This window comes from Capra hircus, chromosome 18 (assembly GCF_001704415.2).
Source record: "Capra hircus breed San Clemente chromosome 18, ASM170441v1, whole genome shotgun sequence".
NCBI lineage: Eukaryota > Metazoa > Chordata > Mammalia > Artiodactyla > Bovidae > Capra > Capra hircus.
Window position 1 is genome coordinate 23,171,001 of NC_030825.1, and position 144,179 is coordinate 23,315,179.

Genomic DNA, 144,179 nt, shown 5'->3' on the forward strand with positions numbered 1-144,179 from the left:
CAGACAGGCCCTTTCTATTACCTTGGTTTTTCAGATTAGGACACGCAGGTGATAAGTATTATTTCTGAGGACACTTTGAACATTAAACCTTCACGTGTCAACGTTTCTTAGATACTTTCTCTTCAGTACAATCCTGCTGAATGGGTCTCCCGATGAAGAGGTACTTGAAATGCAGAGAAGCCGGTTTTACCTCAGGCCAAGGGAGAGGACGCGAGATGACTTTTTTAAAATATGATTTTTGATCCCCGTGGGTCTCCGGCCTGGACTACATCTCCCACCAGGCCGTGCTCCGAACTACGGGTGCCGGCTTGAGGTCCAGCGCCGTTGGCGGCGGCGCAGTCGCCGAGAGGGCGGCCGACCGGCGGGCGCTTCGCGGTTTGAATGGCTGCGGGCCCGGGCCCTCGGCTCACCTGAGGACCTGCCGCACAGGTGTACGCTATGCCGTCGGGAGGCGACCAGTCGCCGCCGCCCCCGCCTCCCCCTCCGGCGGCGGCGGCCTCAGATGAGGAGGAGGAGGACGATGGCGAGGCGGAGGACGCCGCTCAGCCGGCCCGGTCGCTGGCCCCTCAGACCCAGCAGCGGTTTGACGAGCTGTGCAGCCGCCTGAACATGGACGAGGCGGCGCGGGCCGAGGCCTGGGAGAGCTACCGGAGCATGAGCGAGAGCTACACGCTGGAGGTGCGCCGGGGAAAGGAGACCAGCGGTGTTCGGGGCCTAGTGGTCCCGCCCCGTCGCGGGGGATGGGGGCCCTTCTCTCTCCGGCTCGGGAGCCCCGCGGGGGAGCTCCCCAGGTCAGCCCCCCAGGTCAGCCCCCCAGGTCAGCCCCGGCTCTCCCGGTCCCCAGCCTGGAGCGGGAAGGGAGTCCTTTCTGCCCACTTTCGTCCTGGAAACCTGGCTTTTGAAAAGCCCTTAGCGGTCCTAAAAGTGAACTCTGTCTCGGTGCTCTTCCCTCTCCGGTTCCGAAGGGGGAACAGCCTTTGCCCTGAATTAGCACCTCGAGGCTGAGGTCGTGCTGGGGTCTGATTACAAAAATACAGCCATCTGGTTGGCAGACTGAACAGGTGCAGTTGTCAGGACCGTACTCAAAAGGGATAGGGGTGTGGGGCTTGCCTGAGCTAGCACTGAAATTAACCCGATTTTAGCGTCTGCGTTTCCAGGCTTCTCCTCAAGTTCTTTGCAAGCTGTACCTAATTGCCTTTGTCCAGGCATTGCCATTTGAGCAAATGCATTACGTTTCGGGCTGTGTTTGTGTATTTGTAAACAAAGACGAATCTTCCCGTGAGCGGATGAACGGGCTTTCTGCCTACCTGGATATAGACTCATATCTGTCTCTAGGAAATCAGGACTGCGGCGATCTTGAGGACCTATTGGTCACCCCAGACACTGCACAAGATTCTTAAGAGTCGCTGTCATCTAGGCATGTTTTGTCCCTTTCTTCGGACGGGGCTTGCAATTAAGAAAAATGGCCATTCTAGCCAGTGAGGTTCAACTCTGTAGGCACCTCCCCTTTACGGGCCAATGGGAAGTGACACGGAAGTGTGTATCGTTTATCCGCGGTCTGACTGCCCCATGGGAGTGATATTTAAACTGCGAGCCGTATGATTTTCTTAAGTTGTTTAATAGTTTGTGGAAAGAGTAGGGCAAATAGGCTCAGAATGGGAAGGCAAACAGAGGTGTTTTAACTGTGATACGGTGTTTTTGCCTGTGTGGCACTCACTAAGTTTATTCCTATTATTACTTATTCTTGCATTAATATAATTTTAATTTAGTTACATCTAGAGTGGGGGAGGGTAGCTAGAAATGTACTGGCTTTAGAACCTGACAGGCCTTGGTGACTTCGGGCAATTTACTTAACCACTCCAAACTCAGTTTTGTGATATGTCAACTTGAGGTATGTGTACCTACTTTACACAGCTGTTCTGAAGGTTAAGTAAGGTAATGTGGAATTTCTGGAGCGTAAAACATTCATGGATAGTGCTTTAGAATTTACAAAGCTCTTTCACGTGCTTAGGTGATATGACTGAATAGGTCAAGTCAGGTCAGTTCAGTTCAGTCGCTCAGTTGTGTCCGACTCTTTGTGACCCCATGAATCGCAGCACACCAGGCCTCCCTGTCCATCACCAACTCTGGAGTTCACTCATGTTATTGTTTATTTCCTAGTGGTTCCTGTGACAAAAGAGAAGGACTATTTTTGGTGATGGGCATAAGTGCCTCCAAATAAGCTCTTATTTTACCCTCAGGGTAACCTTGTAAATTAAATAGAAAAAGCATAATTATACACTTTTTATGTTTAACTCACAGTGGTTAAGTCATATGAGCCCGGGGTTATATAAACAAGTGACAAATAATAGATGGTTCAGTTCATTTCAGTCGCTCAGTCGTGTCCGACTCTTTGCGACCCCATGAATCGCAGCACGCCAGGCTTCCCTGTCCGTCACCAACTCCTGGAGTTCACTCAGACTCACGTCCATCAAGTCAGTGATGCCATCCAGCCATCTCATCCTCTGTTGTCCCCTTCCCCTCCGGCCCCCAATCCCTCCCAGCATCAGAGTCTTTTTCCAATGAGTCAACTCTTTGCATGAGGTGGCCAAAGTACTGGAGTTTCAGCTTTAGCATCATTCCTTCCAAAGAACACCCAGGACTGATCTCCTTTAGAATGGACTGGTTGGATCTCCTTGCAGTCCAAGGGACTCTCAAGAGTCTTCTCCAACACCACAGTTCAAAAGCATCAATTCTTTGGCGCTCAGCCTTCTTCACAGTCCAACTCTCACATCCATACATGACCACTGGAAAAACCATAGCCTTGACTAGACGGACCTTTGTTGGCAAAGTAATGTCTCTGCTTTTCATTATGCTATAGGTTGGTCATAACTTTCCTTCCAAGGAGTAAGCGTCTTTTAACTTCATGGCTGCAATCACCATCTGCAGTGATTTTGGAGCCCCCAAAATAAAGTCTGCCACTGTTTCCACTGTTCCCATCTATCTCCCATGAAGTGATTGGGACCAGATGCCATGATCTTCGTTTTCTGAATGTTGAGCTTTAAGTCAACTTTTTCACTCTCCTCTTTCACTTTCATCAGAGGCTTTTTAGTTCCTCTTCACTTTCTGCCATAAGGGTGGTGTCATCTGCATATGTGAGGTTATTGATATTTCTCCCAGCAATCTTGATTCCAGCTTGTGTTTCTTCCAGGCCAGCGTTTCTCATGATGTACTCTGCATATAAGTTAAATAAGCAGGGTGACAATATACAGCCTTGACGTACTCCTTTTCCTATTTGGAACCAGTCTGGTGTTCCATGTCCAGTTCTAACAGTTGCTTCCTGACCTGCATATAGGTTTCTCAAGAGGCAGGTCAAGTGGTCTGGTATTCCCATCTCTTTCAGAATTTTGTGATCCACACAGTCAAAGGCTTTGGCATAGTCAATAAAACAGAAATAGATGTTTTTCTGGAACTATCTTGCTTTTTCCGTGATCCAGCAGATGTTGGCAATTAGATCTCTGGTTGCTCTGCCTTTTCTAAAACTAGCCTGAATATCTGGCAGTTCATGGTTCACATATTGCTGAAGCCTGGCTTGGAGAATTTTGAGCATTGCTTTACTAGTGTGTGAGATGAGTGCAATTGTGTGGTAGTTTGAGCATTCTTTTGCATTGCCTTTCTTTGGGATTGGAATAAAAACTGACCTTTTCCAGTCCTGTGGCCACTGCGGAGTTTTCCAAATTTGCTGGCATGTTGAATGCAGCACTTTCACAGCATCATCTTTTAGGATCTGAAATAGCTCAACTGGAATTCCATCACCTCCACTAGCTTTATTCGTAGTGATGCTTTCTAAGGCCCACTTGACTTCACATTCCAGCATGTCTGGCTCCAGGTGAGTGATAACACCATTGTGAATATCTGGGTCGTGAAGATCTTTTTTGTACAGTTCTTCCGTTTATTCTTGCCACCTCTTCTTAATATCTTCTGCTTCTGTTAGGTCCATACCATTTCTGTCCTTTATGGAGCCCATCTTTGCATGGTTAGTTATTTTTTAAAATGTGTATGATTGCTCAATTTTTTAAAAAAGACTTTGATCTCAGATTCTTAGTTTACCCAATAAGTTAATCAGTATTTATTTCTTTTCCAAATACTTGTTGATCACCTGTTCTTTGCCAGACACTCTTATCCAGGTGCTGGGCATAGAACAGTGCACAAAATATCAAAATCCCTGCCCTTGTGGAACTAGTAGTTAGACATGCTGTCAGATCATGTGGGGTATCAGTCTCATGGAAGTGTACAGTGGAAAATAAAATTCATTTGATATTTAATATATAATACTGGCTATAGACTTTTATCTTTTGATTTATTATATTTCTGTCCTTGTTGGGACTTTTAAGGTGTATGTTCTGAGAGAGAGAACCACGTGGAATCCCTGTTGCCTTTCATGATCTTGAAAGTTGCATCACTCTCATCTGTGCTGTTGGTAGAGCCAGATCAAAGTGAAAGAACAAACTCATACTTCTCCTTGGAAGAATGTGTCATAAAAGCATTTGGGACAGGAACATCATTGAAAATGCAGTTTCCCACAATCATTTTTCAACTGAAATATGTATAGTTCATTAGCTCAAACTCAATTTTCTTTCTTTTTTTTTAACAGGGAAATGATCTTCATTGGTTAGCATGTGCCTTATATGTGGCCTGCAGAAAATCTGTGCCAACTGTAAGCAAAGGGACAGTTGAAGGAAACTATGTATCTTTAACTCGAATCCTGAGATGTTCAGAGCAGAGGTAACTATGTTAGAGTTGTTAAAGTGCGGCTAATAAAAAAACATAGTGACAGTAGAAATTATCTTTTTCACTTTCTGAGCTTTTGTGCCTGTGGAATGCTAAATTTAGAAGTTAGGTCATGGTTTTCCTTTGCCACATCTAAGTTAGTACCCGTTATATTTTATTTCTTTGGAGAAAAATATTTAAATTTTAATGTATTTAACACTTAAATGAGGAGTTTACTATTAAAGGTTATGATTTATTGTAATTATTGGGAGAATTCTAAGTAAAGATACTCTAAACTGAAAAGGTAAATATTTTATGGTATTAAACCTGCAACTACATGCACAGGACTGGTATCTTCTATAAGTAATGTGTAAATACTCAGTTTCCTGTTTGGGGGATAAGTAATACTATTACAAAATCCGTTAAAGAGAAGGCCAAAGAATATTTTAAGGAGGAGGAAGACATTGCTTTTTCTATCTGTTGTGTAATTGAATTGACTATGTTTCATTATTTGAGTACTTTGGGTTAATTTTCTCATGGCATATTAAAGACTGGTGGGAAAAGGATGTTTGGCATTTTGGAGGAAATACCACTGTCAAAACTTAATGGACCTAGTGGTTTAAAAAAAATCACTTACTTTAAAATAATTAACAAGAACTGTAATCTTTTAGCTGTAGTCTATTTATTAATTCTGAATTTCACCCAGAGTTATATTTAGGCCTAAGAACAAGAGGCAATTGATAAAGAATTGAATACCTCGGCTATAAACCTTAAAAAAGGTGTGAAGTATAATCATTGCAAAGAAACAAAGTGGAGACAGAGTAATCTAGTTAAACGACAGACAAGGAACTTTAGAAGCAAAGGTCAAATTATGGAATAATGAATATATACTTTACTAGACAATGGCACCCCACTCCAGTACTCTTGCCCGGAAAATCCCATGGACGGAGGAGCCTGGTAGGCTGCAGTCCATGAGGTCGCTAAGAGTAGGACACGACTGAGCGACTTCAATTTTACTTTTCACTTTCATGCATTGGAGAAGGAAATGGCAACCCACTCCAGTGTTCTTGCCTGGAGAATCCCAGGGATGGGGGAGCCTGGTGGGCTGCCGTCTATGGGATTGCAGAGTTGGACACGACTGAAGTGACTTAGCAGCAGCAGACTCAGTTCAGTTCAGTCACTGAGTCATGTCTGACTCTTTGTGACCCATGAATTGCAGCATGCCAGGCCTCCCTGTCCATCACCAACTCCCGTAGTTCACTCAAACTCACATCCATCGAGTCAGTGATGCCATCCAGCCATCTCATCCTCTGTCATCCCCTTCTCCTCCTGTCCCCAATCCCTCCCAGCATCAGAGTCTTTTCCAGTGAGTCAACTCTTCACATGAGGTGGCCAAGGTACTGGAGTTAAAGCTTTAGCATCATTCCTTCCAAAGAACACCCAGGGCTGATCTCCTTCAGAATGGACTGGTTGGATCTCCTTGCAGTCCAAGGGACTCTCAAGAGTCTTGTCCAACACCACAGTTCAAAAGCATCAATTCTTCGGCGCTCAGCTTTCTTCACAGTCCAATTCTCACATCCATACATGACCAGTGGAAAAACCATAGCCTTGACTAGACGGACCTTAGTTGGCAAAGTAATGTTTCTGCTTTTCAATATGCTATCTGGATTGGTCATAACTTTCCTTCCAAGGAGTAAGCGTCTTTAAATTTCATGGCTGCAGTCACCATCTGCAGTGATTTTAGAGCCCCCAAAAATAAAGTCTGACACTGTTTCCACTGTTTCCCCTAACCTTTAACACAAGTCATTTCTCAGTTTTATTTCCATTTCAAAAACTCAGTTTTTAACTTCTTAACCTATGGGTACAGGTTATTTACTTTTCTGCCATAATGGACTAAGTGAATTAAAAGCAAAGAGCAGTTTGGGAGAAGATATTTACAATGTAATGTAACAACGGTCAATATCCAGAATTAAATAAAGAACCACTAACAAAAAAGCCTCTTGATGAAAGTGAAAGTGGAGAGTGAAAAAGTTAACTTAAAGCTCAACAATCAGAAAACAAAGATCATGGCATCTGGTCCCAGCACTTCATGGCAAATAGATGGGGAAACAGTGCAAACAGTGGCAGACTGTTTTTTTGGGCTCCAAAATCACGGTAGATGGTGATTGCAGCCATGAAATTAAAAGACGCTTACTCCTTGGAAGGAAAGTTATGACCAACCTAGATAGCATATTGAAAAGCAAAGACGTTACTTTGCCAACAAAGGTCCGTCTGGTCAAGGCTATGGTTTTTCCACTGGTCATGTATGGATGTGAGAATTGGACTGTGAAGAAAGCTGAGCGCCGAAGAATTGATGCTTTTGAACTGTGGTGTTGGAGAAGACTCTTGAGAGTCCCTTGGACTGCAAGGAGATCCAACCAGTCCATTCTGAAGGAGACCAGCCCTGGGATTTCTTTGGAAGGACTGATGCTAAAGCTGAAACTCCAGTACCTTGGCCACCTTATGCGAAGAGTTTACTCACTGGAAAAGATTCTGATGCTGGGAGGGATTGGGGACAGGAGGAGAAGGGGACGACAGAGGATGAGATGGCTGGATGGCATCACCGACTCAATGGATGTGAGTTTGAGTGAACTCTGGGAGTTGGTGATGGATAGGGAGGCCTAGCGTGCTGCGATTCCTGGGGTCGCAAAGAGTCAGACACGACTGAGCGACTGAACTGAGCTGAACACTAGTTAATAATTGACAAATAGCTACTAAAAAATGGGAAAAGTATATGATTTCACAAAAGTCTAAACTCAAGTAGCTAATAGATGTAACAAATATATTCAATCTCACTAGTAATCAAAGAAGCTCAAAGTAAAAATTAGATATTATTTCATTCTCATCAGATTGGGGAAATTTAAAGTCTCATAATACCATTATTTGGGCTTCCCACGTGGCACTAGGGGTAAAGTACCTGCCTGCCAATGCAGGAGAGGTAAGAGACGTGGGTTTGATCCCTGGGTCAGGAAGATCCCCTGGGGAAGGGCATGGCAACCCACTCCAGTATTCTTGCCTGGAGAATCTCATGGACAGAGGAGCCTGATGGGCTATAGTCCACAGGGTCACACAGAGTCAAACACAGTCGACTGGAGCAACTTAGCATGCACGCACAATACCATTATGCAGGGAAATAGTAACTCTTTATTGCTAATGTACATTAGAGAGAGTATAAATTGGCACAGTCACTCTAGTGGGAAATTTGGCAGCAGCCAGTAACGTTGAAGATGCATATTCTCTGACTCAGCAATTCTATTTCTTGGGGATAATTCTTAAAGAAATTCCAGTATACATGTATACAAATGTGTTCCTTATAGCATTTTTTGTTACAGAGAAAAATTAGAAGGCTCAGTTTCCATTGGTTGGGGAATAAATTCAAAACCTAGTAGTTCATATGGAGGAATATTTTTAGCAGTTAAATTGAATAAATTCAATCTATCCATATCAACATTAATCTCATAAACAATATTGAATGGGGAATTCTCTGATTTAGTGATTAAGACTTCATACTCTCACTGCAGGGGGTGTGAGTTTGATAGGGAACTAGGATCCCACATGTTGCAGGACAAGGCCAAAAAACAAATAAAAAGCCATTATTGAATGGAAAAGTAAGTTATAGAATGCTACTTACAGTATACTATTTATATAAAATTTTAAAATCAGACATACAAAAGATACTGTTACTGGGTACATATATAACCACATAGTAAGTGTAAAAACTTGGATGAGAAGGACTCAGACTGTAGAATGATGGTTATCTTTGGGGAAGAAGAGTGAGAAATAGGATTGGGGAAGAGTACAAATGAGAACTTTGGCTGTTTCTATAGAATCTGAAGCAAACATGTCAAAATTTATCTGCTACATTAATCTCTGTTGAATCAGTTGGTACGTGAATGTTGGTTTTGTTCTCTGGTTACTTACTTATTTTATAGTGGATGTGTATTTCATAATTTAAAAAAAAAACTTTAATCTCAGAAAAAGAGATTAGGAAAGTTTTGGATTAGGAAAGATTTGGAAGATGAGAGAAATAAACCGACCTGTGAGACTAAGCTAGTCAGAGTCATGAGTTGTGATTTTATATCACTGTCTAAAAGTAATAGTGAGTTAATGTTGCTTTACTTTTATTTACCTATATTTGTATTAATTATAAAAATCTCACTTTTAATTTTTACTATCAGCTTAATTGAATTTTTTAACAAGATGAAGAAATGGGAAGACATGGCCAATCTCCCTCCACATTTCAGAGAACGTACTGAGAGATTAGAAAGAAACTTCACTGTTTCTGCTGTAATTTTTAAGAAATATGAACCCATCTTTCAGGACATTTTTAAATATCCTCAAGAGGAGCAGCCGCGTCAACAAAGAGGACGAAAACAGCGGTATGTTTTTATATTTGCTAAGCAGGAATACACACTCTTCTGTCTGTGCTACAGTTTTGATCCCTTGGTCTGCATCCCTCAGTTTCTTTTGCTAGTCCTAAGAAATCAATGTGATTTCATAAGTAATCTTTTTTCTCATCATCGTTTCTTGCTTTTCATTTTATGTTAGCTCTGAAGAGTTTAGCTTCTTTCATGTTGCAAAATGTGTGGAGTCTTTGTTCATATAACCTTTCCTTTACGCAACCGACAATGCAACAGCGCGACTGCCGGTGCTCTCACCAGTTAGCCAGCTTGGGTATAGAATTTGATTACGTGATTTTCTCATATTGACTTTTTCTATTATTTTCTACATATTATAATACATATAAACTCTTTATTTGACTTTTATGTCAAACTGAGTAAATTCCCCTGAGAAGGCTTCTCCTTGTATTTGGATGTTTACAACCAGTGAAAAGTAGAGAAATTTGGTTGGGGGAGAATAGCTGAATTGAAACTGTCATGAAATTGTGCTTTTGACTGTGTCTGCAAAGTCTGAAAACGTACTCTGGCTCAATATGTTCCATCTTTCCTGGCAGATAAGAGCAGTTATGGGATACAAATTCTCTACTTTTCTCAGGAAAGTTGTTTCATAAAGTAGAAGTGGAAACAGAACTAGAAAGATGTTGACAAGAAAAGTAGGGGAAAGGGAGTTATTATAATTGAATGAATAAAGTTTGCTTCTCTTTCAATATATAAAAATGTTCCCAAATTGTGATGGATGTTTATAGTAAGTGAGCATCTTTAAAAAATAGAACAATGTACATTTTTATATAGTTGACCCCACTGCTGTGGAAGCAGCCAGTCTGGTTTGCTTGCAGTTTTGGGGAATTACCTGTTTATAATGAAATATTTTAAAGTTTGGATAGAAGCTTCTTTCTGAGTCTGAATGAGCTGATATGATCATTTATAGAAAAACACAAAGTATCTTCTTAGAGTGTTGCAGAAAATGGTTTCAGATTGTATTTGCTTTGATATATACTATTACACATATATATTATCAGTTCAGTTCAGTCGCTCAGTCGTGTCCAACTCTTTGTGACCCCAGCATGCCAGGCTTCCCTGTCCATCACCAACTCCCAGAGTTCACCCAAACTCAATGTCCATTGAGTCGGTGATGCCATCCAACCATCTCATCCCCTGTCATCCCCTTCTCCTCCCGCCTTCAACCTTTCCCAGCGTCAGGGTCTTTTCAAATGAAGCAGCTCTTCACATCAGGTGGCCAAAATATTGGAGTTTCAGCTTCAACATCAGTCCTTCCAATGAACACCCAGGACTGATTTCCTTTAAGATGGACTGGTTGGATCCCCTTGCAGTTCAAGGGACTCTCAAGAGTCTCCTCTAACACTACAGTTCAAAAGCATCAGTTCTTCGGTACTCAGCTTTATAGTCCAACTCTCACATCCACACATGACTACTGGAAAAACCATAGCCTTGACTAGACGGACCTTTGTTGACAACGTAATTCTATAATATATATTATAGAATTTTCTTAATTATGTATGTATATATATTATATTGCTATATATACTATATTGGAGAAGGAAATGGCAATCCACTCCAGTATTCTTGCTAGAAAATTCCATGGACAGAGGAGCGTGGCGGTACAGTCCTTGGGGTTGCAAAGAGTGGGCCACAACTGAGTGACTGAGCACATACATATTATATTAGGTGTATATATTACTTAATTCTAATTAAGAAAACTCTAACCATAATCATAGTAATAATAATTAGTACCATTTACTGAGCATTTATTATGGTGCAGGGACTCTGCTAAGACTTCAATTAAGCATGTATTACTTGAGTTAATCACTGCTTCAGCTCCATGAGGTTGATACTGTTGTTACAGGTAGGGGAACCAAGCCTTTCAAAGGCTAAGTGATCTGGCCAGTGTCACACAGTAAGTGTGGAGCTCTTACTGAAACTTAAAGAGTCTGCCTGATAGCCCATGTTCTTCTTATAAACTGTTCTTTGAAAATTTGTCATTGAATATTTATTGAGAGTTTACCATATGAACTACTTTGTTAGGTATTATGTAGGACACAATTATTAAAACCAAAAACAAAGAGGCCAAAACCCAAACCCCCAGTTACTGTCTTTTGAGAACTTACAGTAAGTATTATAAGGGAGAGGCAGGTATAAATGCAAAAGATAATAGAAATGTAGGACTTCTGAGGCAAAAATAATCCACTCTGTATAAGCCAGTTAGGTAATGTTCCATGGAAGAAGTAGAAACATGTCCGAAAGGATGGGTAGGATTTTGGTAACCATCATTTGGTACCCATTTTGGTGAATTTGGAGAGGTGTTCTTCTATGCAGAGGATGAAGGATGAAAATACCACAGCAGCAAAGAGGAAGTTTCGCTAAGTTGGTTGGTTGTTCCAGGGTTTTCAAGTTACAGAGCCAGTTTTGGGAGTGGCTTAATTTTTTTTCTCCCTTCCAGTGTTATTGAGATATAATTGACATACAGCACTATAAAATTTAAGGAGTGCAATATAATGATGTGACTTATGAAATGATGACCACAATACATTTAGTGAACATTCTGCATCTCACATAGCAATACAAAATTAAATAGAAAAAAACATTCCTTCTGATCAGAACCCTATAAGATTTATTCTCTTAACAACTTGCATATATGAACCTACAGCAGTGTTAATCATACTTATGTTGTACAGTACATCCCTAGGACTTATAGCTGAAAGTTAGAATGGCTTGAGGGTTAAGCCTAAAAGTTTGACTTTTATCTTGGTAGGCGTCAAAGCTACATAGTTTGTCATGTCTGTGGTCGGAAGGCTGCTTTTTAAAGAGGGGCCATGACGTATAACCCTTGCCATCAGCTGGTGAATGAAGCCCTACAGTATGCTACCCAAGGAGAAGTATCTTTTAGCGGATGAGGAAACTAAGACACATGGAGAGCAAGGGTACTGAGTTAATGACAGCGTGGGAACTAAACTCCAGTCTTCAGCTTCTTCTCCTCCAAACACCTTGTAAGAATAAGGATATTGGGATATGGAGCCAACACATGTCTGATCTAAACACTGGCAGAGGTTTTGGTAGAAAAGCCAGTTTAAAACAGGTCTAAAACTCCCTTTAGCAGATGACTTAGCAAATACAACAGGTACTCTTTATTTTTTTCTCCCTCTCCTTCCCTACAACAGTACCTGTAACAGGTACTCTTAATGATAGAAATATAAGGAATTATAGGAAGCCCAGAATTCCCACTGAAAAGTCCTCTTATGGGCCTTCCCTGGTGGTCCAGGGGTTAAGACTGTGCTTCCACTGCAGGGGGCACAGGTTTGATCCCTGATTGGGGTAAGATCCTGCGTGTCATGCAGCATGCTCCCCCAGAAAAGTCTTTTTGTGACTTAATATAATCTGGAATGTCTTTAGAGAGTGAGGGTTTACAGTTCATCAGCTGTGATAGAGGAAAAAAAATTGGTGGACTGTCTGACTGCATGAGTGTGTGCCAAGCTGCTGCAGTTGTGTCTGACACTATGTAGCCCTCCAGGCTCCTCTGCCCATGGGATTCTCCAGGCAAGAATACCGGGGTGGGCTGCCATTCCCTTCTCTAGGGGATCTTCCTTACCCAGGGATCAAACTCATATCTCTAATATCTCCTGCATTTGCTATCAGATTCTTTACCACTAGCACCACCTGGGAAGCCAATCTGACCGTATACATGGGTCTTAAAGCAACATTAGCCTTGCTGATGTCATCTAAAGAGCTACTGTGATTTTGTTCATTTCATTCTTATTTTATTTGTACCCGTATTCTAACAAGGTGCTTTGAGGAGAAGAAGCTGAAGACAGGGTTTAGTTCCCACACTATTGTTAACTCTGTACACTTGCTCTCCATGTGTCTCAGTCTCCTCATTGGCTACAAGATCCTTCTCCTTGGTTATCATATTATAGGGCTTTATTCACCAGTTGATGGCAAGGATTAAACATTGCCCTGCTTTAACGAACTCGTTAAAAAACAGAACTCGTTTTATTTTCTGCCTTAGCTATCTTGACCTGGAACAGCTTCTACAGTTCTTCAGAATTTTTCTTCTGAGCGAGCTTTCCCTCGCTCCCAGCTATCTCCCTACCTGTGTTCGATTGGAGCAGAACTTCTTGCACGTTTTCCATGAGAAATGAATCTGCTGTCACTCCCTCCAGCTGTGGGTTTTGTTTCTCACCTAGTTTACAGTCATGTGTCATGTCTTTTTCTGATTCTTCTGTTATCTCATGACTTTTTTCTCCCCCTCAAGGCGACAGCCCTGTACCGTGTCTGAAGTTTTCCATTTTTGTTGGGTGCTTTTTATATATGCAAAAGGTAAGGAAAGAGTAATATTTATTTCAATATTAGCTTACTTAAAAGTTCAGGTACTACTACTGTCAACCTAAAATGTGTATCAGGAAAAGATGCTCACTGAAAAATTTCTCGAGGATTTGAATCCCACCTTCTTTTTTTTAAGTATTGCCATTTGATAAAGCTTTTGAATTTCTTTTCTTTCTTTCTTTTTTTTCCTCTGATATTTTCTCCCTTCCTCCCTCTGTTTTTTTAAAAAATTATTGATTTATTTATTTTTGGCTGTGCGGGATCTCTGTGGCTGTGCACGAGCTTTCTCCAGCTGTGGCGAGCAGGGACTGCTCTCTCTTTGTGGTGCGCAGGCTTCTCACGGCAGCAGTTTCTCTTGCGGAGCACAGGCTCTAGGGCGCTCCGGCTTCAGTAGTTGCGGTACACCGGCCTAGTTGCTCTGCAGCATTGGATTTCTTTGCAGTGTACCAAATATGGTGCATTAAATGGAATATCCTTTAGTTTTGTTCTTACACAACACCTTCTCCAAAGCATATTATCTCTGAATTATGGGCTGAAAACACGTTAATATGTCTGTGCTTTTGGCTTGGACTTGTGTTTTGCACAAGACATGCCTTACAAATGGAGTGGGACTAATCATTCTCAAAGTAATTTAGATTACTTTTTATGCCTTGTTCAGATAAACATGCTTGATCAAATGCCTTTAGATACAACTTATTTTCACTACCCTCTATTCTCACTTAACCTGCCCAAGGTCTGCGTTCAGTGAAACACATTTTTATGACTATCATTGTCCTCTCTGTGTTTCTATGTAAAAATGCTTCTTAGTAATTTAAGGAAGAAAAGAAAGTACGGTTCCTTAGCTTTTTCTGTAGACTGTGTAGAATGCCTTTGCCATTAAGATAGCCTAATAAAATGCAAAGTTAAAATCAAAGAATTATAGAGCTGAAAGTTTTCTTCAGTAGGAGAGATTCTCACAATTAGGTCAACTTGCCCAATGTGTTAATGTTAAAGAGTAGGTCACTGAGGCCCAGAGACCAGCTGCTGGAAGAAAAGCTAGGATGTGAATCCACATCTTGTAGCTCTTGGTTTCATGCTGGGGGTGTGGGCCCTCCAGCAGGGATGTATCACTCTGTTGGGGTCACTGTGATTGGTCTGATTGTTATAGGTTACAGCTTATCCCCCCTTCCCCGAGCTGCATGCTTGATTGAAAAGAAAAATCTTTCTTTGTCAGAAGTAAGCTCTTGGTGATTTTCACTTTCCATCACACTGCATGTTTCTTTAGTGCGGATGAAGGTGGTGTGATCAGTGGCATGAAATGCAGAACATCTTAAGAGCACATAAACTGTTTCATGATGGTTTGAACATTCGCTGCCCCTTGGCTTACTGTGGCTGGTGTTATATATGATATTAATCTGGGCAGTAGGTTATGGGCAGGTATATCTGACTTAGAGGATTTTTATCTGTTTTATGGAGGTAAGTATTTAGTACTGGTATATAAATTACTGGAAAAGAAGTGGATTGCCCTCAAGTAGGTTTTGGTCTCAGTTGAGCAACTGGGGTGGCATATTTTTGTCTCTATAGTTATCTGAATTTTTAATTTTATCTTACTGTTATTAATTGTCTGTAATTATTTGGTCTGAAGAGCCTTTGTCTACTCACAGTCCAGTGCTGTGATCATTTATGCTTCACTTCAATCTTTTCCAGAAGAGTAGAGCAGTTGGTTTTCTTCAGTTCTTGATTTCATTATTTGGGGGGGGGAGGTGTATTCTTTTATGGGCATCTTTTTCATGACTTTGTGTGCAACAGTGGGCATCCCAGATGATCTCATTCCTGATAAATAAGCCAACATTTGCCTGTTATCTTTGTTGACTTCCAAAGGCAAGTACATACCAGTGACAAGTTTGGGCTTGTTGTCATGAAGGGCTTTGTGGCCTGAAGACCATTAGGCACCACTTCCTGTTTTACATGATATCCCAAGTCTTTAGTCAGATTATCTTTGTTGACTGAAAGATAAAATATTTCACAAAGTGGGATTTATTTCTAAAGTCAGGATTCGAAAGGTAGACTCTGTCATGTTAGGAGAGTACTGGAATTTAGATTCTGATCTTTAGGGGCATTTAAGTTTCTTGTAAGAAGTTACTGCTGCAGGTTTTTTCCTTCTGTGGCAAGTACACACCAGCGACAAGTTTAGGCTTGTCAGTGTGATGGGCTTTTTAATTTGAAACTGGTAGGTACCACTTCCTGTTTTACATTTGAGGAATTGAGTATATTTTAATATTAAGCATCTTTATAGTCAAACCAAGCAAGTTAGTTTGGTTATATCAATGCAGAATTTAACCTATTAATTATCATTTGTGTTTTTGGCAACAGAAAAATATTTTTTTCTCTTTAATTCATTTAAATTGATTTGTTGAAATGTTTCACCTATTAAAAAAATGAATTTCTTATCCTGATATGCTGAGGTAAGTGGTAACTTTCTTTAGAGGAAAGAAGGAAAAAAGCCTGAAACAAAGTAGTATGAGTGTGTGTTTGTATTTAGTGTGAAAACGTCGAAGTTTAGAAATAATTCTTCAGATGTATGTTAGCTATTTAGATTGAATTAATCTGTTACTATGAGAATGTAAAGTCAACGTGAAGCATATATAAGCAGTGTTTAATGAAAGGAGGGATATGCTTAAAGATACAAAATATCTAGAACTATGTTTTAATTTCTAAGAATGACTCTTTTAACTGCCTGTAAAAACCTGTTTTCAATGTTAGAGATAAACTAGAACTACAAAAGTTATATGTTTCTGTGGGTTTAGGTTTTGATTTAGTTTTTTCTCTGTTACCAAGCATCAACAGTTATTCCGAGGATATTTGCTCTAGAACTGAAATATCTTTTATTGTGATCCTGTTGCGTTAGTTTGTATGAGCTTGTATTACTACATCAAAAAGCATTGAACTATTACTGTTAGGAGTCTGATTTATGTATGATTTATACATATATGCTAAAAAATAATTATATTAATAATTTTTGAGCTTTTCCCAAATAAATATTTATACCAATTTTCTTGACAGAAAAGTATTTTCATATACAACAGTTTCTTACAGCTTGAGATAATTTATGAAGTTGTATTCAGGGTTTTCAAAAGAAAAACCAGTGAAAGTAAGTTTGGACAGGCATTTAATAAATGCTTATTTAACAACTGTTAAGTGAATGGTATTTTTAGTGAAGTTTTGGGTTTTCTTAAACTCTTAGAAATTTATTAAACAATTAGTAATATTTCAAAATGTAAATTTGCCAAAACACTTTCTGTAGCTCTTGAGTCAGCCTTGCATATTGTTGTATAGTGTCATTTTAATTAAAGGAAGAGATTATTTTTATAATATTGTAAAGTTGATGCAAATTTGACTCTCTAATTCTTTATAATCCAATAGGTAATTTTCCCATGATTAGTGATGATTTGGTTAATTCTTATCATCTTCTGCTGTGTGCTTTGGACTTAGTTTATGGAAATGCCCTTCAATGTTCCAATCGTAAAGAACTTGTGAACCCTAATTTTAAAGGTAAGTTTGTAAATCAGGGACTCAGATGACTCACATGTCTACACTATGTTTACTCTTGGGGGTTGTATACATAGTACAGGTTTCCTAGCATCAGAGAACATAAACGCTTTCCCACGCTTCATCACCATAGTTATCCCAGAGTACTTAGAACTAGGAGTTGAGCTCTCTGTAAAAATATTTCTAGAAAGAGGAATCGCAAATATCACAACGTTTTAAAAGTGTTAGATGACAACTTTAGAAGTTTCTGAAATATATACTCAATGAGAAGAAGGAATTTAGAAATCTGGAGTAGCAATGATGACATTCGAGCCGACAGTGATTTTGTGCGATGGCAAGTTTCATGCCTGACACACAGGAGGAGGTCAAAGAAGATTTGTTGAAAGATTTATTCATTCAAGTATTTTCTACAGAAGAGGAATACCTATGGTTCTAAAATAATTAAAATGCATTTTCAACTCTGAAAGGTGTGTGGAAAGGATTGTTATTTTGGTAATGCATTTAGCAGGCTTTAAGGTGTAGAATTTCTATGAATGATATACAGTAAAAGGCCGAATTATGATTTATAAAGCAAATATTTAAAAGGTACTTATTGAACTAGTATGTAATGCTCTTGCTGCTGGAATAATACCTTGGTAGGATTCTGAGTTGGAGAAGGAAATGGCAACCCACTCCAGTGTTCTTGCCTGGAGAATCCCAGGGACGGAGGAGCCTGGTGGGCTGCTGTCTATGCGGTCGCACAGAGTCGGACACGACTGAAGCGACTTAGCAGCAGCAGCAGCAGCAGCAGCAGGATTCTGAGTGATTGTCAGTTTTGAAGTGGTTATGATTAGAATTTCAACTTGTCTGACTCACAAGGTAGATTTTTAAAGTTAGTGGAGTTAATTACTTCAGTTGCTTGTGGTTTGGTAAGTCTAGTGTTCTCTGTATTCTGTTCTTTCATTTATTTTCTAACTCCCTTTTGTGTTTCTATATCGCTGGTTCCCTTCATTTTTCCCCTCTTCTTTTATTTATTATTTGTGGGGGTTTTTTTGCCTTGCATTGAGTCTAGGGCAAGAAGGGCTGTAAAGTAATATAATAAAAACATCTAATGTAATTAACTCAAAGTATATAAAGAGTATGTGCTTTGAACAATAACTTTTCTATTTGACTTTTTTATTTGAATGTAACACTTTTTTTTGCAAAATTTAATTTTTCTGTTTTGTAGATATTATAGTAGTATAAAAAATGTATTTTTAGTTTTTCTTTTTTAACTCTCTCCAGATAACTGAATAACTGAAATCTTTTGAGTCATAATAAAAGCTTTACTTCTATTTGCTATTTTTGAAGTGTATTTAAACAGTTAAATTAGCACCTTACACTATTTCCTATACACGCATGTGCTAACAACTCATGTGCTGATTAGACTCTGTGTTATTTATATCTTAATTTATTACAGTTAGGCTTGTTGAATGCTACCTGATATCTCTGTTCTGTGCTTTTACCCATCATAGGTCTATCTGAAGATTTTCACGCTAAGGATTCTAAACCTTCCTCCGACCCACCTTGTGTTATTGAGAAACTGTGTTCCTTACATGACGGCTTAGTTTTGGAAGCAAAAGGAATAAAGGAACATTTCTGGAAACCTTATATTAGGAAGCTTTATGAAAAAAAGGTTTGTAAGTAGAAAGAAATGATTTGAAAATATTTTCTGGGTGAAGACTTGATTTAATATGACTTAAGGATCTTTTTTTCATCATAGCTCCTTAAGGGAAAAGAAGAAAATCTTACTGGTTTTTTAGAACCTGGGAATTTTGGAGAGAGTTTGTGAGTACTTCTGTTATAAAAAGTGTTTTCATACTTTATGTGCTCAGGAAACATCAGTTTAATATTTTTATTGTTTGTATCCTGGAAATTTAGAATATGTTTTGTGGCAGAATATAGGGATGCAGTAAAAAATCCTATCAACTCTTACTTGAAGCACGTGTTTTGAAGTAGTTGAAAATTGTGCGGCTGTTCTTTAAAGCTCTGATAGTTAAATTTTGGGATCATGATTTTTGAAAGAAATCCTTTTGGAACTACCCAGGTGGCGAATGGTGCTGTGGAAGCACTGAGGTCTTCACAGGTGCCTGGGGCAGCCGGGAGAGAGAAGTCGGCTGGCAGCTTGGTACAGGGCACCCACCCTGGAATACTGTCAGCAAAGTACACTTCCTGTACAAGGCATGAGTGTAGTGGAGCACTCCTGCATTTCTATACGCCTCAGTTTTTATCTTGGTGATCCCACTAAATTTAACTTTCGCAGACTATTAGAATTTTTAGTAAATGAAAACAGTGGAACAGGCAGCTGCACACAGCTTCAAATGGCAGCTCTGCGAGCGTGCATTTTGCCTGTTTTCCCCTCTAGTAAAGCCATCAGTAAAGCCTATGAGGAGTATGTTTTATCTGCTGGGAATCTGGATGAGCGGATTTTCCTGGGCGAGGAGGCTGAAGAGGAGATTGGGACCCTCTCAAGGTGCCTGAACACTGGCTCAGCAACAGAGACTGCTGAGAGGGCGCAGATGAAGAGCATCCTGCAGCGGCACTTTGACAGGGTGAGCCGGGCCGGGCCGGAGGGGCAGCGCGAGCAGGCGGCCGAGGGCCTGCTTTATTCTGGCAGTCGAGTGTGCATGCGCGCTTTGCTGGCTTCCAGTACGAAAAAGAAAATTCACGTCCTACCTATTGCAGTTGAGAAGGTTATCTCTGTCTTTATTATTTTAACTTTTGTTGACATTGATTTTCACAAGTTTTGGTTAGACCTGCAAAAAAGAATTTAATATAAATGTCAACAAATGCCTCATGCTGGTTGTTGGTGTTGAAAAGATGGGCCAGGGATATACAGCTGTTACATACTGAACATAGTAGGCATTTCGAAAATGTTGATTGACCCGAATTAGTACCTTCATCTAAGACACTAGGGAAACTGAGAATCTGTAGTCTTTCAGAAAACTCTCTTAAACTGAGTTTCAGGATCATGTGTTATTTCAGGCAGGATGACGGAGACTGAGAGTTTCCCTTCTGTTGTGTGGTGTTCATAGAAAATAAGCAACTTCTGACAGGTACTTCCAGAGGCAGTGTGGCTAATTCCAAGGGGTAACTCACCTGTAAGACCAGACTCAAGGCTGGTTTGCTTTTTTCATTCAGCAAATATTCTCAAGATATTTTATATACTGGGTTGTATCCTAGACACTGGGACTACACCAGTGAACAAAACAGCTATGAATATCCTGTTTAATATTCTGATGTGGGGAGATGGATAAGAGATAACCAAACAAGTAAATATATAGTATATCAGATGATGATAAATGAAGAAAACTAAAATAGAGTAGTAGAACAAAGTATTGAGGAGAAGAGAGAATGGGTGGGCCTTGGGCTCCTGGGTGTAGATAGAGTGGTTGGAAAAGGCGTCTCTAAGGAGGTAGTATTAACGCGGACCTGAAGAAGGTGAGGAAGCAAGTTATGGAAACAGCTGGGGAATGTATTTGAAACCAAGACAACAGCAAGCACAAAGCCGTGAGGTACAGACATGGTTGGCTTTTTAGAGGAACGGTGAGTGAGAACACCAGTGTGGTAGAAACTGAATGAGTGAGAACTGAAGCGGGGTGGACCAAGGGGACAGGCCAACCGTAGAGGACTGTGAAAGCCATGGGAAGGTGTTCACTTTTGCTCTGCTTGAGAGGAAAGCCGAGGGGAAGGTGTTGTAGAGAGCAGTGACTGATGGAATCTGGTTTACATTTTTAAAAGGGCTTGTGAAGAGGTGGGATGGGGCAGGGGTGGGAGTAAGGAATTAAGAGGCTATTGCAGTGATTCTGGTGATAATTCATGGTGTCTTGAATCAGAGAAATGGTTGTATTTGGGCTCTGTTATGGAGACAGCATCCACAGAATGGCTTGGATCTAGGGTGTGCAAGAAAGAAAACAGTGAGGACTCCAGTTGGGTGCATGGTATAAAAGCTAATGTCCTTGCAGATGTCTGGAAGGTCATCAGTGATCTAGCCCTACTCCCTCTCTGAATTCATCTCTCACCACCTTCTTCCTCACCGTTTCCACTCATGTCACATTAACCTCCTTTTTCCCTCTTCAGATATGCCAAGCCTACTTCCAACTCAGAGCAAGCTGTTTCCTTGGCCTATGGTGTGTTTCTTCAAGATACTCATGTGGTTCACTTGTTCACTTCCTCCAGATCTCTAATAACCCGACTACTATACAAAATAACAACCACCAGCATCCTCCCATACCTCAAGACTTCCTTTCCCACTTACTCTGTGATTAGTGTTAGTATTAATCACTGTCTGATGGTTGGTAGGTAGGTAGGAAGAATTGTTTATCTGAAGATGATAAAGACAGAAGGAGGAAGAGGGGAAGGAAGGATAGATGGATTGTTTATTATCTCCTTGCATTACAGTCTAAGCTTCATGAGGTCTGTGACGAGTGTTGTGTTCAGTGCTTGTAGGCATTACATAGTTATTTACTACTGACAGTTACTGAGGGGAGAAAGACCGAGTCTAGGAGGGTAAAAATCAAGAGTCACAGTTATGAGCATGTTCAATGTGAGATGTCTCTTAGACATTCTAGTAGAGGAGCTGAGTAGGCAGTTAAGAGATATACAAGACTAGGGCTTCCCTGGTGGTCCAGTGGTTAAGAATCCACCTGCCAATGTAGGGGACACAGATTCAGTCCCTGGCCTGGGAAGATTCCACATGCTGTGAACTAAGCAACTAAGCCCATGAGCTGCCACTACTGAGCCAGCATGCCTAGAGCCTGTGCTCGCAACAAGAGAAGCCACCAGAATGAGAAGCCTGAGCATCACAGCAAAGAGCAGCCCCCACTTGCTGCAACTAGAGAAAGCCTGCACACAGCAACAGTGACCTAGTGCGGCCAAAAAAAAAAAAAAAGATGAATAAATCCTTATTAAAGAGAGAGATGTAAGACTAGCGTTGATAGCAAATGTAAAGGCCATACATACAAGTACCCGTGTATGTGCACTCAGTCGTGTCTGACTCTGCACCCCCACGGACTGGAGCTTGCCAGGCTCCTCTGTCCAGGCAAGAAGACTGGAGTGAGTTGCCATGCCCTCCTCCAGGGGATCTTCCCAATCCAAGGATCAAACCAGCATCTCTTATGTCTCCTGTATTGGGTTCTTTACCTCTAGCGCCACCTGTGAAGCCCATATGAAAGGACTTCACACACACCTATACCTAGAGTCATTAGGATACAGATGGCTTTTAAAGTTATGGAATTAGGAGAGGTTACCTAGTAGTATGAGTTGCTGGGCAATAAAAGAGGTCTAAGGAGTTAAAGACTCTTCTTGATCAGAATGCACAGGAAGTTTTAAGCTAAGAATTTAAACGGGGCTGCCAAGAAGCCCCGTGCCGACCTTGAGGACTGTGGGCAGGAAGTTGTTTGTGGTCGTCTTACCTCGTTTCCTTTGTGGAAGCACTGCTGCCTGTAGGCACGGTGGTGAGATGCTGCTGGCTGCTGTCACTTCTCCTTCCAGAAAGGCTCCGGGTCATACACAGGGAAGATGGTGACTGCAAGGAGAGCTGCTCAGGGACTCCCCTGGTAGCCCAGGGGTTAAGACTCTGTGCTCCCAATGCAGGGGGCCCAGGTCTGACCCCAGTGCTGCAACTAAAGAACCTGCATATGGCAACAAAGATCCCAAGTGCGGCAACTAAGAACTAATGAAGCCAGAAAAAACAGCTGTTAAGTACTGAGAGAAATCTTCTGAATGTAGTTAATCAACCTAGATCATCTTATTGACCTAAAAAAGTTATAGAATTAATTTCTTTGAAGCAGAGTGGAAGTCTTTCCTCTACTTTTAAGTCACAGAGAAAGCATGTAGATTTATTTCTGTATAGTGGATTTCTGTGTTTTTCTGTATGTTGTGGAACTCGAACAGTTCTGTTGCCAGGTAAAATTTTTGGTGGGTGTTTTTACAGCTATCTCTGGAATAAGTACATTTACTACATAGGGGAACATAGTCTGTCTTGAGTATTAAAAAATTCTTAAGCTATCTTAACCTTTCAGAGTTTGTTGGAAATATAGAAAAAGATATTTTATTAGACTGTGTATTCATACTTAAATTCTTTGGCATCAAGTTGTATCTTTTTCATTTTTGTGTTTAAGAATTTCACTTGAACTTATTTCTCTGACGGTCTGTCTGCTTTAGGGGGGACGCCTATGATAGATTCTAGAAACTAAAGGAGGGGCAAGAAGACTGCAGAAGGCTCTTCTGCATCAGGCTGTGCTCTGCATCTAGGGAGGCTTGCTTTATCCTCTCTGTGAAGCAAGATTTGATTATTCAGAGGGGCTTTTGTGAAGTCATGGATTTCATTTGGGCCAGATTTAATTCTCAGCTTTCCTTTGTAAGTCTTTGAATAATTACAAAAATAACAGTAGATAGGAGTTATGAAATTATGTTTGTCAGAGATAGCCTTAATATTTTCATGCTTCTTTTTGCTTTCAAGTTAAGTTTTGAAGGAGGAATAATAGGGAACTATGCCTTATTTTAAACATTAACTTTTTTTTTTAATCTGTGCCACATGGTGAGGCTTGTGGGATCTTAGTTCCCAACCTGGCATTGAACCTCTGCCCTTGGCAGTGAAAGTTCAGAGCCCTAACCACAGGACTGCTGGGGAATTCCCATAAATATTTTTTAAGAGATAAACTGCTTGGTTGGCTAAAGTATTGATTGTCCTATAACACAATTTCACATGGATAGTGATGTCTCTTAGTGGTGTTATATTTAAATTCCAAGAAAGTGGTGACATTTGAATCACTAATATTTACCAGTAATGTAAAGATAAAGTCTGATTGGCTTGAATTCCCATTTATGAAGTGACTGGCAGTCTCTTTGACCTGAAATACTGTCCCTTTCCCCCCTTTAGTCTAAAGCACTTAGAGTCTCCACACCACTTACCGGTGTGAGGTACATTAAGGACAGCAGCCCTTGTGTGACTCCAGTTTCTACAGCTACACACAGCTTGAGTCGCCTCCACACCATGCTCACCGGCCTCAGGAATGCACCAAGTGAGAAGCTGGAACAGACCCTCAGGTTAGTCTGAGCTCTTCGTGCCTTCTAAGACTTGGTTGTTGACTGTCTTCCAATGTTTTATTTTAATGTTTTGCCATTTGTGCCTTAATTCACCCACTGATAATTCTATATCAATGTTATGCTCAGTTCTGTTGTTAGTCCTTAGAGGACAGAAGAGGTATGAATAGAAAATGATCCTTTTTTCTCAGTATCTTAGTCCATTTGGGCTGCTATACAGAATATGGTAGACTGAGTATTGGTGGCTTAGAAACAACAGAAGTTAATTTCTAACAGTTCTAAAGGCTGGAAGTCCAGGCTCAAGATGCAAACAGTCAGCGTCTGGTGAGGACTGCTTCGTGGTTCATAGACAGCTGTGCTTTTGCTGTGTCCTCATGTAGCAGAAGGAAGAAGGGAGCTCGCTTGGGTTTTCTTTATAGAGGCTCTAATCCCATTCATGAGGACCGACCCCCTCATGACCTAATCACCTCCCAAATTCCCCACCTCTGTACATTACCCTTGGGGATTAGATTTCAATACATGACATTGAGGTGGGAGTGGGAGTGGAGCAGCTGCAAACGTTCAGTCCATAGCTCTCAGATTTTCTTAAGCAGAGTTCAGGAGACAGTAACTAATAACACTAGATACTGTGGAATAAGACCCTACCCTATCTACCATCAGTTATTCTACCTTAAGATTTCAAGGAAAGAGGGATCAGTGAAGATGGGCATCTGTCAAAGAACTTCAGAATAAGGACTGAATCTGAGCAAATTTCTGAAGGGTGGGTCACATTTGAAAAGATAGCCAGTTAGATTCACAGCCAATGTAAAACCACCATAACTTTTCTAAGTTCCATATAACACCCTTAGCCTGGAAAGGCAGTCAGCTGCCTTTAATTCCTTTGATCTGTCTGATACTAGTAAGAGTATCAGGGAACTTTAGTGGAAAACACAATAGACTGAATTTCATTACCTGTGCATAATTTTTAGCAAATTTATTTGACAAAATTACCTTCAAGACTGCTTCTATTCCTGAACATTTATGATTTAATGACATAGACCCTATGGGAGACCATTTAATTTCTGGCAGTATAGTATAAGAAAGCCCTGTATAAGCATACAGTAATTTCCCACTCATAGCCACACATATTAAATATCAAGGCTGACTAGTTTTCCTGTACATTTTTATGAAGTCTACTTTATTCATAAACTGAATTGTGATTGACACCCAGTAGGCTTTTTCTGTATGACCTCTTCCTAAGTCATATTGCTCAGATGAATCTTGTTTACCTAGAATTCAGAAGCATTTTATAAATACATTTTGGAAGGCTGTCAACCTCTGTGTCTTCCAGATCTCCTTGCAGTCTCTAACTAGGTGTAACAGCTTCTTTAATCTTAATTACCATTGCTGCTGCTGCTGCTGCTAAGTCGCCTCAGTCGTCTCCGACTCTATGCAACCCCATAGACGGCAGCCCACCAGGCTCCCTCGTCCCCGGGATTCTCCAGGCAAGAACACTGGAGTGGGTTGCCATTTCCTTCTCCAATGCATGAAAGTGAAAAGTCAAAGTGAAGTCGCTCAGGCGGACATGACTGAGCGACCCCATGGACTGCAGCCCACCAGGATCCTCCGTCCATGGGATTTTCCAGACCTGAGTACTGGAATACCATTAGTGGGGTTAAATATTGCCAGTAGATACTAGGTAGAACCAAAGATTCCTGTTGTTGTAACCTCTGTGTGTATTCATAAATAAAATTCTGCTTACATATGATATTCAGTAGCCATTAGTATCAGGACTATAATTGATTTTTACTTCCTTTGTAATTTTCTAAACGTGCTGCATTTCTACAATGAATATATATGTTTATGATCAAGATAAAAACATAGTTATTACAAAAGCCCACATGGTGATCATTTATATTATGCTTCTGAATCGAACATATAGTGCCTTTCAAGTAAAACTAGAAAAATCAATGAAATAAACTTCATTTTGGAGGAAAAAATGTAGAATGCCAGTAATGATTTATATGACTTTGTTGTAGTATAGATTATATAACCCTTCATTCTGTTTTCTTCCAGGAGTCCTTAATAAGAGTTGTGCTGCTATCTGGGGAAAGAGTTGAGGGCAATTTTGTTTGTCAACAGTGATTGCAGATGTGTAGAGTAGGTGGGGGCCAGTCATGTACATCAAATGGGCACTGGTCAGAGTTGCTCCATGGAATAAATATTTTTCATTCAAATGGTAATACTAACAGCTTTGATAAGGAAGTATGGGATTGCCTGGATTAATTGGGATGTGTATAGTTTCTGCTCAAAGTATTTGATATTTACAGGTTAAAATTACTCTGAAATTCCAGAGTTGTAAACAGTTTATCACTTTGTGACTTGGCAAGACCCTTAAATAATTTCTTCTTCTTTGTTTAGGTCATGTTCCAGAGATCCAACCCAGGCTATTGCCAACAGATTGAAAGAAATGTATGAGATATATTCTCAGCATTTCCACTCAGAGGAGGATGGCAGTAATTGTGCTAAAGGTAAGGCTTAATATTACCCATGTTGTTCTCATTTTTGAAATTTAACTATTAATATGTGGATTTCTTTCTTGGAAACCGAGTCAGAAATTGACTCTAGTCTGAGGGCCGCAATACGGATATCCAACTTTTCTGTCAACCTATTTCTGGGCTACTCTCAGTTCAGTTTAGTTCAGTTCAGTCGCTCAGTCGTGTCCGACTCTTTGCGACCCCATGAATCACAGCACGCCAAGCCTCCCTGTCCATCACCATCTCCCGGAGTTCACTCAGACTCACGTCCATCGAGTCAGTGATGCCATCCAGCCATCTCATCCTCTGTCGTCCCCTTCTCCTCCTGCCCCCAATCCCTCCCAGCATCAGAGTCTTTTCCAATGAGTCAACTCTTCGAATGAAGTGGCCAAAGTACTGGAGCTTCAGCTTTAGCATCTCTCAATAAGAGAGAAATTTTAGATTGATAATCTTTATTATGTTGGACTTCTGGCACTTAAAAAAATCTTTAATTTTCATTTGTAGACTGGATATTACATATAGAACTATAGTGATTCATCATAGCTGTTACCTGCCCAGGCTTGTTTTTGGAGTTGTTTGATGTCATGAAGTATAAGTACCAAATAGTGCAGTAGCAAGCCAGTTACATACCTGTTGGCGTAGAGCTACTCTATTCGGAATTTAAGAAAAGAAAAAAGTGTGATCTTGATGGAGTGCTATTACAGTTTTTATGTACAAATTTTATTTCCAATTTTAGAAAAATTTCAGTGTTGCCATGAAGAAAATGTTAAGGAATCTTAGGGACGGTTGAAATAGTAGCTCTGGGAAATACATACATACATATGAAGTGTTGGGGTTGGTTTTTAAATTGTATTCTGTGGGTAGGGGATGGGATAGACCCTCATTTTCCACAATACTTATGTTCTTTGCATGTGACTTTTTTTTTAATTCAGATATTGCCAGCAAACATTTTCGTTTTGCAGAGATGCTTTACTATAAAGTATTAGAATCTGTTATTGAGCAGGAACAAAAAAGACTGGGAGACATGGATTTATCTGTGAGTAAATAACCAATGTACTGAGCAGCACAATAAAATGTAGTTTCCTTTCAGCCCAACCCACCAAGAAAACAGCCATTATTGAAAAAATAATATATAACTTTGAGGGAATAAGATTGTCATCTAAGGAAACTTGTGTTCTGAGCCTCTCATCTCCGGTTGCCCACTTAAGTGTTTCTCATCGCAGCAGGCTGTGTGTTATCACTTAGAGACTCTGTGGGTAATAAGACGCCTTAGTCAAGGTTAACACATTCAGACTTAGCCTTAACTGAGGTTTTTAAATAACATGGAGTTTTAATTCAAGCCTTGTATAGAATAAATTGAGTATTGACTATATAGGAATTTAATGTAAATATTCAACCACTGATCTTTGACTAAGGTAATTTTTCTAGATTGTGGAAGTAATGCTTGCTTTTAATGACCTCAATAAAGATAATTTAAAAATAAATTAACTTTAAATAACATTTTAATGAAAACTGTAAAATTGACAAATAATGGTTCTGACTCTCTATAGCTATCTACAGTGCTTTTATTCTGTATAAAAATATGGCTGTGTATACAATGGAATGTTAATGATAAAACAGAATGAAATTCTGCCATTTGCAGGTGTGGATGGACCTAGAGAATACTAAGTGAAATAATGTCACTTACATATGTAATCTTAAAAATATGCAAAAGAGAAACAGACTCACTGATACAGAAAACAAACTTATGGTTACCAAAGAGGAGAGGGAAGTAGGAAAGGATAAATTAGGACTATGGGATTAACTGTACTAACTGCTATATCCCTGGAGAAGGAAATAGATAAGCAACAAGGATATTCTGTATAGCACAGTAAATTGTAGCCATTGTCTTATATTAACTTATTTCTAGAGTATAATCTGCAAAAATACTGAATTATTACACTGTACACCTGAAACTAACATAACATTGTAAATCAACTGAACTTCAATAAAAATAGTATATGGTTGGTGAAATTTAAAAGGCTGTTTTAGAACAGTTTTTCTTTTTTTAATTTTGAGACATACAGAAGAGTATAAAAATGTTCCTAGATGTTGAAGCTTTGTTTTTTTTATAGGGCATTCTGGAACAAGATGCATTCCACAGATCACTCTTGGCGTGCTGCCTTGAGGTCGTCACTTTTTCTTATAAGCCTCCTGGGAATTTTCCATTTATTACTGAAATATTTGATGTGCCACTTTATCATTTTTACAAGGTATTTTTGAAAATCTGATACTGATGAGGAAATTGTAGAAGAGAGTAACATCTTGTTGTTAGTCATCTAATCCATTTTAATATGGAAGTACATTTCTTCTGTTTTAAATTACACATTTAATAATTTCCACTCTAAATGGGGAGCAGAGAAGAAAAAGGAGAATCTTAAGAACTATATAAATTCTTTTAATATGTATAGACCTATTTTGTATAAAAGTTTCATATGATTCCTCCATTTATCTGATAGTCTTTTAGAATACTTTCTTTTTATAAGGTAAGAAAGTTTATAAAAAGTAGCAAATTATCACTAGCTAATCATGATAGCAACCTTCTTTTTAATTTTATGAAAATTAAATGAAAGTGTCTTTCAGAAAAGAACTTTTCACATGTTATATAGGGGCACACAGTTATAGCACTGATTTGGTTTCCCACTTGATATTGATTTAGTATATAAACTTATCTTAATTCTCATACACTGCTGCTGCTAATTTGCTTCAGTCATGTGCGACTCTGTGCAACGCCATAGACGGCAGCCCACTAGGCTCCTCTGTCCCTGGGATTCTCCAGACAAGAACACTGGAGTGGGTTGCCATTTCCTTCTCCAATGCATGAAAGTGAAAAGTGAAAATGAAGTCGCTCAGTTGTGCCCGACTCTTAGCGACCCCATGGACTGGAGCCTACCAGGCTCCTCTGTCCATGGAATTTTCCAGGCAAGAGTACTGGAGTGGGGTGCCATTGCCTTCTCATACACTAGTCAAAACTAATTTTTATAGTGGCATAGACTTTTCAGTTTTTAAATATCACATTTTGAGTCATGTATCTTAATCTCAGTAGATAGAGCATGTTTTTTAATTTAAAGATTTTTGAAATGTATTACTGTACAAAAGATTTTAGATGGCTCATACCTGCAATTTAAATAAGGTAATGAAATGAAAAGGAGCTGTTTCAAAATAGTATTCTTTAACCTTAATTTTTCATTAATTGACTTCTGTTTCTATAAATATGTAAAAAATATTGAAATATATTTGCTCATTTTGCTTTTCCACTTGAATAATTTTCTGGTTAAAAGTTATTACTAAACAAACCAAGACATTTTGAAACATTTCAGGTGATAGAAGTATTCATTAGAGCAGAAGATGGCCTTTGTAGAGAGGTGGTAAAACACCTTAATCAGATTGAAGAACAAATCTTGGATCATTTAGCTTGGAAACCAGAGTCTCCGCTCTGGGACAGGATTAGAGACAATGAAAACAGAGTTCCCACGTGCGAAGAGGTTTGTGAAAAGATCTTAACATCTTTCTGTGACAAAAAGCCTACCAACATCTGTCCTATTCATAATTCTCTTTCACTGACCACAGTTAAACTTAGCAACTTGCTCATAAGTGTGGGAGGGTAACAGCTGGGTATAATTCGGTACAGTCACCTCTGTATCTACGAGGAAACAAGAGTCAAATGATTAGTGACTGCCCCAAGGTTTTAGTGACAGAGTAAGAATTCAGTGTTCTCTCTTGATTTCCCAATCAAGTTTCTATACTTTAAAATGGTTGATTGTCTAATTCTCTAATGAGTAATGAAGGTTAATTTGTATTTAGTATCCAGTTATTAGGTTTGAATTTTTTAAACCTGCCAGAATTTTTTTTAAAGATTTACTTATTATTTTTTTCGGCTGTGCTGGGTCTTCATTGCTGCACTTGGGCTTTCTCTGGTTGCTGCAAGTAGGGGCTGCTCTCTAGTTGCAGTGTGCAGGCTTCTCGTTGGGTGACTTCTCCTGTTGCAGAGCATGGGCTCCAGGGTGCACAGGCTTCAGTAATTTCTCGGGGGCAAGTGGGATCTTCCTGGACCAGGGATCGAACTCATGTCCCCTGTATTGGCAGGCAGATTCCTATCCACTGTACCACCAAGTCCCAGAATTTTTTTTAAACTCAGTATGAAAGTGAAAAAGATAGGTGATTTTATTTAGGTGGAAAAACTGATGAGCCAAGATAATTTCCTTTTGCCTTAGATTATTATTTTTTGGTGTTTTTTTTTAAAAAAAAACTTTTTTGAATAATGGTATTTCTTAATAGGTCATGCCACCTCAGAACCTGGAAAGAGCAGATGAAATTTGTATTGCTGGCTCCCCTCTGACTCCCAGAAGGGTGAGTGAAGTTCGTGCTGATACTGGAGGACTCGGAAGAAGTAAGTTTAAAATACTAGGGGAAGTATTTTGGGGATTTAAATTCCAACCAAAACTACAAGTGAAGTTATTAGGATATATATAGAAGAAAATAATCCATGCATTATAGTGTCACGTGGATCAGTTAAAGAGCACAGGAAAATGTATGATAAGTATCTTTTAAAATAGATAGAATGCTATATATTAATGTGATTCCTATTTTTTAAGTATATTTTTTCCTATAAACACACAAAAGGGCTGAAATGGAAAAACCAAACCATAAATGATTAGTGTCGGGTAATAGAATTCCAGGTGATCTCTATAAAATTTTTAAGATGAATATCTATCACTTTTAAATTCAGAAGAAGCAGAAAAAGGTTTCTTAAAGATGGAGTCTATGATGTAATTAGATATAGACGAGCCAGTGAGTTGAGAGGACTGAATGGCCTGAGTGTGTTCAGGTTTTTCAATTTTTGACCATGCCTTGCTGCTTGTGGGATTGTAGTTCCCTGACCAAGGACTGAACCAAGGATTGGTGAAATCTCCAAGTCCCAACCACAGATCACAGGGAATTCCCGGGCATGTTTAGCTTTGACTCTTGTCAGTTGAGCAATGCCACCTACCCTGGTTAACATAACAGCATTGCTGGCCCTGAGGTGCAGCAAAGGGAAGTTTTGCTATTCACCTGGTTACAGTTTAGACAGCTCTTTATAACGGTTGCCAAGTGCAACACATACTTCAGATAAAACTACTTTTTTAAAAGCAATTCTGTAAATCCAGAGAGTTCTAAATCCTTAGATGCCATAAGCACTGGCTATAGAAGATCAGTTTTAAAATCAGAAATCTCTCTATGTCAGTGCATTGTCAATGGATATGAATGATCTGTATGAAAATTTCCTCATTTTTGAAAGAGGAGGCATTATGGCTTAACTTTTTCTGCTTGTTATCCACTTTAAACTTCATTTTTTGTACTTTTCCATATTCATGAGGTCTTTTAATATTTTACAAGATAATGATCATAATTTGAAACACTAAAAAAACTGTATTGAACTATAGTTGATTTATAATATTGTGTTAATTTCTGCTATCTAGCAAAGTGACTCAGTTATATATATTTTTTTCATATTCTTTTCTATTATCGTTTAGCACAGGATATTGAATATAGTTCCCTGTGCTATACAATAGAACTTTTTTTGTTTATCCAGAGATAATGATCATAATTAATGTATTCTTCTTAAATCTGCAGCTTTGTTCCAAATGTAAATCTAGTAAATTTGTTTGCTTTTGTATCATCAAGAAATTGAAATGTTAAGCCACAGTCTGTCAGAAATACTATCAATCCTTTTATGACCTCCCTACATATATTTTAATACTTAAAACCCACTCATGTGCAGTTTTTACAGCTAGACATGGAAAAGAGAAAGGGATGATTCTCAAAAATTCAGATTGCTGTGGATTCAAACTTAACAACAGATGAAGCTACAGTGGTTAACAGAGTTTCTGTTTGGGATGTTGAAAAAGTTTTGGGGAAAGATGGTGGTGGTAGTGGTGGTCTGCACAATAAGTGAAAGTCACTTAGTCATGTCCAACTCTTTGCAACCCCATAGACTATACAGTCCATGTGATTCTCCAGGTCAGAATACTAGAGTGGGCAGCTGTTCCCTTCTCCAGGGGATCTTCCCAACCCAGGGATCAAACCAAGGTCTCTTGCATTGCAGACAGATTTTCTACCAGCTGAGCCACTAGGGAAGTCCAAGAATCCTGGAGTTGGTAGCCTATCCCTTCTCCAGTGAATCTTTCCAACCCAGGAATTGAACAGGGGTCTCCTGCATTGCAGTCAGGTTCTTTACAAGCTGAGCTATCAGCAAAACCCTCTGTGAATGTGATACCACTAGATTGTATACTTAATGCCAAATTATATGTATTTTATCACAACTAAAAAAAAAACAGTGATGTAATATACCCCAAACCATTGAATTGTACAGTCTAAGTGGGTGAAATATATGTGAATCATATCTCAGTAAGGTTGTTTAAAGAATAGTAAACTCAGCTTAATTGAATCTAAAACATGTACGTCCATTTTTACTGAATAACATTATTATATTTTAGTAACTTTCTATGTGTAAAAAATGACAATGATGAAAATGCATAAAATGGAGAGTAAATGCCCCAAATATTACCACAGTAATTTCAAGTCTATCAAGTCTTCATATCAAGTAGTAGCTTTACAGTGAAATCGTGTTATCTGAGTGTTAGGTAGAAACTGAATACGGTAGAAAAATAGTTATTCAAAATGCCCCTAAATCAAGACCTCATGGTAGTGGAGGGAAAAGTCTAGTTTGATTTAACAGAAGATATAGTGAAAAAAGCAACAGTGTGAGACAAATAGAGAAAAATCCTTCCTTTAAATTTTGCTCTTAATAGTACTCAGTTGAATTTTCATCCATTGAATTTAGCTATGATGTGATTCCTGTAATTTTTGTTTTTCAGTTATAATGTATTTCAAACAGTTATGAGCATAATATCTTAGATGGAAGTCAGATCTGTCTCCTTGAGTTAAATGGTTCGATCTTTTCTTTTTTCTGACCCTAGGCATATCATCTCCAACCACACTGTATGATAGGTACAGCTCCCCAACAGCCAGTTCTACCAGAAGGCGACTGTTTGTGGAGAATGACAGCCCCACGGATGGAGGGACCCCTGGACGCATTCCCCCGCAGCCTCTAGTCAATGCTGTCCCCATGCAGAATGTATCTGGGGAGGCTGTATCTGTCACACCAGTTCCTGGACAGACCTTGGTCACCATGGCAACAGCCACCGTCACAGCCAACAATGGACAAACAGTGACCATTCCTGTACAAGGTAAGGAAGGCAGAATTGGATATTGAGTTCTTTCTCTGGCATTCATTACTTGAGATTTGGCTGGAATGATGATACGAGACAAGCGCGGGCTGGGAAAGGGGTTGGGAGGGGAAAAATGGGAAACCTCTGCCCCGAGAATCTGGTATTATCAACATTATCTTTGTGCGCTTTTTTTGAAACAAACTTTAGGTATTGCCAATGAGAATGGAGGAATAACGTTCTTCCCAGTCCAAGTCAATGTTGGGGGGCAAGCACAAGCTGTGACCGGCTCCATCCAGCCCCTCAGTGCTCAGGCCCTGGCTGGAAGCTTAAGCTCGCAACAGGTGACAGGAACAACCTTGCAAGTCCCTGGTCAGGTGGCCATTCAACAGATTTCCCCTGGCGGACCACAGCCGAAACAAGGCCTGCCTTTAACCAGCAGCAGTGTCAGACCCAGGAAGACCAGCTCTTTATCGCTTTTCTTTAGGAAGGTAATTTTTCACATGCCTTCACCAGGTCTACAACTCGGGAAATACAAGGGTTAGATAAAGTTTGAGATATAATATTTTTGTTTATCTACTAGGTTTATCACTTAGCAGGTGTCCGCCTTCGGGATCTTTGTGCTAAATTGGATATTTCAGATGAACTGAGGAAAAAAATCTGGACCTGCTTTGAATTCTCCATAATTCAGTGTCCTGAACTTATGATGGACAGACATCTGGACCAGTTGTTAATGTGTGCCATTTATGTGATGGCAAAGGTGAGTACCATCAGGAATATAAAAGGAAAAAGATGCTACTTCCTTACTTTTAGAACACTTTTAACAGCTTTACTAAGGTAAAATTCACATACTAAATAATTCACCCATTTAAAATATACAGCGCAGTGGATTTTAGCATATTCATAGATATGTGTGACAAGTACCACAGTCAATTTTAGAATATGATATTCCATTGTATGAATATATGATATTTTGTTTATCCATTCATCAGTTGATGGACATTTAGATTATTTTTACTTTAGGGCTATTATAAATAATGCTGCTAATGAACATGTGTATACAAGTTTCTGCAGGGACATTTTTTCATTTCTCTTCTGTATATACCTTGGAGCATATTGCTGGGTCATGTGGTAAACTCCATTTTTAACTGCTTGAGGAACTGCCAGACTATTTTCTGAAGTCACTGCACCATTTTACAGTTCCACAGATAGTATATGAAGGTCCTTATTTCTCCACATTCTCATTAACACTCATTATCTGACTTTGTTTTTTAAAAATAATTTATTAAGGTGAAACTCACATAACATTATGCATCTTAAAACAAATGGTCCAAGTTTTAAATTTGGTAACTTTTTTCTTCAAGGTTTGGCTAGTCTAAATTGCTTGACATTCTTGATGAATTTTAGAATCAACTTGTCTATTCTTCTTCTTATAAAGAAGTCAGGTGGGGTTCAGATAGAGATTATGTTGAATCTATAGATCAGTAAAGGAGTATTGTTATCTTAACCATATTTTACCTTCTGATTAGTGGACATTTCAGGCCTATGCTTTTCTTTGTGGGTAGTCTATTGCTGAATGATTCTTTTTTCCCTGGTTATGAGTCTATTCAGATTGTCTATTCCTTCTAGAATCGGTTTTGGTAGTGTGTATCTTTTCTAAGGAATTTGTTTTCTCCAGGCTTTCTAATTTGTTGGCACCATTGTTTATAATATTCCTTTTAATCCTTTTTATTCTTTGTCAGTAGTAATTTGACACTCTTTAAAAATTTTGGTCAGTCTAGCTGAAAACTTTGTTGGTTTTGTCAAAGAACCACTTTCTGGCTTATTATTATATACTCTAATATTTATTATTCCCTTCTTTCTGCCTGCCTTTGTTCTTTTTTTTCCCTCAAGCTTTCTTGAGGCTTATTTCTGTTCTTTTTGTTTTCCTGGCTCTGCCACACGGCCTGTGGGGTCTTAGTTCTCTGATCAGGGACTGAACCGAGGCATTTGGCAGTGAAAGTGCCAAGTACCAACCACTGAACTACCAGGGACTCCCTAGGCTGCGTTTGCCTTTTTTTTTAGTGTCTTAATGGATGGATAGGTAATTTAATCTTTCTTTTTTCTTACTATGGGCATTAAGAGCTATAGATTTCCCTCTAAGCACTGCTTTAGCTGTATCTCATAAATTAGGGTATGTTGTGTCTTTATTTCACTCATCTCAAAGCATTCTCTAATGTCTTTTGACTTACTGGTTATCTAGGTGTGTTGTTTAATTTCCATGTATTTTTGAGTTTCTCAAATTTCTGTCAATTTCTAGTTTCAATCCACTGTGGTTCCAAAATACACTTTGTATTAGTTACTTTAATCCTTTTAAATTTATCGAAGTTTTGTAGCCTAGCTTGTGGTCTATCCTGGACAATGCTCAGTGTGCACTTGGGAAGAATATATATTCTGTTGTTGGGTGTTACATCTATAGATGTAAGGTTTTTTAGTGTTTTTTTTTCTTAATAAAGGCTGTTTCTTTGTTGATCTTCTGTCTAGTTGATCAATCCATTATTGCCAGTGGGATATTGAACCTCTGAATATTATTGAATTGTCTATTTCTCTATTGTCAGTTTTTACTTCATGTATTTTAGTGCTCTGTTATTAGGTATCTGTATGTTTTTAATTGTTAGATCTAATGGATTGACCCCCTCATAATCATGAAATGTCCCTCTTTATCTCGAGTAACTTTTTTGTTTTAAAGTCCATTTTATAGTGTGATCTTTGTATAGCCACTCATCTTTCTTGAGTTGCTGCTGGATGATATGTCTTTCCATCCGTTTCTTTTAAATCTGTTTGCTTTAACCTAAAGTGCTTTTTGTATATGGAGTATATAGTTGGATCTCTTTTTTTAATCTAATGTGACAATTTCTCCCTTTGACGGTGTTAATACATTCACATTTAACATTGTTGTAACTGGATTTATGTCTGACATTTTCCTTTTTGTCTTTTTTTGTCTCATGTCTTTTAGATCCTCTCCTTGACTGCTTCCATTTTCATGGGCATGCAGTAAATACTTTCTAACATGGCATTTTAATTTCAGTATTGAGTTTTAAACTTTTTTTACTAGTGGTTTCTTTAGGGTTTTCTATACTTTTATTTTTGCTCTGCCTTTTTTTTGGTCCCATCTTTATTGAGATATAACATCACATTTCTTCAAGTATATATTTTTGTTTTATACAATTAAAAAAATCAGTTAAGAAGAAATACACATTCTGTATTCTTTCCAGTTACATAATTATTTTTACATTGCTCTTTGTTTTTTCATGTGTAGTTGAATTACTGTGTGAGGTCACTTACTTTTAGCTTGAAGAACTTGCGTTAGTATTTTCATGTAAGATGGTTCTGCTGGCAGCAAGTTTTCTGTCTTTATGTTTAGCTGAGACTGTATTCATTTCACTTTCATTTACAAAAGATAATTTTGTTACATACTGGATTCTTAGATTTTACTTTGTACACTGTTTCATAGCTTCCATAGTTTCTAATGAGAAGTTATCTGTTACTTTATTAGAGTTTCCTAGTAAGCAAAAGGTTGCTTTTCTCTTGATGCTTTCATGAGTCTCCCTTTCTTTGGCTTTCAACTTTTTTACTAAGTGTCTGGGTTTCTTTGCATTTGTCCTACTTGGAATTTGTTAAAATTTGTGGATATATTTCAGACTTAAATTGAAGAAGGTAGGAAAAACCACTAGAACATTCAGGGTATGACCTAAATCAAATCCTTTACCAGAGATATGGTGGAAGTGAGAAATAGATTCAAGGAATTAGATATGATAGACAGTGCCTGATGAAATATGGATGGAGGTTTGTGACACTGTACAGGGAACAGGGATGAAGACCATCCTCAAGAAAAAGAAATGCAAAAAAGCAAAATAGCTGTCTGAGGAGGCCTTACAAATAGCTGTGAAAAGAAGAGAAGCAAAAAGCAAAGGCGAAAAGGAAAGATATACCCATTTGAATGCAGAGTTCCAAAGAATAGCAAGGAAAGATAAGAAAGCCTTATCAATGATCAGAGCAAAGAAATAGAGGAAAACAATAGAATGGGAAAGACTAGAGATCTCTTCAAGAAAATTAGAGATACCAAGGGAACATTTCATGCAAAGATGGGCTCAATAAAGGACAGAAATGGTATGGACCTAACAGAAGCAGAAGATATTAAGAAGAGGTGGCACGAATACACAGAAGAACTGTACAAGAAAGATCTTGGTATGATCACTCACCTAGAGCCAGAAATTCTGGAATGCGAAGTCAAGTGGGCCTTAGGAAGCATCACTATGAACAAAGCTAGTGGAAGTGATGGAATTCCAGTTGAGCTATTTCAAATCCTAAAAGATGATGTTCTGAAAGTGCTGCACTCAATATGCCAGCAAATTTGGGAAACTCAGCAGTGGCCACAGGACTGGAAAAGGTCAGTTTTCATTCCAATCCCAAAGAAAGGCAAGGCCAATGAATGCTCAAACTACCGCACAATTGCACTCATCTCACACGCTAGCAAAGTAATGGTCAAAAGTCTCCAAGCCAGATTTCAACAGTATGTGAACCATGAACTTCCAGATGTTCAAGCTGGTTTTAGTAAAGGCTGAGGAACCAGAGATCAAATTGCCAACATCTGTTGGATCATCAAAAAAGCAAGAGTTCCAGAAAAACATCTATTTCTGCTTTATTGACTATGCCAAAGCCTTTGACTGTGTGGATCACCACAAACTGTGGAAAATTCTGAAAGAGATGGGAATACCAGACCACCTGACCTGCCTCCTGAGAAATCTGTATGCAGGTCAGGAAGAAACAGAACTGGACATGGAACAGCAGACTGGTTCCAAATAGGGAAAGGAGTACGTCAAGGCTGTATATGGTCACCCTGCTTATTTAACTTATATGCAGAGGACATCATGAGAAACACTGGGCTGGATGACGCACAAGCTGAATCAAGATTGCTGGGAGAAATATCAATAACCTGATATGCAGATGACACCACCCTTCTGGCAGAAAGTAAAGAACTAAAGAGCCTCTTGATGAAAGTGAAAGAGGAGAGTGAAAAAGTTGGCTTAAAGCTCAACATTCAGAAAACTAAGATCATGGCAACCGGTCCCAGCACTTCATGGCAAATGGATGGGGAAACAGTGGAAACAGTGGCAGACTTTGTTTTTTGGGGCTCCAAAGTCACTGCAGATAGTGACTGCAGCCATGAAATTAAAAGGTGCTTACTCCTTGGAAGTAAAGTTATGACTAACCTAGACAGCGTATTAAAAAGCCGAGACATTACTTTGCCAACAAAGGTCTGTCTGGTCAAGGCTATGGTTTTTCCAGTAGTCATGTATGGAGAGTTGGACTATAAAGAAAGCTGAGCGCCAAAGAATTGATGCGTTTGAACTGTGGTGTTGGAGGAGACTCTTGAGAGTCCCTTGGACTACAAGATCCAACCAGTCCATCCTAAAGGAGATCAGTCCTGAATATTCAATGGAAGGACTGATGCTGAAGCTGATACTTCCAAAACTTTGGCCACCTGATGTGAAGAACTGACTCATTTGAAAAGACCCTGATGCTGGAAAAGATTGAAGGTGGGAGAAGGGGACAACAGAAGATGAGATGGTGGGATGGCATCACTGACTCAATGGACATGAGTTTGAGTAAACTCCAGAAGTTGGTGATGGACAGGGAGGCCTGGTGAGCTGCAGTCCATGGGGTCACAAAGAGTCAGACACGACTGAGCAACTGAACTGAGACTAATGTTTTTTAAATAAATTTGGAAGGTTTCAGCCTTTGAACATTTCTTCCTGCTTCACTCCTGGTACTCCCATTATGTGACCTTGATGTGCTTAATGGTATGCCCCATTTCTCTGAAGCACTTTTAATTTTTCTTCATTCTATCCTCTGTTCTGTGAACGATTCCATCTCAGGTTTATTAAACTTTTCCTTTGCCAGTTCAAATCTAGTTTTTCATTCGTCTAATGAATTTTCTGTCACTATGGTTTATTCTAGGTCTTGATTCAGATACCACATATTCCCTCTGTTGTTACTGAATTAGTAGATTTACTTGAATATATAGTTCTTCATTTGTTGTATGCTTTTTAGAGACATTTCCAGAGACTTTAAATGGTTGTTTTTTAATGCGATTTTCACCAGTGTCACTGGGGAGCAGGTTCAGGAATCATCTCGTACTATATTATGCTAGAAGTCAAATTCACTCTCAGTGTACCCTTATTCTTTGCCAGGTCACAAAAGAAGACAAGTCTTTCCAGAATATTATGCGTTGCTATAGGACTCAGCCACAGGCCCGGAGCCAGGTAACTACATTTTCCCTCAGGGCTGAAAATAAAGATGAAAGTCTTTTTGATGCATATAAAAAAATTAACGACAAGAGGCTACAAGTGATTCTGTAGCCTCTTCTCCAGGATAAAAAATAGGACTCTATTTTAATCTTATTTAATTATTGACAGCCACACATCTTGATTAGTTTAAGTTCTCTTTTCCCCCAAAGTTAATGATATAATATTTGATTCCTTTTTAATTCAGATAATTACAAGATAGATGTAAATTAGGAAGCTGCTGTTTGGATTCTGTGTCACCTTGAATTCAGTCTGGTTTAGGACACACAGTGCTACACATTTAACCAAAATAGCATTAAGTGAAATTTTAAAACCCATTTTCCCTTTAATGGTATATAGTTGTCTCGAAGAAATAGGTCGGTAAGATCTTTGTATCTGACTTAGAATGACTTGATTTTATAATTAGGTATTATTGCTGCTCTGTAGTATTGTAGGCAGCACTTGGAAGTTGAAGCCTGACAGGCCCTGATACATAACCTTGGCTGCATTTACAAACCTGCCCTGAGTAGGACAGCTATTACTGTAGGGAACTGTGAGAATTAAATGACATGAAAGCTGTACAGTCTAGGATGTGCTCAGTAGATATTGTTCTGTTGCCTTATCATGCTCTGTTTAAAGGTGTATAGAAGTGTTTTGATAAAAGGGAAAAGGAGAAGAAGAAATTCTGGCAGCAGTGACAGCAGAAGCCATCAGAATTCTCCGACAGAACTAAACAAGGACAGAAGTAAGTGGGATCTTTATGAATGTATACAACTAAATTAGGAGCTCCTTTTTTTTTTAGGTCTAGGACTAAAGAATTTACTAAAATTACTGTTGTAGAAACTGTGAAAACAGTTTATTGGGAAAAGATTTGTTGGAACAATAATTCTAAATTTAGTAGCAAAGTTGTCCTTTATTCCATGGTTTTGAGACACATTGTGCATAAACATTTTTGTTTAGGGGTACTAGAAAAGGTTAGGGAAGACAGGCATTTGTTGACCTGAGTTCCAGAAAAATGTGGCATGTCAACAGAAACCATGCTATGGAAATACCATCCTTAATTGCTGGTTTATACCACTTAATGCAGGGCTCGGTCCTAGAAAACTGGTGTCAATTAATGAATACTTACTACAATTAATGAATACTTGGGTGTCAATTAATCAAGCCCTTGCTACATTAATAGCATGATAGTAGTTAGTGGGGCTTCCCAGGTAGCTCAGTGGTAAAGAATCCACCTGCCAATGCAGGAAAGCAGGAGATGTCGGTTCGACCTTTGGGGTGAGAAGACCCCCTGGAGCATGGCAACCTGCTCAAGTATTCTTGCTGGGATAAACTCATGAACAGAGGAGCCTGGTGGGCTACATCCAATGGATTCGCAAAGAGTCGGACACAACTGAACATGCACACACACAGAGTTAGTACTAAATACCTTGTCTGTGCTTTGCTCCTCGGTGTAGAGGGCCCATTTGCTGCCGTTTAACAAGGAGAACGGGTAGCTGTTCACCCTCCTCTTCCTGAAGTTTCTTTTTAAAAGCAAACTGCACCAGCAGTCTCCCTGTTTAACACCTTCTGTTCTACCTGGTACAGCCAGCAGAGACTCCAGTCCTGTCATGAGGTCCAGCAGCACCTTGCCAATCCCACAGCCGAGCAGCGCCCCTCCTACCCCGACTCGCCTCACGGGGGCCAACAGTGACGTAGAGGAGGAAGAGAGGGGAGACCTCATCCAGTTCTACAACAACATCTATATCAAACAGATTAAAACGTTTGCCATGAAGTACTCACAGGCAAATGCAGTAAGTTTGAGGAGGATTATTTCATACTTTTTTTTAACTTGTGAGGAATAAGAAATCATGTTTTTGAGCTAATTCTGTGTAAACTAGTTTGACAAATAATTATTTTGTTAAGTAAAATAAAACTGAGAAAGTCTTTAACAGAAATAATTTGCTTAATGAACATACCTTCTACTGTTGTGAAGTGTTAAACATGAATAAGATTGGACTCCCTGCAAAGTATAGTCATATGAGACGGACTGCATAAGTTGAAATTACCCCAAACTTGCCAGCTCTGGTGACCTTGCAAATTATTTAACTTTCTCTGTGCCTACTGTTTCCTTTATATAAAATGGGAATAGAAATAGTCCTTTGCTTATAGTGTTGTTGTGAGGATTAAATAACCTAATATATTAAAAATGGTTAAAACAGTGGCACAAAGCAAGCACTTAACCGATTCCTAATGTATGGTTTTCTTTAGGTTTAATTTTTGCCCCGAATACGTCACTATCTACCATTCATAAAGCACTTAGTTTGTTATACCTCTTCACTGATTCAGCAAGAATGACCATTTTCCCAAAAAAGTAACTGGTTAGGAATTTTGTTTACCTTAGAATTTTTTTTTTTTTAACAGATAGATGCTCCTCCACTCTCTCCCTATCCATTTGTAAGAACAGGCTCTCCTCGCCGAATACAGTTGTCTCAGAACCATCCTGTCTACATTTCCCCGCATAAAAATGAAGGGATGCTTTCTCCTCGAGAAAAGATTTTCTACTACTTCAGCAACAGTCCTTCAAAGGTGAGCCTAATGTAGAGCTTGGGCTTTACCAGCCCCACACTCGGGATTCTAAGGGTTGTTGGGAAACCTTCAGCACGCACACGAGTGATGGGATCCACGAAGGAAGAGCAACCAGTGGTCCCAGAGCAGCAGGAAACAAGGGTTTGGGGGAGAACTTTCAAGTTGGAAACAGGGAAAGGAGTTTGGATTTTTCATTCCTTTTTTCCTATTTACGCATCTGAACATTCTGCTATAAATCTGGAATTATATTTTTTTGTCCCATTTGTAAAACTTTAAAATTCCAAATTTCTGTTAGGGAAAGAAAATCCAGATACCTTGACGGATTACTCAGTGCCTGTCTCTGGGACAGGAACTGTCTCTGTCCTTTGAATTCTTAGTCTAAGGGGAGAAATGGGCATTTTATAACAATACGCACATTAGCACCGATTTAAGTGGTAGCATCTGCCTCAGTCTGCAGTGGGTAGGGAAACTTGAGTCAAGCCTTAACAGATGAAAAATTAGGAGGTTGCTGAGGTGTGGAAGGAAGGGCATCCAGGATAAAGTGGACAAGGAAGGGAAATAAGTCCTTGAAGCAGTAAGGCTAGAGCTCTGGGAATCATATGTTACTTACTCTTAAGGAGGCAGCTAGATCTTAAAGGTCCTTAAGTGATACTTATAAAGATTGTTCAGAAAACACACATAGATAACAAATGGCACAGGAAAAACACATGCAGATTCCTAAAAAACACAATGTCAATACCATGGAGAGATGGATGACAGATGGCGGGGAGAGCATTGCTCTGTTTCCCTATTAGTAGATTTTCATCCCATACCAAATTAGGTTCCAAACGGATTAAAAAGTTACACAGAAAAAATAAATTGGAATAGGACTGTTCAATTCAAAAGAAGGCCAAAAAAGGAAGAAGACAGCAAAGAGCAAGTAAATATAAATGGTCTAAATACCCCAGTTAAAACTCAGGAATTGTTAACACTGGATTAAACTATGATGCAGATTACCACAGAATACTATGTAGCAGTTAGATATGCGATCCGTATATACTGATATGAGAAGGTGTAAGACATAATGTGGACTGAACAGTACATACCATTTTAATTTTTTTGAAACCCCACTTAATGAACGTTATTTTATTTCTAATGCGTGCCTTCCTAGACAAAAGAGCAGAAAGCTACACAGCCTGATCTGTTCAGTGAATGAATGGTAACCGTTAAGTGTCCTTAGGAATTGGGTGAGGACAAGGTGGTATATTCTGTATGAATCGGGGGGGGGAATAAGTATTCATTTTTAAACTGTCATGGACCTATTATATAAATTATGGTGTATAAAATACTGTATTGTATATAAATTATATGTATTAATGTGTTATTAATCTATATTGTTATGTATATAGTAAGGCACACAATACTTGCACAATACAAAATATGTTGTATATACATGTATACAAATACCACTTATACAATTAGTGTATAGTTAACAATGTAAGAACATTCCAGTAAGTGGGAGACTAGAGATAGAAAGCGCAGAGCAGACTTTTCGGGAGGCAAGAGAGTAGACGAGAAAGAGGAAAACTTGCTTAAAATGGTTAAAATTTGGGAAAGATGCATATACTGATTATAGAAAACCGTGGTGGTTTTAAGCCTCAGAAAAGCCTTTATTATTTAAGAATAAGAAATAAATATCTAGGATTTGCTTTAAAACATCTGAGAGATGAGAAGTGAATGAAGGTATGGATCAAATAAGACTGGCCAACATTGCTGAAGTAGGGTGATGGTCAGGTGAAGGTTCACTATATATCCTTTTCCATTCCCATGTTTGCAATGTCCTAAAACAAATGCATTTAAAATCTGCTCAGTATGCTTTCTACTAGGAAGCATGGACAATGAAATCAGTGGCATGTGAAAAAAAAAATTTATCCGAAAATAATGTAACAGCCGACCTCTGGGACTCTGGGGAAACTCAGTGCTGAAGGCACCTGTACATAGATCCAGTCTTTCTAGCCCCCTGCCAATATTCTTCTCACTCCAGGTTCCTCACGTGAACCAAAGAATGCAGAAAATAATTTGCCTTTCCTCAGAGGAAGATATATAATGCATTTTAGAATTTAGACTTCTCCTATGAAACTTCATGGCTGCTAAAAAAAATGAGTAACACTAAACTGGGGGAAAAGGGGACATAATACTATATAAAGTCATGTTACTTTTTAAAAAAGGAAAATGGAAATGTATGAAGTTGATGAAATATGGCATAGCAATGTGATGCTATGTAACTTGTTAAAAAATAGAAATACTCTGCCTCTATTCCAGTCAGTCATCATCTCAGCTAGTTGAGAAGTGAAACCAGAAGGGTGTAAAATTTGCTAGTTCTTTCCCTTATAAAGATGTTCAAACTCTTCAAAGTAAACTACTTAACTCATTTGAGGTTCTTTGATGTTACACTGAACTGTGTGTATTAGAATTTTAACGCTTTTTATATCTATTTTTACCTCCGCCACCAGAGACTGAGAGAAATTAACAGTATGATACGGACAGGAGAAACTCCAACCAAAAAGAGAGGGATCCTTTTGGAAGATGGAAGTGAATCACCTGCAAAAAGAATCTGCCCAGAAAATCATTCTGCCTTATTACGTCGTCTCCAAGATGTAGCTAATGACCGAGGTTCCCACTGAGGTTAGTCCGTTGTACTGAAACTGTCTTTTCACAAACTCTGTTTAGCAGCAGCATTTAATGTATGCTAGATTATGGGGCTCTTTTCCTGAATCCTTCCAGTATCCTTAGGATATTTTTACTTACCCCAACTGCCTTTTTTCCTACCTTGCAGTGCTTGCCATCAAGGCTGCCTAGAATCCAACACAGTTGGATTTTTTAACTCTTTGGCAAAGCTATTCCAAGTATTACAAGTACTGCAGAGAATGAAGCGTACTCGTGTGTAGAAGAGGTCTCTGTTAATGTGTTCCAGCAGAGGAACCATATTTCAGTTCATTCCTGTTTTGTGGTCAGCCCTGGCCCTCATGAAAAGCGAAACTTGGCATTTCATCCTGAAACACTTGGTAGGAGTGTGAGATTTCTGCATTCCTAAAAGGTAACAAATTGGGAAAGCGCCCAGATTTGGAGGTCCCGGGTAACCAGTCCAAGTCTCCCGTCTCCTTTGTGTAATTCTTCCCGACCCCAGTAGGTGTCGTGCAGTGTGACAAGTCTTTGATTAGTGTGCAATGTGTGAGTGAACTTGTATAAGAAGTGGCACTTTAGGGCTGTAAAAAGCATGATTTTGTAACCCAGATTTTGCTGTATATTTGCGATGGCACTTTCTACAATGTGAACTTTATTAAGTACAAAACTTCTAGGCTTAATATCTTCTTTGATGCTTTTGTACTTTTTTAAAATTGTTAAAGCCCCAGTAGCTACCTTTTGGGCAAGTGTTTTAAATTCTCCATTTTTGTTGATAGGGATCAGCTGGCTAAGTAAAGATTTTAAATCAAGTTGAATTAAGGGGATTATTATGAAAAATTATGACCTCTTCCTTTAGGAGGTAGTTATCCAAAAAGACGTGTCTTTATTAAGGTGGTATTTTTAAATGTCTTTGGGTGTGTTCCTGGAAGTTTAAAAAAATAGATTGGAGAATTTTAGGTTTTTATTAGTACACAGTACCATTTATACAGATTAGAAAATGTTAATTTAACAGCTACTGAATTATCTATATATACCTTTATTAATCACTATTGTTCCAGCAGTTTTAAAGTTGAATGAATAATCTTATTAGGGAGAAAGTTCAATTGTAAATTGAATCAGTATAAACAAAGTTACTAGGTAACTTCATATTGCTCTGAAAGAAATATGGAACTTACACTGTTCAATTAGAATAGTGTTCTGCAAAAATATTTATAAAACCTCTCAAGATACTGCTACTGTAATTTTATATGAAAATAAGTGTATTTTTCAATAAAGCATTTATAAATTAATCTTTGTTTAGTTATACTGAGAAAAGGGTATTTAGTTTCCTGCATAAATGACAAAGAACAATCATTCATTGATTTATTGTCTCTACAGAATACACTAGTCATTCATCGTTTAAATCTCTGACTTCATTAGAAACCGTTTTAACACTTTTTCTCCCTCCTGCCAGAAAAATACAGTAATTTGCTTAAAAAACAAAACAAAACACCTAAGAACAAGTGTTCTGGTTTCCTCTCACTCACCTAGTATGTTCCTCAGTGACAGCAGTTTGTATATCAGTAACACAGTAAGCTGAAGACTGAGGTTCATTCATTCAACTGCTCCTCCACTCAAAAGTGCTAATAAGCTATGGAAACTGCTCTCTCTATCCTTTCATCTCTGCACCCTAATGTATGTACAACCAAAACCGCCAATTAAGAAATCACTATAGTGTTGAACTTTGCTTAACTTCATCAGTTTAAATGAATGCAACTTACCTTTAGCATTATATTCAAAAAAATACATAAGCTTCAAAGTCCCCAATAATTTGGAGTACTGAACTAGATAACCACCTTAAAGACACTTCTGACAGAAGTAATGCATTACGTAAAGAGAGGTTTCCAGAACTTGCTGTTAGAACCTAAGCATACACGGACAACACTGACGTCAGCCACTGTTCACAACGTTTTACTCTGCAGGCAGTCCTTTGCCATTGGCCAGCTTTAGGAGCCGAAGTCCAGCAGGAAAGTGCGTGGTGCACCAATTCACCAGCTCTTAGGTCGCTACTGTTTTCTCTTCTTTACTGAAAGGTTGTACTGAGCCAGGCTTTACCCATGACAGGCCAGCAACATGAACGCTTTTATTGTGCTGTTCTTCAGGCTTCTTCTAGGCACAATGAAAAACAGACCGATAAGGAGATTTCAGCACTGCACCAATCTGTCTCCCCAAAAGTCACTGTATATACTCAGTGGTCACCAGTGAAGACACTTTAGAAAGGAAGCAGCAAGTTAACCTATTTCTAAAATGGCCATCTACTTACTTTCTGAGTCAGCATCTTCTCTCTGGCTTCATCATGGACAGAAGGATTCCATGGAGAAAAGCTTAAGGAAGAGAGAAACACTAAAGAACGGCTCACTAAACTTAATGACCATTTTTAAGCCCGTTCCCCAAACAGAACTTAACAAGGAACAGTCTAAATCAGTTGTCAGTATGTAAGTTTCAGACATTACCTAAATGATTTTCTCACATAATTACCCCTTAGCACTTTTCCTGGGTTAGCTCATGTAAGCCTTGGAACCACCCCTGATGTCCTATTACAGATGAAGAAAGCAAGGCACGGTCAAACTAAGTAACCGCTCAGGGTCCCCAAAGCCAATTAAGTGCAAATGTCACCCAGTCTAACTGCAGAGCCCAAGCTCTTGAACACTACACTACATTCCTCTCTCCCAGCAACACCCACGCTGCCCAAGAGCTAAGTCACTTCAGCTCTCAACACTCTTGCAGACACTTCCCCAACACACACTAACAGTGCTCGGGGAACCCATGATTCAGACTGTTCGCTCACACTGAACAGTTTCCCTCCTTTCACCAAATCTGTAGGTTGATGGGGTAATGACCATTTAAGAGGGGCTCCAATTGGAAGGAAAAGTCCTGACACTTGAGTGAGCACATTACCAGGATCTTTGAGAAACCAAAGTCACTCAATAGCTTGCTCCTGGCATAGTCATCCATGTAAAGCAGAAATCAGGTTAGAAATGTTGTAGGCTAGCAGATGACTCACTTTCCTTTTAAATCCCCATTTTAAGACCACCTGGAAAACAAGCCCAGTATTGCCAAGTGCGGCTTATCTGGATAATGTACCACTCACCTAATTGCATAGGGGTCTTCTATTTTAGGTTGGTCAAACAAGCGAGCAGTGCACACCTTAACGCTGTCAACCACTTTACTTTTAAAAAGCTGAATATCTTTCTCATACCTGTGTCAAAAGTTTAAATCAAAAGGTTACCAACATGACCTCCTTCACTGACTTTTCAAATGTATCTTAAGTGACAAAGCAGAGTAACATACAGTACTGCAGCCTCTGGGTTTAGGGGGCTTGCTGTATCAATCTTGTAGAAGACTCGCCTTGCGTACATCAGTACTTGCCAAATGTGATTATGGTTCCGCCTAAAGGGAAACACAGCGGGGTGACTAAGGCTTCCCCTTGCTGGCTTACATCACCACATGAAACTCTATTTACTAACCTCCATTTTGCAAACGCTCTCTTCACATCCAGTTCACCTGAGGTGGGATCCACGAGCGGGTGAAAGACAGGAATATCAAACACCAAACGCTACAGTGAGAGAAAGACACTGCCTTTAATGGAAGCAGTGGAGCTTGTGAAACCCACACACAGAAGTTGTAAAAGGAGCTTCAGGACAAGGCAGTCTTGTTGCTTAAAGTCAAAAAGCTGCCTTGAGAGGGACACTTAAGTACTTTCACCATTTTCCTGTAAAAGTAAATTTTGCAATGAAGCAAAGGGAAAGTTGCTCTCTTCCACCACAGCGTAACAAACGCCACTCACGTGGCAGATGCTATACCACAGCATCCAGCCTCACAGGCACACCCTGGACAGAGAAACAAACAAAGCTGAAGGCAGAAGCCAGCATGGCAAAAGATGGAACAAAGCAAAAAAAAAAAAATCCCCTCCAAGGACTACACAGTAGACAGAACATTCTGGGAAACTGAAATCATAAAACTTATTAATTAGGTCCAGAAAAGAACCAAGACATTTTGAAAGCCCTGTTAAGCCCTCCTCACTGACCAAGCAATGAAGCCAGAGTGTATCCCCAACTTACTGGACAGTCACCATCTGGGTAGTTATCAGGGATGTAAACTGTAAACTTAAATACGCCATCTTGATAAAGTCCATGCCGAATGAATATTACTCCAAACCACACTGCAGGACAAAATAGAAACAGTTAAGGGCTAAGTTTGCGTCAGCGGAATCAAACATGCTATAAAAAGAGCAAATGCTTCTTACTTAATGCAGATCGATAAGACGGCTGCACATAGACACCTGGTAACTTCTGCTTCACAACCAAGGTACTAAAACAGAAGCAGCAGAATAGTGAGACTGTAGGGATGCAAAAGACACATAGATACCAAACCACCCACATTCATTTTTTAAAGAAGGAACAGTTCTCAAAGGGAAGCCAATGCCCTGACCACATAGATGGAGGCATCACAGTCTCCCACCTGGCCCTAACTGCTGTCTACCGGCTTCATAACATATGCGTGCAGGGTAGCACAGCCAAAATAGGGCCCCAGATTTAGAAATGAAAGCCAAGCAGGGATTCACAGTCAAGTTTTCCCCCTAGAAATCAGCTTCCCTAAAACACCATCTTGGAAGCCAACCTGCATAGTTAATGCTGGACATCAAGTTTTAGGTCAGTGAGAGTCATTCGTAAGTATTGCTTTTGTGACCACGGACAATAGATCTTACCCACACACATTCAAAAGCTCTTTGAAGGTAGTTTTAGGTAATTAAGACATTAAAATTCCATGGAATTTCCCTCACTTGGGGGTCACTTAAAGTGTGAATGGGCAGCGTCTGACTGTACTCTGCTCCTGAGTTCACCCCCAACTCAGGCCCTTGAACTCTGCAGGCCTTGGCGTGGGAGCCAGCGGGAGCTGAAACAAGGGAAAACAGGCTGCACTGGCTCTTCTGGGACCTGGTCGTTCTGCTCTGTTCCCTGCTGCTGAGCCAGGAGCCTGCACAAGTAATGCTGTGACCAGACCTCGAGAACTGACGGCCTTAAAGCACATAAACCTGCCAATCCTCAGTTTTACTGAGAAGAAACTTATTAGATCTCAGTTGACATTTTATTACCTATTTGCTACCACACTTATTTTTCAATCATTTTAAAGTAGTTATTCCGTTTTTAAATCATTAAAATTCAGCGCATCAACAGCAGTGTGGATGACAGACATATCTCCTACACAGGTTTGCCAGAAAGGCAGATTTTGTGGCCTAATACAGCAGATTTACCACCACAATAGAAGCCTGTCCAACTCACTGCCTTGCCTCAAACACAGGTGTCCATTATAAAGTTACCAGCTCATGCTCAGCCATTCACACTGGGCCTCAGACCCTCTGACCATTACAACATTAGTAAAGAAAGGGGGCACTGGAGGATGCTTTTAAAACAGATTCATGGGCAAAGGCATTCTTAAATGACTGAAATTCAGAATTAATTCTCCAAACTTGCTGCCCATATAACAAATGACCAATTAAATGCCATCTGCACTCATTCACTGCTTGAGCCCCTCTGATGGGCCAAGCACTGTTTCATCACTACCAGACTATGCAGAGGTGCCCATCTCCTCACAATCTATAGATAGGTACAACCTCAGTCCAATCTGTGACTTCTGTGACTAATCAAGTTCTTACATGGAGCCCAGATCTTTTAAAACTTCCCAATTGCCTACTTCTGCCTTTGGGGGTCCTACAGAATAACTCAAATCCTCTTTCTAATTGATGGGCCTCAAATATATGAAGACAGCTTTAATAAGTACTTTCTAAGTTTTCTCCAAGTTAGCGGTTCCTGTTCCTTCAATTGTTGACTCCTAAGGTCAGGCTTCCTGACCTCTGCCTCCTGGGACTAGCCTCTCAGTCTGTTAGGAGGCCTCTTAAGGGTGATCGCCAGAATGGAGCACCAGCCTCCAGCTGCGTCTGACCCAAGAAAGAATAGATCGCCACCCTCCCACCATCCTGCCCCCTACAAAAACCTCTTCAGGGGGTGAATTCCCCACCTCATATAAAGGTAGACCAAAATTAAGTTCCCAGATGCTTAATAATGTCAGTTTCTCCCTCCTCTTGCTTTTCAAAATAGACATGGAAATTAAAGCACATATTTGTCTTTGAATCTTACTTACCCAAGCTCTCAGTAAGAACTGTTACTTTTAGAAGCAGATATTTATATAACACCACTGAGGCCTTGGTGAAGAAAGATTACATGCCAGCAATAGATTCCATCCTATATACTTTAAGGCTCATACTGAAGGGGGATGGGTTTGACTGTCAAGATTAAATGGCTGCTGTTTACTGAGTCCATCAGAATAAATTTCATTCTTCACCTTTAAGGGTCATTCAAAATTTAGCCGGATAGTTTCGGAACTTACAATTCTGCAAGAAGGGAGTATTCCAGGTAGAAAGGTCCGTAGGAAGCATGTGTGCCATTTGTTGACTGTGTTGCTGGGGCTGGAGATGTAGGCTTAGTTATGGGCAAAGCATTTTTGGGAATAGAAGGCAGCTGTTTCTTTGGAGCAGTGCGTGGAGGACTGGTTTTCACATCCCCTGTTAATGTCTTCTCTTCACCATCAGACCGCTATTCAAGACAAAGTGGTGAGAACATTTGTTAGGATGATTCTTAAATCACAAGGCTACGTGTGATGCCCTTTTGTCCTTGACTGAAAAGCTGGAATGACTCTTACAGGGACCTTCTAGCACCGTGATCAAGATGACCTGGAAGTCTGTTGAGTGGGCAAGCTATTATAGACAGCAGAATCAAGCTGATGCAAGACTAAACCATTAGAAAAACCCATTCATCAGCTGTATCCTATAGACAACAAAGCCAACATTTACAGGATTTACATGACACAGAGAAAGAAAGAGTTTCTCTTCAAGGCCCCAGAAAGAGGGCAAGAGGTTACTACACAATTAGACCAGATTAGAAAGGTGCCCTGGCATGCAGATGTAGGAAGCTGGGTGCTAAGCATCTCAAAACAAATAGTGTAATGACTGAAATTAGTCACTCCCTGATGTCAGCACTTTGGTTAGAAACAAAGGATGAGCCTCTTCTCTCACTCGCATGGGTCTGATTTTGATCTGGTCCCTAACTGGTATGTTTTCACATTTAGACTATTATTAGCATAAACTGTCATTCTTAGTCAAAGACAAAGGTCTAAATGATTCAGAGACTGAACTACCACCCCACAGGTATTTCCTTGGCTCCAAGACCATCAAAGGCTGTATCATCACCTGTATTAAAAATGTATACAGTATCAGGTACATAAAAAAAAAAAGATTACCAAGGGTATTCTTAGACATGGACTTATGGGTGACATTTTCTTTTTGTTTGCATATTTTAAGCTTCCCTAAAACATATTTTATTTTACAAGATATTTTAGTTAGATAAATTAAACCAGTGCTCTCAAGTCTGACTTGACCACACTGGACTGGCCTTTCCCAAAACTTTTCTAACCATGAAATCTTGAAGTCTGTAGAAAAACTACCTACAATATGTGTCAAAAATTTCATCATGTGTGAATATAACCTAAGTCAAAATAACAGGATTTTGATTACCAGAATGGTTTCTGAGATGTGATCTTGGTCTCAGAAGCTGACTTTAATCAATGAAATAGTTATTTCTCAAAAGTAAAACCTAAACTAAAAAAACCAAAGTTAATTCTGCTAAGATGATAGGCAACCTTAATATGGATTATTCTGGCCTCTGTTTTGACACAAATGGGTTTCCTCCCTAAGTTTATCAATTATACCTACTTTGCGTACAGAGCTTGTAGACATGCTCCAGAAAGGGTTCATAACGTGTGCTCCAAACAAAGAAATTCAGCGGTCTGTGTCATCAAATTCTTCTAGCCTCAGAATTCACTTCACCTTAAAATGAGATGGGAAAACAGAGAAACATACTTATACCAACAGTTAAGACTTCTGAAATAGTTAAGAGCTAAATCTGAACCTCTAAACAAAAATACAATAGAATGTTATATAATATGCAGTTATAAAAACCTAGGGAAGAAAGTCTTCAGAAACAGTTTCCTTCTACACCCCCTCCCTCTTCTGACTCCAATTTCTTTCCCATCTTTAAATGCCGACAGGAATCTGTGTACTGAGTCTTTGGCCAGGATTCAGAATATTCAGTGACACAGTTCAGCTCTGGTGCCAGCAGTGCAGAAGATATGGACTAAACAGTTGCTACTAGCAGAATATCTAGGCATTTGACTGCTGGGAAAGCCAGGTTCAGAATGCACTGTACCCACAGACACAAAAGGTCTATCCAGTTCTCAGGGTTATGGGAATTGAAGATCCGCGGGAGTTGATTTAAGCGTGTCTTAAACAAGTGTCTTAAATACAGAATGATTCTCTCCAGTAAAACTGGCAACCAAAAACAAAGCATGAGAGACACAGAGAGAAAACTGGATCCTGTTGGGACCATCCACATACACACACAGAAAAACCCGATCTTTTCAACTGCTTCAAGTGTGGAAACAGCAGGATTATGCATTTAAGGAATTGCCAAGCAATATGTACAAAAGCAACAGAAGGGGGCCAAGAGACCTTTCACAAACACACATCTTCCACCAAAGCTTCATGAAGTGGATAAGAAACCCTGCCTTAAAGGTCACAAAGCCAGTGGGTCATTTCCTAACAATACAAGGGAGAAGCAGCAAGTGGAGCTGAAAGGACAGCAGCTTGTCTGCTCTGGTGACATCCCTCCCAGGCTCCATCATGTTTAAAACAGAGCTCTGCTCAGTTCCTACTTGCACCAAGCAAAAGACTGAAGGTGAAAAGGGTCAGAGCTTAAACAGTATTTTACCAAATTTATAAGCAAGTCATTAGAGAAGGATGTGCCAAATGTCCCCCGTTCAGCAAAAATTTGTTTTCTTTCATACACAGGTGGGTCTCTTATCCTGCCAGTGTCCATTACTGCTGTTCTGCCTTCCAAGATACAGTGCCACCCAATAATTAAATCAGAAAGAATGTGGGTTCTGGTTCTTCCACTTACCTAATGACTTAAACCCAGTAAGTAGCAACTTATTGCTGAGAGCTCTCTGCAAACCTGGTGACTATTATACAAGCCAAAATGGCAGGGCACCAAAACTGTAGTGGGGGTAAATGTTCCTGTTTGGTGCAAATGAAAACATGGTTTTCAGGTCCAGAGTTAATGGGCAGCACCCACCCGCCATCTAGGTCAGGCCTAATTTGACAGGGGAACCCTGTTCCCCTGGGACACAGCGCTCACCACCACTCAATTGACTGGAGTAAGTCTAATACCTAGTAATTCTATGACTTTGCCTTTAAGAATCAAATATTAATCAAACTTACCCCCAGGTTCCTCCTGTCTTTAAGAAGGAGGTATTGTCTACTGCTGCCTTTGTTTCCAGCAACGACATAATCACCTAGAGAAACCGCAGCACGCTTTTCAGGAGTAACTACATCATTTAATAGATGTCTACTGGGCAGGTACAGCATTTTTCCAACAGATGTGACATGGATGGAAGAAAACACAGGACAGGTCCTAGTCATTCCGAAACAATTTAAACATTTCTGCTGATCTGGTCGTCCAAACCACAAAGGACTGTCTCTTAATATCATACAGCTGAGAAGTCGGAGCTTAGCCCTATACGAATTATCTGCACGTGTACTGAGCCAAAACTTGAGAAGGGCGGTGCTACCTTCTATGCCTAAACAGGCACATCATCCCGATCAGACTTAAATCACACGTTAAGAGGTGGCAGAGGACGACCCAGGGAAAAGATGAAAACTGCCTCGGCCCCGGATCTCTGGGGACAGCCGGGACGGGCACCCTCGCCCGGGGCGTAAACCCATCTCCGCGCACGTAGGGAATCTGGACAAACCTGTCTCGGGATGATGTAAGGCAGGAGCCAAACCCTGACCTCGCTGTTAGCTCGAGGCCGGCCCCGGGCCCGCGAGACCCTCGGGTGAGGGGACTGCAGTCCGAGGACGCTACCCTCAAGCTGGAAGCAGGGACGGAGCCGGGCAACGAGGGAAGGCCCCGGACGGGGCGAGCCGACACGGCCCGCCTCCCCTCCTCAGGCCGGCCCGGCCCGGCCCGGCTCCCGGTCAGCCCCCAGTGCCAGGCCCCGGGGTGGGCGGCGGCCGGCGCAGCAGGTGCCTGCAAACGCGGACAGGTGCCCGGCCCCGCCCCCGTGTCCCAGCGCGGCCGCCGTCGCTACAGTCTAGAACCCCTGGCAGAGCACAAAAATGCCGGGCCTGAGAACGCTGGCGGCCCGGGTCTGAGGACTCCACGACCCTCGCGCACCTACCACAGCCTGGCAGCGCACCTCACCTCGGTGTTTTCAATGCAGTGCTCCCAGCGGCCGAGCGCCGTCGCAGTCCCACAGCATCTCTGGCCGCAGCGCCAGCCCAGCCCCTGCCTACTCTCCGCCCCGCCCGGCCCTGTTCTCAGCCTCCGGCTCCGCCCCTCAGCCCCAGCCCCAGAGCCCGGATGCTTCCGCCCAGCCTCGCGGCGCAGAGTGGTTCCTATACTTGTCGATCAAAGACGTTCTTCCGGAGGCGTTGGGGCGGTGGCTCTAGGTCCTGCCAATCAAATCTGCTCGGCTCGGGTGGAGCCGCGCTTGACCCTCCCCTTACGTAACAGCGCCCGGAGAGAAATGTCAGTCACGGAAGTATCGGTCCCTTTGGGGGAGGGGGGTTGTTTTTAGGGGGGAGGGGCGGAAACAAGTGCCCGGACATAATTGGTCACAGCGTCTGCCAGTCACCATGGAGACCCGCCCACGGGCCAGTCCGGAAGGTTGTGACTGCGGGTTTCCCAAGCCTGAGTCGGGGCTGGGTAGGGTCACGGAGCCGGGGTCCCGAACAAGGAGCCTGGGGGCGGTTCCGGCCGCCGCCCGACCGCCCCGGTGCCCGCCTTCGCTCGTCCCTCGGGCTCCGGCTGCGCCGCCAGGCCGGAGACCGCCACGTTGGGCCCACTCGAGTCTGGACGGCCCGCAGTGGGAGGGGCTGGGGCGGCTGTCAGGTTGGGAGAACTTAGGAGAACGCTTGGTGTATCCTTGAGAAACGGCCGTTTTCTGTGTCAAAGAATGCAGGAGCGCATAGGTACAGAAAATGGGACTAAACTCCCAAGTCACCCCTTGGCAGTAGCCTAGCTGCCAGAAGGGCTTTTTAAAAGTGTACCTATCGGACCTGACCTATAAAATCCGAATCGAAGGGGCGATGAGTACCAGGAATTTACATTTGTTGTAAGTTCCTCTGGCGATTCAGGTACGCCTTGAAGTTTGGGAACCTCTTGCACGGTAACGAAGCTCCCGGTCCTCTGATTTTTAAATTTTTATTTTTTTACCTAACAAAGGTGACCTGGAACATCTTCACCACATCTAACTCCTTTCATCTATCTCCTTTCACGGGAGTCGTTTCAGACTGAATAAAGTCTAAACGCAGCCTGATTCACAAGGCACACCCCGTGCTGGCCTCATTCCCATATTCCCATCTCACTTCCCACGTTTCTCTCCAGCCTCATTCTGTGGCGGTTGCCCTTGGTTTTCACACCTCCGAGGCTTTTCTTATAATGGTGCCTCTTCTTGGGGTGCTTTTCCAATCCCCACCTAACTCGGGATCTTATACTCAGAAGAGGAGAAATGTTCTCTGATCTGGCTGTTTTGTTCAATTTTTGGTGGCCTTTCACATTCTGGTAAAATGACCTTCTTGTTAAATGGCAGACAGCCAAACGCTCCTAATCCCAAGGGTTGGTTCTGAAATCCAACTTCCTCCTCTAGTGAACATTCCTGAACCACTTCCGTTTGTCCAGTTAAAGTACACTGGGGAATGTTGTAATGCCCTTGCTATTAGTCCCAGTCAATATAAAGAGAAAGATAAGCAGGAAGTCCTTTCTCCTGGCCACTGGTGATCTCCCTTGGCACCTCTCTGACCCAATCCCTCCTCAACTTCTTGGCAGTCTCATCATTCTTTCCTAAACTTTTTTCTGCTCCTACCTTCTACCCTTCTTGACATCTTTTCCCTAAGCTTCACCAAGGACTCACATATATTTCTCCAGCTCAGACCTCTCCACTGAGCTTCAGCATCCATTTGGCACTGGATGCCTCAGACACATATCAGAATCCTTACAGCTGCACATGCCAGAAAATCCAACTCAAATCGACTTGCATAGCAAGGAGATTTGCCTCATATGGGAGGGCAGGGTCCAGTGGTGGCAGTCTGGACTTCAGGCACTGCTTTCCTTCCAGTGCCTGGAATGGTTCCTTAGACACACCCAGGTGTGACAATGGCTAACAAAACAGAGAACATCTGTTTCTTCCAGGGGTCTCTTTCACTGAGCAAAGATACCTTTCCCAGAAGCTCCTCAGAAGCAATGCTCTCCTTTCAGTGACCAGAAACAAGTCACGCGCTGGTCTCTGCCCACCAATCAAGGAAACCAATCAAGGTCAAGTGGAATGAGTCTGCCATGATTGGCTAGGGCCTCAGCAAGATTTACCCTGGATCCCTGGCCTTTAGGCAGAGGAGTGACATGATTGGTTTGTATTTTGAAAAGGCCCATGGAGAAGGAAATGGCAACCCACTCTAGTATTCTTGCCTGGAAAATCCCATGGATAGAGGAGCCTGGCGGGCTATAGCCCAAGGGGTCACAGAATCCAACATGACTGAGTCACTGAACAACAACAGCCTTGCCGGGAGAACAGACGGCGGGGGGGTCGGGGGGGGACGGGGCGCGGCGTGCGTCACAAGAACACATGGGAAAACGTTGCAGTAGTTCAGCAAGACACAGCTGCATGAATTTGACGGTGAAGATGGAATGAATGAGTTCAGATAGTCAAGAGGTAGATGGACAGGACTCGCCCATGGATTAGATACGGGGATGAACACGGGTGTGTCATGGATGAAGCCTAGATTTTGACCTGAGCTACTGGATGAATGGTGAGGACTTTCACTAAGATGAGAAACAGTAAAAGCCATGCTGTTTGCAGGGGTGGAGCAATGGGGAGATGTTTGGAGGTGTTTCTTTACGTTCTCTTGCCTGTATTGTTAACTATTTCCCCCTTCTTCATGGCTAACAGAGCCTTGATTTTTGTTGAGGAGTTTTGCCCTTCAGTGGTTTCCTGTTCTCGGGGCAATATAGTCACTGTGGACCTTGCATGGCAGGGCCTATCTGTCCAGCCTCATAGGCCCCAGACTCCAGCCACTCACATTCTTTTAATTCCTTGGACGTGTGATGCTCTCCCAGTCTGCCCCACCACAAGAGGGAGCTTGGGTGTTCCCTTTGCCTGCACCGTCCTTTTCTCAGAATCGGGACACAGTGGCTAAACAACAACACATGTCTCTGCTCAAACACCACTTCCTGAGGGCAATTTTCTGTCTATGTGGGAGATGACTTGTTAGTATCTATCTATATACTATACAGTAAGCTCCGTGAAGCAGGCACCATGTCTGTTTCATTGTTCCTGGCCTCCCGTGCATCCAGTGCAATGCCTGCGTGTGGTGGGTATGAAACAGATCCTTGACAAATGAAGGGCAGAAGCAACTCAGTTCAGTTCAGTCGCTCAGCTGTGTCCGACTCTTTGCGACCCCATGGACTGCAGCACGCCAGGCTTTCCTGTCCATCACCAAACTCCCAGAGCTTGCACAAACTCATGTCCATCCAGTCAGTGATGCCATCCAACCCTCTCATCCTCTGTCATCCCCTTCTCCTGCCTTCAGTCTTTTCCAGCATCAGGATATTTTCCAGTGAGTCAGTTCTTCACATCAAGTGGCCAAAGTATTGGAGTTTCAGCTTCAGCATCAGTCCTTCCAATGTATATTAAGGACTGATTTCCTTTAGAAGCAACTACAGTATATTTAAAATACCGACCAACCTGCATGCCCCGAGATCTGCACCAAGAAAGGAGCTGATTATGAAAATAAGGATGGTTTATTTAAAGGGAAATGAAAAGGTAGCCTTGAGGTACCATTTCTTCAAGACTAAAATGTAAGTACTAAGAAAAAATTAAAAAGCTACTGACCCTAAACCTTACTTGTAAAACATTTTTAATCACTTCATATTTTATTCATTAGTCTAACCTTTTGGAGCATATCTGATATTTGTGTCAAAAGATGAATTCTTGGGACTTGCCTGGTGGCCCAGTGGTTAAGACTCCATGCTCCCAATGCAGGGGGCATGAGTTTGGTCCCTGGTTGGGGAACTAGGATCCTGCATGCCACATAGCCAATAAATAAATAATAAATTTAAAACACGTTTAAAGAATTTTAAATTATTTAAAAAGAATTCTTGCACCAGGACCTCCGTAGATATGTGATCTCTATGAGTAGTCAAGACTCCTGCTCATGTTCTAACAAGCAAAATATTCACTGAGTCCGTTTTTCTTTTGGTCTCTGGGAAATTAACTGTACAAAGCCAGTTTAGATCACTGATCTACTACTAAAGGAAGGCCTGAACAGAAGGAAAGGGCCAAATGATGGTTAGTTGTAATGTGTGTTTCATAAACATGAACCAGTATTTTAAGCTCACTCCATTTACCTCCTAAATCCTTTTCTGAAAAGCAGATTCCTATATAAGATGGTATGTATATCACCATTTACATGATTATTGTTAAAGATACATGAGCTGATTATATAACTGTGCATTTATTTTAATACATCAGAGAAAAATGCAACAACACATCACTGCCAAGACTTTATGGATAGGAATGTGTAGGCTGAGACCACAGTAATGTCTTTTTTAAAGTGAGTAGCTTGAAGGGAGGATATTAAGTATTATTAGTTAATGATCCTCAGATATGGCAGAAATCATGAATTTTTGACAATGATTTAAATTTGAGAAACTGCTATAGAGGATGGTGTGGCTTTTATCCTTTCTACATCCTCACTGATCATGACAGTTTCGCTTATAACATCACAAATGTGCTTCTAGTTTTGGGTTGCATCCCATTTTCTTCCCTGACCTAGTTACTAAAACTCCTGACTCATGAATAAATTAGTGAGTGGATGGTTGGATTATTGGATAGATAAAATAGATAGATGAATTTTACAGAATACAATATTTCAAATCTAAATCAGAGTAGCTGACAGACTACTATGTCAGTAAATAATAGAGTAAATACTACTCTGAGTGTTTACACCTTAAGGAAAAGCAATCAATATACAACACTGCAGTTCAGAGAGGGCCAGAAGAGAACTGATTTTCTTTTATAAACCAAAAAGTGCTTTGAACGTGGCATGACGCTGCAAATAACCACCCACTCTCTCAGCATGCTCCTGGCTAGTCCACCAGCCGCAAGAACTCCTGTTCTCTGATTGGCATTGTATGCAAAATCACCTCACTCTGCAGTTTCAAAGCATTTGGAGAGATGATAAAGGCTTAAGGTTAGTTTTAGCCAGAGTGGTAGATTTCAGAAAAGGAAAAAACGAAAAGAGAAAGCAATATTCATCCATTAATAAATATTGATAATTCAGGGTCTGCTGTGGGCAAAGTACTGTTCCTGACATAGATGCCTTTCTTTCTTACAACAGGTAAATAGAGATCTGTGAAAACCAAGAAGTCCCAATGATTTTGAGAGTCTGCCACCCAAAATAAATGATGTTGTCACTCTCATTTCTATGTCCCAACTTTCTATTATGAAAATTTTCAGTCATACAGAAAAGTAGAGTAAAAGGACTATCCTTAAACTCACCACCCAGGTTCAACAACATATTAATGGTGTAAGAGTTCTGCTGTATTTCCTTTTACTGTCTAATTTTTTTCTCCCAAATCATTTGAAAATAAGTTGCAGAGGAAGACCAAGATGGCAGATGGGGAACTCACCTCCCCCCACAAATACATCAAATACATCTACATGTGGAGCGATTCTCACTGAAAACTGGAAATTTGCAGAAAGATTTGTTCAATCAAGGCTGTAAAAAATGCCCCTTGGAGAGGACTCAGAAGAGGAGGGGGATTACATGGGCTGAGGTCCTCCCTGGGGAGGAAGCAGTTTGAGCCACATATTGGCCACACCAGCCCTGGGGGAGTGGGTCTGACTCCAGGAAGATGAGTCCATTTGGCTGGCTGGAAGGCTGGTAGGGCTAACAGGTAGGCTGTGGGAAGCCTGGCCTCCACCTGTGAGGACTGCATACAAGCTTGCTTGCTCCCAAAACAGGGCAGAGAGGGCAGACTGACGCTGCCTGGGGTGCTAGCAGGTTTCTTGCACTCACCCTGGCACTCAGCTCAGCCTAAGCTGAGCATCCACACCGGCCCTGCCCGCTCTGCAGCACAGTTCCACAGAAGGGGGAGGGCTGCAGAGGCCAAGGGGAGAGCTCCGTTGTGAGGGACAAAGGTGGCTTGGACCGAGTGGCTTCTTTATAGAACCTCAGAAAACCCTGGACTGCCAAAGCAAATTTGAGAGAAAAGAAGAAAGTTGGAGGTATCATGCTCCCCGACTTCAGACTATACAATGAAGTTACAGTAATCAAAACACCATGGTACCAGCACCAAAAAAAAAAAAAAAAAACCAGATGCAGAGATCAATGGAACAGAATAGAGAGCCATAAAGAAATGCACACACTAATGATCAATTCTTGCCATGAGAACCCGATGAACAGTACAAAATGGTCAGTTAGTCTGTGACAAAGGAGGCATGAATATATACACTGGAGTAAAGACAATCTCTTCAATGTGTGGTTCTGGGAAAACAGGACAGCTGCATGTAAACGTCTGATAATAGAACGCTTTCTCACACCGTATACACAAAAAGACTGGAAGTGGATTAAAGACCTAAAGGTAAAACCTGAAACCATAAGACTCCTGGAAGAGAATATAGGCAGAATATCCTTTGACACAAATCGTAGCAATATTTTTTGGATCTGTCTCTAAGGCAAAAGAAGCAAAAGCAAACAATAAACAAATGGGACCTAAATTTGTTGAATTTGAGAACTGTTGCTCATTAAAGGAAACGATCAACAAAAGGCAACCTACTCAATGGGAAAAAATGTTTGTAGATGAGATGGATAAAACTGCTCGTAAAACTCTATATCAAAACAAACAACCTGATTTTTAGAAATGGACAGAATACCTGAATAGACATTTTCCCAAAGAAGATATACAGATGGCCAACAGGCAAATGAAAATATGCTTGCTGTAGCTAATCATGAGAGAAATGCAAATCAAAACCACCATGAGGTATCACCTCACACCCGTCAGAATGGCAGTCTTCAAAAAGTCTACAAATGACAGATGTTGGCAAAGATGTGGACCAAATGGAGCCATAGTCCACCATGGAAAGTAGTGGCAAGTCCTCAAGAAAATAAAAATATAGCTACCATGTGATCCACAGATTCCACTCCTGGGTATTATATCTGAAGAAAATGAAAACACCTATTTAAAAAGATACATGCATGTCAGTGTTCGTAGCAGCATCATTTAGAACAGCCAAGATGTGGAAGCAACCATGTGCCCATCAATAGATGAATGGATAAAGAAGATGTGGGGGGTGTGTGTATATACAATGGAATCTATCTATCTATCTATCCACCCATGCAGTGGAATATTGCTCATCCTTTAAAAAAGAATGAAATTCGGCCATTTACAACAATGCGGATGGACCTAGAGGGTATTATGTTTAGTGAAATATGTCCCATTGAGACAGAAAAATACTGTATGATATCATTTATATGTGGAAATTAAAAAATGAAATAAATGAGTAAATCTAACAAAACAGAAACAGACTCACAGATATAGAAACCAAACTAGTGGTTACCAGTGAGGAGAGGAAAGGGGGAGGGGCAAGAAAGGGTAGGGGGTTAAGAGATACAAACTACTTTATAAAAAAAATTAGCAAAAAGGGTATATTATACAGCATAAGGATATACAGCCACTATTTTGTAATAAGTTTAAATGGAAAGAAAGTAGGGGCTTCACTGGTGGCTCAAATGGTAAAGAATCCGCCTGTAGTGCAGGAGACCTGGGTTCCATCGCTGGGTTGGGAAGACCCCTGGAGGAGGGCATGGCAACCCACTCCAGTATTCTTGCCTGGAGAATCCCCATGGACAGAGGAGCCTGGTGGGCTACAGTCCATGGGGTCGCAAAGAGTCGGACAGGACTGAGCGACTAAGCACAAGCTCAGTCTATAAAAATACTGAATCACTATGTTGTACATGTGAAACTTTCATATTTTAAATCAACTATATTTCAATTAAAAAAAATAAGCTGAGGTCATCATGAACTTCACTCCTAGGTACCTCAGTATGTATCTCCTAAGGTCTAGGGCATTCCCCTGCCTACAGGGCCACGGACACCCTTGAGAAAATGCTCTAAATTCCTACCCGCATTGCATGCCCATACCTATTTAAAGTGTCCTATTGTCACATATCATAAAATGCTTTCATTGTTATCACTTTCTGAAGCCACGATCCAATCAAGATTTATTCACTGTGCTTGGGTGTTCCGTCTCTTTAATCACCATTACAGAACGATTCTTCCTCCCGCCCCCATAACTCGGACCTCTGGAACAGACCAGGATGGGTTTCTTGTGATTTTATTCACCTCGATCCTCTACCCCTGACTGATTTATTCATTATTTTTAGCTGTGCTGGGTCTTCCTTGCTGCGTGTGGGCTGTCTCTAGTTGCAGTGAGTGGGAGCTACTCTTCACTGAGGTGTGTGGGCTTGTCATTGCAGTGACCTCTCTTGTGGATCACAGGCTCTAGGCACTCGGCTTTCAGTGGTTGCAGTACATGGACTCAGCAGTTGGGCACAGGCTCAGCTGCTCCACGGCATATGGGATCTTCCCGGATCAGAGACTGAACCTGTGTCCCCTGCATTGACAGGTGGATTCTTAACCACTGGACCACCAGCGAAGTCCTATCTCTGTATTTCTTGAATGCAGTAAGGGCCGAACACCTGATTAGATTTAGCATTTCTGGCAGGAGTACTTTGTGGGGGAGGAGTTTATTTTGACTCCTTGAACTAATGATTTAGCAGAATGGCACCTAATGATTATGTGTGAATAATGAAAAACAGAAATATTGGCTGTGTTAATACAAGTTGCTTGTATTAACTCTCTGGCAGTGTAAATAGTAAAATTTGAAGTTTCCATTTTGGAAACTTTTACTTTTCTCCAGTAACAGGCATTTGGAGAAGGCAATGGCACCCCACTCCAGTACTCTTGCCTGAAAAATCCCATGGGCGGAGGAGCCTGGTAGGCTGCAGTCCATGGGGTCGCGAAGAGTCAGACACGACTGAGCGACTTCACTTTCACTTTTCACTTTCATGCATTGGAGAAGGAAATGGCAACCCACTCCAGTGTTCTTGCCTGGAGAATCCCAGGGACGGGGGAGCCTGGTGGGCTTCCGTCTATGGGGTCGCACAGAGTCGGACACGATTGAAGCGACTTAGCAGCAACAGCAGCAGTAACAGGTGTTGGATATTTTGGCCATTGCTACTTCTCACTCTTAAGGCTGACTTCCTGTCAATGACTTCTGTCCTCACAAATATCATTGAGGCCATAAATCACACTTGCTATGTGCCACTTGCATTAAGTACTTGTGGCAGTTAACGCCAGCTTAGTTGTGATGGTGGTGGTTTATTCGATAAGTCATGTCTGACTCTTTGCTAACCCACAGACTGTAGCCCACCAGGCTCTTCTGTCCATGGGATTTTCCATTCAAGGATACTGGAGCAGTTTGCCACTTCCTTCTTCAGGGGATCTTCCCGACCCAAGGACTGAACCCACGTCTACCGTATCTCCTGCACTGCCAGGTGGATTCTTTACCACTGAGCCACCTGAGAAGTCCGCCAGCTAAGTTGAGTCCAGTTGAAAAAAGAAAGTGAACGTGGCTCAGAAGACATCAGGTGGAACATGGTGATTGTGGTGCTAGCAAGGGTTAGTGAGGAGAACGGGGCCCTCTTAAAGATTATGCTTATGCAATTCACATTTGAACATTTGCTACTTTCCACCTGTAGCCAAGCCTGGCCTTAGGTTCCTGCTAACTGATACACTGTAAACCTTAAGGACACTCACTGTTTTCTCTCTTTTTGATGTGTCAAGGTACCAAACATTCCTTAATGTGCAGAGTAGGGAAAATGAAGACTGCTTGAAGGAACAGTAAAGCCTGGTGCACCGTTGCTTTCTGTGGCAATGTGACTCTAAACAAAGGTGACCGCAGAGACTGCTACTGGATATCCTAGTGGGTTCATATAAATATATTTGTATTTTCTCTAGTAACAGGCAGCAATTTCTCCTGACACCGTTTATATGCCCTTCCTTTTCAGTTGACAGTAGCTGGCAAACCTTGCCCTGCTTCGCCAAATACAGCTTCAAGCCAGGGAAGGTGCTGGGTGAGTAAATTATCCAAATGGGGTCGACTTTAGCATCTCCTGGTGAAGGGTTGAGTGCCCTCTGGTGGCCAATGGGAAGAACGCATGCAGCAAAGCAGGAATTAATTTACCGGAGGATGTTTGTTTTAGAGAACACTATGTGTTCATTTTATATAGGCCCCTGCTTTGAAACCCAGTGCCTACATCTGTATTCTTGAAAAAAACACAGCTAAAAGAGTTATGTTTCCCTTAAACAAAGTTGCTTAATAGTCGCAACATCTCCATCAAGTCCCCAGAGATAAGAAACCGATTCAAGAGAGAGATTTTTACTGAAACTTTCACCGAAGATGCCTTCAATAACATGCTGTGAGTATTATTCCAGAAGCCATTCCCCAGGGCTGCCCCACCGAAGAAAGGTCATGCTTTTGCCCACCAGCAACTCCCCATTGGTATTCCCGGGCTTGACTTTATCCCCATACAACTACCTTCCTCTCACCCCCATCAAAACCAGAAGTTGGAATCTTTATTCCCTAAATAGTGAACGACTACAGAAAGCTGAATCCTTCTGCACCGTCTGGGACCCAAAGCCCGAAGTTAGAGATGAAATGCTCACCATGGCGTTTCCGGCACTGACCCAGAGCATGCTGACCGATTCTATCCTACAGGGGAGGTGGTCTGGAGAATGAAAGGTGGGGGGAAGGAATTAGGAGAAATCGGGGGCTGGGATGAGCAGGTGACTGCCGCACCCCCTCTCCAGGGCTCTATACTTGCACGGTTCAAGGGCTGCAACACTGCTGAGGAAAAGGCCAGCCCAAATATGCCCACATGACAAAGGACGAGGGTAATCAACTGGGCATCAGTTTTGTGTTTAGGTAGAAACTCGGGAGCAGAGGTGTCCCGGGGCGACGCAGCATTCCCAGTGATCCCAGTCACTCAAGAGTTAGGCCAGCACCTGAGGGTCATGTGATCCGGCTTCTCAGAACAAATATTTATCTTAATCACTGATGAGCGGAGGCTGCACTGGTTGCCCTGGTCTGCTGGTATGGGCAGGCTCCTTCCATAAAGCAGAATAACCCAGGTGCTGAGCCCACTGGGTCAGCTGGGGCAATCCCAGCTTCCAGGAAGGTTAGAAACCGCCATCCATCCACATCTTCACAGCCTGTATCTGGGTCTGCTGGGGTGTTTCTGTCTTAAATCCCAGCATGAGGGGCAGTAGGAGGCCCTGTCTACACCCACCATAGGAGTGCACCCCTAGCTCTTCCCTCCTGGAAGAGCCACAGTGACTTAACACAGCCACAGCTCCTCGGCTGTGGTGTCTTTCTATTAGAGGGTGTCTTGCTGTTGCTTGCTGACCAGAAATATCACCCAGCGGCAAAATGCAAGGTCACACACACAGAGAGGAAGGGGGGCAAAGAATTATGCCACTGAACAGATAATCCCTAAGCCATTCATATGCCTCCACTGCTGACTCCACTCCACTGCGATGTGGTCCAAGCCACCATGATCTGGATGACATCTCTCATCTGAATGAGGGCACCAGCCTCCCCACTGGGCTCTGGCTTCCCCCGTCTCCTCTCAGTCCGTCCTCAACACAGCAGGTGCAGTGAGCACATTCAGTCTCAAGTCAGGCCACATCACTCTGCTCAAACCTCCCGTGGTTTCCCGTCTCAGGTCGACTAAAGGCCTAAGAGACTCCAAGTAATCTAGCCATTGCTACTGACTCACCCGTGTCCAGCTCCTTCTCTGACTCTGTTGTTTTGTAGAATACAATTGATTTTTGTGTGTTGGTTTTATATCCTACAACTTTACTGAATTCACTTATTATTTCTAACAGTTTTCCAATGGAATGCCTAGCGTATTCTACCTATAAGATCATGCCATCTACAAAAGAGATGTGATTTGACTTCCTTTCCAATTTGGATGTCTTTCTTTAGTTTTCCTTTTTTTTTTTTTAAGTTTTCCTTTCTTTTGTCTAATTATTCTGGCTAGGATTTCTAGTGCTGCATTGAATTGAAGTGGCAAGTGGGCATGCCTGCCTTGCTATCAATCTAAAAAGGAGATCTTTCAGTTTTTCACCACCAGGTATGATGTTCGCTGTGAGTTTTTCATACATGGCCTTATTTTGTTGAGGTAAATTCCTTCTATACCTGATCTGTTGAGAGGCTGTTTGTTTCTTTTTTTTCAATCATAAAAGGGTGTTGAATTTTGTCAAATGGCTTTTCTGCACTTATTGAGATGATCATGTGACTTTTATCCCTTATTTTGTTAATGTGGCATGATCACACTGTGGTGTCAATTTGCATATGTGGCTCCATCCTTGCATCCCAGCAATAAATCCCACTTGGTCATGGTGTGCGATCCTTTCAATGTGCTCTTGAGTACAGTTTGCTCGTATTCTGTTGAGGACTTGTGCATCTATGTTCACCAATCTTTTCCATTTTCTGCTCAAGCACCCTTTACCAGTGAGGTCTTTCTTGACCACCATATTTAACATTTGACTCCTCCCTACCCTCTATAGCTGCTCTATTTTACCCCTTGGCATTTATCACCAAGCATACTAAATATTCACATGTTTGTTTATGGTCTCTCTCTCCCACCTCCATCTCTGACCCATGTAAAGGCAGGGATTTTTATTTTTTGTCTGTTTTGGTCACTTCTAAAGATATGACCAACCTAGATAGCATATTAAAAAGCAGAGACATTACTTTGCCAACAAAGGTCCGTCTAGTCAAGGCTATGGTTTTTCCAGTGGTCATGTATGGGTGTGAGAGTTGGACTGTGAAGGCTGAGCACTGAAGAATTGATGCTTTTGAACTGTGGTGTTGGAGAAGACTCTTGAGAGTCCCTTGGACTGCAAGGAGATCCAACCAATCCATCTTAAAGGAGATCAGTCCTGGGTGTTCATTGGAAGGACTGATGTTGAAGCTGAAACTCCAATACTTCGGCCACCTCATGCAAAGAGTTGACTCATTGGAAAAGACTCTGATGTTGGGAGGGATTGGGGGCAGCAGGAGAAGGGGACGACAGAGGATGAGATGTCAGGATGGCATCACGGACTCGATGGACGTGAGTTTGAGTGAACTCTGGGAGTTGGTGATGGACAGGGAGGCCTGGTGTGCTGCAATTCATGGGGTTGCAAAGAATCGGACACGACTGAGCGACTGAACTGAACTGATAGCCCTTTTACCAAAAAAAAAAAAGAAAAAAAGTGTGGCACACAGCAGGCAAATGACGGGTTGAATTGTATCCTTCCGAACTTTTTATGCTGAAGCCCTTACCCCTTGTACCTCAGATGTAGTTATATTTTGAGATAGGGTTTCAATGAGCTAAGTTAGCATGGGCCCTAATCTGACTGGTGTCTTGGTAAGAGGAAGAAATTTGGATACACAAGGAGATGTCTTGAACTCACACTCTTAGACGGATGACCGTGTGAAGAAACAGTAAGAGGGGGGCCTCAGGAGAAACTAACCCTGCCAGCATCTTGATCTTGGGCTTCTAGCCTTCAGACTATGAGAAAGTAAATTTCTGCTGTTTATGCTACCCAGTCAATCGTATTTTATTATGGCAGTGTGAGCAAACTAATACGGCATGTAAATATTTGTTGACTGAATGAATATCTTCGGAAGGCCTGAAATAGCTGCATCCTTCTTTTTCTCCTTCCCATATTAAGATGAGTGTCCACTGGGTATCTCTCACTCCTGGAGGGGTCTGCTGGCCCCAGGGAAAGCTGGCCTGTGAGGAAGGTTTTCCCACCCCTGTACCAACATGCAGATGGGCCACATTGGAGCTTCTCAGGAGCTGATGGTACCAAGGTTCTTCTAATGATGCTTTATCCAGTGGCCTGCAGGGTGGGTTGGCAGAATTGGCCATCTCCTATGATGACCCTCTGACCACAGTTAAAATCAGAAAACCCCATAAACCAGAAGGGGCTGTAAAGATCCCTGTAATAGTGGTAGCAGATGTGTGGTGATAGCAGCAGTAATTATTGTTGCTGCTATTTAGCGAGCTTTTACTCTGGGTCGGTGTGGTAAGCACTCTGTAAATCTCAGCTCTTTAATCCTTGGGATAATCCGGTGAGATGGGACCTTGCCCTGCCCCTACCTCACAGATAAGGTAGCTGAGGCTTGGAGAATGAGGCCACAGTCAGTGAGAAAAAGCAGAAATCGAATCTATTTTCATTTTCCGCCTCTCACCAAGCTCTGCTCCTCCTCCTCCAGACTTCCTCCACCCTAATTTCCCTTGAGAAGTCATCCTCCCTAATTTTTCCTTTATTCAGGTGGGACTGACCCCATCCCCGCAACCCCAGCTCCAAGTGGGCCAGGACTGACCAATCAGAATACTCCATTCCTTCCAACTGCCCACTACTCCACCAATTCAAGGATTGGTCACATGATACAAATTAGTCCAGAGAGGCCCCGCCCTGAGGTTTTAGATATCTGGGAGAAGTCCTGGGTTCAGGAAACTCCCATTGGTAAGGATGCGAGAACGTCAGCCCTGGACACTACCTTCAGCAAGACTCAGTTCTTTTACCATATGACCCAGTAATCCCACTACTGGGCATAAACCCAGAGAAAACCATAATTCAAAACGACACACACACCCAAATGTTCAGTGCAGCACTATCTGCAATAGCCAGGACATGGAAGCAACCTAAGCTTCCATCAGCAGAGGGACGGATAAAGAAGATACTGTGTATATATATATACACACACATACACACACAATGGAATATTACTCAGCCATACAAAGGAATGAAATTGGGTCATTTGTAGAGATTTGGGTGGATCCAGAGATTGTCATACAGGGTGAAGTAAGTCAGAAAGAGAAAACCAAATATCGTATGTTAATGCATATATGTGGAATCTAGAAAAATGGTATAGATGATTTTACTTGCAAAGAGAAATAGAAACACAGACAACCAATGTATGGATACCAAGACGGGGAGGGGAGGCAGGACTGACATTCACATCCTGTTGATACCATGTACACAATAGATAACTACTAGGAGAACCTACCGCGGTGCACAGGGCGCCCTACTCCGCTCCGCGGTGACCTAAACGGGAGGAACTCCAAAAGACGGGACATACGTGTACGTACAGCGGATTCTCTCTGCAGCACAGCAGAAACTAATACAACATGGTAAAGCTACTCCAATAAAAATCCATTTAAAAAAGACTCAGTTCTTCAGGTCTCTCAGTTGAGAGATTCCTGCAGGAGAATCTGATGGTTCTAGAAGAGGCCAGGCCTCCACGCCTTGTCAGTTGTCTGTGGCTGAGAGGGGTGGGGAGGGACAAAGATCACCACTTAGCACCAACCACCGATGCTAAGAAAAGAGGAAACGAGAAACTGAGATCAAAACTCTTGATGGTCACAACCTTTCTGTGGTTGTGACCCCAACATCTTGGCCCCCACAACCATCTCCATTGATTCCGTGACCTGCCTTTGCCAACAACACGTTAACAGAATTCTCTGAGCTGCGGGCACAAGGCAGATAGCCCAGCAGAGAACGTCAATATGCGAATCAAGCCAGGTCTGAGTTAATAGAGCTAAAACTTCCGGTGCTGTGGCCAGGCCATCTGCCTGCCATGTTGCTTCTAAAACATCACAGAGGACTTCCCTGGTGGCCCAGTGGCTAAGACTCTGGGCTCCAATGCTTGCAACTCCTACAGAGCAGCTAAATATTGCCCCTCTGGGCTAGATGAACATATTTCTAGAATTCTGGGCAATGTACCAGCCATCTGACTGCATTCAGGTGGTGGCACCAAGGAGAGAAAGACTTAGAAAACATGTCTTTTGTGGGAGGGATAGATAAAGAGTAGAGGTAGCATTTGACTTCAGGAAGCTTGCAGTCTGGTCAAAGAGACCTCACAAATGCGAGAGAAAGCAGCCAATGCACAGGCCCTTCCTTGCACAGCCCGAGCTGCGCTCTGTCAGGGGCACAAGAGGTGCCAGTGGCAGACGGCTGCAATCGCAATAGTTTGAGATGGGAGTCGTGCACTGGTGAGAAACCCAGGAGGGGAGAGAGAGGCGTCTCTTTGACTTGGAAAAACCCTCTCTCGCAGCCCTCTTGGTTTGGCCGAGTGGCTCCTGAAGGCATCCTGACTTCTGTCTTCTTTACCCAGGAGAAGGATCACATTATATATATATATAATATATATATATACATGCTGCTAAGTCGCTTCAGTTGTGTCCGACTCCATGCGACCCCATAGACAGCAGCCCACCAGGCTCCCCCGTCCCTGGGATTCTCCAGGTAAGAACACTGGAGTGGGTTGCCATTTCCTTCTCCAATGCATGAAAGTGAAAAGTGAAAGTGAAATCACTCAGTCGTGTCCGACTCTTAGCGACCCCAGGCTACCAGGCTCCTCTGGTATTTTCCAGGCAAGAGTACTGGAGTAGGGTGCCATTGCCTTCTCCAATAACAAGGACTAGTAGGGGCATTCAGTTCAGTTGAGTTCAGTTCAGTCGCTCAGCTGTGTCCGATTCTTTGCAACCCCATGAATTGCATTAGCCAACTCCAAATTCCCATCGCCAGGATGGCTCAAGTCCCTCCCTGTTCAGGGATCAGAGTATCTATCTTCTGTCTGTTTTGGAGTACAATCCCTGCCAAGTGTGTTGGCTCTTTAGAGCTATCCTGAGAAGTCTTATCCCCAGAAACCAGATTTTGGGGGTGTTCATTAGAATGGCACTCATTTGTAGTCCTGAATAGGTATCTGAGAGCTCCCAGGGGCTCACAGGTGTACTGAATGTCCTCTTCTGTTTTCTTCCACGGCTTGACTTGTGAGTAGTGAAGTCATGTCCTGGTACCTTGACTGCTGTGGGGGTAGAAAGGATTACAGGGTGGGGGCCCTTCCATGTGGGCTGGAGTTGAGCCTTTGGGGACCCATCTTTCCAGACTTTAATTAGGACTTGAGTCCCTGGAGCATATAGTGGTGACTCTTTAGAGTCTTTTGGGTCCTGGTTCACACCCCACAAGCGTATATCCTGTTGGAATTGCCCAGTGGCCATGGTATAAGACCGGAGGGTCTGAACCTCTGGATCTAGGAAGAGGTCATTGACATAAACAGAAGGTCTCCCATATAGCATCTCGTAAGGACTAAGACCAAGCTGTTCCTTAGGGGCAATGTGGGGGCGGAGGAGAGCTATCTCCTGGGTTTTCTTTTATTGGTGATTTTAAGAATTGGTTAGCTCTTTCTACTTTTCCTGAAGACTGAGGCCTCCAGGCACAATGGAGATAATAAGTGATGCCCAATGCTTTCGAGACCCCTTGGGTGACCTTAGAAGTAAATGATGTCCCATTGTCACTTTGTAAAGACCTGGGCACACCGAATCTTGGAATGATTTCATGGAGCAGTTTTCTTACCACCTCCTCAGCCTTTTCAGTCCAGGTGGGAAAGCCTTCAATCCATCCTGTGAATGTATCTATCATGACTAATAGGTATTTATACCGTTGAGAAACTGGCATCTGGGTGAAGTCCATTTGCCAGTCCTCTCCTGGGTAGGCCCCATGTCATTGGACGGGCTGGACCAGCTGGGGTCTTCGAGCTCCTTGGGGGTTGTTTAACTGGCAAGTGGGACAAGAGGAGCCACTTGCCTTATAGTTATTTGGAGGCCTGTTCCTCTGAAGGACCTTTCTAGTAATCTTTGGAGGGCCTTTTCCCCTCAATGAGTGGTGGCGTGTAAGGAGTTAACCAACTTCCATTGGAGGTTCCCAGGCAGAAAAAGGAGTCCCTCCTTTTGGAACCACCCCATATAATCTTCTTGAAAGCCCTCACTCTTAGCTTTAAGAGTCTCACCTTCAGTATATGAAGGAGTCTCTGGCAAATTAGTCTGTAGAACTATGGTGGCCACCCCTATTAGGTCATTGTTCTGTAATTCTGCTCTCTCAGCTACATACACACACATTATAATATATATGTTTGTATATAAATATTATAATATTTTATGTATTTATTATATAATATATATAACATAAATATATGATGTATATGTAATATATTCTCTCTATATAATGTATGAGTGCATGCATGCTCAGTTACTTCAGTTGTGTCAGACTCTTCGCAGCCCTACAGACTGTAGCCTGCCAGGCTCCTCAGTCCGTGAGATTCTCCATGCAAGAGTACTGGAGTGGGTTGCCATGCTCTCCTTCACGGGATCTTCCTGACCCAGAGATCGAACCCAGGTCTCCTGCATTGCAGGCAGATTCTTAACCACTGAGCCATCAGGAATGCCCATGTAATGTGTATGTGTTTGTGTCTGTGTCTGTGTGTGTTTGTGTCTTTGTGTGTGTGTGTGTGTGTGTGTGTAAATTTGGTTGGAACCCAGGCCCCCTGCATTGGGAACACAGAGTCTTAATCATGGAACCACCAGGGAAGCCCCTCACATTTTATTTTTATTGAGCACAGCAAGCCCATGGGCAAGGTTCCATTGTCAGTACCTACAATACAACTTACAAAAATGAGAGAATGAGAGTGAAGCCCTCTCAAGAAAGAGAGGGTCTGTCCATCAGCTGTGGCCTTCTGTGCATTTCTATTCATTTTCCTGCAGTTCTGCCACCTCTTCCTGAACTTAGGGAGAATCTCAACAAAAGTTCTCTCCGAGTAAGAGCTTGGGAGGGGTGAATGGGAGCACAGTGGTGCCTGGGCACAATTTAGTGGTGCCTCAGGGAGGCCTCCGCTGTCTGCCAGGGTCCTCCTTTGGTGGGGCAGGTATCTACCCTTATTTCTGTTTATAGGGGGGACAGCGGACAGCATGTCATGAAAAGAGGGCAAGGAAAAGATGGGTCTCAGCACAAAACAGTGGTCATGATATGCCCTCTGTTGGTTTGACGTCATGGGGACACTGAGGATTCTCCAGTGACAGCAAATACTTCTGCTCCTCCCCTCCCTTCTGCTAACCACACAGCCATGAAGTCCTCCCAACGGTGGAGGAAGGGGCAGGGCCGTGTGTCAAAGGGGCAGCCCCATCTGAAATAGGATCCGGATGGATCACACACATTCCAGCTCCAGAGAACTCAGTGCATTGATCAGGCATGATTTCTGCATAACTCAGGCTGGGCTGCTGCTGTGTCAACAAGTTAGTAACTCTGCAGCCTAACCTACTGAAGGGTGGGGACTTCAGGCTCAGAGGTGTTTCCTGGCACACCCACCCATGCAGGAGCCTGGAAGAGCTGGAGCCAAGCTTAAGCTTCTCCCACGGTCAGCCCTTCATGAGAGCACACACAGCCACCTACACACTCATGAGTCAAGACACAGTGCTTCTTATTTGTGTCTTTCCACCCAACCCATTGCTCCGACGACAAGAGGACATCTGACAACCCGTAGTCAACTGCCTGAGTGTCAAGACTCTAGAAAGTCCCTTGGACAGCAAGGAGATCAAACCAGTCAATCCTAAAGGAAATCAATCCTGAATATTCATTGGAAGGACAGATGCTGAAGCTGAAGCTCCAATACTTTGGCCACCTGGTGCGAAGAGCTGACTCATTGGAAAAGACCCTGATGCTGGGAAAAGGTTGAAGGCAAGAGAAAGAGGCGACAGAGGATGAGATGGTTGGATGGCATCACTGACTCTATGGACATAAGTGTCAGCTAGCTCCGGGAGATAGTGCAGGACAGGGGACCCTGATGTGCTGCAGTTTATGGGGTTGCAAAGAGTCAGACAGGACTTAGCAACAGAATAACCATGCCAGAAAAAGTCTTTGTTGCCACAACTTTGAGTCTTTTTGCTCCTGAGAAACAGAAAAACCCGAGGCTGCAGGGAAGTGGTGTTGGTGGAGCAGTGATCAAGAAGTCCATTCCCCATCACTTTCCTGCCGTGATCATCACGCTCAGCTGGGACACGGGTCCCCTCTCCCACAACGTGAACAGAGGAGTTTGGTTGCAATTCCCTCGCACCTTCCAGCTCTCAACTTGGTGGTGTTAAAGATCTCAAGTGAGAAAGGACTTTAAAGATAAAATAGAGCAATCCTTCGATTTTGGAGACCAAGGGAGGCAAACTGAGGTTTACTGTCTCATCAGTTGTATACGTGGTGGTGCATGGGCCAGAGTGTGTGTGCACGTGTGTGTGTGCAATGTGTGTGCAGTGTCTGTGCAGGGAAGGGTCAGAAAGGCTGGGAGGTGGAGAGTGAAGTGCAGAGAGTATGTCTCTTTCCTTTCACAGATCACCCCAGAGATTTCCCTGACTTTACAGGTGGAACTGAAGATAAATGGATTAGCCAGGTGAATAAACCTATATTAAAAACTTTCTGAAAAATCAATTTGAGAGAGAAGATTTGGGAGAATAAAATATGATCAACTGTGTCAGGTAGCTTGAATAAATCGATGCCTGCAAGTCTGGTAAACAATTTCTGATCTACAGCCCCCAGGGTCTCCTTGCTGGTGATAGTTACCTCGGTAATTGGACCGTGGGATGAGGCCAGGCCAAGGAGGAGAGGCATTAAAAATGATGTTTCTTCAAGTGAAAATTAATTTCTTTGCTGACCAACAAAGACCAAAGTAATTTCAGAATTTTAAGGATGGCGAGACATCATAAAATTGTTTATGCTTTTCATTCCGTCCTGAAATTAGACATGGAAATGAAAGAGAAATGAGTCTCTCTGTCCCCATGTGTGATATTCTATGCACTGAGGCAGTCGGCTACTATTCAGAGGAGCATCTGATGGCTCCAGGAGCAGGGAAGGGGGAGCATCTCACGTCGGGGTACACAGAGTACACATCTGTGCGTATGGCAGGAGGGAAATCAACCCTGAAAGCCAGAAAGAGCTTTCTCTTCTGCTCTGGACTTTCTCCACACAACAGTTAAAGAGATGTAGCTTTTGGCCCTGGAATGGAGTGAATCAGCCTCTAAAAAAAGAGATGAAATGTACTGTTGAAATAAAATTAAGACCTAAGACTAGCTTTTCTATAAAGAATGGATAAACAACAAGGTCCTACTGTATAGCATGGAGAACTATAGTTAATGTTCTCTAACAAATAATAATAGAAAATATTAAAAATAATATATGCCTATGTGAAACAGAATCACTTTGCTGTACAGCAGAAATTAACCCAACATTGTAAATCAACTATATGTCAATTTGAAAAATTGATTAAAAAAAGAATCCACACAGGAAACCCAGTACTCTATAATGACTTAAGGGAAAAGAATCTAAAAATGAGTGGATATATGTATATGTATAACTGATTTTCTTTGTCTGTATAGCAGAAACTAACACAGCATCATAAGTTAACTATACTTAAGAAAACTGTTTTAAAAAGAATCTAAACTCAGTGTTTATGGCAAATAATATCTCCTAATGTATAATTATTAGGATATGACTACAACAAGCCCCAAATCCCCTTATAAATCTTCATAAGGAATATTCAATCCTTTTCTTATCAGTAGAGTAAAGTGAATGTATGAATAGCTTTACACAAGGGGATAAACAACAAACAATATGGTGCAGCATTAACAAAAATTGTCATTGTCTTTGAAATCTGTAATTCCAGAAGTGTGTACACTTACAAACAGCTGGAAATACTTAATTTTCTACATGTAAATAAGAAAGACCTAAGGCTACAGTACACACCTTAGCAGCAGAAGAAGGTGGGATGTAAGAAAGAAGCGCAAGCAAGCGACAGGCTTGGCCCTGTCGTGACGGTGGTGGAGGCGCGTGTGATTTCAAGGACCGCAAAAGGCCACACGACGGCCGGAAGGATCTTGACATGAATCAAAGCATCTCACTCTCCAGCTTAATCCGGTGGTGTGCTGGAGCCCCCCCTTTCCAGCTTGAAATGTTTTGTTTTAGAAAATGCCCTTCGGGACTTCCCTGGTGGTCCACTGGTCACGACTTCCAGTGCAGCGGTGCGGGTTGGACCCCGGATGATGAGCTAAGATCCCACATACCTCATGACCAAACAACCAAAAACACAAAGCGATAGTGTAACAAATTAAAGACTTGAAAAATGGTCCACATTAAAAAAATAACTGACAAGAAAGGAAATACCCTTTAATGTGTAAAAAACAGAACACTTTCAATAAAATGAATCCTGAGATGCAAAGAGCTAGCATTTCACCCAGTCTTTTGTGCACACCCCTTCCCAGCCCCAGCTTCAGGGACCTCACTTCAGTAACTTGAACTTGGTCATGACAGGGTATTTCCACCACTGAAACCTGTCTACATGCCCAAGGGACTGCTGCATGTTTACCAGCCCACTGTTGCTAAACAGTCTCCTTACTCTTTAAACTGTAAGCCAAGACATTCCGCTGTGGCCTCAGGGGCTCACCTGTCTACCTTCAGCTGGTATTTCTCTCCCTTCTTCTGCTCTGCACCAGCTCACAAGGCCTACACCTACTCCTTGAATGTTCTCTGTTCAATCCGTGCTCTCTGCCTAGGGAATTCCTCCTTCAGGCCTCAGATGTCACCTCCCCAGAGGCCTTCTCTAACCTCCTCCTCTTCCATCACTGTCACAGCATCCGACTTTATTGTCTTTCCAGGATTCATGACTCCCTGAAATCCTCCTTTGTTTCCTTTGTTGTCCAGGCCACTGGTAGGATATACGCTTCCTTGAGCGTGGCGATCCTAATGTTCTCACGTCTTCAAAATCCAGCCCCGATGCACGTCCGGCTCTCCAACATAGAGGCTAAATGAATGAATGAATAGCTCAGAGCCTCAAATACCATCATGGACCAGATATCCTTTTTTGATAAGTGTGGCTCCTCCTTTTCTGTTCTGAAAATAAATCATTTCAGGGACAATCCCACTTCCAGTCACTGAAACCCTTGAGGGAATAAGTTTCTTAATGTATTTCCTCCTGGGCTAAGAGGCCCAGAACAGTCTGGGCTATTGGAAGAGGGCGAGCAAAGAAAAGGGCACCAAATACAGACTTTGCTCCTATAATTCTGCTGAGTGACATTTCTGGGTGCTGTGTTGAGAGCCACAGGCAATCTTACCCGTAATAAGAGTAATGCAAACTAAAACTCCATTTTTAAAAACTCTGCAATTGGGAAAGATGGAATAATTTAGTTACAGACTGTTGGAAAATGTGTCAAAACAGACACTCATCTATTGCTTATAGGAGCTTAACTTTATACCACCTTTGGCAACTGCTATTACAAATCCAAATATTCAAGCCCTTTGACCTAACAATTCCACATCCATGAATTTATCCGAAAGATTTATGTTCACAGGGGTGCAGAATTCCAAGCATGCAAGGTTATGAATTGTAGCAAAAGACTGGAATCAACGTAAAAGTTCTTCACTGGGGACTGAGTTAGACAAATGATGAAAATGAACTGCTACAGAAACAGAAAGGGATGAGGATGTTCCTTATGTACTAACATGGGACAGTCTTCAAGATACAGTCAACGAAGAACCATAGGCCTATGACACTGTTTGTGTAAAAGCAGGCAAACAGAGAAGTGGGTGTCCACACAGCCACACCAATACCTGTATATGCTATGATGCTCTCAGGAAGAATGTACAAGAAAATGCGGGGGATCTCCCGGTGGTTCAGTGGCTAAAACTCTGCACTCCCAATGTAGGGAGACCGGGTTCGATCCCTGCTCAGGGAACTAGATCCCACATGCCACACTAAAAAAACCACAAGCCACAGCTAAAACAATCCTGTGTGCTGTAAATAAGACCCAGCGCAGCCAAATTAAAAAAAAAAAAAAAGAAATTGGGAAACTGGTTGACGCTAGGTAAGAAGTCAAGCGGCTAAGTGGAATGGAAAGAGGAGGCCTTTTCACTCTGCTTGTTGAATCTGAACCGTGTAACTATCTCTCTTACGCAAAAAAAATTTTAATTGAATGTTTAAACTATAGTTTGGCCCTATAGCAGTTACGAGAGAAAATGCTGCATTTCAGTCACATTAAAATGTCAGCAGAGCTTTCCCACCCAACTTTCTTCCCTGTAAAAGATGACGAGGAGGGGAACAATTTCTAATCCCAGTGGCAACTGACTTGATGTTGTTGTCTTCTGTGCCGATTTCACCACTTGCTCCTGGCCTGAGGCCCAGGACTTCCTTTCTTTTCTTCTACACTCACTTGGGGATCTCATCCAGTCGATACACTCCCAATCTGAGTCTCCAGCCAAATGCCTACTCTGCGACTTTACCTGGACCTGGTCATCTCATCTCCTGTGATACATGAATGCTCCACAGGCTTCTCCTGTTGTGTCAGCCCTCTCTCACCTGTCCGCAATCTGGGTCGTCCCTGCCTCAGCTACGTCCTGAATCCAGCGGCTTCTCACCCTCAACCTGATCCATCTGGGCCGTTGCCGCTCTCTCTGCTCACCTCGGCTTTTGTCAAAGTCTCCTAACCATTGAGTCTCCCTGTTTGCCCTGAAAACAGCCAACATGATCCTGTTGAAACTCCAATCATGTCATTCTTCTGCCCTGAATGCTCAACTCTGTCCCCTCTCAGAACAAAATCCAAAGTCCTTGCAGGGTTCCTTAAGACCGAGACAATCTCCTGTCCTCGGCCCATCTCTGTGACCTTGCCTCCTACCATTCTACCACTCCAGCCTCAGCAGCCTTCCCGTTCTTCTTGGGAGGATTCAGGCACAGGGCCTGTGCACTTGCTCTTCTTTCGTTCTTCCTGGAAAGTTCTTGTCCCAGACAACTGGACGGCTTGCCTCCTCCCTTCCTTCAGGGCTTTACTCAAACACCACCTCCTCAGAGAGGTCTGCCCCGGCCGCTTTATCTACAGTCACAACCCTTCCCCTGCCTCCACCACCAGCCTCCTTTCCCCTGCTTGGCCATCACCCTTCTCAGTTCAATTCAGTCGCTCAGTCGTGTCTGACTCTTTGCAACCCCATGGACTGCAGCAAACCAGGCTTCCCTGTCCATCATCAACTCCCGGAGCTTGCTTAAACTCATGTCCATTGAGTTGGTGATGCCCTCCAACCATCTCATCCTCTGTCGTCCCCTTCTCCTCCTGCCTTCAACCTTTCCCAGCATTGTGGTCTTTTCTAAAGAGTTAGTTCTTCACATCAGGTGGCCAAAGTATTGGAGTTTCAGCATCAGTCCTTCCAGTGAATATTCAGGACTGATTTCCTTTAGGATAGACTGGTTTGATCTTCCTGCAGTCCAAGGGACTCTCAGGTCTTCTCCAGCACCGCAGTTCAAAAGCATCAATTTACCTTTCTCACCATTTACTAAACCATGTGTTTTATTTCCCTGCCTTGTATATTATCTGTTTCCCCCTCTTGGATGTCCACTCTTCAAGGGCAGAGATATTTATCTGTTTTCTTCCTGGCTGTTTCCCCAGAATTTAGAATAATGCCTGACACACAATAGATGGTCAACAAATATGCACTGAATGAATGAATCACCCCCTGGGCTGGCTCTCTGGGGAGTGAGTGTCGGCTTCCTTGAGCTGGTGTTACATGGTTGAAAGGCAGAATTCAGTGGCAATCTTGATGGACCTAAGCCACATCACTGCTTGTCATGCTGTTCAGCTGTGCATCACCCGCGTCACCATCAATGCCCCTGCCTGCACTCAGCAGACAGAGTCCTGTATATTCCTGATATCTGGTTTTTTAAAAATGGACATCCCCTAGTTTTATTTATTAAATTTTCAAAATTATAGTTGATTTACAATGTTGTGTTAGTTTTAGTGCACAGCAAAGTGATTCAGTAATACATATATACTATCTCTTCTTTTTCAGATTCTTTCCCCTTATAGGTTATTACAGAAACTAAGTAAAGTTCCCTGTGCTGCACCATAGGTCCTTGTTGGTAATCTACTTTATAAATAGCAGTGCGTATGTTATTCCCCAACTCCTAATTTATCCTTCCCCCTGCCGCTTTTCCCTTTGGTAACCACATCTGTTCTCTATGTCTGAGTTTGTTTCTCTTTTGTAAATAAGTACATTTGTGTCATATTTTAGATTCCACATAAAACTGATATCATATGGCATTTATCTGTCTGACACTTTATTCAGCATGAAAATCTCTAGGACCATCCACTTTGCTACAAATGGCATTATTTCCGCTCTATGTTATGGCTGAGTAATGTTCCACCCTGGGCTTCCCTGGTCGCTCAGTGGTAAAGAATCCACCTGCCAATGCAGGAGGTGTGGGTTTGATCCCTGGTCCTCAAAAATCCTCTGGAGAAGGAAATGGCAACCCACTGCAGTATTCTCACCTGGGAAATCCCACGGACAGAGGAGCCTGGTGGGCTACAGTTCATAGGGTGGCAAAAGAGTCAGACACAACTTAGCAACTCAACAACAATATTCCACTGTGTGTATGTACGTATATGTATATATGCATAAATATATACACTAGCAATCTCCTAATTTTAAAAGCAGAAAATTAAAAAGTGCTCAAGCATTGAGGGCTTGGTCCACTCACCTTAAGAGTCACTGCTTGGAAACGTTTGTCTTTATAACCCTTGGACCTTGCAGAAAGCTGAACTCTAGATAGGATGAAGAGAAGCAGTCCCTGGGATAGAATCTACTGGCAGTTCTAATATGCTGGGAAGTATTATATTGTCTCTCATTGTTTTCTAGGGGGAGGATGGACCCCAGTGACTGAAGGATCTTGTTTACTGAGTTCAGGCTCAGCCTCCCTGCTGTAAGGCCTTCCATGGCCTCTTCTCTGCTCCCAGAGAACATTAACAAGTTCATGGGGTCAGCGGGCTTGAAGGAGCTGAGCGTGAGCTCACATGCATATGAAAGGAGCACTGTGAGGGAAGAAAACTGAGACGGATTGAGGAAAGGTTGGAGGAACCAAGAGAGGAGAGACAACGAAGGCAGGGAGGCCAAATGGGGACTTTGGTTCATCAAGCACACGGGCTGTTCACGGCCACCCCTTCCTTGCTCTGACTATACAATCTTTAGCAAAACGTATGCAACCAACTCCACGTGCTTGTGCCAAGAGAAGTCGTTGTTGGCGGGGGAGGAGTTTGATAGAGAAGGACAGGAGACAATTGACATGTGAGGAACAAATCTGTCACGTGGACAAACTTAATTTTAAATATCGATCAAAAGTCGGTGACAAGGACCTAGTGAGTCTACTCCTAGGAGTACATGTATCCAAAGAATTGGAGACAAGTGTTTCAACAGGAGGCTGTACATGACTGTTCATGGAAGCACTATTTCCAATAGGCAAAGATGGAAAACAACCCAGACGCCCTTGAGTGGATGAATGATAAACAAAACGTGGTCTGTTGTTACAATGGAGCATTATTTGGTCCCCTGAAAGGAACGCAGTACTGAAACACAATTCGATGAAGCGTGGAACCAAATGAAAGAAGCCAGTCACAAAAAACCATATATTGTGCAGTCCACTCATCTAAAATGTCCAGAACAGGCAAATCTGTGGAGACATAAAGTACATTAGTGATTGCTTAGGGAGCAGGGCACCTCTGAAAGTGATGGCTTAAAGGTATAAAGACCCTCAGACCAAGACAAAACTCTCAAATTGACTGTGGGGATGGCTGTGCAACTGTGAATATACCAAAATCCATTAAACTGTCTACTTTAACGGGAGAATCATACGGTATGTGAGCTCAGTAAAATTATTTAAAAATAGAATAGTTGAGGATTTCCTTGGTGGCCCAGTGGAAATCTAAGACTCTGAGCTCCCAGTGCAAAGGGCCTGGGTTCAGTCTCTGGTCAGGGAACTAGATCCTGAGTGCCACCACTAAGACCCGGCATGAAAGTGAAAGTGATGAAAGTGAAAGTGACGTCACTCAGTTGTGTCTGACTCTTTGCAACCCCAGGGACTGTAGCCTACCAGGCTCCTCCACCCATGGGATTTTCCAGGCAAGAATACTGGAGTGGGTTGCCACTCCCTCCTCCAGGAGATCTTCCCGATCCAGGGACTGAACCCTGGTCTCCTGCACTGTAGGCAGATGCTTTACCATCTGAGACACCAGGGAAGCGCAAGATCCAGCATAGCCAAATAAATAAATATCGAAAGTAGAAAAGTTGGTGGCACACCTGCAGAAGATTCGCAGTCTATAAGATGCCATGACTCACCCCTCCAAAACCACGGCCTGATGTTACTGTCAAGCAGGAAGGAGGGTCTGGACCATGGGGCAGAACCAAGGGGCGGGGGTTGGACTAGACATTTCCTTAAAGACCCCCACTGAAAACAACACCAGCCTCTTTGCCACATTAAAGCGGGGAGAGGTGGAGGAACGGAAAAGTCACCAGCCCCCTCTCCTGTGGGGCAAACCCTTCTCAGCCCCTCCCTGTTGACAGTCATGGCTCTGCCCTCTGAAAACATGCTGTATTTCATAAACTGGAAGTGGCACCCAAGACAAAGTGTGTCTGTTTAGAATTAAGGCCCTTTTAGTACTAAAGATTAGTGGGCGTCAACCAAGAGGGGAGGGTGCAGGCCCTTAAAGGCTCCCCCTTCTCTCCTTGCAGTATGACTTGAAGCCTGGGCCAAGCATCGGTGTGGCCTCTGGGACTGTCTGTGGTCTGGGAGGGACTGCCTGGCTTAGCTGGGACCAACATAGGGTCAGGATCCTCTGGGTCTAATTCTAAGCACTGAAACTTTTTTTTTTTTAACTGAAGGAGAGTTGATTACAATGTGTTAGTTTCTGGTGTAAAGTGCCTCAGTCATACATATGTGTTTTCTTTTTCATATGCTTTTCCATTATGGCTTATTATAGGATACTGAATACAATTTGCTGTGCTATATACTAGGACCTATATACACTAGGACTATAATTTTATATGTAGTGTTTTTCATCTGCTAATCCCAAACTCCTAATTCATCTTTCCCCCAGCCCCTTTTCCCTTTGGTAACCGTAAGTTTGTTTTCCGTGTCTGTGAGCCTGTTTCTGTTTCACAAAAAGTTTATTTGTGTCGTATTTTAGATTCCACATATAAGGGACATCATATGGCCTCTGCCTTTCTCTAACTTATCCCACTTAAGGATAAGGTAGATAAGGATAAGGATAATCTCCTGGTCCACCCATGTTGCTGCAGATGGCATTATTTCACTCTTATTTTCTGGCTGAGTAGTACTCCATTGCATATATGCATCCCATCTTCTTTATCCATTCAGGGGCCAATGGACATTTAGGTTGTCTCTGTGTCTTGGATACTACAAATGATGTTGCAATAAGCATTGGGGTGCATGTATCTTTTTAAAAATATTTCACTGGACTATAGTTGATTTACAATGTTGTGTGGAAGGTATCTTTTTGAACTATCAGTTCAGTTCAGTTGCTCAGCTGTGTCTGATTCTTTGTGACCCCATGAGCTGCAGCATGCCAGGCCTCCCTGTCAATCACCAACTCCTGGAGTCCACCCAAACTCATATCCATTGAATCGGTGATGCCATCCAACCATCTCATCCTCTGTCGTCCCCTTCTCCTCCTGCCATCCATCTTTCCCAGCATCAGGGTCTTTTGCAGTGAGTCAGCTCTTCTCATCAGGTGGCCAACGTAATGGAGTTTCAGCTTCAACATCAGTCCTTCCAATGAACATCCAGGACTGATCTCTTTTAGGATGGACTGGTTGGATCTCCTTGCAGTCCAAGGGAGTCTCAAGAGTCTTCTCCAACACCACAGTTCAAAAGCATTAATTCTTTGGCACTCAGCCTTCTTCACAGTTCAACTCTCACATCCACACATGACTACTGGAAAAACCATAGCCTTGACTAGACGGACCTTTGTTGGCAAAGTAATGTCTCTGCTTTTGAATATGCTATCTAGTTTGGTCATCACTTTCCTTCCAAGGAGTAAGCGTCTTTTAATTTCGTGGCTGCAATCACCATCTGCAGTGATTTTGGAGCCCCCAAAATAAAGTTTGACGCTGTTTCCACTGTTTCCTCATTTATTTCCCATGAAGTGATGGGACCAGATGCCATGATCTTCGTTTTCAGAATGTTGAGCTTTAAGCTAACTTTTTCACTCTCCTCTTTCACTTTCATCAAGAGGCTTTTTAGTTCCTCTTCACTTTCTGCCATAAGGGTGGTGTCATCTGCATATCTGAGGTTATTGATATTTCTCCCAGCAATCTTGATTCCAGCTTGTGCTTCTTCTAGCCCAACGTTTCTCATGATGTACTCTGCATAGAAGTTAAATAAGCAGGGTGACAATATACAGCCTTGATGTACTCCTTTTCCTATTTAGAACCAGTCTCTTGTTCCATGTCCAGTTCTATCTGTTGCTTCCTGACCTGCATATAGGTTTCTCAAGAGGCAGGTCAGGTGGTCTGGTATTCCCATCTCTTTCAGAATTTTCCACAGTTTATTGTGACCCACACAGTCAAAGGCTTTGGCATAGTCAATAAAGCAGAAATAGATGTTTTTCTGGAACTCTCTTGCTTTTTCCATGATCCAGCGGATGTTGGTAATTTGATCTCTGGTTCCTCTGCCTTTTCTAAAACCAGCTTGAACATCTGGAACTTCACAGTTCATGTATTGCTGAAGCTGGCTTGGAGAATTTTGAGTATTACTTTACTAATGTGTGAGATGATGGATATATGCCTAGAAGTGGAGCATATAGCAACTCTATTTTTAGATTTTTGAGAAACTTCCATACTATTTTTCATATTGGTTGCATCAATTTATACTCTTACCAAGTGTACAAGGGTTTTCGTTTCTTCACATCCCCTCCAGCTTTTGTTATTTGTAGACTTTTTATTAAATGCCATTCTGACTGGTATGAGGTGTTACTTCATTGTAGTTTTGATTTGCATTTTTCTAACGATTATAGCTTTTCATATGCCTATTGGCCATCTGTATATCTTCTTTGGAGAAATGTCTATTTTAGTCTTCTGCTCATTTTTTGATTGGGTTGTTTTTTTTTGTTTGTTTGTTTCAATTGTATGTTGTTCAACCCCTAAGTGTGTCTGACTCTTGGTGACACCATGGACTTAAGCATGCCAGGCTCCTCTGTTCTTCACTATCTCCTGGAGTTTGCTAAACTCATGCCATTGAGTCTGTGATGCCATCCAACCATCTCATCTATCAACCCTTCTCCTCCTGCCCTCAATCTTTCCCAGCATCAGGGCCTTTTCCAGTGAGTCAGCTTTTCGTATCAGGGGTCCAAAGTATCGGAGCTTCAGTTTCGGCATCAGTCCTTCCAATGAATATTCAGGGTTGAGTTCCTTTAGAATTGACTGGTTTGATCTCCTTGCAGTCCAAGGGCCTCTCAAGAGTCTTTGCCAGCACCACAATTTGAAAGCATCAATCCTTCAGCGCTCAACCTTCCTTATGGTTCAGCTCTTACATCCGTACATGACTACTGGGAAACCATTGACTATACAGGCTTTTGTCAGCAAAGAGATAGCTTCACTTTTTAATACAGTGTCTAAGTTTGTCATGGCGCCCCACTCCAGCGCTCTTGCCTGGAAAATCGCATGGACGGAGGAGCCTGCTGGGCTGCAGTCCATGGGGTCGCTAAGAGTCGGACTCGACTGAGCGACTTCACTTTCACTTTTCACTTTCATGCATTGGAGAAGGAAATGGCAACCCACTCCAGTGTTCTTGCCTGGAGAATCCTGTGGATAGAGGAGCCTGGTGGGCTGCTGTCTATGGGGTCACACAGAGTCGGACCCGACTGAAGTGACTTAGCATGCATTGGAGAAGGAAATGGCAACCCACTCCAGTATTCTTGCCTGGAGAATCCCAGAGACAGGGGAGCCTGGTGGCTGCCGTCTATGGGGTCACACAGAGTCAGACACGACTGAAGCATCTTAGCAACAGCAAGTTTGTCATAGCTTTTCTTCCAAGGAGAAGTGTCTTTTAATTTCATGGCTGCAATCATCATCCACAGTGATTTTGAAGCCCAAGAAAATAAAAACTGACACTGTTCCACTTTTTTCTCCATCTATTTGCCATGAAGTGATGGGAATGGATGCCATGATCTTAGCTTTTTGAATGATGAGTTTTAAACCACCTTTTTTCACATTCCTCCTTCACCTACATCAGGAGGCTCTTTAGTTCCTCTTCACTTTCTGCCATTAGAGTGGGTTATCATTTGCATATCTAAAGTTATTGATATTTCTCCTGACAATCTTGATTTCACCTTGTGATTCTTCCAACCCAGCATTTCTCATGATGTACTCTGAATATAAGTTAAATAAACAGGGTGACAGTACACAGCCTTGATGTACTCCTTTCCCAATTTTGAACTAGTCTGTTGTTTTATGTCTGGTTCTAACTGTTGCTTCTTGACACACATACTCGTTTCTCAGGAGACAGGGAAAGGAGTCTGGAATTCCCGTCTCTTTAAGAATTTTTCACAGTTTGTGATACACACAGTCAAAGGCTTTAGTGTAATCAATGAAGCAGAAATAGATATGTCTGTGGAATTCCCTTATTTGTCATATGATCCAGTGAATGTTGGCAATTTGGTCTCTGGTTCCTCCACCTTTTCTAAATCTAGCTGGTACCTCTGGAAGTTCTAAGTTCACACACTGCTGAAGTCGAGCTTGAAGGATTTTGAGCACACCTTGCTAGCATGTGAAAGGAGCGGAACTGCACAGTAGTTCGAACCTTCTTCGGCATTGCCTTTCCTTAGGATTGGAATGAAAACTGACTTTCAATTTGTATGAGCTGTTTGTAAATTCAAGTTGTATGAGCTGTTTGTATATTTTGGAAATTAAGCCCTTGTCAGTCGCATCATTTGTAAATATTTTCTCCCAGTTCAAAGGTTATCTTTTCATTTTATTTTATGGCCTATTTTGCTGGGCAACAGCTTGTAAGTTTGATTCAGCTCCATTTGTTTATTTTCTAAGCACTGACACTTTTACAAAGGGCAGAGAAAAGACTGTTGGAGGCCCAGCCTTGGCCGTGAACCTTCAAGTGTTTCTGATTTGGGTGATGGTTTTTCCTCCTGGGGCTGGTTTACAACTAGCTTCCTTGAACACTGGACCTCCATGGAGGACAAAGAAAGCCCAGGTCCATGGTGGTCTTTTGACTGTGGTCCCAAGAGCTGCTCACGGCAGCTGCCTCTGTCTTCCAGCATGGCTTGCCCTCAGGCCTCCTCCTGGCAAAGCCCCTTCCTTTGCATCCTGTGGGCTAGACTTGGTGCTTCCAGAGCCCTCATCATCATGGCTGCCTTACACCTCAGCATCTTCATTTTTTATCTTCATGACAAACTTGATACTTATCCCTGATGCTGTCTTCACAGACATTTAATGAACAGGCAGCTTATTCCCACCTAACTGCTCTACTGGATGTGAGCACGTGTAGAGGTGAATGTGGTCCTAAGGATGACGGCTGCCCGTGTGACCAGGCTCTAGCTATGAGGGCAAGATAAAGCTGCCAAGTGCACATTTGAGCTCTAGAAAAAATGGTGTCCTTTGTGGAAATACCAAAGCATAAACACACACAACTTTGAAACGAATCATGTTTTCTCCCCTGCTACAGCTTAACAGAGGCTTCCCAGGTGGCTGAGTGGTAAAGAATCTGCCTGCCAAACAGGAGATGTGGGCTCTGTCCCTGGGTTGGGAAGATCCCCTGGAGAAGGAAATGGCAACCCACTTCAGTATTCTTGCCTGGAAAATCCCATGGACAGAGGAGCTGGGCAGGCTAAAGTCCAGGGGGTCCTAAAGAGTTGGACACGACTTAGGGCTAAACAATAGCAATAACTTAGCAGAGTCTGGCTTCCTGTGGGGGCGGGGTGTTACACAGCAGCCCCTAGCTCAACATCAAGTTACTCCATGGCTTCAGTAGGGGGCATCCTCCCAGCCAATCTGCCTCGGTCAGCTACCTGGGGGCCCACTATGTCTCTGTGCTGTGCACACCCACCTGGGTGTCCAGCCACCACCAAGGTGATCGGGAAGTACTAAGGCTGTACGCGCTCCTTGCCACCAAAATAATCACCAGGAGCCCCTTTGATTTGCAAGGAAATCGGGGCTTCTTAATGCACTTGCTGTCAGGCCGGCCCTTTGAACAAGCTCACTCCATAATTTAGAGTTTGAATCTCGTTTTAAATGGCAGTTAAAAATTGTATGTGGCAGTTCACAATGAAATTTAGCTTGACAGCTTGGACATAAAACTAAAAATAAATGACTTCACATCCAAATAATAAGTAATAACAATGTTAGGCTGCATAAGAATAGCAGGGCTGGATTCAAATACAATATTAATTTTAGGAATATGAGTGACTGGGGAGAGACAGAGGCAAAGAAACAAATCCTTCATATAGCAATCGTCTCCTCTTATCCCCCAGGCAACTGGCTGCCTTTCACCTCCGCGGCACAGCAATTATGTGGTGTAATGGAGGCACCGCAAATAAGCAGAAAGATTTTATTAAACCAAATGAGCAAATCATCTGCGTATTATTGCGATTTGATTGACACTGACAAGTGTCGAGCAGACTCGGATGTGAATATGATAAAGAAGCTTGCAGAAAAGCTCTTGATAATGTTACTCTTGATAAAGTTGCCCGGCCACCCTCTCTAAGTAAATAAAGGGGAGAAGAAGATGACGCATATTAATTCGCCCAGTTTGCAGCCTACTGGAGGATGAGGGGGGGGAAAGAAAGTTGCAATGGGTTCAGCGTATGGCATTTTCTATGAATACCAAAATTGCATTCATGATTCGCATAGACTTTACGGTAATATATTAATATTAAAACTAAAGGTCATTCCACATAACAGTTAAGCTGCCTGAGCTTCAACCTTTATATCAATAACAGACTCGGGAAAGTAAGTGAGAGATATTTGAATACTCTAAAAAAATAGATATATATATATATATTTATTTGGGAAGATTGCTGGGCTAACGTGAGCTCAGGTGGCCCCTCACCCACCTGCCTTCTCCAGGGACAATTAAAGGGCTACCTGGAGGATGGCTGCATCTGAGACAGCTGGGGCTGCCAGGGAGGAGAGGTGATTAATTGCCACAGGCCTTCGGGCCCTCGCACAAGGCTGCGTTTCACTAATGATTCCCTTATGAGCTGGCGGCGGGCGCTGCCATCGATGGGGCTCTACGGAGTCAGCACAAAACTTTACTCGGCTGCTCAGGGTGCTCCGAGCAAAGGGCCTCCAATGAGGCAGTCTCTGTCGAGGACGATTTATGGGACACCTGCCTGGAGGCAGGGGGCTGGCTGAGATGACCTCTGGAGTGCCCTCCAGGGGGTGGTTTGCTCTGATTCTGTCAGCTGGGCTAGCTCCAGAAGAGCATCCTGGCTGGCTTGGTGGGTGGGAGAGTGGGTGCATAGACCGACTCTGAAGTTTTCTTGGAAGAGACAAAAACGGTCATCAGCTAAGTTAAGAGGCTGTTGACATGAGGGTAGGGTGCCATTTCTGTAGAGGGAATTAAGTCAGTGTCCGGAGAAGGGAGTGTCTGTTGATGGAAAGTTTATCAGACCCCCATGGGCAGATGCCCAGGTCTGGTTGGCTCAGAAAGGACAGAGAACTTGATGGCTGAGGATCACCATCCACTGACCTTGCCAACAGCTTGAAACTGGCCACAGATGGAGTCTTTCCACCGTGGCAATTGGCAAACGCTTTAAATCGGGGCTCCCTCTCCACTAGCCAGTTTGCAAGCATTTTAGCAGCAGTCCGATGGCTGACTCAGGACGACATGTGGGATATTTCACTTCCCATGAGTAGCTGGGTTGTTGCTATGTTTACTCACTTCTATGGGCATAGAACATAGATTTTTTTCCAAAAAAAATTATATTTATTGAAGTATTATATAAGTTACAGGTGTACAATATAGTGAGTCACAATTTTTTTTTGGCCTCACTGTCCATTGGGAGCTCAGAATCTTAACCACGGGACCACCAGGGAAGTCCCAGTGAGTCATAATTTTTAAAGGCTATTCTCCGTTACTAGTTATTACAAAATATTAGCTATATTCTCTGTGTTGTACAATATATGCATGCTCGCTCTGTCGCTCAGTCATGTCAGACTCCTTGTGACCCCATGGGCTGGACCCCGCCAGACTCCTCTGTCCATGGAATTTTCCAGGCAAGAATACTGGAGTGGGTTGCAGTTTCCTTCTCCAGGAGATCTTCCCGACCCAAGGATTGAACCTGAATCTTTTATGTGTCTTGCAGATATGTGGCAGGCAGATTCTTTACTACTTCGACCACCTGGAAAGCCCCATGTATAATATATCCTTGTGGCTTTTCTCTTTTTAAGATTTTTGGGGGGATGTGGACCATTTTTAGTCTTTGCAATATTGCTTCTGCTTTATGTTTTGAGTTTTTGGCAACGAGGCATGTGGGATTAGCGCCCTGATCAGGGATTGCGCCTGCACCCCCTGAACTGGAAGGTGAAGCCACCACCACCAAATCGCCAGGGAAGCCCCTCTCTGTAGCTTATTTTATATATAATAGTTTGTACCGCTTAATCCCCTACTTCTGGACTCCCCTCCCCCTACCTTCTCCCCAGATAACCACTAGTTTGTTCTATCTGTGAGCCAGCTTCTTTGTTATATTCGCTAGTTTGCTGTACTTTTTAGGCTCTACATATTAGTGAGCTCATCTAGTATTTGCCTTTCTCTGGCTTATTTCACTCAGCACCACGCCCTCCCAGTTCCATCCATGTTGCTGTAAAGGGCACAATTTCATTCCTTTTTATGGCTGAGCAGTAGAGCATAGTTTCTTTCACGCAGAAAATCTTTGTGAAGCCCCATCTGGTGCAAAGCAAAGGCCGGGAGAGGACTAGATTTAGCACCACTTAATGCAGTGATTCCAACCATGTCTTTTGGTAATTTTCTGCCTGTTCTGAGAAAAGAATTTGGGCCTCTGACTTTCTAGTCTTCTCCCCGCCCAGCCGGCTCCTCTCCCAGGTGGCACCTGAGTGAGCGGCACGGGCAGGGAGCTTCGGGGCCTGCATCTCTCTGGAGGAGTCCCTCGACTACTGGCTCTCCCTCCCCTGCCTGGCATTTTAAAGTGTTATAACTGGAGATCTGGTCAGTCCCCCTGACACTCTCATCTTAGACAGGTCGAACCTGCCTCCCACCCACCACCTTCTGGCCTAAGTAGGGCTCTCATCTGTCATCGGTTCTGGCACCTCCTTGGGTTTCTTGGACAAGGGAAGCTCCTGGTGCAGCCACATGGGGAGGGAATGAATGGGAGGCAGCTCCGGGTAGTTGAGGTCCGGTGCCTGATCACATACCACCTCCCCATTGTTGGGGCCCCCTCCAGGCTGGTGCACAGGCAAGGGATGAATTTCCAGGATCCTAAGGAGAGCTGGGGGCTTCCCAGGAGACTCAGTGGTAAAGACTCTGCCTGCAGCGTAGGAGGTGCAGGTAAGATCCCCTGGGGTCAGGGGGTCAGGAAGACCCCCTGAAGAAGGAAATGGCAACCCACTCCAGTGTCCTTGCCTGGAGAACTCCATGGACAGAGGAGCCTGGCGGGCTACAGTCCATGTGGCTGCAGAGTCAGACACGACTGAGCCGCTGAAGTGCAGCCGCAAGGGGAGCCAGGGCAGAAGTGCTTTTCCCTGTGGCTCCTGCCACTCCTGTTCCTCTCTAGGCCAAAGTATGGAGCAGAGGAAGAAGGCCCTGCATCTGACTGCTCTCCTCCCCACTCCGCCTCTGCCGTCTTCCTCCTCCCACGCCTGCCAAAGCCAACGCCTCTATCTCAGTGTTCTTGAAATGAAGTAGGTGGATCATGACCAGCATCAATCAAAAAGACAAAAGCAAAACCAGAATGTTAAAAGGGAGCAAATACCACATATGACAAGGCTAAGAATTGTTCCTTGAAATTTGTTTCGATTATATGTACACGTGTGCGCACGCATGGGAATTCTGGTTAAAATGTAAAATGAAAAGATGCTCCACATTGCTGATTATTAGAAAAATACAAACTGAAACAACAATGAGGTGTCACCTCACACCAGTCAGAATGACCACCATCAAAGTCTACAGATAATAAACGGGAGAGAGGGCATAGAGAAAAAGGAACCCTCCCACACTGTTACTGGAAATGTAAATTGGTGCAGCCACTATGGAAAACAGTATGGAGACTCCTAAAAAACTAAAAATAGAGTTGCCATGTGATTCAGAATCCCACTCCTGGGCAAATAACTGGAGAAAACTCTAATTGGAAAAGATACATGTACCCCAATATTCACAACAGCACTATTTACAATAGCTAAGACAAAAGCAACCTACGCGTCTATAAATAGATGACTGGATAAGGAAGATATGGTATATATGAACAATGGAATATTACTCAGCCATTGGAAAGAGTGAAATAATGCTATTTGGAGCAACATGGATGGACCTACAGACTGTCATACTAAGTGAAGTCAGACAGACAAAGACAAATATCATATGATATTGCTTATATATGGACTCTAAAAAATTGATGCAAATGAACTTCTTTATGAAGCAGAGCTAGACTCACAGATATAAAGAACAAACTTATGGTTATCAAAGGGGAACGTTGGAGGGAGGAATAAATTAGGAGCTTGGCATTAACATGTACATACTTCTACATATAAAATATAATAGATAAAAAACAAGGACCAGAAATGGAAACCCACTCTAGTATTCATATCTGGAAAACCCCATGGATAGAGGAGCCTGGCGGGCTATAGTCCACACGCTCACAAAGAGTCGGACACGACTGAGTGACTAACATGACAATACATAGCACAGGGGACTAAACTCGTCTATACAGTACAGGGAACTAAAATCATTATTTTGTAATAACCTATACCAGACAAGAACCTGAGAAAGAATATATATATGTATACATGTGCTGAGATACTTCAGTCGTGTCCGACTCTTTGTGACCCTGTGGACTGTACTCCACCAGGCTCCTCTGTCTGTGGAATTCTCCAGGCAAGAATACTGGAGCGGGTTGACCATGCCCTTCTCCAGGGTCTTCCCAACCCAGGGTTCGAACCCACATCTCTCATGCCTCCTGCATTGGCCGGCTGGTTCTCTATCATTAGTGCCACCTGGGAAGCCCATATACGTATATATTAACATATGCATTATTTATACATGATTTATGCTATATAAATTATATATTATATAACACACATTATACATTTATGTATTGATATGTGTGTGTGCATATTAATATGTAAGCTGAATCATTTTGCTGTACACCAGAAACTAACATGACATTGTAAATCAACTCTACTTCGATTAAAAATCTGTAGAATGAGCTCGTGCTGTGGGTCCCAGAAGAACGTGTTTGGCAGTCACTGTTCCACCCTGCGTTCTCCTGCCCCAGAGCAACAGGCCGCCCACCCTAGGGCTCACAGGGTCTCCTCTTCAGAGCAGGAGACCTCCAAGCATGGCCCCCTCCAAGCTCGGCTCTGAAGAAGCTAACTGAAGAGATGAAACAACTCAGAAAGTCTCCCCAGGACAAGTCTGGCTGGCTACACAAAACCACTTTTGAATGTCAGACCCTCAGCAGGACCCTTTCTCTTGCTTTCTTCTGTAAACAGCTCTGACCTCTCCTCTCTCCTTAAGGAAGACTGAGGCCCCTAGCCTACAAGGGAGACCACACACTTGGAAAAGGCTAAAGAAAAGAGGTGATTAGGAATATGACACTTTTGCTGCTGCTGCTGCTGAGTCGCTTCAGTCGTGTCCAACTCTGTGCGACCCCTTAGACGGCAGCCCACCAGGCTCCCCCATCCCTGGGATTCTCCAGGCAAGAACACTGGAGTGGGTTGCCATTTCCTTCTCCAGTGCATGAAAGTGAAAAGTGAAAGTGGACTCACTCAGTCGTGTCTGACTCAGGGACCCCACGGACTGCAGCCTACCAGGCTCCTCCGTCCATGGGACTGTCCAGGCAAGAGTACTGGAGTGGGTGCCATCGCCTTCTCCGGACACTTCAGCTGTCACATGCTAATAGTTGAAGAGGCTGTTCTGCTTTGACTCGCACCCACTGGCTCCTTCTCTAGCTTAGCCAGCCAGCAACCCACACATGAGCTACACACGTGCCAGAAGATACTCGGAGCTAACCTGATCCACTGCTGAGAAGTCTCCGTCATACATCCTGGTTTCGGATGCCTAATGAGTCATGCATGAGCAAGTCCACGTGAGAGTATAAAAAAGACAAACCAGGACTTCCCTGGTGGCTCAGTGGTAAAGAATCTGCCTGCTGATGAAGGAGACATGGGATCCATCCCTGGTCTGGGAAGATCCCATATGTTACGGAGCAACTAAGCCCGTGAGCCACAACTATTGAGCTGTGGCAATATTAGTATACTGTGTATCCTAATTAGTACAGGTACACTAATTCCTGCTCTGGAGCCCGGGAACTGCAGCTACTGAGCCCCCAGGCCTAGAGCCTGTGCCCTGCAATGAGAGGCCACTACAGTAGGAAGCCCTTGCATCGCCGCTAGAGAGGAGCCCCCTCACCGCAACGAGAAAAAGCCGCACAGCAGCGAAGACCCCAGCACAGCTAAAAGCAAATAAACAAAATTTTAATTTAAAAAAACTTAAAAATAAATGTACGACTCACAGTGTGATACACCAGAGTACTGCATGTTCGTTCACTAGGTCTTTACACACATCCCATCAGTGCTAGTAAAAGTGAGACACATACCCATCGACATATTTTATGCCCTTCTGTTCAAGAATACACACAACGATAATATCATTCCCTGTTTAATTTTGTATACTGGTCTGAGGGAAAAATAAACAAGGCTATATATTTTTTGGAATAATAGGTCTTTAAACTCTAAGAAATTCCAAGGGATAAAATCAGTCAGATATATCTTAAATGTTAACTGCCATTTCCCTGTATTCTTCTGCTAACAGAGTTAGAAACCACCCCCACAGTGTATTTGATATCCGTCAAGATGTATATAGGCTTTCCTGATAGCTCAGTTGGTAAAGAATCTGCCTGCAATGCAGGAGACCCCAGTTCGCTTCCTGGATCAGTAAGATCCCCTGGAGAAGGGACAGGCTACCCACTCCAGTATTCTTGGACTTCCCTTGTGGCTCCGTTGGTGAAGAATCTGCCTGCAATGCAGGAGGCCTAGGCTCCTGGCTGCCCACTCCAGTACTCTGGCCTGGAGAAATCCACGGTCTGTATAGCCCATGGGGTCACAAAGGGTCGGACACGACCGAGCGACTGTCACCTTCTTTCAAGACATATATATACTAATTATTGCTTTCTTTACAGCCTACTGTTACCAAAACTTTATTTGAACCAAGAGAATTTTCCCAAGGCCCCATTGCAGACACTATTTTCCCATGACTGACATACAGAGCAAACTTTGTAACCTGGCACTCTCACCTTATATAAGCTGAGCCTATGAGACGCTCCCAAACTTACCTATTCATTCGTACAATCATTCCATTAGAAAGTACCAGCATATGTGCTAAGACCTTAGCAAGTCAAAGCCTTTCTCCTCCTAGAATTTACCTTCCAGTAAAGGAGAGAAAACAGCAAACAAACAATTACAGACTGTAAGAGGTGATATGAAGGAAATGTGCAGAGTGAGGGGATCGATGGGGGGTGACTTTAAGGGGAGGTGTCAGGGAAGGCCCCAGAGAAGGAGGCACTGGATCTGTGAGTCAGGTACGGGAGGGCCAAGTAAAAGCTAAGAGGACAGAGTGCAAGGCTTTGTGGTGGAGAGTACCTGGCCTGTTGACAGATCAGCTGAGTAGGTGGGGGGCACCTTGAGAAGAGATGGAAGTGGTCAGTGGAAGCCGGTTCACTCGGGCCCTGAGGACCGCAGTGAGAAATCCATTTTATGTTAAGAGCATCTGAAGTCAAAGATCACCCCTTTGCCTTTATTCGTGTGTGTGCTGTGCTGTGCTTAGTCGCTCAGTTGTGTCCAACTTTTTGCGACTCCACGGACTGTAGCCCACCAGGCTCCTCTGTCCATGGGGATTCTCCAGGCAAGAATACTGGAGTGGGTTGACCATGCCCTCCTCCAGGGGATCTTCCCAATCCAGGGATTGAAGCCAGGCCTCCCATATTGCAGACAGAATTACTGTCTGAGTCACCAAGGAAGTCCAAGAATACTGGAGTGGGTAGCCTACTCCTTCTCCAGGGGAACTTCCTGATCCAGGACTCGAACTGGGGTCTCCTACATTGCAGGCGGATTCTTTACCATCTAAGCTACCAGGGAAGCTAGTCTTTACTCATAACTCCCCCCAAATAGGGGGAAACTCTCATATTCCTCACCTACTAAGTGGATAAATAAACTGTGGCACAGCTGTTTAAAGCCATGCTACTCAGCAATAAGAGGGAACAAACAGCTAATGCATGCCACAAGGCAGATGCAATTCCAATGCATTATGCCAAGTGCATCTGTTACCTATGTGCGTGCGGGCGTGTGCAGTTGTGTCCCGTTCTTTGTGACTCCGTGGATAGTAGCCCACCAGGCTTCTCTGTCCATGAGATGTCCCAGGCAAGAATACTGAAGTGGGTTGCCACTTCCTCCTCCAGGGGATCTTCCTGATCCAGGGATCGAACCTGAGTCTCCTGTATCTCCTGCATTGGCAGACAGATTCTTTACCACTGAGCCATCTGGGAAGCCCCATCTGTTATCTATGCTGTGTAACAAACCATCCCCAAACTCAGAAGAGGTAAAAAAAAATATAATCTTACCGTGTGTCAGAAAGGAAAATTGGAAATATCAAAGGAGAGGGACAATAGCCCGCTATAAAAGTTGCAGTTATACTGTTTCACTTCTGGAGGGAAAGTGAACGCGGCATCATTCCTCACAAATGAGCCTCAGCCGTGGAGGTCTGCAAGGTGGTAGAGATACAATCATGTAATTCACAGTTCTTATTAGTCACATTCTGCCGTTGCTGGTCAGTCGCTCAGTCGTGCCTGGCTCTTCGAGGCCTCATGGACTGTAGCCTACCAGGCTCCACTGTCCATGGGATTTCTCATGCAAGAATACTGGACTGGGTTGCCATTGCATTCTCCAGGGGATCTTCCTGACCCAGGAATTGAACCCGCATCTCTTTCAGCTCCTACACTGGCAGGTGGATTCTTTACCAGTAGCGCCACCAGGGAAGCCTTAGTCACATCACTGGAAGCAAAATGTACTATTTTGTTGGGTCATCTGGGAAAAGAGAACGTCCCATGACATGACACAGTCTTGATACGCATGAGATGGCGCGTGGCTGATATAATCCTTGGCTGTGAGTACAGGGCCACGAAGCCCAGTGCTAGTTGCCTGCTGACACCTCTGGGACCCCAGACGCTCGATGCTTCAGAGCTTTGGTTTCCTTCACCTGCATTAGTTGTGCTTGGGAATCCATCTCTAAGGCTCCTTCCTTCTGTGAATTATTAGCCGTCATTCTGTGACTTGACCACATGCTGCTTCTCGTGTGATGCTCTTTCCTGCCTTCCCAGGTAGGGCTGGGGGCTCTGCATCCCTCCAGCACATCCATGAGACTTCCTGGGGCTATTTGGGTACCACCTGCACGAATCCTGCTATATCTGCTGGCTACCTACTCTGCCTGTTTAATCTTTTCTGTCAAATGAACTCACTTTTAAAAAACTTAAATTTGAGTACGTTTATTTTAAAAGTAAACTTTATGTCACAATAGCAAGTGGAAGACAATCGGCGAGACTAGGCAAGTTGAAGCCAACTATAAAATGAGTACAATGAAGGCAGAGGGAAGGTGCCAATTACAGCTGGAAACCTGGGTTTAAGTCCTTTTTTTTTTTTTTTAAGATGGGGGCTCTATGTCTTTTCAATTTTTTAAGTGATTGAAGAGCGGCAATAAAGACCTATTAGCACCAAACTGAGGCATTCTCCCTGCTTTAACTAAAGGCTTAACTGAAAAGTGAATAACTTTGTTCTTTGGTGATCTGGGGTTATTTCATGCCATGTCTATGTACCATCCAACACCACTTCCCATTACACGCTGATGTGTCCTCTATAGGGCTTCCCGGGTAGCTGGGTGGTAAAGAATCTGCCTGCCAATGTAGGAGATGCAGGTTCGATCCCTGGGTTGGGAAGATCCCCTGGAGGAGGAAATGGCAGCCCACCCCAGTATTCTTGCCTGGAGAATTCCCTGGACAGAGGAGCCTGGCGGGCTACAGTCCATGTGATCACAAAGAGTCAGACACGACGTAGGGACTGTGCCATAAACACACATACGTCCTCCGTATTCGGGGAGGTGCAGAAGCTGTGATGCATTACAATCATTTCAAAGTTGTTTCTCTTGACTGATCTCCCGGAGAACAGGTGGGTTCTGGTTTATCCATCTCTGCATCCTTAGCAGACATCCTGTTACTTCCTTCAGAGGACTTGGGACACCCGGCACAGGTCAAGCCATCAGGGGGAGTGAGAACGAGCGAAGGAGATGAGCCATCATCAGTGAGGGTGGGATTTGAGTTCCGTCAAGAGCTCTGCCTGAAGTTCTAAAGAGGGGAAATTAGACTCCAAGGGAGGATTTGGCCCAAGTTCAGGTACTGCTTTGAGGTGATTCTCAGAGCTATTTAAGTCTCCATTGGCTTTAAGGCTGCAAAACAGCAGCTACCCAGAACTAACACTTACAAGCAGTGAAGGGACTTCCCTGGCGGTCCCGCGGTTAAAACCCCACGCTCCCAACACAGGGGGCCTGTGTCTGATCCCTAGTCAGGAACTAGATCCCACGCACTGCAACTGAGAGTGCACGTGCTGCAAGGAAGATCAAAGGCCCCGCATACCGTACCTGAGACCGAGAATGGCCCCAGAAAAAGCTAAAAAAAAAAAAAAAAATCCATCTTGCCTATATAATAATTCCTTAAAAATTGAATTAAAAAATAAAGAATAAATAAAAGCAGTGAACATTTTGGAGTGAAATTTTTTTTTTAATGAAAAGACATGGAGTTTGGGGTTTTCAACTTTTTTTTTCCCTTGAAAAATGAGAGCATCCCCTACAGTGTGCCAACACAGGTAGAAGGTACCTTAAAAGGCTGGAAGGGCCGCAGACACCTTGTTTACCTGGGCTCAGAGCAACACTTCACCACAGTCAAGAAATAGAAACAACCCCAATGACCACCAACCGATGAACAGGCAAACAAAACGTGGCTGGAATATTCTGCAGTCATGAAAAGGAACGAAGCACAGAAACATTCTACAGCATGGCCAAACTTTGAAAACACTGTGTTAAATGAAAGAAGTCAGATACAAAAGGTCACATATTATATGATTTGGTTTACATGAAATGTCCAGAAGAGACAGATTCATAGAGACAGCAGATGAGTGGTTGCCAGGGGCTGGGAGGATAAGAGAGGATGGAAGGCTGCTGAAGTTTCCTTTTGAGATGATGAAAATGTTCTAGAATTGATGCAGTCTGTGAGTGCCATCACAGTATAGCTGTTACCAAAAAGGCTTGGAGGAGCACAGCTTTGTAAACCAGCTGAGAGGGTAATGGGTAATGAGTTTGTTTACAGCTGTGATCCTCAAGCCTGACTGCCCATGAGAATCACCAGGGGAGTGTCAGGAACCGATGCCAGCCCCACTTGGACTGCTCACATCAGAAGCTCCTGGGGGGTGCGACTGGCCTTTACAGTTTTCAAATCTCCCCAGGCGATTCTGAGAGGTAGGGAATACTGGCTCAGGAAACTGGCGAATGCAGATGCAGACTTGACCCAGAAGCGTGTCCTTGCTCTTGACCAGACTGGCCCACTTTGCTCTGTCCCCATCAAAGCCCCTTCTTCTCCTTTTTGTGACCTTTGAAAGTAAGTCAGCTGCCTGAGAAGCTATGTGCTCAACCTTCATTATTCATTGCTACTGCTAAGTCGCTTCTGTCGTGTCCACCTCTGTGCATCCCTACGGACAGCAGCCCACCAGGCTCCTCCATCCACAGGATTCTCTAGGCAAGAATACTGGAGTGGGTTGCCATTTCCTTGGGAAACACAAATCAAATCCACAATGAGATACCACTTCACACCCATGAGGATGGCCATTAGTGAAAGATGCAAAAGTGTTGGTGAGGATGTAGAGAAAGTGGAACCCTTGTGCAATGTTCGCAGTAATGGACACTGGTGCAGTCATTAAGGAAAACGGTATGAAGATGCCTCAAAAAGGTAAACTTAGGGTTAAGAATAGGCCTGCCAATGCAGGGAACATGTGTTCAATCCCCGGCCCAGGAAGATCCCACATGCCTCAGCACAATGCAACAAAGAGTAGCTCCCACTCTCCGCAACTAGAGAAAGCTCGCATGCAGCAACAAAGACCCAGTGCAGCCAAAAATAAACAAAAATTTTTTAAAAGTTAAACTTAGATTCTTTTGTAACCTTGCAATTGCACTCTTAGGTATATATCCAGAAGAATTGAAAGCAGTTAAACAAGCTTACACAGGTTCATAGAAGCACTATTCACAATAGCCAAGAGGTAGAAACAACCCAATTAATCATTGGCAAAGAATGATTCAACAAAACGCAGCATATACACACAACAGGATACGATTCAGCCTTAAAAAGGAATGAGATTCTGACGCATGCTACCACGTGGATAAACCTTGAGAACACTATGCTAAGTAAAATAAGCCAGACATAAAAGGGCAAATATCGCATGATCCCACCTATCTGAGATACTTAGAAGCAGCAGTTTCACAGAGATGAAATGCAACTGGGTTACCGGAGGCTGAGGGACATGGGGAGTTATTTTTGATACAGTGGGTACAGAATTTCTGTTTGGGATGATTTAAGAGTTCTTGAGATGGATAGTTTGATGGTTGCACAAAACTGTGACTGTACATCATGCCAGTGAATTGCGTAACGGTTAAATGATAGCATCTGGACTTTCCTGGTGGTACACTGGGCAAGAATCCGCTCGCCAATCCAAGGGACCCATGTCTGGGAAGACCCCTGGTCCCAAAAGATTCCATGTGCCACAGAGCAACTAAGCCTGTGTGCCACACGGCTGGGCCCGAGCGCTGCAGCTACTTCAGCCTGTGTGCCTGGAGCCCGTGCTGCACAAGAGAAACCACCGCAATGAGGCCCCGAGCACCGCAACGAACAGCAGCCCTGCTCATCGTAACTAGAAAAAGCCTGCACGTGACAACGAAGACCCAGCACAACCGAAAAATAAATCAATTAAATGTTTAAAAAAGCAGCAGCAGTGGCAGGGGAACTTTCCTGGTGATCCAGCAGCTAAGACTCTGTGCTCCCAATGCGTGGGGTCTGGGTTTGATCCCTGGTCAGGGAACTAGATTCCATATGCCACAGCTAAAGAGTTTGCATGCTGCACACATAAGTTAAAAAAAAAAGCAGCAGTGGAGGCATAGGGCATGTACTGCCCTGGGTTCAGACCCTGTGATGGTGGGCTGCCAGCTTCCTCTCTCTGCATCTTGGTTCCCTCACCCACAAAAGCAGGATAACCATAGGGGCCACCTGTTTGGGATGTGGTACAGACTGAATGAAATAATAGGCAAAACACTCAGCTCAGAAGTTGGTATACAGTAAGTGCTCAGTAATGGCCATGGGTATCACCACCACCATTAGCAGCATCATTATCCAGACCCACACTGATATGTCTGCCTCGACTCTGACGTCCATTCAAAAGGCAGAGTGTGTTTGGGGGTGATGAAAATGTTCTGGCATTAGACAGTGGTGATGGCTGCACGACCTCCGTAAAGTGGTGCATTTACGGAATGTAAATTGGATGTAGACAAAACAGTTAGCTGTGCTGTGCTCAGCCGTGTCCAACTCTTTTGCAAGCTCATGGACTGTAGCCCGCCACGTTTCTCTGTCCATGGGATTTCCCAGGCAAGAATACTGGAGTGGGCTGCCATTTCCTCCTCCAGGGGATCTTCCCAACCCAGGGATCAAACCTGCGTCTCTTGCATTGGCAGGCAGATTCTTTACCACTAGCGCCACCTGGGAAACCCATAGAAACTATAATCACATAGCAATGTAGACACATGTAAGAATCGCATAGTAGGAAATACATATTTGCTAAGCGGCAAAGTCAGGACCACACGGCAGAGAAATGCTTGAGCTGCTGTTTGAGAAGAATCTCAGTTCCTGGTATCAGTGACCAGCTGGGGCTGGGTCTTGGGACCTCAGTCACCTCTGTCCTCTCTGGAGCTGCCCCGCCATTCTTGGGGGCTTGTCTGGCTCCTGAGAGGCACACAGAGGAGGCAGGCAGGAGTCTAGGCCTTCGGGAACAAAGCCAAGACAGACCACCTGGGGATCGAGTGCTGAAAGGGTCAGGCTCACTGACATTCCAGATCTACAGTCTGTGCCCCTTCCCACGTCACCCCTACCGCCTGTAGCGTTCCCTCTGCCCCCCTCCTGGGAAGATCTCTTCTCCTCGGATGTCAAGACAAACCTGCAGGCGGAAGAGGGGGAGGAAGATGGGATGACCAGCTCTCCCAGCCCCGGTTTCCTCGTTACTGACTAGAGGCTAACAACGCTGGCTTGAGATCCCTTCGGGATGGGGAGGGGTGATGCAGATCCCTGGGCGAGGGCTGCAGGCCCAGGTAAATGCTCAGAAAGAGCACCTGCCTCGTGATGTTAAGCAGCAGCACCTGCTTGGGCAGCGGACGGTCCCACACCTCCCATGCGCGAGGCAGGTAATTTCCATCTGGAAGACTCAGCAACCCCAGCCTGGGATCTGCGAGCCTAGCGGGAGCGAGGATGTGGAATCGAGCACTTGGCGGGGTGTGGGAAGAGCTCCAGCTAAGTCGCTTCAGTCATGTCCGACTCTGTGCGACCCCGTGGACTGTAGCCCGCCAGGCTCCTCTGTCCATAGGAGTCTCCAGACAAGAATACTGGAGTGGGTTGCCATTTCCTCCTTCAGAGGATCTTCCCAACCCAGGGATTGAAGCCTGTCTCTTCTACCTCCTGCAGTGGCAGGCGGGTTCTTTACCACTAACGCCTCCTGGGAAGTCCTCATGGCGCTGGAAGTAGAGGGTGGAGTCTCAGGTTTTCCAAAACTCAGACCCTGGAATTCTCTGAACTGGCTTAATAGTTTCCCTCTGGGGCAGGAAAGACAATCCCCACCCCACCCCCACCCCATGACTGTGTGATAAGGTGGAAGCCTAGCAACACCCACCCTGAATCCACCAGGGGAACACTGGCTGGAAGACGTGCAAACTATAGTCACAAAGCAAATGTGTGGGATCTCAGGAGAGAGGAAGAGAAGAGCCGGCTCACTCTGGAGGTTCAAAAAGATGAACGAGGGAAAATCACCCCAAACAATGTGAAGTTCAATGTTCTTATGATTATTTAGAAAGGCTATTATAGTATGCTTTAAAAATGCACTGTTCATTGTATGCACATCTCAAAGCATTTGAACTTTAAGAGGTGAGCGATTGTAAGTCCCCTGACCTTTGTAGTTTATCTATCCGGTCTCATCTCCTTTCAGAAGCAGGGTGAAAGGAGCTATATCTGAAGGCTGAGACTCATGGTGATGGGCTGGAGGTCAAACAGCCAGCTGGTGGCTGGGCCTCTGATTCCAGCCCCTATGGAGTTTCCACAAATATTTATGAGCCTTTCGATGGCTGGATGGTGGGGAAAAGGTTGAGAACAATTACAGGGAGTCTTTGCATTTAGGATTTGCCAGCAACTCGCTGTGTAACTGAGGTGACTTCTCTTTGGGCCTCTGTTTCCTCATCTGTAAAATGGGGCCAGAAAAAGCAGCCTCCAAGACCTCTTTTTGCTCCAAGAGTGCAGCAAAGATTTGTGAATAGTTTTGCTAATTTCTAAAGCAATGTAGGGACTTCCCTGGAGGTCCAGTGGTTGGGACTCTACAGTTCCACTGCAGGGGCATGGGTTCAACCCCGGGTGGGGGAATGAAGATTTCACATGTTTTGTAGCTCTGCCAAAAAAATAAAAATAGCAATATTTCAATTTAAAAAAGAGGCAATGTAGCCTCTTTTCACCTCAGTTCAGTCGCTCAGTCGTGTCCAACTCTTTGTAACCCCATGAAGTGCAGCACGCCAGGCCTCCCTGTCCATCACCAACTCCCGGAGTTCACTCAGACGCACATCCATCGAGTCAGTGATGCCATCCAGCCATCTCATCCTCTGTCGTCCCCTTCTCCTCTCTTCACCTAAGTATTATTAAAAAAAAAAAAAAAAAAAGACCCCATCTGTTTCTAAGTGGCACTTTTCCCCCAAAATGTAACTTTGATTCTGCTCTATCTGCAATCAGCTTCCTACCTCTTATGCAGGACCTCAAAGTTATGAAATTTCTAATTCCAATGTCTTGGCTATTTAGGTGTCAGAGAATTATACAATATTTCTATGACTCACATCAGGCTTTTGGCTTTAAGACTAAAAGATCTGAGCATCTGGGTTTTTGTTTTTTTAAAGAAAAATGACGGATATCAGCCCTTAGAAAAATCAGCTCACTTGGAGACCTCCGTGGCGTTATTGCCTCCTTTAATATTGCTGACAGTCTCTTGCAAATGTATCACAAGTTGGCATTTATTAGTGCGAGGCACAAGTAAGGGGCATGTTATTTGATTTGAATAACAGCTTGGAGCTACAGTTTGAGTCCAGAAATATATTAGTCAGAAACAATCTCATTTAATAACACAGAAACTAATAAAAGAAAAGTATTCCAACTGATTCAGAATTGAATTTATGAATATTGCTTTAGCAGGATTAATGATCAAAACCCCAACCTGTTTGTCACGTTATAACTGACTTTTCCATTTAAATGCAAAACCAGAAGTCAATGAGTCCGAAGGATTGTATATTGCTTTGAAGAAAACCAGTTCATTTTACATGTAAGCTTCTAAATTGGCAATAAACTTTAATTACAGGGTCAGATAATCAAATTATAATCAAATAGCCTCACATAAAAATCTATGTTTGAAATTAATGAGATACAAGTCTGCCACTCGGTACCAATACACCTCTGTAGCTTACTAGCAGACATTTCATTTTCATTTAAAAGTCACCTTAAGGACTTTCTCCTCAATTTTCACCGTGTAGCTTAATTTGATTTAGAAAACATTTCATTCTTAGACCATACAGTCCTTTGGATTTTCAGACTCATCTCTGCCTTTCCCTCCTCCTCTCAGCCTCGGGGGAGGTCTGTTTTATAATTGACAATGGAATTTCCAAATGGGCACTGCTGGAAAAATTTCCAGCTGCGGGGTGAGTACGTATCTATCTGTGTTGAGAAGAACCTTGCCCCGTGTCAGGTGTCATCTGGAGGAGGCAGTATCCAAACTGTGGGATAGGGTCAGCTGGGAAATTTTGCCAGAGAAGGGAAAAAAATGCACTTGCCTTAGAAATACTTAAATTGTTTTTTTTTTTTAAAAAAGAAATACTTAAATTGTTTTGAAATCAACCAATCCATTGGCAAGCGAGTGGCATTAACACTTACACCTGCCTCCTTATCTCATTAGCTTACAAACAAGAATGTGGAGTTGTGTTTTAAAACCTCTGTATTTTATCTTTAAAAATCAGCAATGTCTTTGTCTTCATCAGTAATATTTCTTTTGGGTCAGAATGAGCCAGCTTCTGGGGCTTCCTCTTACCAGCAGGTAGGAGAGCTGGGACCAGGGATAAAGAGTAACGGACTGACAGGCAGAGAGAGAGATGTGGAGGGACAGCTTTCTATCACTGACATGCTTTTGCTTTCTAAAAACTAGACTTTTGAGTCTTTCCATATTATGCAATAAATGAGGTGCATAGCACTTGACCAGGTTGCCAGCTTTAAAAAAAAAAAAATCAATTTTTAGCACCTTTCACTTTTCACTTTCATGCATTGGAGAAGGAAATGGCAACCCACTCCAGTGTTCTTGCCTGGAGAATCCCAGGGACGGGGGTGCCTGGTGGGCTGCCGTCTATCGGGTCGCACAGAGTTGGACACAACTGAAGCGACTTAGCAGCAGCAGCAGCATATCCCAATTATTGCTTGGGACATACTTCTAAAAATATTCATTCATGAAATTCAAATTTAACTGGACATCTTGTGTTTTTGAGAATGCTGGGTATCCTAATCTATAAAAATAATGATAATAAAGTTTCAATTTAGTTCAATTCAGTCACTCAGACATGTCCTACTCTTTGCAACCCCATGAATTGCAGCACGCCAGGCCTCCCTGTCCATCACCATCTCCCGGAGTTCACTCAAACTCACATCCATCGAGTCCGTGATGCCATCCAGCCATCTCATCCTCTGTCGTCCCCTTTTCCTCCTGCCCGCAATCCCTCCCAGCATCAGGGTCTTTTCCAATGAGTCAACTCTTCGCGTGAGGTGGCCAAAGTACTGGAGTTTCAGCTTTAGCGTCATTCCTTCCAAAGAAATCCCAGGGTTGATCTCCTTTAGGATGGACTGGTTGGATCTCCTTGCAGTCCAAGGGACTCTCAAGAGTCTTCTCCAACACCACAGTTCAAAAGCATCAATTCTTCGGCGTTCAGCCTTCTTCACAGTTCAACTCTCACATTCATACGTGACCACTGGAAAAACCATAGCCTTGACTAGACGGACCTTAGTTGGCAAAGTAATATCTCTGCTTTTGAATATGCTATCTAGTTTGGTCATAACTTTTCTTCCAAGGAGTAAGCGTCTTTTAATTTCATGGCTGCAATCACCATCTGCAGTGATTTTGGAGCCCCCAAAAATAAAGTCTGACACTGTTTCCAGTGTTTCCCCATCTATTTCCCATAAAGTGATGGGACCAGATGCCATGATCTTCATTTTCTGAATGCTGAGCTTTAAGCCAACTTTTTCACTCTCCTCTTTCACCTTCATCAAGAGGCTTTTTAGTTCCTCTTCACTTTCTGCCATAAGGGTGGTATCATCTGCATATCTGAGGTTATTGATATTTCTCCCAGCAATCTTGATTCCAGCTTGTGCTTCTTCCAGGCCAGCATTTCTCATGATGTACTCTGCATAGAAGTTAAACAAGCAGGGTGACAATATACAGCCTTGACGTACTCCTGTTCCTATTTAGAACCAGTCTGTTGTTCCATGTCCAGTTCTAACTGTTGCTTCCTGGCCTGCATACAGATTTCTCAAGAGGCAGGTCAGGTGGTCTGGTATTCGCATCTCTTTCAGAATTTTGTGATCCACACAGTCAAAGGCTTTGGCATAGTCAATAAAGCAGAAATAGATGTTTTTCTGGAACTCTCTTGCTTTTTCCATGATCCAGTGGATGTTGGCAATTTGATCTCTGGTTTCTCTGCCTTTTCTAAAACTGAAATCAGATTGATTATATTCTTTGCAGCCAAAGATGGAGAAGCTCTATGCAGTCAGCAAAAACAAGACCCGGAGCTCACTGTGGCTCAGATCATGAACTCCTTATTGCCAAATTCAGACTTAATTCGAAGAAAGTAGGGAAAACCACTAGATCATTCAGGTATGACCTAAATCAAACCCATTATGATTATACAGTGGAAGTGAGATATAGATTTAAGGGACTAGATCTGATAGACAGAGTGCCTGGTGCACTATGGACGAAGGTGCATGACATTGTACAGGAGACAGGGATCAAGACCATCCCCATGGAAAAGAAATGCAAAAAAGCAAAATGGCTATCTGGGGAGGCCTTACAAATAGCTGTGAAAAGAACAGAAGTGAAAAGCAAAGGAGAAAAGGAAAGATATAAGCATCTGAATGCAGAGTTTCAAAGAATAGCAAGAAGAGATTAGAAAGCCTTCTTCAGCGATCAATGCAAAGAAATAGAGGAAACCAACAGAATGGGAAAGACTAGAGATCTCAAGAAAATTAGAGATATCAAGGGAACATTTCATGCAAAGATGGGCTTGATAAAGGATAGAAACGGTATGGACCTAACAGAAGCAGAAGATATTAAGAAGAGGTGGCACGAATACACAGAACTGTACAAGAAAGAGCTTCATGACCAAGATAATCACGATGGTGTGATCACTCACCTAGAGCCAGACATCCTGGAATGTGAAGTCAAGTGGGCCTTAGAAAGCATAACTACGAACAAAGCTAATGGAGGTGATGGAATTCCAGTTGAGCTATTTCAGATCCTGAAAGATGATGCTGTGAAAGTGCTGCACTCAATTTGCCAGCAAATTTGGAAAACTCAGCAGTGGCCACAGGACTGGAAAAGGTCAGTTTTCATTCCAATCCCTAAGAAAGGCAATGCCAAAGAATGCTCAAACTACCGCATAATAAGGTTTGGTATCTTCTAAAACTTAAAAGGGTTTCATGGTGACTCCCTGAATATTTTGCAAACTTGCCTGATTACCCAATCACGTGGATCAGCTGGGAGTTTTCTAAAACTACAGTTGCCCAGGGCACCCTAGCAATGCCGATTCACTAGGTCCAGGGTTTGGCCTGAGAGTCTGTATTTTGACAAGTTTCCCAGGTAATTCTTGGCATCAGACAAGTTTGGAAAATACTACAAATATCTCTTTGTCACGACATCCCTGAGAAGGAGGTGGTGATGGAGGGGGGGAGGTAAGACCAAATGATGCATTTTTCAGCTGGGGAATTCATGGCCCAAAAAGGAAGAGGGAGTGTTCAGCTGTCTTCAGAACCTTGCACCAATTGAAACACCAGCCTCGGAATATTTTATTTCACTGTGGCATAAAGTTAAAGGTTTTGTTTGGCATGCTCAAGGGTCCTACTGTGAGCTATGTAAGTGTGAAGCATCGATCGAATCTGCCTTGGTTTTTTAATTTGTAATAAGGACATCCTCCAACCTCCAGCCTCCTCCATGGTTTTAACACTAGGACAAGAGAGAGACAGACAGGAACTAAAAGCCTTTGGGAAGCTACATCCGTCAGGGCTCAGTTCTAGCTGGGAGGGGGGAGGGAGAGTGTGCCACACAAGCTCTGGGGTGCCGCCCCCACCCACGCCCGGGACCCCTCTAGCTCGTCCTCCACAGCAATCCACAAGGACACCTGGAAGATGCTGCCCCACACTGCAGGGCAGGGAGGAGAACACCATTTCAGTGTGAACCACAGCCTGTGTCTCACCCCCACTCCCTACACATACACATTGAACAGAAACTGTAAGGATGGCAAGGTGATGAGAATATGCAGTAAAAACCAAGGATCACGGGGCATGCCCATGCCGCCCTGCCCTGCGCTGTTACCTCCAGGGCAGGAACTGTGGGTTTGAAGTCAGCCATTTCTCTCTCCTCCTGTTCACCAGCAGAGGCATGAAGCAATACATAAGAGGGAAGTCCGGTTTCTCCTGCTCCCAGCTCCCCCTTTCCACCTCCTATTTGAGTGTCTTCTTGCTCCCCAACAACCCGGGAATTCACATTTTACTTGCATAGTACAAGCAGCCTCTTTTGGTCAACGTGGACCAACCCCTGGGCCAGCAGTCAGAAAGGGAGAGCTCCCTCCACCCCATCTCTTGCCATAACCTTGAGCAACCCTGGTCTCTGCCTCACCTCTACTCAGGTTGTGCTTGTTTCTGACATCCTGGACTCTTCTGCCACGACTTCCCTTTTATTGGTGAGTGATGACAGTGTCAATTAGGCAGCCTCTAAGATCAAAGAAACACAATTTAATTTCTCCTTTTCACCTGAAGCAGGTTATGTCTGCCCCTTCTCATTTGAAAATTAACTCCCAAATGACTGCCGCTGTCCCCCTTTATCTTGACAGATCTCCTTTTCACCATTGCTTGATTTGGCTCCGCCCTCTATGAACCCAACGACTCAAGGGATAATAAGGAATATGTTTCACTTGTAAGACAGTCTGCAAGTCCTCCCAAAGCCACTGACCCTGCAGATTACACCTCATGTAATCCCGACGGGTGCCGGGATTTTTCTAAAGACCTGATGAATGCAGTTGCCTCTTACTCTGTTCTGAGGAATCCGACTCAACCCAATGAGATGTGCAGGAGAAGGCAAAGCATCCATGCGAACAAACAGGACAGGATATAGAAGAAGGGACAACAAAGTCGGGATGATAATGGTCATGGCAAGTGGTGGCGTTTGGGTGACGAAGATGAATGAATTGTCCTTTCTTCCTAATCTGAGCCTTTGGTGATGTTCAATTGACTACATATGCACCAGGTCCGAAACATGGCTTGTGGCGTGTCTCCAAGAGACATCCAAGTCTAAATCACACATGAGGTAAGGAATTGATCAAAAGCAGTTCTGAGCCGCTCTGCTCCCCCTGGTTGTGATGCTCAGCCAAGCACCCCTTACCTCCGAGAAGCACCCCTCGGCATCACAGCGAGTTCTTTCTGCAGTGGTGAACACTCAGGGCCCCTAAAGTAGGATTTTGGTTCAGACGTGATGTGAAATTCTGGGAGATGGATGCTGGATGGGTCTCATAGGCCCTCTTTGATCCAGAAGTTCTACAGCTTCAGGTTCATCATAAGGAATATGTGTATAAAGCTTCCAGTTGTAAAAACCTAGGAATCTTGTATCGAGTGAATTTTTATGGCTCATTCCTATGAAAGAATACCCTGAAGCCATGCAAAATCACGTAGACGAGGACTTCCCTGGTCGTCAAGTGGTTAAGGATCCGCCTGCCAATGCACAGGACAGGGGTTCGATCCCCGGTCTGGGAAGATCCCACATGCTCCAGGGCAACTAAGCCCGTGAGCCACAAGTACTGAACCCATGCTTTGCAACACCTGAAGCCCCTGCAGGGAGAAGCCCAAGCACCGCAGCTACAGAGCAGACCCTGCTCACAGCGACTAGAGAAAGCCCAGGCACAGCAAAGCCCCAGGGCAGTCAGAATACATACAGACCACATAGAGGAGCACGCAGGGACACAGAGCTTCGGGTTAGTGCGGCCAGAGCACGAGCTGTGTAAGATGAAGGTAGGGCAGGGCCACGTCAAAGTTGACGGTGATCATCTTCGGTTGACAGAATGATGAATGCTTTCGATTTCATATTTGTTTTTCTTGTTTTCCATGTTTTCTACACAAAGCTCATATTTATTATATATACATATATATATATTTTTTAATTAGGAAAAAACGAATTACACTTCTGCGGGGAAAAAAGTATTGAACAGGACAAAAATCTTACTAACCCTTAAGGAACTTTCAGCTTCCATTTTGTCCTGAGTCACAGGATTTTATGTTCACTGTGTACAGAGGTTGTTCCAAGCTCTACAACAACTGGCGACCTGGGACTTTCTCCTTTCCTCTTTTTGACCCATGTGGAAACATTCCAGCCAACAAGAGGAAGTAGCAAAAGTTATTATGGGTCAATTACGGGATGTTTTCATACCTCACCTAGCCCTGTGCTTTACCATGGAACCTGACTCAAAGAAGGTGCTGAGTGTTCCTGAATGAATGAAAGAAAAGGCCATCTTGCTATTTTGAGGGCTTTCATCTTTGTTCCATTGTTAAAACCTGGTGGGGGGAGTGGAAAAAAAAAAGACATTTAACTCAATTCATAAAAATCGGGTTTAAAATAGAAACTCCCAACCAATTTTGGCTGAAAGGGTTCTGGAATAATCTGAACAGCTGCTGTTGTAGACGCAGCCTGAAACAACTTCCAGCGAAGTTCCAAGTCTGCGTTGAATAAACGCGCAGACGGGGGCAAGGGCTTTAATTAGCACTAATTGCAGCGCCGGCCGGCTGTTTGTCTAAGCCTGGAGGCGAGCATCCTTCCGCAGGCTGTAGATGGAGCCATAACATTACTAAACGGCATCCCGGCGCACAGGGTGGGGGTTTTGTGCCGGGAGAACCAGATGTATGGAAGTTTTTCCGCTTCCGTCTCTGAGTGTGAACAACCAGCGAACTCAGACCTTCTAATTCTCTCCAAAGCTGACTGTGTTGGTTGAAGCCCAGAAGCTGGCGTTGGGGTGGATTCCGATTCCATGTGCCCAGCAATTATCACCTTCTAGCACCTTCCCCTCTGACAATTTCTTGGCTCCAGGGCATCCCCAGGGCTGTCAGTCCCACCTGGGCCGATGAATGCGTTTGGAACAGTAGATATGGCCCTGCTCTTTGCAATCTCTTAGCCATAAGAGCCGCTCACCCACGTGGCCTGGGCTCCCCAGGGCTCACCTGGCGTCCTGGCCGGAGGGGAACTCAGGGAGGGTTTCACACCCGCAGACAGGGCCTTGGTTAGCTGGGCAAGCCTCACCTCCCCTTTCCCACCGAAAGGCCCAAACTTGATGAATGTCCCGACTTCAAAACCCTCGCTGGCTTGGTTGATCACTCACATTTCTTTCTCTTCTCTTTTCTGTCTTCAGCACACCTCTCCCTGGCTTTCTTTCTCCTCCTCTCTCCATCTCTCTCTGCCTTCTTCCTCTCCTCTCTCCTGCCTTCTCTGCACCGTCTCGACTCACACACATTCGTGAAGCCAGAGTCAAATCTTGAATCAAAGGCCATTTCACATTCACTATGCTGTGTTTTCCTACTGACTTTGCTACATCTTATCAGGTCACTTCTTTGCTCCCAAATATTCCCTGGCTGCCGCCCTGCTATCATTCAGGGAAGGCCCACCTAGGCTTGACACTCTCGGTGCATAGACCGTCTCCTCCTCTCCTGCCCCGTTTGGGCCTCCCAGGCAGCTGCCTTGATTCATACCTCCCTCCACTGGCTGGACTCCCACTCGTCTCTCCAGGCCCACAGCACATGTTCCCACCTCTTTTACGCTGCTTTCCTTGCTTGCCTCCAGTGGGATTCCTCTCTCCTGTGAAAGGACTTCAGGATGGCACATGTTTTATTTGCTTTGGATTCCGGCTGCTGGAGTGTGTGTCTGTAAGATAAGATAATCCTTTAAAGGGTTTTCGTTGTAATACCCTCTTCCCAGGCTTACCCTTGCAAGAGAAGGACGGCTGTTGACCAGGGTGATGATCGGCCAGGGTGACTTCCTGTGCCCTGTGGGGAATGGGGAGGTCCCTGGCAAAGACTCGATAGCTTCAGGTCAGCGTGTGTTGGTGGAAGAGGACCTCTTCCCATCCCTGAGGTGAGATGGCAGGTCAGCACTGATAGAGCTGATGTTTCAATACCCCAGCTCTCTCGTCCCTCACATGTACTCACTCTCCACTGTTTCGCAGAGTTCCTGGCAAGACTGAATGCCACTTGCCCACTGGGTACTGTGATAACACGCTCTGTGGCGGCTTCTTTCCCGTCCCTGTCTCACTGCTGTATCCCCTACTACTGTGGGTATCACCCCCAAATAAACGATCGACCTGATTCTGGAGGAACTCAAAACCAATACAAACTCGAAAGAGGCCCTTGGGAAGGAACGAAGATGCAGCAGGAAGCCTCAGGGCCTGACATGGGCGTGGAACTCTCCCAGGGGACTCGGCACAGGCAGATGATGCCTTTTCCCAGTCTGTCTCTCATAAGCCTTCTCCTTCCTCTCCCCACAAAAACACAGCAGGACAACCAGGAAGAAAGGGAATGGGGGCTTGTGCTTTAAATTAAATCGATTTGTTGAAAGAGGAGAATTGCATGTTCTTTTCATCTGCGTCTGTGGGTGCCTCCTCCAGCTGTGGCCTTTACCTGCTTCCCTCTCCATCTGAGCTGCCTGAAGGCAGGGAATGGGCCTTGCTCGGCTTGTGGCGACTCATCCCCTGGTGTCTCCCACGAGGGACACTTGAGCCCAATTCAGTCTACTGGGGAGTGTGCCAGGAAGTGCTGATGGCCCTAAGGAGCGGAGAGCAGCCCCCAGCTGATGGCCAGGAGGGAGGTGGGGACCTCAGCCTGATAGGTGCAAGGGACTGAACTCTGTCAACAACTGAGTGAGCCTGGGACTGGATTCATCCTGGATCTCCAGCTGAGAACCCAGGTTGGCCAACACCTTGACTTTGGCCTCAGGAGACTTGGAGTAGAAGAACCAATTGAGCCTACCTGAAATTGTGACTTGAGATGATAAATTTGGGTTGTTTTAAGCAACTACATTTGGAGTGATTTGTTACAGCAGCAACGAGAAACTGATACAGAGATTATAACAACCCCGTGAGTGCTACTTTGTGTGGCAACTCTAGCTGAAATGTTGAAATGGCCAAATGGCCCTCTGTGCTTTGGTCCATCCTACAGGTCACATGTGCACTTCCTATGCGGGTGGCTTGTTAAGGATAATAAGCAAATGAAGAAAGCTGCAGGCTCCTTTGGATCTGAAGGAGGGAGACATGGATATGGATCTGGGGTGGCTTTAGCTGGTTTTGGTATGATGTGTGGGTGACCTCTGAATCAGAGTTTGACAATCATTTTCTGACTTCATTTTTTCAGGGCTTTTGGCAGATAGAGCCCTGGAATCTGCCAAGAAGGCTGGTTATGTGGGCAGAAGCAGCAGTCCAGGGACAAGATTTGACAGCACCACGGCCGGTTCATCTCTCTGTCCAGGTGGGATGATGCCCTGAGGTTTATCTTCAGGTTTTCTTCAACTCTTTTGCTTCTCTTCACCCAAGAACAGGGTACCTGGAGGCAGGAATGGGATTTGCTTTTCCTTCGCAATTCAACTTCTCTGTTTCAACAGGTTTTAAGCTAATGGTTGCTATGGCTGCCCACTGGGGCTGTTCATATACATCCCAGGGATTGTGGTAGGGAATGGGGGTTCACACTTTGATTTCTGCAAAGAACATAAGCAGCATTTTCAGCTCCCAGATGGAGGAAGCGGGAGCTGGTTTCCTGCCTTCATCACGGAGTTCTGTGGGACCGACTTCTTGTCTGGAATGCAAAGCCCTTGCGTTTGGCTGGACTGTCATGTCAACCTAGAAAGACTGTGAACTAGGGAAGCAACCACTTGTAGGCTTTGGAAAACCACCTCTACCAAGGTTCAGGGGAGACTGACCACAGGGAGGGGACCGGAGCCCGCCTCACACATCTATCCTCTCTGGCCCTCGGCTCTCTCCCAGGGGAAGACACTTGGCCTCCTTAGATAGCTTCCAAGGTTCCTTTTGACTTTAGAATTCTAGGTTAGAACAACAACAAAAAAATCTGGTAGAACAGACACTAGCTGTTGACAGCAGTAATCTCTGTTGGGGTGGGAACGGGGAATAGTATTAGAGATTAACTTCCCAGGTCAAATTTTAGAAAATATTAAAAAATAATTTTTGGATCATATGCAACAAAACATTAATTTTAATTGTGGGGTTTTTCTTTCTAAAAAATGTGCTTTCTGTTATGGAAAATTTCAAACATACATAAAAGTATGGGGTAACGAATTCCCACATACCCATCACTCAGCTTCAACCATGGTTGGCTCATAGCCCGTCGTTTCACCAGTATCCCCACCTACTCCCCCTTTCTGTCTTATTTTAAAGCAAATCCAAGACATAACATCATTTCACTCAATACAGCATGTATCACTTTTGTAATTAGAAATTAAAATTTACCTGAGGCATTCTGAAACTAAATATACCTCCATATTCTCCTGCAGAAGCACCACAATAGGATAGAAAGAAAATGTAACTGTTAGTCTTCTGGAGATCTGGAAGAAATCTGTTCTCTACTCATGATTGCCTAACAATGTTTAATCCAAAGGAAAGAATCTCTAACAGTGCAATTTCATTTATCTGTGGGAGGGGCTGTATTGAGGGACAGGGGACGAGGGAACACTGTTAGCTACTCCACTGTGTAATGTGTAGAGCCCGTCCTGGGAGGGAATGGCTTGTCATTATCTTTCCCACCTGTTTTGCACTGTATGTGTCAAATCCCATAGTAAATACTGAGAATTATTTTAAAGGATCTCTCAGGAGTTTGGCAGCCTCTCTCCTCCCATTCAACAGTTTCAAAATCTCTGTTACTACCATCACCTTCATCAGATTGTGCTTATTAAAGGTCCACTTGGACGCACAGCCCCACCTGTTTCCCACTGAGATGGGTCCTTGACTTAATTTCGGGGGTGAGTTCTCCTGCTTTGTTCATTTGGATTAGAAACCCCGTGACGTTCAACCTGGTTTACGTTTTTTCTTTTCTCTTTTGAAACAATAAAAATGTTTCGTGGGGATTCTGGACTACATTAGAGGGTCGTTTTCAATTTTCATGCGAGACATATGGAAAGACTCACCTCCACTTACAGTTTATTCCCTGAGACGGTCTGACCCCCAGCCGACACTCCGAAATGGAAAAGACCTTCCAGGCAGTCAGCATGTGAGCACATTTCCCGCCCACGGCCTGTACTGACCTCAGCTCAAGTCAAAACTCACAAGAACGCTAGACTTGGATGATCCGGGACATGGAAACTTTTAATCCTGAAGTGTGCCCCCACCTCACTGAGACTGGGGCTCCCCAAACTCTTAGAGTGAAATTGGGCCTGAGCCTGGGGGTGGGGAGTAGGCTGCTACAGTGTTTCTCCTCTTTCTCTTCTTTGGTAGAGGGAGAAAGGCCCGTGGGACTTGCTCTATATGGCTGACGGTGCTTCTTTTTGCCTGCTTGAGTTAGTGGAGAAAAGCCATACACGGATGTCTGCTGGACTAGTTATGTTTTCCTTGCAAATACAAATCTAAATTGCTCTAGCACAGACAGCTTTAAAGCCTGAGTAAACGCTTGACCTTTGGTGAGTTTCCAGAATTGAGGTGTTCGGGTCTTTTGGCATCACTAGGAAATGGGCTTACACCTGACAGGTTAAGGGGTGACAGCAGTAAATACAGACAGGATCGGAGAAGCTGGGAGTCACAGGGAGGGGGAAAATTCAGTCCTGACATCCAGGCTCTCCAGCCTTTTGACATGGGGATTAAAAATGGCCTGCAGAGGCAGCCTGCAGTAGGGAGATTTTAAAGGAAGGATTCTTTGGGTAGAAGGAGATCTGGCAAGGCAGGGGAAGAGGTTTTTTGAGAGAGAAAGGAGAGAGTGAAGGCTATTTTGGGGGATGGGGACTAGGGGAGATGGGGGAAGGGAGGGGAGAGATGGAGAGATGAGTAGGGAGAAGCTTTGTGGTGGATGAACCTGGCATCTCTGCAGCTGTTTTCCCAGGAACCCTGATGAAGATTTTGCTCTCTTCTCAATTGCTTTCAGTTGTTGCCCCTGACACTGATGGGCTGTGATGCTGATGGGAGCCTGGAGCCTAAGGTGGTCCAGATCTTTTGGGTCACAGAAGAGGGTAGAAAAGCAGGGCGCAGCCTGGAGACAACGGAGGTTTCACCATGAAATAGATTTTGGCCTTTTGTTGGACTTGACCTACCCCCTTTCCTTTTTGACGAGGAGTGCGTCATGGGGTGGCTGCTTGCATCCAGGACCATCAGGTGTATTCCCAGCATCGTGTGAAGAATGGGTGTTGCGGGAAACCAGCGATCTGCTGGGGCTGGCTTTCCCAGCCTTGCATAAAAGGCTGAGCTGCGGTGTACAGTGCAGGCAGGGGTGGGGGTGCTGAGCAGCGCAGGACAAAGGCACATGTCAGCAAGTCCTCCATCCGGCGGTCTGGGGGACTTGGCAGACCAGCCAGAGTTTCCTGGCATTTGGTTCTGAAGTAGGTAAGGCCAGCTGGCTCCGGAGAGTTTTTTGTAAAGCTTATGTCAGTCTGCGTCTTGGGGTCCTGTTTGCTGCCTGGGGGGTGATGGAGCTGGCTGGCCGAGTCCCAGCTGTTCCTTTGGGGGCCCACGTGGAGATTCTGGACTCCGATAGCATCTTTCAAGCCAGTAGAGGATGGGGGGCGGAGGGTTGCAGGAAGGTAGGGCTGGAGCTAGAACACGGTGCGGGGGGTGGGGGTTGGTCTCTGGGGCTTAAACAAGCCAAGGAATTCTCACTGACCTGGAGAACAGACAGCGGGTGTTCCCTTTTCCCTCCTACTGTGAAGTTTTCTGCCGGAACCTAGCCCTCCCTGGGGCGCAGGGGTGTGAGGCACGCTTTGAAAAGGCATTCTTGACCCAGTACACCCACACAGGCTTTTTCTCTGGAAATTAAAAAAAAAAAAAGCTCCAAAGCCCAAGTTTTATGCAAACACTTAAGAAGGCAGGCTTTCTGCCTCTTCGCATTACTATCACTAGACAGATTCCATTCCAGGTCCGGGCTCGGGGGAGGGGGAAAGCTTGGGGTTTGCCTCCAAAACCAGGGATCTGTTTCAAGTAATGTGTGTGCACACTTGACTCCCACTGCTCAGGCCTTAAAGGTCGTTCACACTTGAAAACCTCAAGTTTCTTCTTCTCTGGAGCAGAGAGTTCTTTTTTCCAGGGGCTTTCCTCCAGTCCCTCTAGTGCTGCTGGGAATGGCAAGACCTCCCCCATGCAACCAAGGGTGAATGGGAGAGCACCCCACCCACGGTCTCAGGCACGCTACGACGACCTGCTGCTCCGTCTGCCTCCCTCGCCCTGAAAAATAAAGTCCCCGGGGGGCCAGGAGGTCCCAGGAGTGGCTGATGCGCATGCGTGCTTGCCGTGTGCCCAGCACTCCTGAGTGCTGTAGCATGAAATAGCGCATTTAAGCTCCACACTAATGATAACTATTTGTGATCCTCACTCTGCAGAGGCGGAAACTGAGGCCCAGGGAGACAATGAAATGAGCACATGTCGTGTCGCCAGGGCGCCGGGGGAGCTGGGATTCGAACCCATGTTCTTTTCTCATCTCTCTGCACCTGCGCAGACTGAGCGTGGGAGGGAGGGCTTTGGCTTTGTGCGCTGGTATCTGAAGCTGAGCATCTTCTGAGGAGGAGCCTTGATGGGAGCGGGGAGAGAGAGGGGCCTGGAGCCAAAGCAGCACTAAGGGAGATGTGGGTGGAACTAGCTTCTTCCCGGAAGCCCACTGGGGCTCTGGAACCAATGAAGTCTTAGAATGAGCAGCTTGGCGGCCGCGGGCTGGGCGTGATTGCCCCACTCCCCACCCCGCCGTCCCCAGGAGCCCAAACTACACCCATGGATGAAGCGGCTTTCGTCTTCATCCAGCGTTCGCCCCATGCCAGGCCCAGGTTGTGGGGCTGAGGACAGAGAGGAACAAGATGCAGCCTTTACAGAAGATTCTCAGGTCGTTACCTCCTGTTTTTGATGGGGAGGGGTAAAAAGAAAGTTGGTGTAGAAGCCGTCGCTGTTGCAGCGCTTTGGCAACTTGGAAGAATTCCACACGGAGGATAAACCGCTACAACTATTAGGAGAGACCCCTGTAATGGGCCTGTGGGACTGAGAAAGGCTGGACGAGGAGGTTTGGACAAAGAGGAGTTCAGCTGTGCTACTTGCAAGGAATTATGGACTTACCTTGCTGAGACCTTGAGAAGGAGTTTGGGGTCCGAGAATAAATAGGAGTGAAGAGCTCCACCAAACCGCCCCCCCCACAACCCGCCCGCATTATATCCTTTTATCTTGCTAGGATCTGTGGAGGGTGTGAGGCAGGCAGTGGTTAATGAGATCTAGCAAAACTGAGGTTCCACTTTAGAGTTGTGTCCCACCAGAGCAGTCGTTATTGCTGTGATTTCCTCCTTGCTCCTCTCTGCCTGAGACCTTAAGGGAGTAAAAGTCGGTCATTCACAGTAGTGCGCCTAGGAAATACTGGCGTAGTTCCAGGCAGTGATGTGCGCGAGGGGCCCGAGGCCGGCCATGAGGAGATAAATAACAACGGAGTAAGGGGCTGCAGTGACCAGTGACCAGGAACAGATTGTTAACAAACCCGGTCTTCCTCCAACCATCTTGAAGGGAGATGTGGGAGGTGGATGGGGGGGCCGACTCTATTACTGCAGAGAGCCTGGGGCTTGGGGCTGGGACAGCGTGAGGTGGGTGAGGCACTGCCTCTGGCACATTTCAGGGTGTGCCCCCAAATTCAGCCATCAGATAAATCATATTTTGATACAACCTTTAAATTGTCAGTATACAAAAGTCTGATGAGATCAAATTGCCAACATCCGCTGGATCATGGAAAAAGCAAGAGAGTTCCAGAAAAACATCGATTTCTGCTTTATTGACTATGCCAAAGCCTTTGACTGTGTGGGTCACAATAAACTGTGGAAAATTCTGAAAGAGATGGAAATCCCAGACCACCTGACCTGCCTCTTGAGAAATCTGTATGCAGGCCAGGAAGCAACAGTTAGAACTGGACATGGAACAACAGACTGGTTCCAAATAGGAAAAGGAGTACATCAAGGCTGTATATTGTCACTCTGCTTATTTAACTTCTATGCAGAGTACATCATAAGAAACGCTGGACTGGAAGAAACACAAGCTGGAATCAAGATTGCCGGGAGAAATATCAATAACCTCAGATATGCAGATGACACCACCCTTATGGCAGAAAATGAAGAGGAACTAAAAGCCTCTGATGAAAGTAAAAGAGGAGAGTGAAAAAGTTGGCTTAAAGCTCAACATTCAGAAAATGAAGATCATGGCATCTGGTCCCATCACTCCATGGGAAATAGATGGGGAAACACTGGAAACAGTGTCAGACTTTATTTTTGGGGGCTCCAAAATCACTGCAGATGGTGATTGCAGCCATGAAATTAAAAGACGCTTACTCCTTGGAAGAAAAGTTATGACCAACCTAGACAGCATATTCAAAAGCAGAGACATTACTTTGCCGACTAAGGTCTGTCTAGTCAAGGCTATGGTTTTTCCAGTAGTCATGTATGGATGTGAGAGCTGGACTGTGAAGAAGGCTGAACGCCGAAGAATTGATGCTTTTGAACTGTGGTGTTGGAGAAGACTCTTGAGAGTCCCTTGGACTGCAAGGAGATCCAACCAGTCCATTCTGAAGGAGATCAACCCTGGGATTTCTTTGGAAGGAATGATGCTAAAGCTGAAGCTCCAGTACTTTGGCCACCTCATGCAAAGAGTTGACTCACTGGAAAAGACTTTGATGCTGGGAGGGATTGGGAGCAGGAGAAGAAGAGGACGACAGAGGATGAGATGGCTGGATGGCATCACTGACTCGATGAACGCGAGTCTGAATGAACTCTGGGAGTTGGTGATGGACAGGGAGGCTTGGTGTGCTGCGATTCATGGGGCCGCAAAGAGTCAGACATGACTGAGCGACTGAACTGAACTGATGAACAAAATATCAAAATTTTAAGATAGAGCCAGTGTATTACGGATTATTCCTTTTGCCTCAGGCTGAAATATGACTGAGTAATGCATTGTTATGGATCCTGTCTTTATTTAAAATGTTGATAATTCATTCATCATTGATTTGTTGCATTGATTTATGATTCTTAAAACCTTGCATTAAAATATGACTTATCTTGATGGCTGAGTTTTTGGCACACCTTGAAATGTGCCCAGGAAGGATATCTTACTCATCTTGCCTTGGTCCTGGCCCTGCCTGGGGACTTGAGACATCATTTTATTTGGCCTTAAAGAAAAGAGAAATTCATGAACCTGTGGGTTCATGGGGAAGGGCTGCTGCATGGATGATACACTCTTGCAGAGTACCGTCTGAGACCGGTTCACTATTGACAGCTGTCTCTCCTCTGGCTGGTTAGTGCTGTCAAATGACAAAAATTAAACAATTCAGTACCAGGTTTGATGTGCTTTATTTAAAGGAAAATAATCCATGGACTGGGGGAGTACAGTGCCTCACAAGCAGTGGGGCATTCTCCCAAGGGATTTTGGGCAACAGGGAGTTTTATAGATGTTAGAAAAGGCAATGCAGAAAAGGGCATGGTTGGCTAGGACGCTGGGACTTCCCTTAGAAGGCAGGTGGGTCCTGTTTTGTAGGAGAAGGTGAGCTGGGTAAAAGCTGAGTTGGAGGGACTTCGCTGGTCCAGTAGCTAAGACTCCATGCTCCCAGTTCAGGGGGCCCAGGTTCAATCCCCGGTCAGGGAGCAAGATCCCACATCACGCAACTAAGGGTTCACGTGCTTTAACTCAAAATCCTGCATCCTGAAAGACCTGGCATAGCCAAAAGAGAAAAAAAGCCAGCAGAATTGGAGGATTGGGGTTGGTTTCCTTGACATTGAGCTGTGTTCTAGCCCACCAGATTGGCCTGGCTACCATGGGTCCTGGTACACGAATGACCTTTACAAGTGCCCTGACTGGGAGCAAGCCCACATTCACACATCATGAGAGGCAGCAAGGCTGGGGCCTCCCTGAGCCCAGATGGTGGGCACCGAGCCAAGGGACCCAGTGTTCTGAGAGGGATGTCTTTTGGAAAGATGGTTGATTCGATTTTGTCTCAATGAGAACTTTCTTTGGATCTCTGTTCCCCGACTTCACTGCACATTTCAAAACATTTCAACATTTCAACATTCTTTTATGAACAAGCACCAGGACATCAAATACTTCCACACCCTATGCTAGAAGCGCTTTGGGCCATGTTGCTCTTTTACTTTTAAATAGTTCCATGTAAAATCAGATGTTAACTCTCTCTGAATAAACCCAACTGGAAAGGCTTTTTCTTTAATAACACCAATGACAATCAGAACAGGTGCAAAGAATATGTGCCCCTAACTATAGAGCACCACAGTTTAGAAGGAAAACACTTAAGTTGTTACATATGTAACAAATAACTCTTATTTATGGATGGTGAGAAAAATGAGCAACAAAGCTTGGAGGGAAAGTACAGCAGGAAATATATTAGCAGGAAGCATGATTGATGTCTTTGAATGGGGCCCATTTCTTTAATAAATGATTTTGTTTGGCATCTTGGTCAACTGCAGCTCCACCCCACCTTTTAATTATAAAAGCTTGTGTTGGGTTCATCACATATGGCAGCTTTTTGAAACCTTTCTTCAGCCAGCAAACGACGAAACAGAATTTCAGGATTTGCGACTCAAGGGACGTGTACGTACCTGTCAGAATCCTGAGATTACAGAAAGCTGCAGCTGGCCGGGATCGTGGAGGGTGGCTGGTGCAGCGTCTCAGTCCTCACCTCGGTCACCCTACACCCCCTCCATTTATGGTGAGGAAGATAACTCTGGGGGGAAGGAATCCAGGCAGGATCGCACAGTTGGCTGGTGGTGGAAATGAATTCTTGTCTGAGATGCTCTGTGGGAAGACTCAAGACCTAGAATTCTAGACTTGGTTTCTTTCATTTACTTTTTCCCTAAAGTAGATGTCAAAGAACAACGTCGTTAATTGGTCTTGTGTATTGGATAGGTGGCCTTGATGATAACTCACGAAAAGCCGAGTGAAGTGAATGTCGCACATTGCGTCCGCCTCTTTGTGACCCGGTGGACTATACAGTCCATGGAGTTCTCCAGGCCAGAATATTGGAGTGGGTAGCCTTCCCCTTCTCCAGGGGATCTTCCCAACCTAGGGGTCGAACCCAGATCTCCCACATTGCAGGCGGGTTCTTTACCAGCTGAGCCAGCTGGGAAGCCCCATGAAAAGCCTGGGAGCACTCAGATCTCTGATCCACCTCTATGATGGTGACGGTCAGTTATATTAATAAGTCATATTAATAATGTCTTTTACGTTATTAATAGCAAGTTTAATGGAGACTTTCTAGCCAGTATTATTTCCCTCCAACCTGAAGAACTTCCTTTTGGATTCTTTGTAGTGGAGGGCAGCTGTGGCAAATTTTCTTACCTTTTTATTTATAGAATATATACATATTTTGCCATACTCTTGAAGGATATTGATACTGAATTATGAGTTGACTTTTTTTTTCTCTCTGCATTTAAAACATGTGATCTCCCTGTTTCCCGGCCTCCATTTTTGTCCGATGATAAGCCAGCAATCATTTGTAGAATTGTTGCATGCAGTATGTCATTTGTCTTTGTCTGCTCAAGATTCTCTCTGATTTTTAGTTTTCAGCGGATTGACTATGATATGTCTAGGTGTGGTTTACTTTTGTGTGTCCTATTTTGGTTTCTTCAAATATTTTTTCCATTTTGTTTCTCCTCTGCGTTTAGGATTCCAAATACATGTGTACTAGATTTTTTTTTAATACTAGCTTTTCCCACTGAGGCTCTGTTCACTTTTGAATTTTTTTCCACTGTGCTCCACAGAGTAGTTTCTACTGATACATTTTTAACCTCACTAACTCTTTTGTTATTTATCTACGGTCAGCTGTGTATTTTTAATTTCAGATTTTAGTTTTTGGTTCTAGGATTTCCACCTGCTTCTTCTTAATTATTTCTATTTCTCTGCCTAGAGTTCCTTTATGTTCCCTTATAACAAGCATATATTTCTTTACTGAGCATAGTTATAATAACTGCTTTAAAATCCTGTCTGAGAATCCTAAGTTCTGGGCTATCTTGGGGTTAGTGTCTCCATTGGTTACCTTCTCTCTTAAGTATGAATCACATTTTCCTGTGTCTTTGTAGGTCTAGTAATTTTAGATAATTTCCTGAATATTATGGATGAAATGTTATAAAGACCCTGGATTCATTATATTCCTCTGAAAGACTCTTGATTTCTTTTTTGTTTGTTTCTCTGCTTAATGTACAGTTAACTGGGGTGAATTAAAACTCCAAACTGTTATCTCTTCTGCGGTGGACAGCAACTGAAATCTCAGTTCTTTTATCGTAAGTTGGAACTGCTTGAAATCTGCCCCAAGGGAGTGTGTAGGTTGGAGGCAGCCAGAGATTTGAGCAGAGTTTTTAGACTGAATTCAGGGCTGTTTCTCTGTGGATTTTTTTCTTTTCATGATGTTTCTCCAACTTTCTAACTGTTGTGGTCATCCTAAACTCCTCTGATTATTCATGCCTCTGAGACTAAGTAGTTAGTTTTAGCCAGCTGCACAGTAGCTAAGGCCTGCCCTCAGGCAAAAAGCTGTGTGTGTGTGTGTGTGTGTGTGTGTGTGTGTGTGTGTGTGTGAGACAGACAGCGAGCGAGCGAGAGAAAGAGAAAATGTGTGTGTGTGTGTGTGTGTGTGTGATGACAGCTGGTGAGCGAGAGAAAGAGAAATGTGTGTGTGTGTGTGAGACAGACATGCGATGCTGTGCGAGTGAAAGAGAAAATGTGTGTGTGTGTGTGTGTGAGACAGACTGGTGTGCGATGTGATGTGTGTGTGTGTGTGTGTGTGTGTGTGTGTGTGTGTGTGTGTGACAGACAGCGAGCGAGCGAGAGAAAGAGAAAACTTTCTGTAGTTTTTACCTGCTTTGGAACTTTCTCCAGTGCATTCAGATAGTTATTTTTTAATATATTTATCCAGAGGTTAGTGTAATTGTTATCCTGCCATCAGCACAGTGTAATCCTCCTTTTTACCTTGTAAAAATATAAAATATCATAAATGTTCACAGTTCTTTCTCCTTCCATTTCGTGAAGGTTCCTCCTCTGTGCGTGTCCTGTGTTCCAGCTGTGTCCTGTTGGAATGTCTCTCCTGCATCATCCAGCTCTTCCCTTCCTGGGGAGGAGTCTGTGCTTGCGAACCTCTCTGTGTAAATCACAAGGGATCTTCTGTCAGCTCAGAATCCTCTGCGAAGCACAGAGTGACGCCAAGTTTGCTGGCTGATGTCTCGGGCCCTGCAACATCTTTCTTCTTGTTTATCCAGTTCAGGTTACTGCCTGACCTCCAGAGTTAAGTTCTCTCTACACTAACTGGGTACAGGGTGACGGTGGCGCTGACACCTTACCACTTTCTGATTGTGGAAATAAAATTGGAAAATGAAAAGAATTATAATTTCAAGGTGCGGGTGGTTTTATAACAACTATGCTCATATTTGGGTTGAGGTAAAAGGTCAAGGAAGTTGGCCTAATTATGGAGATGTGGTCAGTTAGGAGCAGATGTGAATTTTGTCCAGTGGACTCAGCACTCTCTGTTTTCACATATTGATAGTTTGAAGCTATGCTTTTCTTCTGTTACCCAAGACTCATCTATGAAAGAGTTTCTTAATATCTAAATAGCTGCAGAGAAAAAAAAAAGTTAGGCTATTCTGTAGTTTTAAAAATACTTTATTTTTTAGAGCAATTCTGGGTTCATAGCAAACCTGAGCACAGAGAGTATGTCATTGTCTTCTCCCATCCCCCACCCCCTGGCACAGGCACAGCCTCCCCGCTATCAACATTCAGCCCGAGTGGCACATTTGTTATGTTCGGTGAACTTACCAGTGTAAGCTCACTTAAAGTGTAAGTTCACTTATTTATCTAGTCATCCATTGAAGGACATCTTAGTTGTTCCAGGTTTTGGCATTTATGAATAAAGTTCCTATAAACATCCATATGTAAGTGATGTTCCTATAAATATCCACATCACTAAGTCCGTGGTTTACATTAGGGTTCACTCTTGGTGTTGTGCATTCTAAAGGATCTGGACAAATGTATAATGACATGTGTCCACCATTATAGTATCAGACAGAATAGTCTCACTGCCCTTGTAAGCCTCCCTGCTCCCCCTGCTCATCCCTCTCTCCCCCCCTACCGCCTGGTAACTACGGATCTTTTCTCTGTCCCCTTAGTTTTGCCTTTTATCGAATATCATATAGCTGGCTTCATAAAGTATGTTGCCTTTGAAGATTGGATGCTTTCACTTCAGTTCAGTTTAGCCGCTCAGTCATGTCCGACTCTTTGCAACCCCATGAATTGCAGCACGCCAGGCCTCCCTGTCCATCACCAGCTCCCAGAGTTCACTCAAACTCACGTCCATCGAGTCAGTGATGCCATCCAGCCATCTCATCCTCTGTCGTCCCCTTCTCCTGCTGCCCCCAATCCCTCCCAGCATCAAGTCTTTTCCAGTGAGTCAACTCTTCCCCTCACTTAGTAACATGCATTTAAGGTTTGTGTGTGTCTCTCCATGGCTTCCTTGGTTCATTTCTCTTTACTACTGAATGAGTTTCCACTGTCTGAATGTACCACAGTTTATTTATCTAGTCATCCATCGAAGGACATCTTAGTTGTTCCAGGTTTTGGCATTTATGAATAAAGTTCCTATAAACATCCATATGTGGGTTTTTGTGTGGACATAGTTTTCAGTTTGCTTGGGTGAATATCAAGGAGCTTGATTGCTGGATTGTATGGTAGGAATACACGTAGCTTTGTAAGAAACTGCCAAACTGACTTCCAAACATTCCACCAGAAATGTTTGAGAGTTGCTCTGGTGTCACATTCTTGTCAGCATTTGGTGCTATCAGTATTCCAGATTTTGGCCATTCTGCTAAGTGTATGGTGGTAACTTGCTGCTACTGCTACTGCTGCTGCTGCTAAGCCACTTCAGTCGTGTCCGACTCTGTGTGATCCCATAGACTGCAGCACAACAGGCTCCGCCGTCCCTGGGATTCTCCAGGCAGGAACACTGGAGTGGGTTGCCATTTCCTTCTCCAATGCATGAAAGTGAAAAGTGAAAGTGAAGTCGCTCAGTCGTGTCCAACTCTCAGCGACCCCATGGACTGCAGCCCACCAGGCTCCTCCGCCCATGGGATTTTCCAGGCAAGAGTACTGGAGTGGGGTGCCACTGCCTTCTCTGAGTGGTAACTTGCTGTTGTTTTAATTTATTTCATGATAACATATGATGAAGAGCATCTTTTTATATGCTTACTTTCCATCTGATTATCTTCTTTGGTGAGGTGTCTGGTTCAGATCTTTGGCCCATTTTTTAATTGGGTTGTTATTTCCTTATTATTAAGTTTTGAGGGTTCTTTGTATATTTTGGGTAACAGTCCTTTATCAGATAGCTCTTTTGCAAATGTTTTCTCCCAGGCTGTGGATTATCTTCTAATTCTCTTGCCAGTGTCTTTTGCAGAGCAGAAGTTTTAAATTTTAATGAAGTCCAGCTTATCAATTATTTCTTTCATGGATCATGCCTTTGATGTTGTGTCACTGGTTTTAATAACAAAAACAACCATAACGAGACCATAAGGAGACTAACCCAAGGTGGGATGTCAACTGCCATAAAAGCAATCATTTTGTATCAACTAGAGCTCCATGGTAATGTTTTATTTGGCATTTGATGATCCTTCCATGCAAACCATTCCCATGGACATGTAATACGGAAATGTATATGTTTACAATTACTTTGTAAATGGTATAGCTATTTCAAGTGAGATGTCAGTGGTAGAAATAGATTAGGCTGCATATGTGAGTCCTGATTTGGGATTAGCAAGCAGCAACCACTCTTTGAGCTGCTGCTTTTGACATTCTGCTTGAACTGAAAGCCAGGTCTTATCAACAGAGGTGTTTTTCCATTCCCTGGGAAGCTGGTAGTCGTGTTCCATGGAACAGTGCCCCCCCCCCAACTGTTCCCAGCAGTAAGACTACAGCTGCTAATGACTGTACTCTACAGAGGCACTGAACATCAGGATTTGTAGCAGGGGTTGGTATGCCATGGCAAGCAATGATGGTGACAGTAACAAGTCAGTTAGCTTCTAAGGAGTTGGGACTCCAGTGAAATACATGTCAAGGAGAACTTTGGCAAAAGATACTAGCATTCCTGATCGCCACAGCTGGTGTGTTTATCAGCTGCGTGAGTTCAGATGGAGGGGTAAGTGACGAAGAACTCAAAGGAAATGGGGGGCTTCTTAAAGGTGACATCAGGAACTGCCAGAGCATCACCTTCACTGTATTCTCCTGGTCAAAGCCCATCACAGGCACAGCCCAGATACACGGGGGAGGAAGAAAAAGAGCCTGTCTTCATGGGGGTAGTTTGTGGCTGTCATTAATCCACCACATTTAGTAATTTCTCCCCCCACCCCATCTCTTAGACCATTGACATGAAGAGCCCAAAATAACGGTGCACAAACTGTGGCTTCCGTGGGACTCTTTCCTGTTCCCTGGGGTGAAACATCTGCCCTCGGAACCAGGATCTCACAGAACCTAAGACTGTGGCCATGGGAAGCACCTATTCTGCAAGCGTGCTCCTGGGAGTGGTGGTGAAGGGGGCTTTCCTACTTCTACCTCTCGGTTTCTGGAGCCACATATTTCACTCTTGGGGACGGAGGGCTGCACCAGCTAGAGAGTCAGTGCAGAATTTGTATCCCAGAGGACAGGACCCCAATTCACTCCGTTGTCTCTAAGAAAGCTCCTCGGCTGGGCCTGTAATAGGCCACTCCTTCATTCTTGGAGAATGGCTGCCTCTGGACACTGAAATATTGGGCAGAAGCAGTCACCCCTTCATTTCTGTGAAAGGCCTCCCTTGAGCTGAGGCATGGGACATGGGATCTTGTTTGGTCAGTCAGACACTGTTTTCCCTCCAGCGGTGGTACTGGTGGAGGCACTCTGGACGGGGCAGACAAACACATCTCCAGAGGAGACGGCAGCTGCAGGAGGGACAAATTCCTGCCTCCTTCAAAGGAGAAGGAATCCAGTGGGATCAACCTGCTACCATCAGAGACTGGCTGGTCTCCTTGAGAGATGGCGCCATAGTGAGGGCTCAGTGTTAATCTGGCTGCTATCAGGCTGAGCAGTGGCCAGGACAGGCTCACTGAGAGAGAGAGGCCGCCATCCGGGTCCAGACACGGTCTCCATTCCTGTCCTCTGGGGCATCCTTAAGAGGCTTGGTGTGGCAGTTCACACCGACAGATCGGGCCTGCTGACCTGTAAATCAAACTCAAGATTTTTTTCTCCCTGATGAATCTGGTGGCGTCAAAGGCCCTTCCTAAGCCAAGAGACCACAGTGTGGTTGAGGACAAGGCGCTGCTGTCACCTTGTCAGGTGGCTTGGGCCATTTGCTTGTATATCTTATCAGCACTGTCTGCGCTGCCTGATCCCCAAAGTACCATTTCGATCACGCTGTGGATGGCTGTAGCGTGGGTACAGGCTAAGGAGACTCCCACAGGTGTGCACAGCTTTAGCAGAGTTGCCGAGCATGCAGCAAAGAACGCAGTGTACACCTGAGGCAAGTCGCTGGGAAAGGGAAGTGAGTTGAGGCTGCCGCAGGACTGGCCACCAGAGCCGTCGCTGGAATCTGAGATATGGCGGTGGGGATGTGAGGTGGGGCCCCAGAGGCCTCTGGTCTCTTTTCACCCCATCTGCTTTGGTTCCGCTATCCAAAACTGATTTAGATTCTCTGCCCCCAACTCTAATCAGTTTTTTTGAGAAAACAGAAAGATGAGATGGGGAAAGCAGAACAAGAGACCTTGGAGGATCTCTAGCCGTGGAGAAACCACGTGATACCCATTGTAACCATTAATATGTTCCTTCTGTTAAAACACTTGTCAAGTTTGGTTGTTTGTGGTTCCCTAGGTGTATACCCAAGAGCCATGGAAACATACCTCTAAGGAAAAACTTGTACACAAATGTCCATAAGAGCATTGTTTGTAATTGCCCACAAGTGGAAAGAGCCTAAATGTCTGTCACTCGATGAGTGAATAAACAAAGTGTGGTATGGTCACACGATGGAATATTATTTAGCAATAAAACTGAATGGGACACTGATGCATGCTACAGTGTGAATGAAGCTTGAAAATATTATGTTATTTAGTGAGAGAAGCTTGTTACAAAATCACGTATTATGATTCCATTTATGTGAAATATACAGAATAGGCAAATCCACAGAGACAGAAAGTAGATTAGTGGTTACCTGGGGCTGCGCGGAGGGAAGCTGGGAATGGACAATGATTGCTGTGTTTATGTGTTTTCTTTTGGGGTTGCTGAAAATGTTCTAAAATTTGATTTTGGTGAACACTGCAGAACTCTGTCATTATGTTAAAAATCATTTAACTGTATACTTTAAATGAATGAATTTTATGGTATGTGAAATACATCTCAATATAGCTGTGAATAATATACAAATGGAAACACAATAAAAAGTAGGGTTTTTTTTCCCTTCTTCTTCTAGCTGCCAATTCCTTTCCCCAGAAGCTACCACTTATCAACTTCTTAGATGTAGTTCCAAAGATTTTTATTTATATTCAAGCACATGTACATATGTGTTTTTATATAATTTATTGCATAAACCAAACACTGTTCTTTACTTTACTTTTTCCTTTAAAAATGTATTTTGGAGACATAAACAGAAAGGAGAATGCCCTGTTAAGATAGGGGCAGATGGGAGTAAAAGGTCTACAAGGCAAAGAATGCAGAAGACTTACCAGTAACCACCAGAAGCTAGGAGAGAGACATGGAACAGTCTTCCCTGGAGCCTTCACAGGGACTATGGTCTTGCCAACACCTGGCCTTCAGAACTCTGGATACATACCTGTTTTTAAGCCAAAAATAAAAAATATACCTTGGAGATTATATCTAAAGTTGATTCCTCTTAAATAATCTAAGACATAATCTAAATTGTATCTAAGTGACTCCTTTTAAATAGTGGCATAGTGTTACGTTTCATGACCATAAGAACCATCATTTATTGAACGAATTCCCAATTGGATATTTAGGGTGTTTCCAATTTTTCCTCTTTTAACAAACGATGGAAACTTGTCCAGTATTATTCCTTACATTTGCAAATACAACTCTGGGATAGAGTTTTCAAAGTGGAATTATTGGATTAAAAGATAAGTGTATGTTAAATTTTGATAGAATTGCCAAACTCATCACTGTAGCATTTATGGGAAATTACCCTCCCACTAGTAATATTTGAGTGTGCCTCTTTCCTGTAGCCCTGTTAGCACTATATATTATAAAATTTTTAATCTTCTCAATCTGATAGTTGAAAAATTTTATCTCACTGTGGTTTTTATTTGCATTTTGGTTATTATGAGCATGTGGACTGTCTTTTCCATGTTTAATACCATCATCAATATCATTACATTCAGTAATGTTATATTCACTTCATTAAGTCAATTGTAGTTTCTTTTCTGTAAATTATTTATAATATTTACCCATTTTTCTATATGCTATTTTTCTTTTACTGTTTTAGGAGCTCTTTATATATTAAGAAAACTAGCTATTTGCTCCACTTTTTGGCAAATGTTTTTCCAAGTTTTCTCATTTGTTTTGATTGTATGATTTTTTTTCCTTGACTATGAGGGCTTCCCTCATAGCTCAGTTGGTAAAGAATCCGCCTGCAGTGGAGACCCTGGTTTGATTCCTAGGTTGGGAAGATCCACTGGAGAAGGGATAGGCTGCCCACTCCAGTATTCTGGCCTGGAGAATTCCATGGACTGTATAGTCCATGGGGTCGCAAAGAGTCGGACACGACTGAGCAACTTTCACTTTCACTATGAGGAAAATTTTATTTTTGTGTAGTCAAACATGTTATTATTTAATTTCGTAGCTCCTGGATTTTGTGTTATAGAGGTGCTCTCCATTTGAAACTGTAAAAATAATGATTTGTTTAGTTCTAGTGCATTTGTGGTTTCACTGTTTTACATGTGCGTATTTATAAAACTTATTTTGCTTTATGGTATGAGTAGGGGTCCAATTAACTGTTTACTAGATGCTCTTTTATTGCTTCTAACATCATTACTGACTGGTCTACTTTTCTCTATTATTTAATAAGTCACCTTTGCTGTGCCAACTTCTTATTTGTATTTGGGTCTCTTTCCAGATATTCTGAGCCACACTACATTTCTGTAACATTTCTTGATCATGGTGTATTTATATATATATATATATATACATATATATACACTACTAATAATAATATTTAAATTGTTGTTGTTGTTTAGTCACCAAGTCGTGTCCAAGTCTCTGCAACCCCATGAACAGCGTACACCAGGCTTCCCTATCCTTCATCTCCCAGAGCTTGCTCAAACTCATATCCATTGAGTATTATATGTTTATATTTATATATATTTATGTTCAATTTTATTCGGTAACATTTTACTTGGAAGATTTTTGCTTCAATATTCACAAGATTAGTCTTTAGTTTTCTTTTGAGTATGTTTGTGCAATGTTTTGGAGAAGGCAATGGCACCCCACTCCAGTACTCTTGCCTGAAAAATCCCATGAATGGAGGAGCCTGGTGAGCTACAGTCCATGGGGTCGCTAAGAGTTGGATACGACTGAGTGACTTCACTTTCACTTTTCACTCTCATGCATTGGAGAAGGAAATGGCAACCCACTCCAGTGTTCTCGCCTGGAGAATCCCAGGGATGGGGGAACCTGGTGGGCTGCCATCTATGGGGTCACACAGAGTCAGACACAACTGAAGCGACTCAGCAGCAGCAGCAGCAGTGCAATGTTTATCGGGTTTGCAAAACAGTGATACATTCACTTCTTTAAAAGATTATGGAAATTTTCATTCATATCTCTGAAACAGTTTGATTAGCATTAAAAGTATCTAGTCTATGTAGGCCTATTAGAATTCATCTGTGAAACCTTCTGGGTCTAGTACTTTAGGGGGATTAACCCTTTAACAACTATATTTCTTCTATGGAAACTGACCTTTTAAACTTTCTATCTCTACTAGGGTTAATTTTGGTAAGCGATATTTTCTAGAAAATCATCCACTTTATCTAGGTTTTCAAATGTATCTGCATAGAATTGTGCAATTTAAGATTCTTGATATTAAAAAAGATTCTTGATATTGTAGAATAGCCACTGATTTAAGAGGTAAATCTCCAGTTATCATGTTTTATTTTTATTTTTTTATTTTTTTTTACCTTGGTATATCATACTGGTCTTATTACTGTTCCTTCACATTTCAGTGGTCTTCTGTCTTCCTCCCTCCACCCACAGTCTGGCTACACAGTGCCTTCTTGAACCGCTAGTTCACAGCAGCAATAAGATTTTTTTCCACACCTCTAACGCCATTCATTCACAGAGTCACAGTTCTGGTCCACAAACCCTTCCCTACAGGAGGTTTAATGCCTGCGAAAGAATTTGTAATAAACCAGGCCTCCCAGAATGGCTAGCTCCAGTAAGATGACGATGGAAAGTAGCAGCTTGTTGGTTGTCACTTTTCTGGACATTGAGCGGAGAATCTTCCGACTTTTGCTCAAGTTTTCACTTGTATTTACCAGTCTACTCTTGGTACGTTCCAACTGGTCACGTTGCTTCCCCAGCTCTTCTACGATTTCTGAGCCAATCTGGTCAGTCTCTGCGGCAATACGATGAGAACGCTCAATACGGTTCAGGCTGTCAGTGCCTTGCAGAAGCAATGCCCTTTGAGACTGTAGCCGATTCATATGCTCGTTCTCCACAGCGTATGTGCCATATTTCATGTCTCCTCGGGCCCCAGGAGTGGCTGTCAAAGGCGTACTTCTCACTTCCCGATGGAGTTTGGCAAGGTCCTTCCGGTAGGTTCGCAGCTTAGACATCATAGGGTTACGAAAAGATAGGGGTGCATAACGCAGTTCCTCTTCCATCTCTGCCAGCGTTTCATTTGCTTCCTGTTGCTTTTCATCGAAATCTCTGATCAACTTCTTCTCTTCTGTCCCTGCCATCCCCAGGAGCCGCTCCGGCACCCCTCGTAGGTCTTCATGGAGGCCGCGGAAGATCTCGTGCAGTTTCTCGAAATGCTCCGAGGAGGCGGCGGAGGTGGCCATGGCGCAGGCCGCTCTCGAGCAGCGGGCGCAGAGATTCTGGGCCCAGGGCCCGCTCCTACTCCGCCGTCAGCCGCCCAGCCCCTCAGGCATCACGGCGACCGCTGCCACAGTCGCCCGACGACCAGTTATCATGTTTTAATCTGTACTTGTGCTTGCTTTCTTTTATAATGATTACATCTATTTTGCTGATTTTTTTCAAAGAAAGATCTTTTTATTTATTAGATCTATTTGGTTTTTAACTCAGTTGCCTCTGCTTTTATCTTTGCTATTTCCTTCTCTCTACTTTCTAAACTTCCTTTTCTAATTTTTGAGATAGGTATTTAATTCATTTATTATTACTTTCATTTTGATTTTTATAAATATTTAATCTATGTATTCTTTTTACCTTTGCTTTAATTGTATCTCAAAGACTCTGATACATACTGTTGTCATAATCATTATTTTTAAAAGAAATTAATTTCAATTTATATTTCCCCTTTGGCTAAAGAATTGTCTAATAACTGAAATTTTTCCAGATGGAAAAAATTTTGTGCATTTTATTTTATTTAAGCCTTATCACATTGTAATGTTGGTTTGCATTATTTTTACTTAAAAAACCTTACTGATGTTTTCTTGGTGACCTTACATATGGTCAGTTTTCATGAATGTGCCATGTATTTGAAAAGAAAAAATATTCTCTTTAATAAGGGTGAAGGCTTCAATGTATATTCATAAGATCTTCCCTGGAATTGTGTTGTTTATATTTTCTACATGTTTATTTATTTAGCCCATTTGCTCTGTCTTGAATTAAGAATGGATTACAAGTCTCTTCTAAATATATTTCCATGTGTTTTTCTTCTGTATTCTGTATGAAGGTTGCTGCTGTGTTATTCGACGCAGTTATTAGTAACTCGTTTCTTCACTATGAATTATGGCTTTTAGTTTTATGAAGTGTCCTTTGTCTCACTGAGCCGTATTCCCTCCATGAATTTCATCTTGTCGAATATCAAGTTCACAGTCTCTGATTTCTTTATGTGCATTTGCCTGGTTATAGTTTTACCTACCCTTTTAATAACTGCACTTTGTTTTAGGAGTGTCTCTTACAGTATAGAATTGAATTTTCCCTTGAAGGACGATCTGAAATCCTTTCTCACAAGTTAGTTAAGATCACTTACATTTATTATTATAACTCAAATACTTGGTCTTAGCTCTTACTGTTTCCTGCTATATTTATTATGTATTTTTCATTCTCTGGTCTGTTTTCTTTTCACCTTTCAGTTTTTAAAAATGTCAGTGATTAGAATGATTTGTGGTTTTTGTTTTAGTAATTATCTTTTCACTAATATCTTTATATAATGCCCACGATTGCTTTATTTAGGCTTCTGCTATCTGATTTGTCTGCTTTAAATGATATCTTTGACTCTCGCCTTTAATCTTTGTGAAACCAAAATGAATTTATTCTACTCTCGCATTTCTTTTGCCATTTCCCCTTTATAGAATGGTGTCAAATCTACCTTATCAGAGCACGTAATTTTTGCTGCATACTATTCTTCCATCTTGTTCCCCTATAGTTAGATACAGGCAGTGTACCCACCAGTCTTTTCAACAGTTTCATCATTCGTCTTTTAGTTGGACCAAAGTGGTCTTCCAGTAGATTCCTCAGGAAGGATTTATTAGTACCATACTCCCAGAATTCTTGTTTAACATTTTTTTTTCTGTAAAGAAGCACATGAAAAGATGTTCAACATCATTAGTCATTCAGTCAGTTCAGTCCAGTTCAATCACTCAGTCGTGTCCGACTCTTTGCAACCCCATGAATCGCAGCACGCCAGGCCTCCCTGTCCATCACCAACTCCCGAGTTCACTCAGACTCACGTCCATCGAGTCAGCGATGCCATCCAGCCATCTCATCCTCTGTCATCCCTTTCTTCTCCTGCTCCCAATCCCTCCCAGCATCAAAGTCTTTTCCAATGAGTCAGCTCTTCTCATGAGGTGGCCAGAGTTTCAGCTTTAGCATCATTCCTTCCAAAGAAATCCCAGGGCTGATCTCCTGCAGAATGGACTGGTTGGATCTCCTTGCAGTCCAAGGGACTCTCAAGAGTCTTCTCCCAACATCACAGTACAAAAGCATCGATTCTTTGGCGCTCAGCCTTCTTCACAGTCCAACGCTCACATCCATACATGACCACTGGAAAAACCACAGCCTTGACTAGACAGACCTTTGTTGGCAAAGTAATGTCCCTGCTTTTGAATATGCTATCTAGGTTGGTCATAACTTTTCTTCCAAGGAGTAAGTGTCTTTTAATTTCATGGCTGCAGTCACCATCTGCAGTGGTTTTGGAGTCCCCCAAAATAAAGTTTGTCACTGTTTCCTCATATCTTTGCTATGAAGTGATGGGACCGGATGCCATGATCGTTTTCCGAATGTTGAGCTTTAAGCCAACTTTTTCACTCTCCTCTTTCACTTTCATCAAGAGGCTTTTGAGTTCCTCTTCACTTTCTGCCATAAGGGTGGCATCATCTGCATATCTGAGGTTGTTGATATTTTTCCCAGCAATCTTGATTCCAGCTTGTGCTTCTTCCAGTCCAGCGTTTCTCATGATGTACTCTGCACAGAAGTTAAATAAGCAGGGTGACAATATACAGCCTTGATGTACTACTTTTCCTATTTGGAACCAGTCTGTTGTTCCATGTCCAGTTCTAACTGTTGCTGCCTGACCTGAATATAGGTTTCTCAAGAGGCAGGTCAGGTGGTCTGGTATTCCCATCTCTTTCAGAATTTTCCACAGTTTATTGTGGTCCACACAGTCAAAGCTTTGGCTAGTCAATAAAGCAGAAATAGATGTTTTTCTGGTAGTCATTAGGGAGATACAAATCAAAACCATAATGATGGGGAGGGAGATGGGAGAGAGGTTCAAGAGGGAGGGGACATATGTATACCTATGGTTGATTCATGTTGATATATGACAGAAACCAACAGAATTCTGTAAAACAATTATCCTTCACTTAAAAAAAAGTATAATGAGATTCCACCCCACACTCATGACTATGAAAAATTTCATATTTTGAGTCTTTGCAAGTGTTGCAAGGATGTGGAGAAATTGGAACCCTCGACTATTGCTAGAGGGCTTCCCAGGTGGCATTAGTGGTAAAGAATCTGTCTGACAATGCAAGAGACTTAAGAGATGCAGGTTCGATTCCTGAGTTGGGAAGATCCCCTGGAGGCGGGCATGGCAACCCACTCCAGTATTCTTGCCTGGAGAATCCCATGGACAGAGGAGCCTGGTGGGCTACAGTCCATAGCGTTGCAAAGAGTCGGACACAGCTAAAGTGACTTAGCATGCACACCACTGCTGGTGAGGATTAAGATGGCTCACTTGTTGTGGAAAGCAGTTTGTCAGTTCCTGAAGGAGTAACATAGAATTATCACATGACCCAGCAATTGCTCGTCTAGATTTACACCCCAAAGAGTTGGTAACAGGTACTCAAACAAATGTTTGCATCGAGATGTTCATAGCAGCAACGTTCACATTAGCCAAAAGGTAGCAACAATCCCAATGTCCATCAATGGATACATACATGAATTGTGGTTATTAATACAATGGAATATTATTCAGCCACCAAAAGGAATGAAGTACTGATAATGTTACAGTGTGGATGAACTCAAAAACATTATGCTAAATGGAAGAAACCAGACACAAAAGGTCATATATTTTATGACTCCATTTATATGAAATATCCAGAATAGGTGCGTGCATGCTCAGTCATGTCTGACTCTTTGTGACCCCATGGACTGTAGCCTGCCAGGCTCTTCAGTCCATGGGATTGTCTAGGCAAGCATACTGGAGTGGTTTGAAGATCCTCCTCCAGGGGGTCTTCCTGATCCAGGGATAGACCTCTATCTCCCGCATCTCCTGCATTGCAGGAGGATTCTTTACCACTGCACCACCTGGGAAGCCCCAGAATAGGTAAATTCATAGAAACAGAAAGCAGAGTAGGGGTTGCCATGGGCTGGGGAGAGGGTAATAGGGTATAAATGCTTACTTTATGCAGGATTTTACATTGATGAAATGTTTTGAAACTAGAGGTAGTGGTTACACAACAATGTACTAAACGCCACTGAATTGTTCATTTAAAAATAGTTAATTTTATGTTATGTGAATTTTATCATAATAAAAATTGGTTTTCTTAGCTGAGTTGGATAAAAAAAAAATCCTTGGTTTTCACTTCGTTTGAGTTTTTTGATCAGTATTTTACTACTGTCTTGTGAGTTGCTCTTGCAAAATCTAATGCCAACCAGATTTTATTTTCTTTATAAGTGACTTTTTTTTTTTTTTGGGCCTGGGGGACCAAAGGATATTCTTTTTTAACCTTAATGTTTCCTTGTTTTATTAGGATATATTTCAGAGTTGACTGTTTTGAAGTAGTTTTCATACTTGGTGGACCTTGTCATACATGGTGGACCTTTTCAATATGTAGATTCAGGTATTCTTTAATTTCAGGAAAACTTAAGTTTGCCTGTCTATGTTGAAACTATCATTTTCTCACTGGTTCTACCTATTTCTTTAATTTTCTTGGCTCCTTTTACTTCTGTCCACCATCATCCCTAGTCTCTTCTCAGCCATATTTATTTTCTCTTAGGTACATTATAATTTAGTAATTCAAGATTCATTTTGTTTTCTCTTCAATTTCTTTCCTAACATCAGTTCCCATTTTATAAGTTCCAGTTTGTATAGTTTGAGTTTTTAAACTCCCTATCTGTTTTTTTCCTATCTGCAGTTCCTTTCTAAATTATATTTAATTCATGTTGAAATACTGAATTAACATTTTCTTTTGGCATCAGGGCTGGTTTTATTTCTTCTGGAGTTTTGCATCTACTGAGAAGTTTTTTTAAACTTACAAAGTTGAAATATAAATTCAGAAAGTAAATGGCTGATAACCATGCTTCACTCCCCCCACACACACCATCTTAATCCACCATCATTAAGAATCTATCACATGGTAGGGTTTATCACACCACTTACCATAAATCTTGTCAGCCTTTTGCCATTTGATGAGTGAGCAACCCAGCTTCAGAGTCCCATAGTGATGTTCTCCTTTCTAGGGCCATTCCTGGTAGCTACCCTTAGCCTAGGTTCCTTCAAAGCAGGGTCGGAAACAGGGATTTGCAGGCAGGTACTTTATTTGGGTTCCCAGGTGGCTCAGTGGTAAAGAATCTGCTGTCAGTTCAGGAGATATGGGTTCTATCCCTGGGTCGGAAATATCCCCTAGGAGGAAATGGCAGCCCACTCCCAGTATTCTTGCCTGGGACATCCCATGGACAGAGGAGCCTGGTGGGGTCACAAGCATTCATGGGGTCGCAAAGAGTTGGATACGACTTAGCGACTGAGCACACAACTTTATTTGGGAGATGGTCCCAGGAAGAGGAGGGAGGGCCTGGGAGGAGTAAAGGAGAAGGAAAACGCCAGTGCAAAGTTGTATTTCCAAGTTGCTCAGCTCTCTAAGTGGTGGGACTTATTCTTGCTGGAATCCTATAGAATGCACTTGAGGGTTTCCATCTGAGAGATGGAAAGGGGCAGTGATCATCCACTGGCTGCTGACTCCTATTGGTCAAGAGCTTCCCTGCGGAGTTAACTTCCTTGGTTGTGAATAAAAGATGGAGAGAAGATGGGAATAAAAATTGGGAAGGAGAATATGAGGTAGGGCCCAAGAAGTATTCCGTACTCTTTTTCTAATGACTTCCAATGTTTCAGTAAAAAAGTCAGCTCTCAGTCTTAGTGTGGTCTCTGACTGAACATTTTCTGTCTTGGGTTTTCAACAGTTTCTCCACAATGTGCCTCAAATAACTTTATCAAGCTTAAGCATATAGGATTAATTCATTCTTCTAATTGTGTCTTATGCATAGTCTGGAAAATTTTAGCCATTATCTCTTGGAATATTGAGTCTGATTCTCTTTTTTTTCCTCTTTGGGACTTCAATCGTGTACAGGCCTACTTAGTTTTATTTTACTGTGCTTTGCAGATATTGTGTGTATGTGGCTTTTTTTTGGAAAAAAAACAAAACAAAACAGAGGGTATGTGGTAACCCTATACTGATCAAATCTTTTGACTTGATAATTTTCCCAAGGTGCCATTTTCCCAACAAGATTTTTTCATGTGTGTGTCACATTTTGATAATTCTCATATTTCCAGCTTTTTCACTATTATTTTATTTGTTATAGTGACCTCTGATCAGTGATCTTTGGTGTTACTATGCAAAAAGATTATGGCTCACTGAAAGCGCAAATGACAGTAAGCATTTTTTAGTAATGAAGTATTTTTAAATTTAGGTATGTACATTTTTTTAGACATAATGCTGCTGCTGCTGCTGCTGCTGCTAAGTTGCTTCAGTTGTGTCCAACTCTATGCGACCCCATAGACGGCAGCCCACCAGGCTCTGCATTCCCTGGGATTCTCCAGGCAAGAACACTGGAGTGGGTTGCCATTTCCTTCTCCAATGCATGAAAGTGAAAAGTGAAAGTGAAGTCACTCAGTTGTGTCCGACTCTTAGCAACCCCACAGACTGCAGCCCACCAGGCTCCTCCGTCCATGGGATTTTCCAGGCAAGAGTCCTGGAGTGGGTTGCCATTGCCTTCTCCAGACATAATGCTATTGTGCACTAAATAGGCTGCAGTATACTACAAGCATAACTTTTATATGCACTGGGAAATCAAAAACTTTGTGTGATGCTTTATTGTGATATCCACTTTATTGCAATGGTCTGGAATCAAACTTGCAATATCTGCAAGGAGTGCCTGTATAACTTTCCATACAATCCCAGGTTTATTAACTGCTCCCTCTTTTTTTCTTCAGTATTTTCCATTTTTCTTTCCATCCATGCATCCAAACTGATTTTTAAGTTTCCTAAGTCTCTCTTCAATTGTGTCTGATTTGCTGAATATCCACCTAATGAATTCCAAGCTCATGATGAATTTCATGGACAACGATCCCATTATCTGAATTACTTATGTGTGTTTCAAGTCTGTTGTCTTAGTCTTCAGTCATGTGGTCTTTTCTCCTTATGTGCCTAGTTAATTTTATATGTGTACCAAGCACTGTATGTAAAAAAAAAAGTAGAACTATATAATTGGAGTCTGGGGTATTTACTGGGGCTCTTAAGTCTTCGGTGGACTCTGAATTACAATTTTTATTCTTCAGAGCCCTGTGAGTCTGCTTGAAGCTCTCTTCAGTTCTGAACCTGTTACCCATGCTTTCAGATTGGCAGCTGCATCTAGGAGAAAAGCAGCCTTTGGGGTCAGCTCACTTTCTGGGCTTTCCTCTGTTCCCAGATCGTTCCTATAATTTCTCACAGCTTATGTAAAATGAACTTCCCAAGTTGCTCTTAACAGGAAGGGTGATCCAAACTATCAAATTTACCATTCCTGGGGTAGAACTCCATCCTGCTGAAAAGTTTTCTCATTGTTTCCTTATGGAAAATGGATGCAGGATTCTATATTTAATTAAAAGTTGATTTGGATTTCCCTGGACTAGCCAAGGCAGATAATCATATGGGTGGGGAGGAATCTGGGTGGTTTCTAAAGACTTCTTGGGTTAAGTGTGTCCTCTTTTGTTGTTATAGTGAAGTGCAGTTTTTAACAATAAATGACCTTTTATGGGGCTTCCCAGGGGGCACTAGTGGTAAAGAATCTGCTTGCCAATGCAGGAGACATATTGAGACACAGGTTCGATCCCTGGGTAGGGAAGATCCTCTGGAGGAAGGCATGACAATCCACTTCAGTATTCTTGCCTGGAGAATCCCATGGACAGAGGGGCTAGCCTCAGATAGGCTATAGTCCATACAGTCGCAAAGAGCTGGACATGAACGAAGTGACTTAGCACACACGCACATAGATAATAACACCGTCCTCTTTCTCTGGGGCCCATAGTTTCAGCTGGTTCCTTCTTTATTTCACTATTATGCCTCCAAGGGAGACCTCCCCTTTCCAAAGTGCCCTGTTCTCTTCCAGGAGAGGTGTCTTTCCAAGACTGCTGCCTCTGGTCCTCTGCATTTCCAGCCCCTGCCATTCACTTCCCCAGTGACCAATACTCTGACTCACTACGCCTCAGACCTGTTCTCAGTATTTCCTCTCTCAGGGTGGACTGTCTCCTGGGAGAACCTTAGTTGACATCATCTGTGTTCTGCCACCACCAGGCTCGTGTCACAGGTGCTTCTCTTATGCTTAACCCTTGCCCTTCGCACCCTCTGGTGTGGGCTTCTGAGCTGATGTTTATTTCCCTCACTTACACATAAAGGGAAGTTTGTAGAATTTTCTTCTAGCTATGTTGTAGGACTGGGTTATTTCCTGTCGTAGTAGAACCCTGAACAATAAAAACACGTATTTTGAACTTTTAGATGAAATTATTTTTTAGCTACCTTTTACTATTCAGTTCTAATTTCATTGCATTTTGTTCAGAAACAAATTGTAAGATTTTCATTCTTTGGAAAAAGAGACTTCCTTTGTGGTTGAGTACATGGTTAATGTTTCTTTGAATGTTCTACATGCATTCTATAGCCATTTGAGTTTAGTAATCATACTGAATAAATCTAGACTTTTTCTTATTTTTGATGTATCACTTTCTTGAGAATTAAACTCTATTAAAACCCATGTAGTCATTATACTTCTGTCAGT

General features: G+C 43.1%; 2 protein-coding genes and 1 pseudogene across 7 annotated transcripts; 1 reads left to right on the forward strand and 2 right to left on the reverse strand.

Moving 5' to 3' along the window:
* On the forward strand, positions 284-46,729 carry RBL2 (RB transcriptional corepressor like 2). The gene is made up of 23 exons (XM_018061988.1): positions 284-678; positions 4,634-4,764; positions 8,967-9,167; positions 13,456-13,520; positions 16,929-17,057; positions 18,548-18,708; positions 18,796-18,860; positions 19,438-19,624; positions 23,956-24,122; positions 26,520-26,629; positions 27,568-27,671; positions 28,750-28,887; positions 29,995-30,159; positions 30,953-31,064; positions 33,634-33,903; positions 34,093-34,373; positions 34,466-34,642; positions 40,116-40,187; positions 40,848-40,953; positions 41,796-42,001; positions 42,612-42,776; positions 45,269-45,440; positions 45,592-46,729. The coding sequence occupies exons 1-22, from the start codon at positions 439-441 to the stop codon at positions 45,437-45,439; spliced, it is 3,423 nt and encodes a 1,140-aa protein (XP_017917477.1). The 5' UTR covers positions 284-438; the 3' UTR covers position 45,440; positions 45,592-46,729.
* AKTIP (AKT interacting protein) lies at positions 46,384-56,007 on the reverse strand. 5 transcript variants are annotated; one of them, XM_018061991.1, is made up of 11 exons: positions 55,796-55,916; positions 54,811-54,884; positions 53,248-53,361; positions 51,867-52,072; positions 49,726-49,790; positions 49,541-49,641; positions 48,947-49,035; positions 48,771-48,869; positions 48,571-48,678; positions 47,743-47,803; positions 46,789-47,588 (listed from the first exon to the last, which is right to left on the reverse strand). In XM_018061991.1, exons 3-11 carry the CDS (start codon positions 53,287-53,289, stop codon positions 47,478-47,480), a joined length of 882 nt encoding a protein of 293 aa, XP_017917480.1. In that variant the 5' UTR covers positions 53,290-53,361; positions 54,811-54,884; positions 55,796-55,916; the 3' UTR covers positions 46,789-47,477. The 5 variants fall into 5 exon arrangements, with proteins under 5 accessions (XP_017917482.1, XP_017917478.1, XP_017917480.1 ...); XM_018061990.1 differs by having other exon boundaries at positions 54,811-54,937; XM_018061993.1 differs by lacking the exon at positions 54,811-54,884 and having other exon boundaries at positions 46,384-47,585; positions 55,796-56,007.
* Positions 134,711-135,648, reverse strand: LOC102182337 (annotated as a pseudogene). The gene has a single exon (XR_001919582.1). The product of XR_001919582.1 is annotated as a vesicle transport through interaction with t-SNAREs homolog 1B pseudogene (transcript).

What these genes read in the sequence shown, in the direction of transcription:
- AKTIP (XM_018061989.1), bottom strand. Translation starts at nt 53,289, where the DNA reads ATGAACCCTTTCTGGAGCATGTCTACAAGCTCTGTACGCAAA. An exon ending in AACCCAGAGGCTGCAGTACT is followed by an intron (nt 48,679 to 48,770) that starts GTATGTTACTCT and finishes CTTTTGACACAG; the next exon opens with GTATGAGAAAGATATTCAGC. An exon ending in AGAAGATGCTGACTCAGAAA is followed by an intron (nt 47,589 to 47,742) that starts GTAAGTAGATGG and finishes CATTGTGCCTAG; the next exon opens with AAGAAGCCTGAAGAACAGCA.
- RBL2 (XM_018061988.1), top strand. Translation starts at nt 439, where the DNA reads ATGCCGTCGGGAGGCGACCAGTCGCCGCCGCCCCCGCCTCCCCCTCCG. An exon ending in CAAAGAGGACGAAAACAGCG is followed by an intron (nt 9,168 to 13,455) that starts GTATGTTTTTAT and finishes CTCCCCCTCAAG; the next exon opens with GCGACAGCCCTGTACCGTGT. An exon ending in AGTGACCATTCCTGTACAAG is followed by an intron (nt 33,904 to 34,092) that starts GTAAGGAAGGCA and finishes AACAAACTTTAG; the next exon opens with GTATTGCCAATGAGAATGGA.